The sequence below is a fragment of the Pelophylax lessonae genome (genome assembly GCF_965119305.1).
Source record: "Pelophylax lessonae genome assembly, chromosome: 5".
Lineage (NCBI taxonomy): Eukaryota > Metazoa > Chordata > Amphibia > Anura > Ranidae > Pelophylax > Pelophylax lessonae.
In genome coordinates, this window is record NC_138772.1 from 398,548,694 (window position 1) to 398,678,166 (window position 129,473).

The window sequence follows — 129,473 nt, forward strand, 5'->3', positions numbered from 1 at the left end:
ATTAGGTACACACATGTATATAGACAATAATCGTAAGACTTGTTTTTTTTTTTCTCTGAAGCAATCTGTTCTCCCATATTTTATGTGATTTGTTCCATGTGATCCAGTTGTGTTTTTTAGTGCTTTTTGCAGAAACACAATACAGTCTATTTACTATGGTTTCCTATGGGACACATTCACATCTATGCTTTTATCAGCCGCTGCGTTTTTGGAAAGAGTCAGGGATTTTTTAAGGCTAGGTTCACACCTATGTGGCCATGCAGACCAAGGATTTCACGGGCATGAAAGGCCATTCATTTGAATAGGCTGCCGTGCCCCGCGACATGCAGGAAAGAAGTCCCTGTACTCTTTTTACAATATCCGCCCACGGGGAAACTGAGGTTTCCAGTGTGGGTGCATTTTCCATTGCATGTGGCACTTGTCTATGATTACCAGTCAGAGGCTTTACCAGGTTTATAAGTTTTTGCTCTTACTCATTGTGGACATGACAGTCCTTTTCTGATTCTTCATATGTTAATGTCCATGTGTCAGGCAGGCAGTGGGTTGTCCACCGACCGGCTGCTATAGACAAATCAGCAGCAATCGGCTGCAGCAAAAAGGCTAATGTCTGCTACACATGGTAACTAAGGAGGTCGCTGTATTAACTATGCGATGCTAATACAGCGATTTTCCCCCCTTCCCCCTACTCCCACCCTGTGCTTATGGTATTCTGATAGGGACATGGCTCCCCCCGGGAACAGACCAGTCACTGCTCGCAGCCATTGGGTGCCAGCTCTGATCAGCTGCTGGTTTTCCAGCATGCTCATTTGACAGAAGCTGGATGTGACACCGGCTTCTGTCAGATGGGGAGCTGTACACACGGTCCGATTTCTACTGTAACGGCTGATTTTGTATGATTTTCGGGCAGCGTGTATAGGACTTGAGGCTGCCTGGCAGTAGTCTTTGTCTGTCTTGTCCCTGGATGACCAGGGCTGTCGCACTCTTGGCCACATACTCTGCACACCCATATGTGATCATACACACAGAGAAGCTATGCTATATTCAATTTGATCAATTGATACCAGATTAAGGAAATAAGTTGTAGCTACTTAGACCTTTCATATACAGGCAAAGGTCCTCATTTTGTTTTCCTTTTTTCTACAATCTGTAATTTTCCTGTATGTGGGGTGAAGACAATTATAAAGGGGAACTATTGACCCAGAGTCAGTACTTTTTTGTGACCAAGCAGTTGAGATCTTACATCCGTTCTAAGTTGATTCTGCTAATTTTTGAAAATGTTTTTATCCACTTTAAGTTGTAAGGTATAGATTAACTAACATCCGCTGTGCATATTGGGGTCTGATCTATTGCTCTTGTGTCTGGGCAGTAATAGCCATGTCTTTATCATGACTAGTTGGCATCTCAGTGTGGGTAATTTTTAGTATTGTGTTTTTAGTGAAGAGCCCTCAACGTATGTAGCTTCATTCAGAGCATCAAACTGATACATATTGCCCCTTAGCACAGTAATATAGTGTACCAACATTACAATTATCTACAGCCAAGAAAAGCTCCAGTCTCTTCTTAGCTTGGTCATTGATGAAGCTGTTGGAGATCTTTAAGAAGTCATGCCATTTATGTAAATGAACCTGGGATTTGTGAACAGCTGTGCAACAAATAGGTTTGAAAAGTCCCCTGTGATATCCTTTACCACATCACACGTGCCTCCCCTGTACTTACCAAATCTTTGTTTGTCCTGTTTAGCTCACATTCATTATCTCGCCTTGTGTTGCTCATTATTGTGACATATCCCCTGGCTTCTTTTTGCTGACCACCTGCCCAGTATTAAGCACAATTCCCTATCTCCACCTACAACTAACAGATGGGACTCGATACAGAAGGCTGACTTCTGCCGGGTAATATGATTTTCAATGTTTAATTAAAAGGACAATTTAGGTTGGGGGGCAGAATTTTAAGTGTATCTAAACCAAAGAAAGATTTAATAGACTGCAGCTTATCAGTCCACAGATGTGGTGGCTGTGATTCTGCCAGTAACCCACTTTCTGTCCCAGGGTCTCCATGCTCACTTACTCTAGGTTTGTCACTGGCATTAATTATTAGAACTACAAAACCCTTTCCCATTTCCATAACTCTATACATGATTATTTTTTGTTTTTCGTTCAACCAGTAGGTTGAACAAAATAATTAACTGATTCCCCCATCTACACATTTGATGTGGATGGGAGAACCAGTCCCGTTGAGCTGCTGTATTCTGTTGGCAGGGAGTCTCCCCCACGGGCAGAATACAATGATTGGTATAGCCAGCAGATGGGTTTTTTTGTTTGAGGAAAAACCCAACAGGCTGACTGTACAGAAGTTGATTGATAGACTTGAATACAACCAGATAGCCCATACATGGAGCGACATTCTGAACTTTTAATCCATGGCTTTAGTGGGGAGTAGGGATGAGCAAATCGGTCCTAGGTCCACTGTTGGGTGGTTTTTGGAATCTTGTGCACAGCTTAAGCTTATAATTGCATCCTGTTGAACTCTGAGGTGGGTCATGATACTATATTCTGGACACTTTAAGGGCCAATAAATAGTGTTTTGTCAAAAAAGGACATAATGGACATTTAGCAAAGTGTGTGTGTATATAATATATGTATGTGTGTGTGTGTTTATGTGTATGTGTGTGTGTGTGTGTATATATATATATATATGTGTGTGTGTGTGTATATATGTATATATATATACACAAATCTTTAAAATTGCATGCTAGGAGGAAAGATGCCTTTAAGCTGTATATGGTATTATGAAATGGTACACTTTCACAAACACTGTTCCCAAACCATTCTGACATTGCATATTTGGAATATGTTTAGGCTTGACTTGAACACATCTTGTAAAGTTCATATTCCCATCGCACACCTTCCTGGTATATAGGCACATATATATTGGGTGCTGAAGCGATCACCAGCTGGATACTGGATCTATCACAGGTACATAGATATTCACCAGCACACCATGGATCTTGCAAAAGCAGTCCAAAAGCTTTATTGCAAAAAAAAAAATCACATAAAAAAAAAAAACAGTGCAACTTTTCGGAGCCACGCAGGACCCCTTCGTCAGGCATGTGATGAACACATCTTGGGGGGTAAAAGGTCGTTTTTGCTGTGACACCTGATTCTTTATATTGAATGGAATGATGGAACTAGCAGGCAAAAGATCTAAAAGTTATAGGAATTCAAAATATCTTAGTGTTACTAAACCCACGACCGTTAAATCAGTCTGTATATGCAGTAAAGCATGCATGTTATACTCCCTGTGGAACCTAAGGGGTTAATTCTCTGCAGTGTGTAAAAAGGCTGTTTGATCCTGTCTTCTCTGATCCTCCACTATTTCCTGATAGAACAGAGCCTTGGGGGCAAGCTACATATGCCCAGTTTGGTGTATTATGCTAGAGAGTTTTTTTTTCTTGAGAGAATGCATGTAAACTGCCCAGGGTCAATCAGCTCTGTCCAGACAGAGTCAGGGGTCCTGCAGCCTCATAGGACAATCGGGGGAGAATAAAATCTCATCCTACAAGCTTTAACCAGTGCTGTGCTGGACACTGGTAGAAGTCACAAGGATGCTATATACTGCTGATGAGAAAAGGTATTTAGCAGTTTATATTTACTAAAACGAATAGTGTTGAGCGAACACGGACTGTATTATTCGTGTTCGTACCGAATAATTGGATTTTTTTTACCCGAACACGGACACGGACACTTTACTGTATGTTCGGGTAAAAATCCGTGTTCGGTCGTTTTATTTCCGGGTTTTGCATGCTTTGGCGCTCTTTTCATGGCGGGCTTTCAACAGCCAATCAACAATCGTTTAACTGGTGTGCCTTAAGCCATCCCAGCCATGCCTGCAAATGTCTTAGTAGCTGTGATTGGCCGTCTGAAGCATGTGACCAAGTCTTTATAAGTTCGAGGCAGCCGCCGCAGCAGCGTCATTCTGCTGCTTAGCTAAGGGACAGAGCACACATCAATGTGCTGGCTGCTGATTAGGGAAAGATAGGCAGGAAAAAACCATTTGTGTCCGGATAGAATTGAGGGACAGGTCGGAGTGTTTAGGCAGGGCGAGTTGTAGGCATTTTAGGGATAGAGTCTGCTGAATTATAGGGTCAGTGTCTTCTACAAACTACAATCGATATTGCTGTGTGGGGGGTGGGGTGAATCTGCACTCAATCCTGATCTACGATCTCTTCTCAATCCTGTTAGGGACAGAGTCTGCTGAATTTTAGGGAAACTGTGTTCTACAAACTACAATCGATATTGCTGTGTGGTGTGGGATTGGAGATAGGCAGGTGTCAGTGATCCACATCCATTTTTCTGTGTGTGAGCTGCAGTGAACACAATCTTTTTGGGCTGCAGTGAACACAATCTTTTTGGGCTGCAGTGAACACAATCTTTTTGGGCTGCAGTGAACACAATCTTTTTGGGCTGCAGTGAACACAATCTTTTTGGGCTGCAGTGAACACAATCTTTTTGGGGTGCAGTGAACAAAATCTTTTTGGGGTGCAGTGAACACAATCCTTTTTGGTGTGCAGTGAACACAATCTTTGTGGGGTGCAGTGAACAAAATCCTTTGTGGGGTGCAGTGAACACAATCTTTTTGGGGTGCAGTGAACAAAATCCTTTTTGGGGTGCAGTGAACAACATCCTTTTTGGGGTGCAGTGAACACAATCTTTTTGGGGTGCAGTGAACAAAATCCTTTGTGGGGTGCAGTGAACACAATCTTTTTGGGGTGCAGTGAACACAATCTTTTTGGGGTGGAGTGAACAACATCCTTTTTGGGGTGCAGTGAACAAAATCCTTTTTGGGGTGCAGTGAACAAAATCATTTTTGGGGTGCAGTGAACACAATCTTTTTGGGGTGCAGTGAACACAATCTTTGTGGGGTGCAGTGAACACAATCTTTTTGGGGTGGAGTGAACAACATCCTTTTTGGGGTGCAGTGAACAACATCCTTTTTGGGGTGCAGTGAACACAATCTTTTTGGGGTGCAGTGAACACAATCTTTGTGGGGTACAGTGAACAGAATCTTTGTGGGGTGCAGTGAACACAATCTTTGGGGGGTACAGTGAACACAATCTTTTTGGGGTGCAGTGAACACAATCTTTGTGGGGTGCAGTGAACACAATCTTTTTGGGGTGCAGTGAACAAAATCATTTTTGGGGTGCAGTGAACAACATCCTTTTTGGGGTGCAGTGATCAAAATCCTTTTTGGGGTGCAGTGAACACAATCTTTTTGGGGTGCAGTGAACAAAATCCTTTGTGGGGTGCAGTGAACAGAATCTTTGTGGGGTGCAGTGAACACAATCTTTGGGGGGGTACAGTGAACACAATCTTTTTGGGGTGCAGTGAACACAATCTTTGTGGGGTACAGTGAACAGAATCTTTGTGGGGTGCAGTGAACACAATCTTTGGGGGGTACAGTGAACACAATCTTTTTGGGGTGCAGTGAACACAATCTTTGGGGGGTACAGTGAACACAATCTTTTTGGGGTGCAGTGAACACAATCTTTGTGGGGTGCAGTGAACACAATCTTTGGGGGGGTACAGTGAACACAATCTTTTTGGGGTGCAGTGAACAACATCCTTTTAGGGTGCAGTGAACACAATCTTTGTGGGGTGCAGTGAACAACATCCTTTTAGGGTGCAGTGAACACAATCTTTGTGGGGTACAGTGAACAGAATCTTTGTGGAGTGCAGTGAACACAATCTTTGGGGGGTACAGTGAACACAATCTTTGTGAGGTGCAGTGAACACAATCTTTGTGGGGTGCAGTGAACACAATCATTGTGGGGTGCAGTGAACTCAATCTTTGTGGGGTACAGTGAACACAATCTCATACTTCTGAAGATTTGAGGGTGCTGCCTGTTCCATACTCCCCCTACTCCTCATCTAGCCTTTTAGGGGTACAAACAATAGTAATTGGGGCCTAGTGTGGTTGTGTACGTGTGATATACATACACTTTTTTTGGATCATATTTTCTATTCCGCTATTTAATCAAAAACCTTTGGGGATCAGTTAAATTGGGGGATAGTCTGTGTTGGTACGTGTGAGAGAGATCCACCTTTCCAAGTTGTTGGGGTTCATCTCATACTTCTGAAGGTTTGAGGGTGCTGCCTGTTCCATACTCCCCCCTACTCCTCATCTAGCCTTTTAGGGGTACAAACAATAGTAATTGGGGCCCAGTGTGGTTGTGTACGTGTGATATACATACACTTTTTTTGGATCATATTTTCTATTCCGCTATTTAATCAAAAACCTTTGGGGATCAGTTAAATTGGGGGATAGTCTGTGTTGGTACGTGTGAGAGAGATCCACCTTTCCAAGTTGTTGGGGTTCATCTCATACTTCTGAAGGTTTGAGGGTGCTGCCTGTTCCATACCCCCCCTACTCCTCATCTAGCCTTTTAGGGGTACAAACAATAGTAATTGGGGCCTAGTGTGGTTGTGTACGTGTGATATACATACACTTTTTTTGGATCATATTTTCTATTCCGCTATTTAATCAAAAACCTTTGGGGATCAGTTAAATTGGGGGATAGTCTGTGTTGGTACGTGTGAGAGAGATCCACCTTTCCAAGTTGTTGGGGTTCATCTCATACTTCTGAAGGTTTGAGGGTGCTGCCTGTTCCATACCCCCCCTACTCCTCATCTAGCCTTTTAGGGGTACAAACAATAGTAATTGGGGCCTAGTGTGGTTGTGTACGTGTGATATACATACACTTTTTTTGGATCATATTTTCTATTCCGCTATTTAATCAAAAACCTTTGGGGATCAGTTAAATTGGGGGATAGTCTGTGTTGGTACGTGTGAGAGAGATCCACCTTTCCAAGTTTTTGGGGTTCATCTCATACTTCTGAAGATTTGAGGGTGCTGCCTGTTCCATACTCCCCCTACTCCTCATCTAGCCTTTTAGGGGTACAAACAATAGTAATTGGGGCCCAGTGTGGTTGTGTACGTGTGATATACATACACTTTTTTTGGATCATATTTTCTATTCCGCTATTTAATCAAAAACCTTTGGGGATCAGTTAAATTGGGGGATAGTCTGTGTTGGTACGTGTGAGAGAGATCCACCTTTCCAAGTTGTTGGGGTTCATCTCATACTTCTGAAGGTTTGAGGGTGCTGCCTGTTCCATACCCCCCCTACTCCTCATCTAGCCTTTTAGGGGTACAAACAATAGTAATTGGGGCCTAGTGTGGTTGTGTACGTGTGATATACATACACTTTTTTTGGATCATATTTTCTATTCCGCTATTTAATCAAAAACCTTTGGGGATCAGTTAAATTGGGGGATAGTCTGTGTTGGTACGTGTGAGAGAGATCCACCTTTCCAAGTTGTTGGGGTTCATCTCATACTTCTGAAGGTTTGAGGGTGCTGCCTGTTCCATACCCCCCCTACTCCTCATCTAGCCTTTTAGGGGTACAAACAATAGTAATTGGGGCCTAGTGTGGTTGTGTACGTGTGATATACATACACTTTTTTTGGATCATATTTTCTATTCCGCTATTTAATCAAAAACCTTTGGGGATCAGTTAAATTGGGGGATAGTCTGTGTTGGTACGTGTGAGAGAGATCCACCTTTCCAAGTTGTTGGGGTTCATCTCATACTTCTGAAGGTTTGAGGGTGCTGCCTGTTCCATACCCCCCCTACTCCTCATCTAGCCTTTTAGGGGTACAAACAATAGTAATTGGGGCCTAGTGTGGTTGTGTACGTGTGATATACATACACTTTTTTTGGATCATATTTTCTATTCCGCTATTTAATCAAAAACCTTTGGGGATCAGTTAAATTGGGGGATAGTCTGTGTTGGTACGTGTGAGAGAGATCCACCTTTCCAAGTTGTTGGGGTTCATCTCATACTTCTGAAGGTTTGAGGGTGCTGCCTGTTCCATACTCCCCCTACTCCTCATCTAGCCTTTTAGGGGTACAAACAATAGTAATTGGGGCCTAGTGTGGTTGTGTACGTGTGATATACATACACTTTTTTTGGATCATATTTTCTATTCCGCTATTTAATCAAAAACCTTTGGGGATCAGTTAAATTGGGGGATAGTCTGTGTTGGTACGTGTGAGAGAGATCCACCTTTCCAAGTTTTTGGGGTTCATCTCATACTTCTGAAGATTTGAGGGTGCTGCCTGTTCCATACCCCCCCTACTCCTCATCTAGCCTTTTAGGGGTACAAACAATAGTAATTGGGGCCTAGTGTGGTTGTGTACGTGTGATATACATACACTTTTTTTGGATCATATTTTCTATTCCGCTATTTAATCAAAAACCTTTGGGGATCAGTTAAATTGGGGGATAGTCTGTGTTGGTACGTGTGAGAGAGATCCACCTTTCCAAGTTGTTGGGGTTCATCTCATACTTCTGAAGGTTTGAGGGTGCTGCCTGTTCCATACCCCCCCTACTCCTCATCTAGCCTTTTAGGGGTACAAACAATAGTAATTGGGGCCTAGTGTGGTTGTGTACGTGTGATATACATACACTTTTTTTGGATCATATTTTCTATTCCGCTATTTAATCAAAAACCTTTGGGGATCAGTTAAATTGGGGGATAGTCTGTGTTGGTACGTGTGAGAGAGATCCACCTTTCCAAGTTGTTGGGGTTCATCTCATACTTCTGAAGGTTTGAGGGTGCTGCCTGTTCCATACTCCCCCTACTCCTAGCCTTTTAGGGGTACAAACAATAGTAATTGGGGCCTAGTGTGGTTGTGTACGTGTGATATACATACACTTTTTTTGGATCATATTTTCTATTCCGCTATTTAATCAAAAACCTTTGGGGATCAGTTAAATTGGGGGATAGTCTGTGTTGGTACGTGTGAGAGAGATCCACCTTTCCAAGTTGTTGGGGTTCATCTCATACTTCTGAAGGTTTGAGGGTGCTGCCTGTTCCATACCCCCCCTACTCCTCATCTAGCCTTTTAGGGGTACAAACAATAGTAATTGGGGCCTAGTGTGGTTGTGTACGTGTGATATACATACACTTTTTTTGGATCATATTTTCTATTCCGCTATTTAATCAAAAACCTTTGGGGATCAGTTAAATTGGGGGATAGTCTGTGTTGGTACGTGTGAGAGAGATCCACCTTTCCAAGTTTTTGGGGTTCATCTCATACTTCTGAAGATTTGAGGGTGCTGCCTGTTCCATACCCCCCCTACTCCTCATCTAGCCTTTTAGGGGTACAAACAATAGTAATTGGGGCCTAGTGTGGTTGTGTACGTGTGATATACATACACTTTTTTTGGATCATATTTTCTATTCCGCTATTTAATCAAAAACCTTTGGGGATCAGTTAAATTGGGGGATAGTCTGTGTTGGTACGTGTGAGAGAGATCCACCTTTCCAAGTTGTTGGGGTTCATCTCATACTTCTGAAGGTTTGAGGGTGCTGCCTGTTCCATACCCCCCCTACTCCTCATCTAGCCTTTTAGGGGTACAAACAATAGTAATTGGGGCCTAGTGTGGTTGTGTACGTGTGATATACATACACTTTTTTTGGATCATATTTTCTATTCCGCTATTTAATCAAAAACCTTTGGGGATCAGTTAAATTGGGGGATAGTCTGTGTTGGTACGTGTGAGAGAGATCCACCTTTCCAAGTTGTTGGGGTTCATCTCATACTTCTGAAGGTTTGAGGGTGCTGCCTGTTCCATACTCCCCCTACTCCTCATCTAGCCTTTTAGGGGTACAAACAATAGTAATTGGGGCCTAGTGTGGTTGTGTACGTGTGATATACATACACTTTTTTTGGATCATATTTTCTATTCCGCTATTTAATCAAAAACCTTTGGGGATCAGTTAAATTGGGGGATAGTCTGTGTTGGTACGTGTGAGAGAGATCCACCTTTCCAAGTTTTTGGGGTTCATCTCATACTTCTGAAGATTTGAGGGTGCTGCCTGTTCCATACCCCCCCTACTCCTCATCTAGCCTTTTAGGGGTACAAACAATAGTAATTGGGGCCTAGTGTGGTTGTGTACGTGTGATATACATACACTTTTTTTGGATCATATTTTCTATTCCGCTATTTAATCAAAAACCTTTGGGGATCAGTTAAATTGGGGGATAGTCTGTGTTGGTACGTGTGAGAGAGATCCACCTTTCCAAGTTGTTGGGGTTCATCTCATACTTCTGAAGGTTTGAGGGTGCTGCCTGTTCCATACCCCCCCTACTCCTCATCTAGCCTTTTAGGGGTACAAACAATAGTAATTGGGGCCTAGTGTGGTTGTGTACGTGTGATATACATACACTTTTTTTGGATCATATTTTCTATTCCGCTATTTAATCAAAAACCTTTGGGGATCAGTTAAATTGGGGGATAGTCTGTGTTGGTACGTGTGAGAGAGATCCACCTTTCCAAGTTGTTGGGGTTCATCTCATACTTCTGAAGGTTTGAGGGTGCTGCCTGTTCCATACTCCCCCTACTCCTAGCCTTTTAGGGGTACAAACAATAGTAATTGGGGCCTAGTGTGGTTGTGTACGTGTGATATACATACACTTTTTTTGGATCATATTTTCTATTCCGCTATTTAATCAAAAACCTTTGGGGATCAGTTAAATTGGGGGATAGTCTGTGTTGGTACGTGTGAGAGAGATCCACCTTTCCAAGTTGTTGGGGTTCATCTCATACTTCTGAAGGTTTGAGGGTGCTGCCTGTTCCATACCCCCCCTACTCCTCATCTAGCCTTTTAGGGGTACAAACAATAGTAATTGGGGCCTAGTGTGGTTGTGTACGTGTGATATACATACACTTTTTTTGGATCATATTTTCTATTCCGCTATTTAATCAAAAACCTTTGGGGATCAGTTAAATTGGGGGATAGTCTGTGTTGGTACGTGTGAGAGAGATCCACCTTTCCAAGTTTTTGGGGTTCATCTCATACTTCTGAAGATTTGAGGGTGCTGCCTGTTCCATACCCCCCCTACTCCTCATCTAGCCTTTTAGGGGTACAAACAATAGTAATTGGGGCCTAGTGTGGTTGTGTACGTGTGATATACATACACTTTTTTTGGATCATATTTTCTATTCCGCTATTTAATCAAAAACCTTTGGGGATCAGTTAAATTGGGGGATAGTCTGTGTTGGTACGTGTGAGAGAGATCCACCTTTCCAAGTTGTTGGGGTTCATCTCATACTTCTGAAGGTTTGAGGGTGCTGCCTGTTCCATACCCCCCCTACTCCTCATCTAGCCTTTTAGGGGTACAAACAATAGTAATTGGGGCCTAGTGTGGTTGTGTACGTGTGATATACATACACTTTTTTTGGATCATATTTTCTATTCCGCTATTTAATCAAAAACCTTTGGGGATCAGTTAAATTGGGGGATAGTCTGTGTTGGTACGTGTGAGAGAGATCCACCTTTCCAAGTTGTTGGGGTTCATCTCATACTTCTGAAGGTTTGAGGGTGCTGCCTGTTCCATACCCCCCCTACTCCTCATCTAGCCTTTTAGGGGTACAAACAATAGTAATTGGGGCCTAGTGTGGTTGTGTACGTGTGATATACATACACTTTTTTTGGATCCTATTTTCTATTCCGCTATTTAATCAAAAACCTTTGGGGATCAGTTAAATTGGGGGATAGTCTGTGTTGGTACGTGTGAGAGAGATCCACCTTTCCAAGTTTTTGGGGTTCATCTCATACTTCTGAAGGTTTGAGGGTGCTGCCTGTTCCATACCCCCCCTACTCCTCATCTAGCCTTTTAGGGGTACAAACAATAGTAATTGGGGCCTAGTGTGGTTGTGTACGTGTGATATACATACACTTTTTTTGGATCATATTTTCTATTCCGCTATTTAATCAAAAACCTTTGGGGATCAGTTAAATTGGGGGATAGTCTGTGTTGGTACGTGTGAGAGAGATCCACCTTTCCAAGTTGTTGGGGTTCATCTCATACTTCTGAAGGTTTGAGGGTGCTGCCTGTTCCATACTCCCCCTTCTCCTCATCTAGCCTTTTAGGGGTACAAACAATAGTAATTGGGGCCTAGTGTGGTTGTGTACGTGTGATATACATACACTTTTTTTGGATCATATTTTCTATTCCGCTATTTAATCAAAAACCTTTGGGGATCAGTTAAATTGGGGGATAGTCTGTGTTGGTACGTGTGAGAGAGATCCACCTTTCCAAGTTGTTGGGGTTCATCTCATACTTCTGAAGGTTTGAGGGTGCTGCCTGTTCCATACTCCCCCTACTCCTAGCCTTTTAGGGGTACAAACAATAGTAATTGGGGCCTAGTGTGGTTGTGTACGTGTGATATACATACACTTTTTTTGGATCATATTTTCTATTCCGCTATTTAATCAAAAACCTTTGGGGATCAGTTAAATTGGGGGATAGTCTGTGTTGGTACGTGTGAGAGAGATCCACCTTTCCAAGTTGTTGGGGTTCATCTCATACTTCTGAAGGTTTGAGGGTGCTGCCTGTTCCATACCCCCCCTACTCCTCATCTAGCCTTTTAGGGGTACAAACAATAGTAATTGGGGCCTAGTGTGGTTGTGTACGTGTGATATACATACACTTTTTTTGGATCATATTTTCTATTCCGCTATTTAATCAAAAACCTTTGGGGATCAGTTAAATTGGGGGATAGTCTGTGTTGGTACGTGTGAGAGAGATCCACCTTTCCAAGTTTTTGGGGTTCATCTCATACTTCTGAAGATTTGAGGGTGCTGCCTGTTCCATACTCCTCCTCCTACTGCTCAACCATCCTTTTAGGGGTACAAACAATAGTAGTTGGGGCCTAGTGTGGTGGTGTACGTGCGAGATACATACACTTTCTTTTTGATCATATTTTCTATTCCGCTATTCAATTAAAACCTTTGGGGATCAATTCAATTGCGAGATAGTCTGTGTCGGTACGTGTGAGATCCACCTTTCCAAGTTGTTGGGGTTCATCTCATACTTCTGAAGATTTGAGGGTGCTGCCTGTTCCATACTCCTGCTCCTACTGCTCAACCATCCTTTTAGGGGTACAAACAATAGTAATTGGGGCCTAGTGTGGTTGTGTACGTGCGAGATACATACACTTTTTTTGATCATATTTCCTATTCCGCTATTCAATAAAAACCTTTGAGGATCAATTGAATTGCGGGATAGTCTGTGTCGGTACGTGTGAGATCCACCTTTCCAAGTTTTTGGGGTTCATCTCATACTTCTGAAGATTTGAGGGTGCTGCCTGTTCCATACTCCTCCTCCTACTCCTCATCCATCCTTTTAGGGGTACAAACAATAGTAATTGGGGCCTAGTGTGGTTGTGTACGTGCGAGATACATACACTTTTTTTGATCATATTTCCTATTCCGCTATTCAATAAAAACCTTTGAGGATCAATTGAATTGCGGGATAGTCTGTGTCGGTGCGTGTGAGATCCACCTTTCCAAGTTTTTGGGGTTCATCTCATACTTCTGAAGATTTGAGGGTGCTGTCTGTTCCATACTCCTCCTACTCCTCATCCATCCTTTTAGGGGTAGAAACAATAGTAATTGGGGCCTAGTGTGGTTTTGTACGTGCGAGATACATACACTTTTTTGGATCATATTTCCTATTCCGCTATTCAATAAAAACCTTTCTAGGGCAAGATCTTAAATTACAGAAATATGAGGAGACCGTCAAATAAGGGCCGTGGCCTGGGTCGTGGTGCTGCTGGTAGAGCTCCTGTTGCAAGGAGAGGACGTGGTCGATCTGTGCCAGCTACACGCACAAGTGAAACACCTTCCTCAAGTGTGAGTAGGCGACAGAACCTGCATCAGTATTTGGTAGGGCATCAAACGCCCCTAGAAGTGATGAGGCCAGAACAAGTTGAGGCGATAGTAGATTGGTTTGCTGCTGACAGTGCCTCCAGTTCCTTCACATTGTCTCCCACCCAGTCTACTGCAGAAAGGTCAGAGTTGGCACCTGCAGCCAATGTCCAACCGTCTTTCACCTCACCCCCTTGCAAATCAGGCCAGCAGTCTGAGCCCCAAGCCATACAGCAGTCTCTTATTCTTTTTGAGGACTCTGTCAGCAGGGTTTCCCAGGGCCATCCACCTAGCCCTGCCCCAGAAGTGGAAGAGATTGAGTGCAGCGATGCCCAACCACTTATTTCTCAAGATGAGTACATGCAAGGATCATCGCAGCACGTCTCCGATGATGACGAAACGCAGGTGCCAACTGCTGCGGCGTTCAGCATTGTGGAGACCGACAAGGAGGGCAGGGGTGAAGACTGGGTGGAAGATGATGTGGAGGACTATGAGGTCCTCGACCCCACATGGAATGAACGTCATGCAGGTGACCTGAGTAGTTTGGAGGAAGAGGCGGTGGTCGCACAGAGCCACCAGCACAGCAGAAGAGGGAGCAGGGTGCAGAAGCGGAGCGGCCGTGCCCTAGACACTACGCCCGCTACTGCCCAACGCAGCAAGGGAACGAGCGCACCAAAGTCAGCTCAAAGGAGTTCTCTAGCGTGGAAGTTCTTTAGAAAATGTGCTGATGACAGGACACGAGTGGTTTGCACCCTGTGCAATCAGAGCTTGAAGCGAGGCATAAACCTTCTCAACCTGAGCACAACCTGCATGATCAGGCATCTAAGTGCAAAGCACGAGCTGCAGTGGAGTACACACCTTCAAAACCAAGAAACGTCTCTGGCTCATCCTGCTTCCTCTTCTGCTGCAGTCTCGGCCGCTCCAGCCACATCTGTAGTGATACCGGCACCTGCCACCCCGCAAACAGACGATCTGTCAGCAACACCACCACCTGGGTCACCAACAACCATCTCCACAATGTCCCGTGGAAGCGTTCAGCTTTCCATCTCCCAAACACTTGAGAGGAAGAGGAAGTACCCCCCTACCCACCCGCGATCCCTGGCCCTGAATGCCAGCATTTCAAAATTATTGGCCTTTGAAATGCTGTCATTCCGTCTGGTGGAGACGCACAGTTTTAAAAACCTTATGTCGGTGGCTGTCCCACAGTACGTCGTGCCCAGCCGCCACTACTTTTCCAGGCAAGCCATCCCTTCCCTGCACAACCAAGTGGGGGAAAATATCAGGTGTGCACTGCGCAACGCCATCTGTGCCAAGGTCCACCTAACTACGGATACGTGGACCAGTAAGCACGGTCAGGGGCGTTATATCTCCCTAACGGCACACTGGGTAAATGCAGTGGCGGATGGGCCTGAGGCGGATAGCAATTTGGCGCATGTCCTTCCACCACCGAGGATTGCAGGGCGCTTCAGTTTGCCTCCTGTTCCTAACTCCTCCTACTCCGCTTCCTCATCCTCTACCGCCTCCTCATCCGGACAGCGTAACACCTTCACCACCAACTTCAGCACGGCCAGGGGTAAACGACAGCAGGCAGTTTTACAACTTGCCTGTTTGGGGGACAAACCACACACCGCGCAGGAGTTGTGGAGGAGCATGGAACAGCAGACAAATGAGTGGTTGCTGCCAGCGAGCCTCAAGCCCGGCCTGGTGGTGTGCGATAACGGGCGAAATCTCATAGCAGCTCTGGGCCTAGCCGGTTTGACGCACATCCCTTGCCTGGCGCATGTGCTGAATTTGGTGGTGCAGAGGTTCCTTAAAAACTACCCCGATATGTCAGAGCTGCTGCAGAAAGTGCGGGCCGTTTGTGCGCACTTTCGGCGTTCTCACCCTGCTGCTGCTCGCCTGGCAGCGCTGCAGCGTAACTTCGGCCTTCCCGCTCACCGCCTCATATGTGACGTGCCCACAAGGTGGAACTCCACCTTGCACATGCTGGAAAGACTGTGCGAGCAGCAGCAGGCCATAGTGGAGTTTCAGCTGCAGCACGCACGCGTGAGTCGCTCTGCGGAACAGCACCACTTCACCACCAATAACTGGGCCTCCATGCGAGACCTGTGTGCCTTGTTGCGCTGTTTTGAGTACTCCACCAACATGGCCAGTGGCAATGACGCCGTTCTCAGCTTAACTATCCCACTTCTATGCCTCCTTGAAAAAACAATTCGGGCGATGATGGAAGAGGATGTGGCACAGGATGAGGAGGAGGAGGAGGATGAAGAGGTAACATTTCCAAGGCTTTCAGGGCAGTCATTCGCAAGGGGCTCCGAGGGTGGGTTCCTGCACACGCAAACGCCAGGGACGCAATTGTCCAGCAGGGGCACAGTTCTGGAGGATGAGGAGGATGAGGAGGAGGAGGAGCTGGAGGAGGAGATGGAACCATGTTCACAGCAGGGTGGCACCCAGGCCAGCTCGTGGCCATCACTGGTGCGTGGCTGGGGGGATACAGAGGACACGGACGATACACCTCCCACAGAGGACAGCCTTTCGTTGCCTCTGGGCAGCCTGGCACACATGAGCGATTACATGCTGCAGTGTCTCCACAACGACCGCCGAGTTGCCCACATTCTAACTTGTGCTGATTACTGGGTGGCCACGCTGCTGGATCCCGTTACAAGGACAACGTACCGTCCTTAATTCACTCACTGGAGCGCGATCGCAAGATGCGCGAGTACAAGCGCACGCTGGTAGACGCCATGCTGCTGGCATTCCCATCTGACAGCGGGGCCACAGTGGAAGCACAAGGCAGAGGAGGAGGAGGAGGAGGTCGCCAACGCAACCAGGGCACCGCCAGCACCTCAGAAGGCAGGGTTAGCATGGCCGAAATGTGGAAAAGCTTTGTCAGCACGCCACAACAAACAGCAGCACCAGCAGCTCAGATGGAACGTCTTAGCAGGAGGCAGCATTTTACCAACATGGTGGAGCAGTATGTGTGCACACGCCTACATGTAGTGAATGACGGGTCTGCCCCCTTCAACTTCTGGGTCTCCAAATTGGGCACATGGCCTGAGCTTGCCCTTTACGCCTTGGAGGTGCTGGCGTGCCCTGCAGCCAGTGTATTATCTGAACGGGTATTTAGCACGGCTGGGGGCGTTATAACAGACAAGCGCAGCCGCCTGTCCAGAGACAATGTGGACAAGCTCACGTTCATTAAAATGAACCAGGCATGGATCCCACGGGACTTTTCCGTACCTTATGCAGAATAGCAATGGATACCGACCTTACCCACCCATTGTTCCATTTTTGCTCTTTCTCACTCTTTTGGGGTGTACCCTCATTTAAAATTTTTGAAAAGAAGCAGTGTTGGCTACCTCGTCCTCCTCCTCAGGGCCAGATTAATGTAGGGGCTATTGGAGCTGCAGCTCCAGGCCCCTACCTTTTATATAGGCCCCGGGTTGGCCATATTCACTGTTACCGCTCTTCTGTCACTTGTAAACACAGAAGTCTGGCTTCTATGCTCGCTTCCCCAGGCAGCACCCTCAGAACCTCCCCACACAGCGTGAAGGCCGGACAAGGAGGGACAGTTGGCGATGCATGGATGTGTTTATGGGCTTCAGAGACAGCATCCCATGTTGAATTAGGCATGCATGGCTGCACCCTTCCTCCTCTGGGTGCATGGCAAGGCACGGCCCTTAAGGCCCTTCAAAATCCTCAGCACCAAGCCCATGATGCTGTTAATCCGGCCCTGGTCCTCCTCCACCGCCGCTTCCACCTACACCGCCCATAGGTGTGCGCAGCCTATTGCATTAAGGTGTGCACCCCAAAGTTGAAATACACATGCATGTGTTTGCCAGCAGGGAGAGTAATGTATCGGGGCCATGTACCTGTAGGCAAGGAGAAATAGAGCAGAGCAGGTCCCAGGGAGATCTTTCCCATCTCCTCACTGGCAATGCTATGTGCCCTAGGTGATTAGGGTGTGCCCAGGCACACCCAGCACACCCTGTGCGCACGCCTATGTCACCGCCACATCCACCACCACCTCAACCTCCCTCCTACTCCATATGGGCCTCGTCCTTCAGAGATGAAGAAGAACATTGTTTTATTTTTCTGTTTTTTTTTGTTGTTTTAAGTTATTTCCCTATCCACATTTGTTTGCAGAGCACTTGCCATGCTCTTAATTACGTTTTGCTGCCATTTGCAGCACTCTAGCCCTTTCCTTTGGTGTTTTAGAGCCATTTTAGTGCCTTAAAGTTCGGGTCCCCATTGACTTCAATGGGGTTCGGTGTCCGGGAAAAGTTCGGTAAAAGTCCGGGACACGGACCCGGACTTTTTTTTAAAGTTCGGCCGAACCCGTCGAACACGGACATCTAGGTGTCCGCTCAACCCTAAAAACGAATACATTTCCATGTTCCGTGTGCTGTGGGAGACCAGAAATAGTGAACGCAGGGCCCTGGGTTTAGAAACACTTTAACTTTTATAGAGATTGTCCAGTGGCACAACATTTTAAGAGTATAGCTTGTCGTGAGCTTTTGTCACTGTAGAAAAAGACATGGCAGGTTTTGTCTTGCAATAAAATGTATCTGGGAGGCAATGGGCACAATTATTCATTGGCCGAACAGTAAGTCACAGCTTGGTTAGGTTGCAATATAGGAAGTAGACGAGGCAGTTTTTATCTTGAGATAATAATTAGAATTTATTATCTGAGAGACAGTAACCACAAATATTGTAAAGTGGCTGGACAGTTCAGCTCTAGATTGCAGCAGTTTTCCATTGCCATCTGGAGCTGCACAAATGCTACATTATAATCATTCCTGAATCTGGCACTCTGAACCCCACTTTTTCAGAATAAGGAGGAGCAAATGTGTCAGACACCAAATTCAATAATTTTTTTTTTTGTTCAGGGGGAATACTTATGGCCATAGGTTGCCTGCCCTTCTACAACACAGAGGTAAGGGCAGACAACAATAACTGAAGGGAGGTAATTCTGTGACTGGGGAGAAGAGCAGGCAGCTGCAGAAATAAGTGCAGAATCCTATGGTCAATGACTGCATACCCTTCCCAAATAGTCTAAATACGGTTGTAACATGTAACCTGTTGCTAAAGGTAGTGCTGGATTTAGGGGGGCCTGGAGCACTTCAGGTTCTGGCATCCCTTAGCATACAAATTTAAATTACATGGGAAAAAAGGGAACTGAAATTAATGAACAATCGCATTTCTTTTAAAAGATAGATATTTGTTAGGTTCCGAAGACGTGTCTTTTTTATTTTTTATTTCTCAATTTTGTTAAATGTAAGAATACACATCACACAGGTAATTGGAACTGACAAGTCATACATCAGTTATGCATCCTACTACAATATTTACAAAGTCTTTTTTCCTGCAATTAGCATCTACAAAATTTTTGCGCCCACATATGTAAACGGTGTTCAAACCACACATGTGAGGTAAAACATTTAGAGCCGGTTCACATTAGCGCGACACGACTCCTTACTACTTCGGGGGAGACTTGTGCATTACATTGCACCACGACTTCGGAGCGACTTGCAGGGACTTCACATAATGGAAGTCTATGCAAGTCGCTCCGAGGTAGCCCCGAAGTAGTACAGGACCCTTTTTCTAAGTCGGAGCGACTTGTGTCGCTTCTATTAGAACGGGTCCTGTAGCAGTCAATGGACATAGTGTTCAGAACAATTGTAACAAATATAACAATTTTATATGAGGTGTGCCCAGTTTACAAATAATAATGATACATAAACGTGCTGGTAAGCACAAAATAATATATAGTTAACATTATGTATTTATTAACACATCCATAGCAGGTAACATCAGTACAACTGAATAGAAAACACAATAAATGGACATAAAGGGTATATGTTAAATGATATAGTAAAACCATACACAATCATCAGGGTAATGAAAAGATTGTCCAAATAATAAAGTAATTAATGTGGGTATATGATTTAAAGAATTGTTTTCGGAAAACAGATGATCAAATGTATGGTGGAACTTGCAATTGTAGATTGCCTCCTTAGGCTCAACGCGTTTTGTGAAAATATTCAATTCATCAGGAGCAGGCACGATTCCGGTATAATCAAATGTTAACTGTCAATGAGGCTGCGAGTCAACCAGGAATATGTCCAAAATGGGAACTGAGGGAGCAAAACCCATGCCCAAAGCTGGGACATAGGGGCCCATGTCGAGAAAGAGGGTCTTCATAGGGGTCTCAAACTCAGCTCGATATACAGATAAGGCTGCAGATGCCTAAGCCCAGAAAGCTCCCAGCGTCACGATGCTGTTCAGAAGAAGGGGAAGCCACCTGCCTTTAAAGTCCTTCACATAGACTAAACTCTTTGATTATTTGCTTATTTGGCTTTTTGTTAAAGTGGAGTTACACCCTAAAATTATACTTACCTCCATCTTCTTGCTCCGGGTCACCTGAAAATCAAATGGATAATCGCAATTTTTTTTTTTTTTTTAAATTACCTTGTTTAGAAGAAAATATACTTACCTTACTTCCTCTTCCTCCCCTCGGCGGCCACGGCGATTCGTCACTTCCTGGCTTGCAATGATTCCTGGGAGCTGAACATCATCGCTCCCAGGAATCAATGCGCCTGCATCGGCCCCGACGTCAGCTCCGGTGCAGGCGCCGTCATACCTTGCTAAACAGCTTCTGGGCATGCCCAGAAGCTGTGCAGGAATGACGCTGCGGCACCGGAAGTGACGGCGGGGCTGGTGCAGGGCATCGTGGGACCGAAGAAGGTGGAAGAAGACGCAGAAGAGTTTCGCGCTGGCTTCAAGCTGCCCACACCTGAGATGGCAGCGCTGCACAATACATTTTCAAGGTAAGTATTTCTTCTAAAAGGTAAGTGCAACCGGGGACAGATCAGAGGCTATCCATTGTGAAATGCACTAGCCCTGACTGTCCCGGGGGTATTTTTATTAAAAATAACTTTCCCAGGGTGGAACTCCGCTTTAAGCCAGTCGGCAGATTCCCTTTAACTTGCTTGGGGCACCTTTGCATTCATTCTCAGATGTAACTCCTTTGCTAGCGACTTTGTATTAGATGATGGTGGATTGTACTTATTTTTCCCATATTTGTTGTGAATGTGGTTATCATGCTGCTCAGTTTACATTTGTCTGCTTTATACTCAATAAAACTTTATACTTGTTGAGAAGAAAAAAAAAGTGTCCTTTGAAAAAACACATGCAACCTGCTATCTGTGTTCGAGAACACGTCCGACTGTCAAGTCAGTTTTATATTTTGCTAAAACTGACCTGCAGATATTAGAAACCCCATCTGCCTGTAGGGCAGCACTAGAAGTGGGAGCTGGTGGGTCAGGGTAGTTCCTAATCAGACTCTGTGGCAGTGCACATGTGCCAACCATTAAAACAAACCTAAGAAGAAAGTCAAATGAGCAAGAATGGCTTCTTTTTTGCCAATAAAACACACCTAGCCTATTGAATTAACAAATGGTTGCTGCAATTGTTGTGGTGGAATTTGAGGACCTGGCTATTATTTCTATTAGGGATGTCTGGATCACAAAACTGGGTGCTCAGAATTAATCCCATATGTGTAGTCAAGCTTCGTGTTTAGCTGCTTGCCTGGAGTTCAAATTCATTTTTGAATTCAGATGTATATTTTGACAATATTTTTTTTTCTAACAGGTCATGGGGAACTCGTATGCAGGGCAGCTGAAATCTGCTCAGTTTGAGGAAGCTCTTCACAATTCAATAGAAGCCTCTCTAAGATGTAACAGTGTAGTACCACGACCAGTGTTCTCCCAGCTTTATCTCAATGCAGACACCTCCACATTCACTTCAGAAGGTAGGTACCATAGAATGGTTTAGCCACGCAGTCGTTTTTTTTACTTGCATGAAAAGCCATTGCTAGAACTGTTGTGTATTGGCATCAGGTAAAGTGTAACTAGTCCCCCTCCCCCCCCCCATTCCTTTTTTCAAGTATTGTGTGAGGAAAGGTTAAAGCATTTGCCAGTTTGTTTTGTTTCTCTGTGTGTCCATTGGTAGCATTTCCCTTACTTCCTCTCCTAGTGACCACAATTAAAGTGGCTGTAAAGGCAGAAGGCTTTTTATCTTAATGCATTAAGATATAAAAAAAACCTTCTGTGTGCAGCATGCCCCCTCTCAATCCAGTGATGTGCACGAGTGCCTCGGCTGTCTGAGATGCTACCTCCTGATTGGCTCATGAGACACAGCAGCGGCACCATTGGCTCCGGCTACTGTCCATTAACCGCTTGCCGACTGCTCACAGTATATTTACTGCGGCAGTCAGCCCCTCACAGGCAGAGTGACGTAGGTCTACGTCGCTCGCCTGTGAGGCTCTGGGGAGCGAGCGCGCGCCCCCACGGACCCCCCCCCCCCCCCGCGCGTGTGACCAGCGGACCCGATGTCCGTCGGTCACTCGGCGATCGGCGGGGGAGAGGGAGAATGTCAGGCAGCTTGTGTAAACAAGCCACCTGTCATTCTCCTCGCTGTAAAGACACTGATCACACGGATCTAGTATGTAGATCCTTTGATCAGTGTCCTTACAGCTCAAGCCACAGCCAATCACAGTAGAAAGCACGCCTCTAGGGACACACACAGCCCCTCCCTCCCAAATAAAGTTAACCCCTTCACTACCAGTGTATCTTTACAGTAACAGTGCATATGTATAGCACTGATTACTGTAGAAATGTCACTGGTAACCCCAAAAGTGTCAAAAATGTCAGTCAAGGGTCCGATCTGTCCGCCCCAATGTCGCAGTACCGCAAAAAAAATCGCAGATCGCCGCCATTACACGTTAAAAAAAAAAACAACAAAAATGACAAAAATCTTTCCCTTTGTTAGTAAACGCAATAACTTTTGCGCAAACCAATCAAAATACGCTTTTTGCAATTTTTTTTTTTACCAAACATAGGTAGCATAAAACAAATTGGCCGAAAATGTTAAAAAATTTTGATTTTTACATTTTTTTTTTGGGGAATTTCATATAAAAAAAGTGAAAAATATTGTTGTTTTTGCAAAATGTACGCTCTTTTTTTGTTTATAGCGCAAAAAGTAAAAATCGCACAGGTGATCAAATACCACCAAAAGAAAGCTCTGTTTGTGGGAAAAAAAGGACGCCAAATTTGTTTAGGTACAGCGTCGCATGACCGCGCAATTGTCCGTTAAAGTCACGCAGTGCCGAATCGCAAAATACCCCCTGGTCGTTAAGCAGGAAAATCCTCCGGGGCTTAAGTGGTTAAAGTCAGCCAATAAGGAGAGAGGGGGGGCGGGTGGGGCTGAACTGCAGGTTCGTGTCTAAATGGACATCCAGAGCTTGGCACGGTTGCCCCCATAGCAAGCTGCTTGCTTTGGGGGCACTCAACAGGAGGGAGGGGTCAGGAACACAGACGAGGGACCCGAGAGGAGGATCCAGGATGCTCTGTGCAAAGCCACTGTACAGAGGAGGCAAGTATACCATGTTTGTAATTTTTACAGAAGAAGACCCTTTAGTATCACTTTAAGGGAGCCACAGTTGGCAGAAAAAATGTTTTATGGTCGCAAGGACAAGAAGTTAGTACAGATCTCCCCAGTGAGAACACAGATGGCACTAAAATTTGATGGTGTGTAACCTTTACCCACTACAAAAAAAAAAATTGTATAGATATTTTGCTTATGTGTAGGGAACTATGTTTTACTGAGCTGATGAAATGTGAGCTAAAGAAGTTATTTGTTGATCTTAGAAGTACAGTATCTTAACAGAGCGTATGGGTTTCCTTTTTTCAGCTTATTCCTATACCCTGTGGGCTGCTAATCTATAAAAAATATTCCCTGTCCTCCTTAGAAGTGTACTCTTTCTGTTAAAGTTTCTAGGCTACAGTCTTCTCTGGATTCTTATGCTGACAATCTTGTCGGGATCCACCTCCTTTCTTTCTCCTGTTTTAAATTGTTTGTTACTCCAACATTTCATATTCCTGGTATTTGCCTGTTGCATCTTGTACTTGTATGAGAAAGTATCCTGTTCTCTTTGAATTGCTTCCTTTGTGTGAAATCCCTTGTGTTCCTACCAGTCCCTCTGCTTTCCTAGTAAAAACTGACCACACTAAGCAGAAGAACACTCCTTGGTCAGTTCTCTAGTTATGCTGGGAACTCTGCCTGCTCTCCTCCAATGATTAGACTTGTCCTGACGCCCCCTGCACAGCCTGTCCCTGGGCAACTTGGGGTACTGCTGCTTCTCCTTCCCCCAGCTCTTATGCAGCTGAGAACAGAGGATATGCGATCACTTACAAAAAAGGGGAAAAAAGTATGCAAAAATGTTTTGCTCTTCATTTCTACTTTAAACTAAATGGGTTGTTTTAAAAGGTGATCATTTACAATCACTTTAATGTTGGCTCTGGGTTGTCTGCTCTCTTCCTCCTTCCCTCTCCTCGCATACAGCTCTGATCAATTATCTTACAGACAGCCCCTCTATCTGCACACTGTGTAGCTGCCTGCTGTGCTGTAATTCTGCCCTGTGAATTTCACAGATAAAAATGGATGTGCAGCAGAGCAGGCAGCTACACACTTTGCCTATAGAGACTGTCTGTCTGTAGGAGAATCAGCCTGAGCTGTACGCTGTGTGAGAGGAGGAGGAAGGGAAAGGAGGGGTAGATGAGCTGTAATGTCTGTGCCCAGACTGTGCTGTGTCGGAACATGAGAAGGAGCCCAAAGGGCACAGCATCCATGGAGGTTAGAGGGCACATCTAAAAGGGGGGGGGGCACAGCTCTCCCCCCAACAGGTCCTCAACACCTCCCCCTAGATCCAGCCATGTCTATACCACTTATGTATTTTCCATGCGCGGAAATAGCACAGTGCCTGAACTTGTTTACTTTTCAAGTGTTTGTCTGTTCAGTAGGCATGGTAATACTAAAAAAAATGCAGCGCTAGGTATAAAAATGATAATAAGTGTAATGACAAAAAAATTCCATCCAACAGAATGGAAAAAAAATAACATAAATGTGTAAAAAGTGACTAAAGTCCCAAAGAATAGTAAAAGTCCAAAAAAGACTAAATCCAAAGGAATGGTTGTGATAACAATCGTTCCTTCCTGTGACACCCAGGGAATGTGTAGAGTGGGGACACCACAGTGCACTAGTGTAGGAAGCAGCTTACCAGAGCGCCGTGGCTACTCAAATAAATGAGAGAGCTTCGCCAAGTAAAACTTATCACATAGATCTCAGGAACTCCAAGAAGCCATGGGTAGCGCCGTGGAATGGTTAATTCCTCAGGGTAGCTCCGTGATGGTCAGATGGATGTATAAAAAAGAATGTACAGAAGACCATAGTGTAATCCCATAAATAACATGAATGAAGTTGATTTAAAAAAAAACTGCTCACAATGGTATAGTACAGACGAGCATAAAAAGAATGGTGGCTGGGGATCCAGCCACCTCTCCCAGGTGAGATGACCACATCTCCCAGTACAGGAGGGACAGAAAAAGGGGGTGAATTGCTGAACTTGTAACCACCCCCTCTAAACTTTCAAACAGTAAATGGACCATTACAGGGACCTACATGATAGATGAAGTCCTCCTGCTGGAAAATCAAAACTAGGTAGAAAAGAAATAACAGCTGATTTATGATTATGGTAATGTTTCATTATTTAACCCATCCCATACTTCTCCTTGTAGTATTACAGCACCAAGTATGTAGGCTGCAATCAAAGCTTGGAAAAGTGTGTCAAATCATCTCCAAAGAACTTTTTTTATTTTGTCCTAGTTTTAAATAAAGGTTGATTTTTTTTTTTATGATATATAGTATTATAATAATTATTGTTTTTGTTCATCAAAAGGTGTTGATGTCAAGCCTAAATTAGAAGAACTAGATAAGGATTATGCCCAACGGTACACTCAGAATGGTAGCCTTGATTTCTCCAACAGCCAGACTGTGTGTGAAATGGAAGAGGAGGATGATGAGGACATATCTGATTCTAATAGTCCTCCATTGCCTTACATCCAGAAGCCACCTCCAGAGGGTTCTTGTACTGTAGATGGTAAGGCCCTGTCTATCAGATAATGTATTAGAATATATCCCATTATCTCTCTGTGGCCTGAACGTTCTATAACCTAACAGAGGTTATACTGCTTTCCCACATTATTCAAAAGTAAAAAAACAAAAGTTCTTGCTTGAATTCCACTTTATTCTCATTGTACTGATTTTATTACTAATTCCTGCCTGGTTTTGTCACATAATGTGAGTTAGCACTTACCCATGCACAGAGGCCAGCCTGCTACTCTAGGCCCTACACCTGAAGCATTACTACTTTTTTTTTTCCCACCAGTGAAACCTGTCCTGGCACTAACTGCAAAAGTACTTTGAAAGAAATGGCTTGAAACATTGATCTTCCTCCAAAAATTCTTAATACATGTAAGACTTTACTCACTTCAACCCAAAGGCATTGAGGCAAACTGCTGTATACTTCTTGAGGTCTTGCACACTCCAGCCCAGGCCCAGCCCATAGGAGGGTTCTGCTACTCACTGGGCCCTAACTTGGGGTCTCTGCCACTAGAAGGGTAGACCATACAGCTACCAATCTAAAGGAGTAAAGAGAACCAATGCACTACCAGAGGAATGAAGATAAAATGATGAATAGATAATAAAAATTAATTTTATATCAGATGCTATTAAAAGGGGAATGAGCAGCCAATCTTATTCGATGTCACCACCGTGTAAAATAATGTATACAAGAAGAAAAATCGGTGCGAATTCACATCAAATAGGAACGGTGATAAATATAAAATGCACTCGGAATATGAATCTTCAGTGAAAAAGGAAATAAATACTTAATCCATAAATATAACTGATAATGTCAGCTTTATATAGCTGATAAATATAGCTGATAATGTTTCCTTTATAATACCTGACATCAGCTATATTTATGGATTACGGTAAGTATTTATTTCCTTTTTTACTGAAGATTCATATTCCGACTGCGTTTTATATTTATCACCGTTCCTATTTGATGTGAATTGGCACCGATTTTTCTTCTTGTATACAGCTACCAATCTACTACTCAGACAGAACCTCTATCACCGGCCTGCCTGCACGACTCCTCTCCTGAACTGGCTGCTTGTCATCCCTCTTCAATACTCAGCAAATTAAATATGTAGCCATACACTTCATTTCCTTTCGCTAAACACTGAAGGGTTTCACTCTTGTTCTGTACTCTCAGTAAATCAAAGCAGAATATTCTCTTAACCAGCAACTCCTTTTACTGAATAAAATGGCATGGTTGTATAACTAACTTCTAAATACTGTTGGTTTCAGCATCCACATGGCATTGCAAAAAAAAGGAAGTAACCACATTCCATTTTATCATACGATAAAGTCTTAAGGGCTGTGCTGTGTAATTCCTTTATAACTTGTATAAACTCCCATCAAGTGGTTCACAAATTATAGTCCCAGTTCAGGTTCCTGTTAAGAGGGATACCTACTTCAATGGCTCCACAGGCCAAACAGCCGATACACCATGGGCCACCAACCCCAACAGTACCAAGCAGCAACTCAGAATAGACAGTACACCACCATTACAATTAGCACCTGCCTACATGTTGCTTATGTTCCATGGTGGCTAAGTTGCATTTATTTTATCATTTACACCCCATAGAGTTTAAAGCTTTGCAGCAAGCTTTATTCTCTGTTGTGTCTTAAAGGATAACCCCTTAAGCATGATATACATTTTTTACTGGTCTCATAGGTCCAGTACATTTTAAGGAAAACACTTCTATCCAGTTCCCATGCCTCCTAATGATCAGGAATTTGGAAGCGTGTCAAATTATGTGCATTCAGTCTTTATGCTGAGCTGGTCTGAACCAGATAACACTCTTTCATAGTGCAGTTGGAGCTTTCCTTTTTTTTCCCTTCCTTCTATGTTGTCAGCATGGGTTGAGAGGGTAGACACAGCACTAGCAGTATATCAGGTGTTCAACTTCATATTGGATTATCTCCTATTGCTAGCAAGAGTGGATAAAAGTGTTGGTTTTACTTAAAGCCAGTTTACCTTCCTTTTTATGCACTGGTATTGATAATATACACGCCTAAAGTAGATCTTTAAACACTATGTAACATACAAACTTTCCTTTTTTTCACTTAAAATACTGTTTTTACCTTTTTATCTTCTCTGTACTATGGATCTTCTCCAGCCGCTTGCATTCTCTCCCTGGTTAGATGATCTCACTCCATGGTTGACTGCACATTATTGCTTAGGCCCAGCTTCCTTATGATGGCAACCATGAATTATTCCAGCATGATGTGTTTACCTAGCTGCTTGCAGTTCCAACCAGGGGTGTTTGTGACTGGGTGATAACGCAAGAGCTTTGGAGACAGTGAGGAAAAAATGACTAAATGAGGACCTTCTTGGTAGATCACCTAGTATTATTTTTTGAAAAAGATTTAGACTTAAAACAACTTTAATTATATTTAAGTGGTTGTAAAGGTAATTTTTTTTTTTTTTTAATAATAAACATGTCATACTTGCTATGGAGTTGCACAGAGCGGCCCCGAACCTCCTCTTCTCTGATCCCCTGCCGGTGCCCCTGGCTCCTCTATGCCCAGTGCCCCTATAGGAAGCTGCTTCCCATGGACACTTGTGAGTATTTGCTCCCAAGCCCCACTGCTGCATCCATTTTGACAGACAGTGGGACTTAGCCCCACCCTTCTCATCACTGGCTTTGATTGACCGCAGCGGAAGCTGCCCCAGCAAAGCCAATGAGACCCAGAAGTGAGGGAAGAGAAGAGCTGCAGATATGCACAGCACTGGATCAAATGAGGGCTCCAGTAAGTAAAAGGGGGAGGGGGAATACTAATGCCTAAACATTTTTTACCTTAATGCAAGAAATGCATTATGGTAAAAAAAAAAATGTTTAGGCGTTAAAACCACTTTAACATGTTAAAGCTTATATGAGATTTAGTGATGGGGTTTAGATTTATTATAATAGGATTAATTATAATATACCTAATTTTTGTATGTAATGTCTCTCTCTGGTTACTTCACGTTTTAAAGTTTGTGTGGGCATAAATTTAATTAGAAAAAATAAAAATACTTTCAGTACATTTTTTTTTTTTGTCTGTTTAAAAAATCTTTAAGTAATCTTTAAGTAAAGAAAAATCTCTGTTGATCCCGACGGAATGTTCTGTCTCTGTAGCCCTGAAATCTTAAGTAGTGTTGTCTCTGAGTTCTTCCTTACTGTACTACTGAACAATTTCCCAGTAGATTGTGGAAAAAAAGAAATGGGTGTTCTGTAGTCCAGCATTGAACTTGATAGGGTTGACAATACTGCTTGCAATTTTAAGTGCAGCAGATGCACTATGTTGTCAGTTTAATCAGGAAAACAGGAATTTAGGAGCAAACTGGATTTTTGATCAATCAACAGGTATTTGCTTTAAAGTGCATGTATTGCAGTGATTTTATTTTTATTTTTTTGCCCAGTTATACAATTTAATAAAACTCATTGATGGGGAAAGTTGTCTTAATGTTATTCTCTGATGATTTTCAGGGTTCTGCCAAGCAGGGAAAGATTTGCGACTGGTGTCACTGTGCAAAGAACTGGTTGAGGTTCCGACAGGATTTCTATTAGTTGGGGTGAAGAACCCATCTCTCCCCGATCACATACTTGTCTGTGCGGTGGATAAAAGATTTCTTCCTGATGATGATGGCAAAAATGCACTTTTAGGTAAGTATTGCTGAGGTTCAGTTGCTACAGTGTGACCTAGATATTGCTTCCGCTTACAGCGGAACTACACTGCATCTGAGCACCACAAACCAACAGCACTATTTCATTCATTTTACTATCCAAAGCAAACTCGCCCATTCATCCATGTCTCCAGGTTTCATTTTCCAGAGAAATAACTTTGAAAAACATCCCCTAGCATTACTGGTCCTGCGTATTACTGGTCCTGCGTAAGGGCAGATGATTCATGTAGCATTTACTGTACTCCTGGAATCCATCTGCCCCCTAGCTCAGGCATTCAGGGAGGAGGGTGTACTTAGCCAAGAAAACCCCTCCTCCCCTTATTCTGAAGACTTCTGGGATGTATGACATCATTTGTCTAGGTCTGGAAAACGGGAAGTAACTGAAGAAATGAAAAAATAAAATGGTACATGTTGATTGAGAGAGTGAAGCTCCACTTTAAAACCTTGGGAAAAGAAAAGTGTAGGTGTTTACCACTATAGCTAGTCCGGTTCTATTACACATTTCTGTGATACAGTTTATAATGACAAAGAATGTGTATGCTGCTTAGCTTCTGGGGGCAGGCTTGACCCAAAGTCCCCAGGATTTTTTTTAAATTGGAGACCTACGCTTCTATCATAACAAAACCCCCATGCCTCTCCTGTCCCTGTCTTCTGCTCACCTTTTCCCCAACTCTGCAATATATCAGTGGCTAGATTGCACAGACATTTGTCAAAATCTTCCAAGACTGGGTCTTATGATGCACTTTCATTCATAGGAGTGAATGAGAGTGTGGTGTGAATGTGTGGGCCAAGCCAAGTGGATTTTGACAAGTGGCTTTGGAACCTAGTTAGCAATAACTTGCAGAGGCAAGTGTAATTGCAGTTTCCAAGTAGGCCTCCCTACTTTGCCTAATACTTTTTTCAAATTTCACCATACTAATGTCATTGCAGTCTCATAAAATAAATGATTTGCCGAATGCTTTTGTTTCATGGAAGACTTGAGATGTAGCCAAATTATACTGAGCCTCTGGTTTGTTATGGCTATAAACCTTGGATTACGGAAAGTCCTTCTAGGTTCTTTTTTTTTTTTTTTTACCTTCATTCTGTTTTTATCCAGACACAAAAAAAATAAAAAGTAGTTGCATGTTTTCTGGAAGATGTTTATTGTATATGTATGTGTTTTTAAAGGTTTCTCCGGAAATTGTGTTGGATGCGGAGAGCGTGGTTTTAGGTATTTTACGGAGTTTTCAAATCACATAAACCTTAAACTTACAACTCAACCAAAGAAGCAAAAGCACTTAAAACATTACCTAGTGAGGAACTCCCAGGGGCTACTCTGTAAAGGACCGCTTATATGCTGGAAAGGTAAGTCCAATGTTTTCACGCAGAAGCATTTTTTATGTTTTAGATAATGGGTAAGGGTTGAACTTTGATTTTATTTGGTGCCTGTATTCTCATTGGGAAGCTTTCCCCGCATTTGGTGAAGCAGGGAGTCCAAAAGAAATGGAAGTGAGGATGACTGAGGTTTTATGCTTATTTTGCTATCTACTAATGGGGTGCTTTTGATAATATTTGTATCTCTGTTGGAATAATTTTCCCCTATTCCCTGTCCTAGTTAGCTAAGGGGAGGTTGGGTCTCCTGAACAGGGACTCAAACAGCAATAAAAACTCAAAAGCGGTTCTGTACCTTCACTACTCTATTGAAGCTAATAATGTATTTTAGGTGTATTTTAAATATTATAAGCCGTCCACAGCATCATATATGTGGTTTTATTACTTTTAAAAATATTATCTGAATATTTGTCATCTAGAACCTCGAAGTCGACCGTTTCCTGCTCCAGTTGTTAAGCCAGTCACTCCCCTCTCAGAGAATGGAAGCAGTAATGGATACAAGTCCAGATTCTCTCCTTCAGGTAAACTGAAAGATAATGAGATCTTTGTGAACTAATCTAAATGCCCTCCAGTTTTTTTTTTTTTCCTTTTATCAACCAAATTGTATTTTATTATGGATCACTTTAATTCTTTATGTAATCTAAGCATTAATAAAATGTTGTAAGCCAAAGGAATTTCCTTTCTGTTCAAACCTCTCTAGTGGTGGCCATACACACTTTGATTTCACTGGGAAACAAAGATTTTGTTTCGTGAACACTTTTTGGTATATCTTATATATTTGTGGCTGTTAATCACGAAAAAAAAAATAAAATCTGTAACTTTAACCTATCGCATATCATTTTATAGAAGCCTTCTGTTTTGACAATTTGCAATACCTATTGGCTGTGCAGCACATATGAGAGAAATTTCGGAACATATAGAACTGTTGTTGAACCACATCCAGCACACCAAGTATGACTGGACTATCTGTGGATATCTAAAAGCAGTGGCCCTTCTGCTTGGATTGCAACTCAGTTAACCGCTTGCCAACCAGCCGCCGTAGTTTTACAGCGGCAGGTCAGCTTGGACTTTTTTCCCCCTGAAAATCTTGGTGCAGTCGGAGATTAACATGATGAAAAGTTTCACAAGGACATTGCTGTAATGGAAAAAATTGTATTAGGGCAACTAAAACCCATCAATGCTGGCTGACTATTGTTGAACACTGCAGCGAGATGTTCATTCAACAGAGTTCCTTTCATTGACAAAAACATTTTTGTTAAAGTTTTCGTCAGCTGCATATTTTTAGTAACAAAAACTAAACAAAAATAAAACTAAGTCAATTGACGAAAACGATGACTTAAATCAATTCCAATTTTCATCAATGAATGAAAACTGTTGAAAATGTGAAGGCGGGTAGTTTACCCACCTTCTTATTTCCTCGGAGCTCCACCTGTCTTTTAAAGCGCTGGCACCCTGACTCTATCGGCAAGCTGTATTGGGTAAGATATGCAAGCTCCCATCAATCCTTTCCCTTTCCTATGCAGTTCCACACATTACATTCATTCACACTATCTTTGGTTCCCTCTATTGGCCTTTTCTAAAATGGAATTCCATCCCCCAATAAAAGTTAGTTTAAATATTTCATATTTAAATATTTATTGCGCTATTGCACTACCACATAAGAAAAGGGCTTTTCTTATTTTTTTTTCTTAATATTTAATGTTGCTAGGATATTCGGGTAATATTTGCAATGACAATAAAGCCAATATAGTTTATAGTTTTCTTTTTTTTTTTATATATATATTTGTAATCTTTTTTATTATAAGTTGCACTTCTGTTTGCCAAAAAGCAATATTTTTTCGTTTGTTTATGAAACATGGTTTTATTTATAAAGACGTTGTATATCACAACAGCTAAATCTGTGTAGTGCATGTTTTTAAACCTCAATGCCATAAATAACATGTTCAATTTTTACTCCAGGAGTACTATATATATATATATATATATATATATATATATATATATATATATATATATAATGAGCTTGACAATGCTAGAAAAATGCTTAAATAATGCATTACAATTTAATTAAACCTATTAGATTTTATTACACTAAAATAATGACTAAACCTAAAACAATTCAGATGATTCAAATACAGCTAAAACTAAAATGGCAATTTAGTCAAAAGACTGACTAAAACTAAATCAAAATTTGATGTAAAAAATAACACTGCTGAGTACAAACGAAAATCATCAGCAGACCATCTTTAACTTTGTTGAATGCATGCAGCATGTCATTGGAGAGATTCACCCCCTCTATCCATCATATTTGCTGTCATCATTACTGAAACTGTCATCAAAAGTGAAAAAAAAAAAAATTTTAGGTTGTCCCCAGAATAGTAATGTGAAATCTTTCAATGGGGGCGCTAGATCTTGTACCCCTAAACTACCAGGAATTCCCTGACTTTGGAGGGATTTCTTCCCACTTTCTGTTCTGGTTATTGGACATGAAGTTGAGGGAAGTTTCCCCAAAGAGGTATGGAAGACAAAAACAAACCTGATGGGTTAAAACCCTCTCTCACTCTACACAAAATGAAAAAGAAAAAGTTTTGCCTATAGTTACATTAATTTCCTATTTCTCAAGATTTCTACATTATTATATTTGTCGTCATTTTGAAGCCATCTGTCATAAAATTTTCAGGATGCAAAATTTTTGTAAAGAAAACATTTGATTCTGTAATGAACTTAATAACTTTGCTTTCAATCAAATTAGACTCAATTTCGATGAGATTTTGCACGCTTGTTTTGCATTAAATGGCAGCACTGACCCACTTCTAAGTATATAATTGTATTTTGATCGATCAGATGAGATTTCATGGTGGAAAAAGAAATGCAATCCTTAATTTATGATTGTGGGTTACAAACATATTATTTTGAATGGCTTGTCCACTATAGATAAATCGATTAATCTTTTTGGAGAAGATCAAGCAGAAAATAAATTGATCATTTATAAAAGCGTGTATGGCCATCATAAGACTTTATAGACTTACTTTAGGAAGCTAGTCCAAGCTGTATTAAGGATAGCAGAAGACTGATAAGGGAGCCTTTGTGTAGAGTTTTCTCTGTGATCCAGGGTATTCTTCCTCCACTTATAGTGCACATGCAGGTACGTACAGGTAGTAGACAGAAGTGCCCTTTTTCTAAGGAGCAAGATGCGAGGTACGCAACCCATTCTCTTATCCTCCAAGAGAATACTTTTTCTGTGACTCCAACTGACAGATTGGCGTTGTTTTTGCATATTGTAGACACTGCTCCCACCAATATTACACCTGTGAGTTGGATTAATGTGTTTATAACAGTGTGTCTGCAAATTTTTTATCTTCATAGAAGCCTTTACCAAATCTCCTGCTGCTCTTCATTCAAGTACCCCTCAGGATCTGTCTCGAAATAAGAGCATTGTTAAGCCTTTGCCACTACCAGTGCATCCATTGGGAAAGACCTACCCCGGTAAGCGCTTAGGTTTTCATACAGTGTGTTCATTGTGAAAATAATGTAGTGTATTCAAACTTTTATATCTGGATCCGTTTCTTCCAGCACCTATTTTATTTCAATCACCAGAAACCAATGGAACCACAAGTGTAGCAAGGGGAACTTTGCTGAATCCTGCACCTTCTCAGCCTCTTTCTCAGTCAACGTCATCAAGTCCTTGCAGCATTAGTGGAGAAAATGGTATGGAGTTAACTACACTTACATTTCAGATATAAGGTCTGAAATGCCTCATAATTCATGTACTGCTAAAGTTACTCTTCATAATCGGGGTTCCCTTTATTTTGATTGACTTGTGAAAAGCTGGACAAAAAGTATGATTACTTAAATAATGTAGGCTATGTGGGATTTTAAGTAGGACACCAGCAGGTAATGCCCGGCGTCTCCATCCCTGTATCAGAAAAAATGAAAGTTGAAAAGGATTAAAAGAGGTGCATGGAAACCAGCCAGCCCCCAGTCTGATGTACGCACCCTCCAGTCTGCCACCAACCAACTAGACCTGTCTCATGATATAAATAAAGAACAGGGATTTAGTTGACACGCATTTGCAAATGCATGTGTAAGCTGCAGGGCCACTACAGGGCACCCTGTGTTACCTGCAGTCCTAATCCTTTCTAATTTGAGTGTCTCCACAATGGAAGCACATGGCTGCTAAAGCGCTAATGGATGGGTGGGAGACAGGTGGGAGGGAGCAGCCCAAACCTCCCCCAATCCACCCCCATCCATGACTGGTCTAGTATATCAAAACTGTAATAGCGGTGTTGTAGCGATGGTACAAACTGGAAAGGACCAGCTGAGACACATAGACCTCCATCCCCTTGGCGGATGCAGTGTAAAACACAGATTGGGGCTTTATATGAGGCATTGGCCTGTAAAGCACAGTGCCTCCATCCCTAATTAAACCCCTGATCTTTATTTATATTATGAGACAGGTCTACTTGGTTGGTGGCAGACTGGAGGGTGAGTACATCAGACTGGGGGCTGGCTGGTTTCCATGCACCTCTTTTAATCCTTTTCAACTTTTGTTTTAAAAGTATGATTACTTGTCCAAGCTTTTTAAAGCGATAACTCAAATGTAAGTGGTTGGTTGGGAATTTTTTTCTTTTTTTTTTTTTTATATACTGCTTTTTTATAAAACATTATAAACAAGGTAAATACAGCATACACAACTTGCCATTAGAACAGAATACAAATCCAAGCAATCAATATATACTTGTCTCCATCCCAGAGTTAACATATACATAGAAGTAGGATAACTCAGTAATATATTTTTTGTGCTTCCCTATGAAAGACTAAAATCGGGTAACCCCGACCTATATCTGTCCCACCCCGGCAGGGGTATACCGTTCTTGTCTCAGGGTCTAATGGGGAAGCTGCAATTGTTCACAGTGATCAGCTGCGGCCTCCTCATCAGACCTTGAGACGTGATTCGTCCAAGTGCCATATATAGAATTGCTGCCTTGATCTGAAGTATCACAGTGATACCTCATATGTAAGGGACGATCGCTGTTTGCCTGTGTGCAGGACCGACACGTGCATTTGCCTCTCAACGGGAAGACAGGGGCACTTTAAATGTTTTACATTTTTTTTATTTTTACATTGTTGCTTAATTTTTTTTTTTCATTGCTGTCGCAAGGAATGTTAACATCCTTGTCACAGAAAAAGGGAAGGGACAGGTACTCTTTATGAAGAGATCTGGGGTCTTTAGACCCAAAATCCCTCTTCTGCACTTAAAAGCATTCAAAACACCAAGATCTGTGTTTTTTAATGCTTTAGATTTTTAAAAACTGGCACTAATGGTTTCTGATTTACTTAAAGTAAAGACATAGATGGGTGAGTTTGGGGTTGAGGAACTTGGCTGGCCAGCACAGAGTCCTGATCTCAACCCAATAGAACACTATTGGGAAAAATTAGAGCGGAGACTGCGAACCAGGCCTCCTTATCCAATAGCAGTGCCTGACCTCACAAATGCGCTTTGGGAAGAATGGTCAAATATTTCCATAGACACACTCCTAAACCTTGTGGACAGCTTCCCAGATGAGTTGAAGCTGTTAAAGCTGCAAAGGGTGGACCAACTCAATATTGAACCTTACGGACTAAGACTGGGATGCCATTAAAGTGGATGTAAAGTCTTGTTTTTTTTTCTTATAAAAATAACAAACCTGTTATACTTACCTGCTCTGTTGCAGTGGATTTGCACAGAGCAGCCTAGATCCTCCTCTTCTAGGGTCCCTCTTCTGTGATCCTGGCCCCTCACTCCTGTTTAGTGCCCCCCACAGCAAGAAGCTTGTTGTCTGGGCACCAGAACCGAGTCACAGCTCCCTCTCTCTCTCTCCTGATTTGCTAGCTGACTTTGAGTGACAGCAATGGCAGCCAATGGCACCGCTGCTGTGTCTCAGACAATCAGTAGGGAGAATCCCGGATGGCTGAGAAACTCGTGGACATTGCTGGACAGAGAGAACCTCAGCTAAGTGTTAGGGGGGTTGAAGGGGGCTGCTGCACACAGAAGTTTTTTTTTTTTTTATCTTCATGCATAGAATGCATTTTTAAGATAAAAAAAAAAAACCTGGCTTTACAACTCCTTTAAAGTTCCATGTGCGTGTAAAGGCCAGGTGTCCCAATACTTTTGACAATATAGTGTATATCCTCCAACACTCCTAATATACATCACTTCGGATTGGAGATGTTGAAAAAGTCAATGCGTGTAGCAATAAAATTGGTTACTTTAGACCAAAAAAGGATGAATTTTTTCACAAACGAAAAGCATATCGAGAAAATCACCCAAATGTTTATTACAGTTATGGAAAATAGGATCAGCCCTCTTGCACATCTTACATAATCAAAGTGGTGTATAATATATCCTATGAAATCTACATTTTTAAATAAGCCTATCCCTTGCAGATATAGGGGTGTTAAAGTAGGTATGAGGAATCTCATCTTAATTTTCAGCCGAAAGATCTGGAGTATCATGCGACCAGCTAGATCCTCATTTTCCCTTGTTAAAGGATACTGCAAAAGGGGGAGATTAACTTGGAGTATATGGGATAGAGCAGGGCCTTTTCAACAGAGTTCTGGAGGTGATTTTCTCTAGTTCCTAGCTGAGCTGCAGCTGTATGTTTCAATTGGAGGTATTAAAAATGCCAGGAAGTCGGGATAATCAATTCTTGTTGGAGCTGGGAAAAGGGTTTAAAGGAGCCTCTGTCATACAACTGATGGATGTACATGTTTCAGATGTTTTTGCGCCCAGAGGCAGGCATCAGGCAACATAAAAAAATGGGGAAAGATTGGGTTAAACCAAATCGTTTGATTGGGTGAGATAGACTGGGAGAAGTTAGACAGCAATGATAAACATTGACTTTATATATTCAAGGAAACTTTAAAGATAATACCCCATCAGTAGAGTGGAGGGACCTCCTGTAAATCAAAATGGTCAACATTTCATAGGAAGAAACAAGGGCCACCTCCGAGGCCGTGGCTGCATTCTTTAATTGTTGGAAAAGCCACAAATACCAGTTGGGAGGCATATTAACACAATCATAAGTCTGGTTAAGCTAAACCACCCTGGTAGGTTGGCAGCTGCAGAATAGCTAAAGAGATTCTGGGATAAGTTAGGTAGGGATTTGGTATGTAGATACCATTTGGCATGCTTCCTCATGGGTTTATGGTTTAATTTTCAAGCATATATTACAGTTATCTGTCCTCTATCTGCTCAGTTGTTGTATTGCACATTGACTTTAGACATTTCATATTCTTTGTTATTAAAGCGGTCTTAATAAAGTATTAGATATTTACTGTACTTTAAAAGATTTGATCTATTTAACATAGTGATCTAAAAGAGAGGCTTTTTTTTTTTGCCTTGCAGCAGTAATTACATTTTCTGGGCCACCAAAGAAAAGACACCGGGGATGGCCTCCAAGTTCACCAATTCAAACACCTGTTTTGGCCTTCCCTGCACCTCCTATGCGCCCAATAACAAGACCAGGTACAGAGTAAAATCTAAGCATGCTTGTTACTTGTGCTTTGCAGACTCTTTAGTTCAGCTGTTTGGGGGAGAGATGGAATTAGGTTTTTTAATTTTTTTTTATTTTTTAACTGTTAGACTTTGATAAGACAATGTGATGCTATGTTTTAGTGTGATGCTAAAGCCCTGTACACACTGGCCGAATTTCGGAAGACAACAGGCAGAAAAAAACAGCCAACATTCTGCCCGTGTGTATGTCTGTCTGTCCTACAGAAGCTGGCCATTTGGCCGGCATTTGTTGGGAGGTGCATGTTGGAAAGCCAGCAGTCAACCAAATCCTGATCAGCGATCCCAACCAATGGCAAAGAGAGCCAATCAGTGTGTTCTGGTGGGGGGGCCGTGCCCCTGTCAGAACACAACAGCTCACTGGGGGGTGATTGTCGAACTAACCTCACATGGTTAGTACAGCGCCTTCGACCGGAGCTGTCAGGTTTTTTTTTTTTCGTGCAACCCATGGGGTTAGTGTTCATGTGTACCTGGCTTTAGTGTGAGGTTTTTAGCATCTTTTTACACCTTTAGTAGATTCTTTGTTAGAACATTCAGTGGCTGGGTTGGGTGTGGAAGTGTGCTATTTGCAGGACTACTAGTTTGAATTAAAGGGAGAAGAGCCAGAAAAAAAGAAAACTAATGCAGCCACCACAAGTAAGGACTGGTAAGCTGCAATATATTACATTTTTCTTTTTTTAAGAATACAACCAGTGAATTTAGGCTTCCTGATATGCACACTTCTTTTTTTTGCAGCCTACAAATTTTCTCCCAAAACGAGTTACCTGTAAAACTATAACTCCAGGATGCAATATATTAAACACATTTTAATTCAGTTGTCCACGCCTTTAAAAAAAAAAAAAAATACATTTATTTTTACTTACCTCATCAGTCTACTGCTGCTCCTTCTCTGTCCAGTCAACAGGTTGGGTGCAGAAAGATGACACCTTGATATTCCTTAACTATAACTGAAGTGGTGTTTCCCTCTTTGCTTTCTTGTCTGACAGAGGTGCAGGAAAAAAAAAATGTGGCTGGAAAAAAATGACCAAACCTTTGGCAGATAAGACCGGCATATGTGAACCATCCCTGAAGGAAGGTTGGGAGTTATTTAAAAGCTGCTGTCAGCAAGTTATTAGTTCCATCTCAGTTGCGTAATAAGATGTTCGAGTGCTTTTTAGGGATTGTTCACCCAATCAATACTGATCAGTGCGGCTCAACACATTTAGTTTGAACAACTTAATGTACAAATAATAAATTGGAGTTGTCTGAAGGTTTAATTTACTGTGGGCTACTTTGTAAAAGATGCATTGTACACCAGAGAAAAAATTTCCATGTGTTTAGATAGCAAAATAATAATTTTTGTATATCATTTGATCATTTTATTATTCTATTGCATGCTCTAGTCACTGTGCCGCCGCCAGTTCTGGGAGGAGTTTTCCAGCCACAGCCGATCCCAGCAGGGGAAACTGTAATTGTGCCAGAAAACCTGTTGAATAACTCTGGAGTGAGGCCTGTTATTTTGATAGGTGAGCATTGACAGTATTAAAATGTTGTCAATTATAAAACACCCCCTCTTCCTACCCTGTGGAATATTAATGTAACACACTAAATAAATCTTTTGATGTACAGCGGGTATAAAAAAGAATAACCCCCTTTTAAAATAATCACATTTTGTTGCTTTGCAGCTTGCAGTGAAGACTGGTGCTGTATTTACTCAGTGCAACTTATTACATCCAAGTGAAAGAAAATACCAACATGTCAGAAAAAATTAAAATTAATAAAAAAAAACTATTCCCCCTGAGTTGGGAAAAGGATCACCCCCCTCCTAAAAAGGACTTGTAAACCCAATCAGGTGTAGCTAAGCACCTTCTCAATGGCACACAAAGCCATTTGACTTTCAACTGTGAACAGCTGTGGTCAATCTGGTTAGGTCAGCATTAAAAGAGCTTTCCTAGAGCATTTTTACCCTGGTAGTGCAACTGAAGCAAACCATCAACTAAGGGTGGCAAAGCACTATCAAAAAATCTCCAGGATAAAGTCATCTTAGGCTTTTTATCTTAATGCATTCTGTGCATTAAGATAAAAAGCCTTCTGTGTGCAGCAGCTCCCCTCAGTCCCCCTCTTACCTGAGCCCCATCCCTATCCAGTGATGTCCACAAATGCCTCAGCCATTTGGGGCTCTATCTCTCTCCTGATTGGCTTAAACACAGTACCATTAGCTCCCAATGCTGTCACTCAAACCTGGCTAATCAGAAGAGAAAGGGGACGGGGCTGAACGGCAGCTCCAGATACATGGAACTGCAGCTTGGCTCAGGTGCCTCAATATTAAACTGCTTGCTGTGGGGGCACTCAACAGGAGAAAGGGGCCAGGAGCTGCAGCCAGGGACCCAGAGAAGATGAGGATCTGGGCTGCACTGTGCCAAACCACTGCACAGAGGAGTTAAGTAACCTTTTTATTATTTTAATAGAAGAAAAAAAGAAGACTTTACAATCACTTTAGGTCTAATATTAAGGAGTGGAAGGTATTTGGTTTGACAGACTCTCCCTAAATTAGGATGTCGCTCCATGCTGGATGAAAGACCCAGAAAGAAATTGGATAGAGAGGCTACCAAGAGGCCTACAGCAACCCTGGAGCAGTTTCAGGATTTTAGGACAGAGTAGTCATTGTGTGCATGTGTTGACAATATCGCAAATTCTTCACAAATATGGCTTGTATGAGAGGGTTGCAAGAAAAAAGCAACTCCTCAAGAAAAGCCACATACATTCACGACACAACTTTGCCAAAACACACCTTGAAGGTTCTGAGGCCACATGGAAAAAGGTGTTCTGGTCAGATGAGGCTAAAATTGAATTATTTAGCCAACATCAAACAATATGTCTGGCGGAAATCCATCTAGCTCCCCATCCAAATAACACAATTCCTACAGTAAAGCATGGCGTTGTAAATATCCTGTTATGAAGGTGTTTCTCTGCATCAGGGAGTGAAGCACTTGTCATGATTGAAGTAAAAATGGATGGGACAAAATGCCATCAAATTCTTGAGGAATATCTGCTGCCCTCTGCCAGAAAGTTGTAAAGGGGAAGGAGGTTTACCTTCCAACATAACAATGACCCAAAGCACACAACAAAAGTGACCACACTGGTTGAAGGAGAAAAAGGTGACTATCCTTGCATGACCTAGTCAGAGCCTAGTCTTAAACCCAATTGAATATCTGTGGAATGACTTTAAGACTGTAGTCCACAAAAGGTCACCATCAAATTTAACTGAACTTGAGCAGTTCTGCAAAGAAAAGTGGGCATATATTGCAAAGTCTAGATGTGTAATAGTAGTAGAGACTAGGGATGATCAAACGGTTCGGGTCCACCATCGGTTCGGCCCGAACATTGGGTGTTCAAGGTTCGGCCGAATTTAGAACTTTTTGCCCAAAAAGTTCGGAATTCGGCAACCAGAACCGCCCAAAATGCAATGCTTCAGGAAATGGGCTTTAAAAGCCCGTGATTGGACCAGAACCATTAGCAAAAGCCAATTGAGGGGGCAGGAGAATGCTAGGTATGTGATTGGAGTGACTAGGGGGTCCCTAGACCAATCATTAGTGAATACGCCCCCCAGTATATAAGATCGCCCCCGCCATATTCCTAGCATTGTTATACTGGACATGGAAGAGAGTGGAAGCAGTTCTGTGAATTTTACTTTAAAAGTGTCCTTTAGCATTTATTAGTGTGAGGAAAGGGATATCTAGTGTAGTTAGAGTGCTCCTTTACACTTTAGTTAGCTTCAAAAATTCAGTTTCTGTAGGGAAAGTGTTAAGTGTCAGGGGACCGTAGTGTAGTGTAGGGTTAACTGGCAGTGACTGCTATGGCAGGGTGACAAAACCCTTCCATAGCAGGGTGACCGCTATAGAGAAAAGATTGTTTCTCTGAATAGCTTCATCACACCCATATGGCTTCTCACCAGCCAAGCATTTTTTATGCTGCAGGGGCTGCCACTGCCAGTGCTTTTTTGAAGACATGTTTGATGTCAGACATGACATCTGAACATGTGTATAGGGGGTATATATAGATATATATGTCTGAATATATACCCCTAGACATATATAGGTGTGATAGTAGCAGAAATAAATGCTTGCGCTAATGAAATTATTTACAGTAATATGTTTCTGCTACTATCACACCTATATATGTCTAGGGGTATATATTCAGACATATATGTCTATATATACCCCCTATACACATGTTCAGATGTTTTGCCTGCCTCAAAAGAACCCAAAAAAATGCCAAAAATACGTTAGCGTAAAAAAAAAAAAAATGCCAAGGTGTGTTTTTGCTGGCATTTTTTGGGGGGTTTTGGAGGCAGGCAAAACATCTGAACTTGTGCACAGTACCACCATACACAAGTTCAGATGTTTTGCCTGCCTCAAAAGAACCCAATAAAATGCCAAAAAAACGCTAGCATCAAAAAAAATGCCCAGGTGTGTTTTTGCTGGCATTTTTTGGGGGTTTTTGGAGGCAGGCAAAACATCAGAACTTGTGCACAGTACCACTATACACAAGTTCAGATGTTTTTCCTGACTGCAAAGATCCCAAAAAAATGCCTTCTATTAAACCGGCAAGGTGTTACAGGAGCGAAGCAAACCCCCTGTCAGAAAGTTTTCTAATACAAACAATCCTTTTTTTCTGGTTCTGGACATGCTACAGAGCTGAAACTTCACAGGTACACCTTTTAGACCCCCCAGCCACAAAATCACACAAAAAAAGTTCTTAAAAATTGTCATTTTTGATAAAAAAGCCAATTATTGAAAAATTAAAAAAAAAAAAGAGATTTTTTGATTTTTACTTTGGGTTTAGTATCTGGGGGGTCTAAAAGGTGTGCATGTGAAGTTTCAGCTCTGTAGCATGTCCAGAACCATGAAAAAAAAAAAGATAATTTTTCAGTAGAACAGGGATGTGGGTCGGGACCCTCCTTTAACTTTAACACCTATATGATCTTTTTTCTGGTTCTGGACATGCTACAGAGCTGAAACTTCACAGGTACACCCTTTAGACCCCCCAGACACAAAATCACACAAAAAAAAGTTCTTAAAAATTGTCATTTTTGATAAAAAAGCCAATTATTGAAAAAAAAAAAAAAAAAAAAGAGATTTTTTGATTTTTACTTTGGATTTCAGATCTGGGGGGTCTAAAAGGTGTACATGTGAATTTTCAGCTCTGTAGCCTGTCCAGAACCATAAAAAAAAAAAAGATTGTTTGTATTAGAAAACTTTCTGACAGGGGGTTTGCTTCGCTGCTGTAACACCTTGCCGGTTTAATAGAAGGCATTCTTTTGAGTTCTTTGCAGTCAGGAAAAACATCTGAACTTGTGTATAGTGGTACTGTGCACAAGTTCTGATGTTTTGCCTGCCTCCAAAACATGCCAGCAAAAACACACCTGTGCATTTTTTTTTTTGACGCTAGCGTTTTTTTTGGCATTTTTTGGGGTTCTTTTGAGGCAGGCAAAACATCTGAACTTGTGTATAGTGGTATATATACACACATACATATATTTATATACACACCTAGACATATATAGGTGTGACAGTAGCAGAAATATATTACTGTAAATGATTTCATTAGCGCAAGCATATATTTCTGCTACTATCACACCTATATATGTCTAGGTGTGTATATAAATATATGGATGTGTGTTTTTACACCACTATACACAAGTTCAGATGTTTTGCCTGCCTCAAAAGAACCCCAAAAAATGCCAAAAAAAACGCTACCGTCAAAAAAAAAATGCCCAGGTGTTTTTGCTGGCATTTTTGGGGGGGTTTTGGAGGCAGGCAAAACATCAGAACTTGTGCACAGTACCACTATACACAAGTTCAGATGTTTTTCCTGACTGCAAAGAACTCAAAAAAATGCCTGCTATTAAACCGGCAAGGTGTTACAGCAGCGAAGCAAACCCCCTGTCAGAAAGTTTTCTAATACAAACGATCTTTTTTTTATGGTTCTGGACATGCTACAGAGCTGAAACTTCACATGCACACCTTTTTAGACCCCCCAGATCTGAAATCCAAAGTATAAAAATCAAAAAATCTTTTTTTTTTTTTTTCAATAATTGGCTTTTTTATCAAAAATTACAATTTCTAAGAACTTTTTTTGTGTGATTTTGTGTCTGGGGGGTCTAAAAGGTGTACCTGTGAAGTTTCAGCTCTGTAGCATGTCCAGAACCAGAAAAAAAGATCATATAGGTGTTAAAGTTAAAGGAGGGTCCCGACCCACATCCCTGTTCTACTGAAAAATTATTTTTTTTTCATGGTTCTGGACATGCTATAGAGCTGAAACTTCACATGCACACCTTTTTAGACCCCCCAGATACTAAATCCAAAGTAAAAATCAAAAACCTTTTTTTTTGATTACCGAAGTTCGGGTCCCATTGATTTCAATGGGGTTCTGAAATCCGGGCCGAACTTTTGGAAAATTCGGGTGTTCTGGTCGAACCGAACTTTTCAAAAGTTCGATCATCCTTAGTAGAGACGAATCCCAACAGACTAAAGGCAGTAAATAATGCAAAAGGTGGTAAACATAATACTGACACAAGGAGGGTGATCCTTTTTCCAACTCACTGATTCTGTTTTTGATTTTTTATTTCTTTTTTTTCTGACAAGTTGGTGTTCTATTTTTCACTTGGATGTTATAAGTTGCACTGAGTAAATACAGCTGGTTAAATAATAACTGTCTGTCTTCATTTCAGGTTGCAAAGCGACAAAATTAGATTATTTAAAAGGGGATCGATTATTTTCTATACCCTCTGTTCATTCCATTACACTAACCAATGTAGTTAAGACTGTAGAAATATGTTAAATAAACCTGAAAATTTTACAGTGTTGAACATGGAAAAAATATATGACCACTCTCTCCTAGATAGTCCTCTTCAGTCAGGGAAAGGCTTATTGTCCAGCACTCTTCAGCTAAGCATGCATACAAGTACTGAGCCGAAGCCAAGTATAAATGGCATAAGTCCATAAATCTATGTTGGTAGTAGAGAAGGAACTAGAGACTGGAACTCTTTACCCTTAAAAATCACATGCCATCTTGACATTTAAAGCAAAGTTATATTGTGTATTCAGCAAGGGTATATTTAAAAAAAAAAATTCTTCCAATGGTAGCGTTATTTTTATCTAGTTGATTTTTTACTTTTACATACAAGTGGAATGTTAGTTAGAAAAACGAACAGGTGGGATTTTTAATTTAGAATAGACTAACTACACCACTTCTGCATTAAAGTTTCTTGCCTGTCTGTCATTGTACACTGAGCTGCAAACGCAATGTACAATTTCTGCATCTACCGAAAAGAATGCGGTCTAGAGCATGCGTAGGAGTTCTATCATCAATTAAGATCAGGAACCCAGAAGAAGACCGGCCAAAGATGTCAGTGTATGGTGAGGGAGCTCTGGACACAGAAGTGCTGGATTCAAGGGATTAAAGTTTTGCCTAAAATGTATTAAGGCTGTACTTTAACTTTTACTTTAAAATATTTAAAGCCAGAATCACCATACCTGAAAGTAATGAGAATTTCAACATTTTGAGCTGTCACCAGAAGTATCAAGGAACTTCCAATGGGAAGACTTGCTCCTGTGACAGTTGTCTGAGCACAAAGTATTATGATTCCCTACGCTCTGTAAAAATAAAATAAAATAAATAAAACCTTTTTAGATTGAATTGTGTATGAAGGAATCCGCCCTGCCTGCTATTGTATTCAGCAGCTAGCAGGACCCATGACTGCTGAATACCCGACCAGTCTCTGCTTCAGATTGGATGCAATCACTGTTCCATCAGTAATTTTCCACCTAGCTCCTTCTGCAAAAGTCAACTAAAAAATCCGCTTTTGTTGAGCCAGGTGTTGCTTGCAGGGCCACCCACAGCTTGAATTTTAACTGATTGAGCTGGAATCTGCCAAAATTTGATCAGTGCCCTAGAAGGTAAACGATAGATGCTTGCTACCATATAGTTATCTGCCTCATCTACTTTATATTTTGGTTTTTAGATATTGGTTTTGGTGACTTTTAATCACTTAACAGCGCTTATAGGGCAGCTACTAAAAAAAAAATGCTACCAGCCTAGTGCATGGTCTTCTGCATACACATATACTTCATTATGTGCAGTGCAGATTTCCATCATGTTTAGTCCACGCCTCTATAATAATGAAGGAACCAAGATTAATGTCTTGACTGTGGGGTGAGGTACATGAGCAATTTGGGTACATAGAATACAGAAATATGTAAGGGTTTACTTTTCAACTTGGATAAGGATTATAGTGTAAATACTTGTAGTTTTGATGAAGCTGCTGTACATAAACTGAAGTAAAGTACTTTAAAAAATAGACAAGTCATGGCAATAGAAGTGATTTTCCAATGTTTTTTATGGACCTTCTCCAGGGCTTTTTCTCTAAACAGTGAATGTGCTGCATTCAGAAAGCAGGGCTTGGACTGACTTGAACAGCACCATATGTAATTATTTTCTAAAAATACATTTTCTTATGAATCTGAGTGCTTTTGTGTTGTTTTTGACATTCATGTACAGAAAATTGGAACTTTCCGCTATTATATTGTGGCAACTGCCCTGTTTATTACATGTCACTGGATCTTCAGACATAATTTATAACAAAAGTCATTAAATCTTCTAGCTTTCATTGTTAAAATAAAGGGTTTGAGCTGTTTTCTATTTCTGAATATTGTTCTAGGCTATGGTGCCTTGCCATATTTCTATGGGAATGTTGGAGATATTGTTGTAAGTCCAATGTTAGTGAATTGCTACAAGTTACAGGAGTTGGAAAAGAAGGAACTAGATCAGATGGGAGTGGCCAGCATGCAGTTTCTGAGTGTAGAAAACCTCATTCTTCTGACGATCCAATATCTTGTGAAGCTTGGTGAGTACAAACTATTTTGACTATTTTCAACTTTATTTATTTTTTCCCTTTTTTATTTCTGCATGTTACTTTTTAAAAAACTTTGCTACTAAATTGTACTTTTCTATAATGTAAATATTTTACCTTTTTAGGTTCAGATCAAATACCCATTCGAGAAGTGTTTGAGCAAATTGTGCTGAAAGCTCTACAGGAATTTACTTATAAAGAGCGTTCTTTGCCTATGACTTCTCCTGCCATGTTGGTAACACAAGCTCAGTTACCTTGGTTGGCTCGTTTGTCAGCCAGTGTCTCTCAGGATTCGGTTCATGTTCTTGTTACCCAAAACTCTCTAGCAGAGGGAATCTCTGAGACTCTTCGATCTTTAAGTGATATGAAACCTCAGCAGAAGATTCCTGACTATGTAGTAGCAATCTGTTCCTCAAAGGCACGGGGAAATGAGTTTTGTGTTATTGCTCTTGGTAAGTAACAGAATATGCAAATAGTAAACTGATTAAACCAGAAACTGGCTCTCAAAATATATCTATATACTATAAGGGGTTTTTATATACTGTATAAATAAAAATAGTATATGAAGTGATTCTAAAGGTTGTATTTTTAATAAATCAACAAACCTGTTATCTTTACCTGCTCTGTGCTATTGGGGGGGGGAACCTTCTGCCTTTTAAAACCACTTGAGGATGATCTGAATCTGTTGTGTAAGATAGGATATATTGGGCCTTTTTTAAACTTTATTTCCTTTTATTAAAGATTAAATAATTTTGACCCCTTCAGGTACTACTACCAAGAGTGGTTTGATAGATTTATGCTCTAATCACTTAGTGGCGGTGAGCTCTAAGGTACATCTGCGATGTGGAGATGTAGGTGACATAGATGAGGACCAGTGGTCAGCAGCTCTGAAAGCAATACCTGCTGTATCTTTCTATCCCTCCCAGAAACCGACACAGGTGTTTATTCTACATGGGGTTTACTATACCCCTCAATAACTGTTCATGAGCTAGGACTGACTTGCCATGTTGCCCTAAGTGCTTTAGCTTCAGTAGTACTATATATTTTATGTACTCTTGGCAATGTCCCAAATTACTTAGATACTGGTCAGCCATCTTTTAAACTGTCCAAGACCTGTGCACCACTCCATTGCCATTTGAGCCTAAGAGCGCATCTGAGCATTATCTTTGAAGCCATAGCTCCACCATTACCCCATTATGCAAATATTGTTGCATTTGTTCTTCCTTGCTCTCAAACTCATAGCACAGAGATGACTCCTTAGATCTCCTGCCCCGTACCTTTCTACAGTGGCCATATTACAGAGAAAAATTAAGATATTAGCATAGTGGCTACCCAAGAAAATATACAAAATATGATCATCACGGATGCCAGCCTGTCCAGCTGGGGAGACGTCCTCTGCAAGCATTGTGCTCAGGGGATCTGGACGCTGGAAGAGTCCTGACTACCGATCAATGTCTTGGAACCCCCGAGCAATCAGACCATTGGACAGATCGTCTTCAGGGATGTACAGTGCGCATTCAATCGGACAATGCCACGGCCGTGGCTTATGTGAATTACCAATGGGGCACAAGTGTCCTGCCGGCTCTGGAGGTAGCCGGCATTCTAAGGTGGGTAGAATGGTTCGTTCCAGCCCTCTCCACTGTACACATTCCCAGAGTGGAAAACTGGCAGGCGGATCACCTCAGTCGGCAGGCGTTGGACCAAGGGGAGTGGTCCCTTCATCTAGAGGTGTTTTATCAGTTGTCTCCCCGGTGGGGTACCCCGGAGGTGGATCTGTTGGCATCTAAACAGAGGTTTGTGGCTCGGTCAAGGGATCCTCTGGCGGACCCCATAGACTCGCTGGTGTCCCTATGGGGTCAGTATCGTCTGATGTACGCCTTCCCCCCTCTCAAGCTTCTGCCTAGACCTATATGCAGGATTGAGGCAGAAAGGATTCTGGTCATCTTTAGTGGCTCTGGACTGGCCTCGACAGGCTTGGTACTCCATTCTGGTGCAGCTGGTCGCAGACGTTCCTTGGAAGCTTACTTTCAGGGAGGATCTGCTGTTCAAAGGACCGATTTTACATGGCTTTGACAGCTTGTCTTTTGAACACCAGGTGCTGAAGGATAGAAGTTTATCTGAGTTGGTGATTCCTACACGGTTGAAAGCCAGGAAATCTACTTCTAGAAAGATCTACCATCGTACGTGAAAGAGGTAAATTGGGTGGCGTGAGTCTCTTGGGGTTCATCCTCGCTCCTAATTGATGGCTCAGATCTTGACCTTCCTTCAACGGGGAGGGGGGGGGGGTTTGAACAGAAGTTCACCTTGAGTACCATCAAGGGCCAGGTGTTGGCTTTGCCAGTCTTCTTCCAAAGACCTTTTGCCACACACTCCCTGGTGCATAGCTTTCTTTAGGGTGTCTGACATGTGGTTCCTCCAGTGCGGGCTCCATTGCCGCCTTGGGATCCTAATTTGGTGCTTTCAGCTCTACAGAAGCCTCCCTTTGAAAATATTCAGGAGATTCCCCTGCTTACGCGGTCCCAGAAGGTGACCTTTTTAGTGGCTATCCCCTCTGTGCGCAGGGTATTGGAACTGGCAGCGTTATCCTGTCGTTTTACCTTACCTAGTGATTCCCAGAGATATGGTGGTTCTTCGTCCCTGTCCATTGTTCCTTCCAAAGGTTGTCTCTGATTTTCATTTGAACGAAGACATTGTGTTGCCTTCTCTGTGTCCCAGAACTAAACATCTGAAGGAAATTGCCTTTGCATGCCTTGGATGTGGTCTGGCAATTGGGGTGTGCCTGGCAGCTACAGAGTCTTTCAGGAAGTCACTCACTATTTGTGCTCATGGATGGGGCTCGAAAAGGGTTGTCAACTTCCTCTGCAACCATTTCTAGATTGATCAGACAGACAGTGGTTCAAGCCTATTCCATCAAGGGTCAGGTTCCTCCTTTCCCTGTTAAGGTGCACTCTACTAGGGCGCTTAGTGCCTCCAGGGTCTTCTGCCATCAGGCGTCAGTGACGCAGGTTTGCAAGTCGGCCACCTTGTCGTCAGTGCACACTTTTACAAAGTTTTTTTAAAGTGGATGTGTTTTGGCTGCAAGATTTTGCAGGCTGCTGTTGAGAGGACCTGATCCTCTTTGAGGGTGTATTTTTTTTTTTTCCGGTGGGCTCCAGTTGTTTTGGTTGAGCTCCTGTTGCCTGGTTGGCTACTGTTTAGCCTTGAATTTTTTTGCTGTTCCCACCCCTCATGTTTAACATTGCTTTGGGACGTGACAGCGGTTAAAAACATCTGAAGCTGTGTTTGTGAACGAAAGAGAAAATGGGATTTTTGACTTACTGTAAAAACCCATTTCTCTATCGCTCATTGACAGACGTAGTCTTCTTGATTCTCAAGAGCTGGGTTATGTTGTCTCCGCAGGAGTAGGACTAGGCAGAATGACAAAACGTTCTGGCTCCACCCTAGGGGCAGTCCCTGAGGGTATATCCTCCCTCTCTCTGCTACAGGGAATCAGTTTTTTTCTGTCTAGTCAGGAGTAAGGACCTTGCTGGGATCTTTTGGTCCTGGCAAGACTTTTTTTCTTTAAGAAAAAGACATTTTTTAGGTAGTTTTCTCCAGTGTTTTTTTCCTGTGAGATCTTCAAGCAAAAATGCCGGACTGGGCGACACTTGTGGTCACCCCAGCCGGCCTACGAGCGCGTGCAGACCATGGCATTGCGCTTGGTCGGCCGCGACATATTCAAGTAAGTATGCGGGGCCGGGCGACGGGCTGGATGTTGAAATCCAGTGGTCACCCCGGTTTCTGCCTAAAAGCGCGTGCAGACCAGTGCGCTGAGTCGGCCGCGACGGAGTCCCAGTAAAGGGACTGACTTTGCGAGTTAAAAGTCTTGCTTGGACGCCAGGTACCAGAGAGTCAAGGCGTCCACAAACCCCCACCCCGGTGGAGAGGGTATTGTGAAGAGAGGGTGCCTGTCGGTTCGGTATGGTGAGTAAACGTTCCCTTTTTTCCTCATTATGAGGCAGTATATATTATGGGCCCCTCCATATATGGTCAGTATATATCTGATACTTACAAGTCCCCCTTGTAATACAGCATGTGTTTGTGGGAAGTGGACTTGGTTCAAGAGCTAACACTCTACCCAGCAGACTGTAACATTACAGCAGACATAGGAGGTATAATCCTACCTTATGTGCAGTGTATCTCTGTAGATCCATATGTCACCTCTTAGCAGAGTGCAGGTGGATGTGCTGGGAAGACGATATCGGCGGTCCGCCGCCATTTTGCCGTAGACCGAATGCCTGTATGTCCTCAGGTCACGCCGGCCGCCATGTTTTTGGAGTCTTATGTCTCTTCTATGGGGGCGGCCATGTTTTGTGAGCCCAGCTACCTCGTGGAGGGCTGGGAACGCCGGAAGGCGTACACAGGGGGCGGAGCCACGCCTTCTGCCCGGGAAAAAGCAAACAGCTCCTTCCAGTCTGTGTAAGACAGACGCTGACTGCAGTTTGTTGGAAACTGCACTGCATCGGTTGGTGAGCCTTGGGGGTCCCTCTCTCTCTCTCTGGGATCGAGAAGCAGGTACTCTGAGGGGCGCTATTGCGCTAGGGGGAGACACACACAAAAAAAAAAAAAAATTTTTTTGTTTTTGCTGGCAAAGGTGTCCTGTATTAACATGGACCCTGCCACTCATGTATCTCCTCCGGATCCCCTCGAGGGGTCTGCGGGATCCTCCAGCACCCCATTGACAATTGAATCTTTGTCAGCTATTATGGAAACTTTTGTGTCCCGGGTGGAAGTGGCTTGTCAGGGACAGGGCGCAAGAAAGCGACCCCCGCCTAACCCCTTATTATCTGAAACTTCGGATTCAGACTCTGAGCCTATTTCTGCAGTTGCAGGTACTTCATCTGGTATTGGTGTCTCGGGTCCTGTCTCTTCAGACAGTGAGGAGGATGTTTCGGCATCCGCCATAGCCCGAGAGGAAGCGTTGGTAAACGCACTCATTGTATCTGTTCAAGAGACTTTAAGGTTACAGGGTATTCCATCAGAAATAGCTGAAACTGAGATCCCTTTTGGGACTAAAAAGCGCATCAAAGTGGCAAAGGTTTTTCCATTGCCCAAATGTTTTGGCAATCCAATCGATGAAGAATGGCGTCTGCCAAAACGCACTTTTAATATTTCTAAACGCATTGACAGGCATTATCCGTTTGAGGAAACCCTTATTAAGAAATGGACAGAACCACCTGTGGTGGATTCACCTATTGCTAGATTGAATAAAGCCACGGTTATTCCTTTAGAAGACGCTCCGTCTTTTAAAGATCCAGTGGATCGCAAGATAGAAGCTATGTCTCGCACCATGTTTTCCTTGATTGGATCAGCTTTCAGGCCAATAATTGCTATTGGTCTGGTTTCGCAGGCTGTAACTGAATGGACCAAGTGGTAACGCCGGGACTTAGAAGAAGTCCCTCAGGCGGTATCAGATTTGTTGGAACAAATGATACAGGGGTTACAGTTTGTATGTGATGCGGCGTTAGACGCCACTCCATTAATGGCGCGAGCATCAGTCTCAGCAGTGGTTCTCAGGCGTACACTGTGGCTAAAAGGTTGGTTAGCCGACCAAGGTTCCAAAAAAGCATTGGCTAATATCCCCTTTTCAGGAGAGCGTCTATTTGGAGCCAACTTAGATGAGATCATTAAGGATCTCACCGGTGGAAAAAGCACCTTTTTACCGCAAAATTTTAAAGGTAGAGGAACTCGTCAAAGACGAGGGCCTTCTTTTTCTGCTCACAAGAGGTTTTTTCGTCCAGCGGGTGAAAAAACTAAGTCCTCCAAAGCTCCTGCAGGAGGCGTCAGGGGTCGTTGGTCGGGCAAGCAAAAGCCCGGCCCCTCCAGACCTGAAGATAAACCATCCAAAGCCTGAAGGTGCGCCCCCACCCATAACTGGGGTGGGGGGACGTCTTCGCCGGTTCCCGGATCCATGGCTTTCCAGAATCCCGGACAAATGGGTTTGCGAAGTCATAAAGTCAGGGTACAAGATCGAGTTTCGATCTCTCCCACCGGCGCGATTCTTCCCTTCCAATATCCGACTATCTCCGGATCGTCTAGAAGATCTGCGGAGAGCAGTCACAGATCTACTACAACAAGGAGTGGTAGTCCACGTTCCTTGGACAGAATGGTTTCAAGGGTTTTATTCAAACCTGTTTACAATACCCAGGAAAGAGGGCAAAGTGCGTCCAATTCTGGACTTAAGAGCACTCAATTCTTTCGTCAATATAAGAAGATTCAGAATGGAGTCCATTCGCACGGTAGCAGCCTTCCTGCATCCAGGGGATGTCCTAGCGTCCATAGACATCAAGGACGCCTATCTTCACATTCCCATTTTCGCAGGACATCAGCGTTTTCTACGCTTTTCCGTAGAGGAGAACCACTATCAGTTTGTGGCGTTACCTTTCGGTCTCGCCACGGCTCCGCGGGTCTTCACAAAGGTGTTGGCCCCAATGTTGGCACTTCTGCGCCAAAGAGGTATATCGATTCTAGGTTACCTAGACGATCTTCTGCTTCATGCAGAGTCTCCTCAGACCTTGCTACAAAACATAGAAATTACTATGATTTCTTTACAGGAATTCGGGTGGCTGGTGAACCAGCAAAAGTCATTTCTGGTTCCCACCCAGAGGCTCGAATATCTGGGTCTAATTCTAGACACAGTCAGGACAAGAGTTTTCCTTCCGGTAGGGAAACTCCGAAAGATTCAATCAGCAGTCCAGTTGTTACTGTCCAACAGCTGGTCTTCCCTTCGGACTTGCATGAGGGTTCTGGGGTTGATGGTGGCTTCGTTCGAAGCAGTCCCATTTGCCCAGTCCCATACCCGAATTCTTCAGCAAGAGATTCTTCTCAGATGGAATCGGAATCCGGAATCCCTGGACAATCAGATCCGATTGAGCAAACAGACCAGAGAGTCTCTGGTATGGTGGCTTCGGTCTCCGATGCTCAGCCAGGGAAAGTCATTTCTGCCAATATATTGGACGACAGTGACCACGGATGCCAGTCTATCCGGATGGGGAGGAATTCTCGGTCAGTTATCTGTCCAGGGACTTTGGTCCCCGGAAGAATCCAGGTTACCGATAAATGTATTGGAACTGAGAGCGATCAGACTTTGTCTGATTCACTGGACCGAGCAGCTCCAGGGCAGCTCGGTTCGGATCCAGTCGGACAATGCCACGGCCGTGGCTTATGTCAATCACCAGGGGGGCACCAAGAGTGCCCGAGCGGCCAAAGAAGTGGCTTGCATTCTTCGCTGGGCGGAACGATTTGTTCCAGCAATCTCTGCGGTGTTCATTCCGGGGGTGGAGAATTGGCAGGCAGATTATCTCAGCCGTCAGACCCTGGATCAGGGGGAATGGTCCCTCCATCCAGACGTTTTCCACCACTTGTGCCTACGGTGGGGCACCCCGGATGTGGATCTGTTGGCATCACGATTCAACAGGAAAGTTCAGAGATTCGTGGCTCGCTCCTGCGATCCTCTAGCAGAAACCGCAGACGCACTGATCGCCCCATGGGGGCAATACCAGCTAATATATGCCTTCCCTCCTCTCGCGTTACTGCCAAGACTTCTTCGCAGAATAGAGGAGGAAGGAATCCCAGTAATCCTGGTAGCTCCGGACTGGCCTCGTCGAGCTTGGTACGCCGACATGGTCAGACTGGTGGCGGACGTCCCGTGGAGACTTCCTCTCAGGGAGGATCTACTGTCTCAGGGACCGATCTTCCATCCTGCTTTACGATCGCTGGCTTTAACGGCCTGGCTATTGAGACCCAGGTGCTGAAGGACAAAGGTTTGTCAACTTCAGTTATTCCTACTCTAGTTGAAGCAAGGAAAGCGACTTCCAGGAAGATTTATCATCGCACATGGAAGTCCTACATTGCATGGTGTGAACCTTTGGGGTTCCGTCCTCGGTCTTATTCGATTAGTCGAATATTGGCTTTTCTGCAACAAGGGGTTGAGCAGAAACTGGCCTTGAGTACTATCAAGGGTCAGGTCTCAGCATTAGCCATCTTCTTTCAGAAGCCTTTGGCTACTCATTCCTTGGTGCGGAATTTCATCCAGGGGGTGCGACATCTGGCTCCGCCAGTGCACGCGCCGTTACCCCCCTGGGATCTTAATTTAGTGTTGTCGGTTCTTCAGAAACCTCCCTTTGAAGATATTAGGGAGGTTCCTCTACCCACGTTGTCCCAGAAGGTGGCCTTCTTGGTGGCTATTACTTCTGCACGCAGGGTGTCAGAACTGGCCGCATTATCTTGTCGTTCACCATATCTGGTGGTTCATAGAGATAAGGTGGTTCTTCGTCCGAATCCATCCTTCCTACCAAGAGTGGTTTCAGAATTTCATCTGAATGAAGAAATTGTATTACCTTCCCTGTGTCCTAAGCCCAGTCATCCTCGGGAATTTGCTTTGCACTCCTTGGATGTGGTCCGGGCGATCAGGGTATACTTGAAAACGACAGACTCGTTTCGCAAGACGGATTCACTTTTTGTGATCCCAAATGGACCCAAAAAGGGGTTGCCTGCATCTGCCGCGACCATTTCCAGATGGATCAGACAGACGGTAGTGCAGGCTTATTCTATTAAGGGTCGGGAGCCCCCGTTCCCTGTTAAGGCGCACTCCACTCGGGCACTTAGTGCGTCATGGGCCTTTCGCCATCAGGCGTCAGTGGTCCAGGTGTGCAGGGCGGCTACCTGGTCGTCGGTGCATACCTTCTCTAAACATTATAAAGTTGATGTAATGGCATCGTCTGATGCCTCATTTGGCCGCAAGGTTTTGCAGGCCGCAATTTGAGGAGACCAGTGGTCTACCTCGAGGGTTTTTTTCTGTTGGAAAATTTTTTTCTTTAGCCTCATTCTTTGTTTATAATGAGCCTTTAAAACTTCTAGTTTGGCACCGGTTGGGCCTTCTAGATTGGATTTGATTTTGTCAATCCCACCCCTCATTTGTGGCACTGCTTCTGGATGTCCCAGCTCTTGAGAATCAAGAAGACTACGTCTGTCAATGAGCGATAGAGAAAAATGGATTTTTGTAAGAACTTACCGTAAAATCCTTTTCTCTTAAGCTCATTGACAGACGTAGTACCCGCCCCTCTATCATTGAGTTGGGTTGGGTTAAATTCTCTGTACTGCTTTAAACAGAACTGATTCCCTGTAGCAGAGAGAGGGAGGATATACCCTCAGGGACTGCCCCTAGGGTGGAGCCAGAACGTTTTGTCATTCTGCCTAGTCCTACTCCTGCGGAGACAACATAACCCAGCTCTAGAGAATCAAGAAGACTACGTCTGTCAATGAGCTTAAGAGAAAAGGATTTTACGGTAAGTTCTTACAAAAATCCATTTTTCTCTGATCTTCTTTGACGAACACATCACCTACACCTCTGTGGAGTTGTAATTCTCCTGACACTGCTTGTAACTAAACGAAGTGCCTATAGCAGAGAGAGGGAGTATACCCCCTGAGGCTGCCCATGGGCCTAGCCAGACTTTTTTTCTGCCTAGTGTCCTACTCCTGTAGGGGGCATTATAACCCAATGGTTATAAAGGTCTGAAGCTGTGTCCATCAATGAACATCAGAGAAATGAATTTTACGGTAAGTCAAAAATCCCATTTTACCTTTAATGCAGGGAAGGAATTAAGGTAAAAAACATTTTGGCTTTAGAACCACTTTTAATCATTTCACTGCAGCAAAGGACTAGTTTAGTATGACGAGGTGTGTGCAAAACTTAAAATGCAGAAGGGAATTTACCCCTTTACCTGAAGGTTGGCTTATCCAGCACCCATTCACATGCTACTTGCTTGTTCCGGCCAGCCAGTAAATGGCTCTCAAAGATCAAATACAGTATTTGAAGGTGTGGATGGTGTATTTGATGCTGCTCTGCATGGTCTGGTGTACAGTGTTTTCAGGCAATAAGCGAATTACCTGGTAGACCTTTTATTTCAGCGCAGGACCACAAGATAATGGTGAGGGGGGGGGGGAGGGGTTAAAGGCATTATTTTGAAACTTGCTTGACTTGTCTGGATACATTTACAAGAAATGATCTGGTTTAAATGTGCCTCCTATTGTTTAAATTTTTTTGCTGCTTAAATTAAAACTGCGGACGCAAGTTTGTCACACCCGAATCATTACATAGCTTTCTCAAAGCATACTAAACACTGGCCCTTTCTCTGTAGAAAAAAAAATGTATTGTTGGGGTTGATTTACTAAAACTATAGTGTCTAAAATCTGGTGCAGATGTGCATGGTAGCCAATCAGCTTCTAACTTCAGCCTGATTAAGCTTTGACACAAAAAACACCTAGAAGCTAATTTGCTCTCTATGCCAAGCAGCATCCGATTTTGCACTCCTCAGCTTTAGTAAATCAACCCCATTGTGTCATAGATTGATCTGGTATTACTGCTTTCAGAATTCTTAAATCATATTGTTTTTATATCGTTTAGAAAACATTTCTGTTGTCATTGTAATGTCATCAGACTGGGTTAAGTTATGCAATAATACAAACCAAGATTGGATATCGAGACACTTTTGATTAACACATGACCGCCGTTAATGGTTAAATGTCATGGCACCGTGACTTATGCTAGAAAGAATTGTGCCAGTTAGGTGTTCCTTTTTGTTTACTTTGGAAGACCATTAGTAGTTAACCAAGGACGCTGGCAATAAGCTGTGTTTTTAGTGAGGTGGTAGTACAATTGATTCTAATCCTTCTCTTCATTTTTTTAAAGGTAAATATCAATCCCGGGTTCTAGCAGAGAGCATGCTGACAACCAGTGAGTTCTTGAAAGAGATCAGTTATGAGCTTATCACAGGGAAGGTTAGCTTCTTGGCCTCCCATTTTAAGAACACATCCACAGGTAAGCAGCAATAAGTACAGTATGTCACCCCAATTTTCATGAACATGAGGATTTACTTGATTCTGACAATTATCTCTGTATTTTATAATGGAAATTTATCAGGGCTTCTTTAACCAGTTGTGGACATTGGACGTGCTACATAAACCCCATAAAAACCTTTACATACACAGGACATACATAGTTTGCTGTTCTCCTCTTCTGCTGCTCCCTTCAAAACAATTTCTGGCAGTTCCTGGCTGTCAAAACGATAGCCAGGAGTTACTATGTCATACAGCAGCTATTGAATTATTACTTTGTTTGTTCTTTATTTGTAATGTGACCCCTAAAAATGAACAAACAAAAAGTTAAAATGATAATAGTTACATAAAAAACACAGAAATAACAGCTAAGGGAACGAGGAGGTGGCGTTAACTGGAGCTGTTGAGGGTAAGCTGAGGGTTAATAAGATGTGCCACTTCCTGCTGGGTAAAATATAAATACATAAAAAAAAAAAGAAGAAAAATGTATTTAATTTGCAATTCATTGCTCTTGTTTTTCCTGAAAAATTCTATTGTGTAAAAAAAAAAAAAAAAAAAAATATGTATTTGTTTTTCTCTAAAGTTAATGCCAAATAAATAGGCTCATGGCATAAATGATAAAATTGCTCTGGTCCACCAGTTCAGCTTAAGGCTACGTTCACATGTGGGCGTAGCGGATCGCGGGCAGAATCACGATTCTGCCCACGATACGGAAATCATTGTAAACCGCGGGACGCCTGTGCGTTGCCCGTGATTTGCAATGGCACCCCAAACGCTGTGCGATGTTGCCGCAATTTACGCCTGCCGAATCACGGTAACATTGTGCAAACAAAATCGCAGGACGCATGACGCCCAAAAAAGGTATAAGAGCTTCTTTGGGGCGTCATGGTACCCACGATTTTGTTTGCGCGATGTTACCGCGATTCGGCAGGCGGAAATCGCGGCAACATCGCACAGCGTTTGGGGTGCCATTGCAAATCACGGGCAACGCACAGGCGATTTGCAATGATTTACGGATTGCGGGCAGAATCGTGGTGATTCTGCCCGCGATCCGCTACGCCCACATGTGAACGTAGCCTTAAGGAAAAATCCTAAAATGTATTTGCTAAAGAGGGGGGCCGTCCTGGTAAACTAGTACCTATGGTGAGTTACACTGGTATATCTGGTTTGTTTTAATCATTTTAATTTTTACAAATTGTTCCCGGTTTATTTCCTAGGTGATGATTTGGACAGATTGCTGGAAAAAATTCAGAGGAAGAGGGGAGATAATGTAATCATTCCTTTTCATGGCGATGTGAAAGAATGCATCTCTTCCCAGGAAGCAGCCTGCATGATTCCTGCACAAGGCAGAGGTAGATATTACTGAATTACCTCCATCGGGCTCCCACATTTTATATACTGCTGATCTTACTGGCTGCTCTGCCTATATTCTTGTAGTCATTTGATGTATTTTTTTTTTTTTTGTGTACGGATATTAGCAGTCAATTATATATGTTCATTGAGCTGGTAAATAACGATCAGTCCAGCTTTAAATTTTTATATATAACAAGCCTGCTTAGTAACTACAGTATATATTTGAAAGTCAGAAAAACAAGCTTGAGTTGAGTTTAACATTCAATATGTTTTCTATTGTGAATAAAAAATGAGTTTGAGATTTGCAAATCATTGCATTAATATTATATTATACAGGATTTATATATCGCCTACGGTTTGCTCAATGGTTTACAATATAAAGGGAGACATTACAGCAACAATACAATTCACTACAAGAGGGTTTAAAGGGGCCTTACATTCTTGTTTCAATGTAGATTTTAAGCAGTGTCCCAACTTTTTTGGAATTGGGGTTGTTGCAGCAAGAGATTTGGGACCACCACAAGTTTGTATGCCTATTTGGCATATAATTGTAGCATGTGTTTGAGAAGAGATCATTTCCTTTTTAAAGAGAGCTGGGAATAATCATTGTTCCAATAAGCTGGGAAATAGGGGATAACAAATGGTTCAGGCCCAGAACTGTTGATGCCTATAAACAAGTATTGGGCAATGCCAGAGCACAGTGTGTGTAGTTGTGTCGTCATTTCTGGCCGCTAGCAGTGAGAGTTGCTAAAGGAAAAAGCTCATAGTAAATTTATCTCAACTTGTAACTTGCCCCTTTTGCAAGCCGCGAAATGCGATAATTCAGTTTCTGCAATTTTATCATTTTATGCCTGTTGTGTTTCCGCTGGCTTGTTGATTTATTACAATTTACTTATACAGTTAATTCAAAAAGTGCGATCATCAACCTTTCAACCTGGGAATTGGTGGATATTGCAATCAGCTTTGTACTTCTGATAACATTTTATTAGGGTTAATGATACATTGTGGATTTCCTAGCACACCTATCAAAATAATGATTAAACTGTGCCAGAATAAATGAAATAAAAATCATGTGGTCAAATGGTTAGATAACTATAGTAACCAAAGCCTGTTATTCTAGATTAGCAGTGCCCAGTTTTTTCCCTTATCTCCACTAAAAAACATAAATGGAACTTTCTCTTTCGTTCATTGACAGACACAGCTCCTGATTCTTCTTAACCATTGAGTTATACTGCCCCCTACAGGAGTACGACACTAGGCAGTAGATTTTCACAGGAACAAAATAACAATCGCCGGACTGGGCGAAAGACTGGGTAGTCTAGATCCAGAGGGTCCCCCCAGTCTGGCCAGTGAGCGCACACAGGCTTCAGCTCCACGCTAGGTTGGCCGCGACATAGCCCCACTGGATCGGGGGCTGGCCTGCGAGATAAACATCTCATGTGGGCACTTACAACCTGGCCTCAGCCTGAGTAGCAGTGTTCCTCTTGGCTGTCCGGAGTAGTGCCCGCTCTGTTCCTGGTATGGTTAGTAGCTGTCCCCCTGCTACTCCGGGAAGGCTTTAAGGGGGATGTGGGCCCCTCCCTGGGACAGTGGGACCCCCGGGCTGAGCAGGGTTCCCTGCCAACCTAGGGGTTGGTGACTAGGGCAGAGATGTCCTCTGGGCTCCCTGCGGCAGCTGTTGGGCTGGGGGAGCAGATGGTTTAGCATCCACGCCTTACGTGGCCGCATTCTGACAAAAATTTAGGCCGCAGCTTTGCGGTCCACTGGTCGGAAACTATGTGGGGCGACCCCTGTGAGTGTGTCTGAAGCTACTGCCTCCTGTTTAGGCATCTGCCCTCCCCTCAGCTGCCCCTGGGTGGTCGGCTTTGCTGGGGCTCATGTCCAGGCGGGTGGGAGCCCACAAAAATTTAGACCGCGGCTTGCGGCAAGCTAGGCCATGCAGCCAAGTCAGGTGCCTCCATTGGGGGGGGGAGGCCGCCCCAGTGAGTTTGGCTGAAGCCCCCACTCTTCCTTTTGGCATCTGCTGGACTGGGATCCGTACACTTGCGGCTGGGTCTTCACGAAAATTAAGACTGCGGCCTGCTAGGCTATGCATTTAGCTAGGCACGTCCCTTGGAAGGGGTGGTGCTGTGGGGGGGCGGTTCAATGACAGCCTTGATGCCATTATTCTGTGGAGCACCTGCCCCTTAATAGCGCTGCGGGATCATCAGGGTACCCTGCCTGCGCGTCTTGCGTCACGGCAGGCGGCCCCCTTTTAAGAAGGCTATTTACCATTATGCAGGCCTCTATGGTAGGGCTCAGAGGCAGTGCTATATCTTGGCCTAGGCCAACAAGGCCCGGCCTAGGGCGGCACTTTGCAGGGGTGCAGCAAAAAGGCTGCACCCCTGCACAAAACCCCCCCCCCCCTCCAAAACAGCCTCCCCCTGCTCCCGCACGAAAAGGGTCCCTGCCGGCTTGCGCTACACTTTAGTTTAGTTTAGTGCCAGTCTTATGGGGTGAATTGGGCCAGAGGGCAGGGTCCAGGAAGCAAATAAGTCTGGCACACACATAAAGCACTCACACTGCTACCTGCCAGTATGATAATACCGGCAGGTGAGGACATTCGGACAGACCGCAGGCCGCCCACTACACTTAATACAGCTGGCCCGACGGCCCCCAATGCTAATAAGTGTGGTACTGCAGCCTAATGCTCCGCCTACCCTCCTCTGCCCCCAGATATGGCAGGCATCATGTCAATAATATAATTTCATTTCTTTAAACATCCATGTCCTTAAGTGAGCATATTGAATTGCATCATATACAATTGAGACTTTTAATTGTATAATATGGCAATATTATTTTGGACCTGCTTACCTCATATGTCCTATCGCAATATGTCACTGGGTTAGTAAGATTACTCCTATCTTATAAGATATTTGGACTTTTGTTTGCTGCCACTGATTATTTCACTTATTTGTATAATTACTATGGACATCCTAGTCATTCTACAAATAAGTGAAATATTCCTTTAATTACATTCAATGGCAGCAAAGTCCAAATATCTTAGGCTGCACTAATGGCCACTGATGGGGCTGTACTGATGGCCACTGATGAGGCTACATTGATATGCTGCACTGATGGGCAGTAAGGAGACGGCACTGATGGGAACTGATGAGGCTACGCTGATGGGCACTGATACACTGTGGTTGTGGTCTGTGGTTTACAGATGACAGAACGGGTCAGAAACAGGAAGGGGTGTGGCCTTTACAGGAAGGGGTGGGTCATATTTAAATTAGGGGGTGCGTAAGTTTAGTCAGGCCTAGGGCAGCACAAAACCTAAATACAGAGGGCTCAGAGGGCGACCCCCTTGTCCCCTTTTTGTGGGGTCCAGTAGGTGATCCATTGGTGGACCTTCGGTCGGCATCCCCTTTCCCGGATCGCAGTTGGCAGCCCTCCCCTGCTTGTTGCATCAGATTCTGAAATTGTGTTGACTGCCGCAGACGAGAGTCACCCTGCTGGGTGTGTGTCCACACACCCTGAGTGCTAAGTTAGCAAGGATGATTCCTCTGCTCCTCTAGCCATGCATGAAAAGGCGCTGGTGGATTCACTGTTTGTGTCAGTGTGGGAAATTAAGAAAATGGAGGTTGCGGCTGATGCTGCATCAGAGGCGCTGGTCCCTTTCGGCACCCACAGGGCCTCCAAAGCGGCGAGGGCATTCCCCTTTCCGTTTACTTTGACAACATTGTCACAAAAAAGTGGGGATGTCCAAAGCGCAGTAGTTCCTAAGTGTTTTTGCCTGGCGGTATCCTTATGAGGATTAACTGCTTTAAAGGTGGACGGCCCCACCTGTAACTGACTCATTCGTTTCCAGGTTGGTTAAAGCTACCCTCATTTGGGTTGAAGAGTCCTCGGCCTTTACTTTCCAGCTGATAGGAGGGCGGAGGCTCTGGCCCACCATATGTTCACTGTGGCTGGGTCAGCACTTAGGTCGGTATTTACCATTGCCCTGGTATCGCAAACTCTGACCAAGTGGGCTAAATTTTTACGCCGGGACCTGGAGGGGAAACGGCTTCCCCCTGTTTTGCAGAGCAGTTGATCAAAGGGCTACAGTTTATCTGTGATGCTTCTTTGGATGTGGCTCCTTTGATTTCTAGACTGTCCGTATCAGCAGGGGTCCTTCTGCGTATTATCTGGCTGAAATGCTGGTCTGCGGACCAGACTTCTAAGAAGACCTTATCTGATCTCCCCCTTGTAGGGGATCTCCTGTTTGGAGCTTCCTTGGATGACATCGTTAATGGACTCACGGGGCGAAGAGTTTTCTTCTTCTGCCGGCTACCAAGGGCAGCGAGCCCCGTCGTAGACGTGGGCCATTCTCCTCAGCTCATGAGAGGTTTTTTCGTCCCTCGGGCTCTCAAGACAAGCTGCAACCATTTCCAGATGGATCAGACAGACAGTGGTTCAGGCCTATAACATCAAGGGTCAGGTTTCATTTTCCCTGTCAAGGCACACTATTAGGGTGCCTAGTGCCTCCTGGACTTTCTGTCATTCTGCATCAGTGACGAAGGTTTACAAGGCGGCCCGCCCGGTTTTCGGTGCACACTCTTACAATGTTTTTATAAAGTGGATGTGTTGGCATCTGCGGATGCTTCTTTTGGCCACAAGGTTTTGCAGGCTTCTTTAAGGGTGTATTGTATTTCAGGTGAGCTCCAGTTGTTTATGGTAGAGCTCTACGTTACCTGATTGGCTATGGTTAACCTTGGGAATTTTTTTCTGATGTTTTTCCCACCCCTCATGTTAACACTGCTTTGGGAAGTCCCAATGGTTAAGAAGAATCAGGAGCTTCGTCCGTCAATGAACGAAAGAGAAAATATGATTTTTGACCCCCCCGTAAAATCAATTTTTCTGATGTTCTTTGACGGACACAGTACCCACCCCTCTGTGGAGTTGGCTTTCTTCTGACACTGCTTGTAACAAAACTGAGTGCCTATAGTGGAGTGTGGATGTATGCCCCCTGGGACTGCCCATAGGCGTAGTCAAGCTTTTTCCTGCCTAGTGTCCTACTCTTGTAGGGGGCAGTATAACCAAATGGTTAAGAAGAACCAGGAGCTGTGTCTGTCGATGAACATCAGAGAAATGGATTTTACAGTAAGTCAAAAATCCAATTTTTCAACACTTCTTCCTAATTTCTCTGCAATGACAATCACATAATCTGCAGGCACTTGTTTGTCTTCCCGTTCCTGGTTCTTCCACCATGTCGTGAGTTAAAAAGAACAGAAGGGGCAAGGTTCTATTGCCATGGGACCTAAGCGGTTTGGTTCACACCGGCTAACGTTAGACCTAAACAGAAGCCCCAATCCATCTCAATGTCTGGATGACCAATAAAAGACACAGAAAACAATATAAAACTAGCTGTCAGAGTAAAAGTTTTCAGTGTGGTAGTAAATGCTAACAATAACTGGATGACATTGATTTTGCTAAATCTCCACGTATCATAAGCTTATTGCCTTTTTTATTTTATTTTTTTCCTTTTTTAGGTACGGTTTTAACAGGTTTTTACTTTATTCTATTAGTGACTACATTCCAATAAGATTGCACAATGAGTGTTGGCACGAACATTTATACTTTTAACCAGAGGTTAAATGTGACAGGGTGACAACCTATTTGTATATATGTCACCGGCGCAAACTAAACAATAAAATCATAACCAATATGCGGTTTGCTGCAGCTAGGGTAACTCTTTACAGGAGTATATACAAACCAAAATCTTTAAGTAGCTGCACTAACCGATACAGTACGAGACTTATTAACCCAAATCAACCTGAAAAAATATTCCAGCACCACTAACAATGTGCAACAAAAATATACATGATGAAATTGATAAAGTGTCCATTAATCCATTCTGTGGCCGTAATAGTGATATATTCTATATATATTCCATCATTGCACGATATCCCATTCAGTTTATTTAAAAAACCCATTTTAAAATTTTACACTCACATGTAGAAGTGCCCTTAGACTGCCACTAAGTCTATCCAGCAATCCACTGAGCCTGTGCAGCCGCCGCTCTATCCATTGGAGCTGGCATGTGTTCCAAGCCTCGGTTTCAATGCGGGTCGGGAACTGAAAGTAGCGGGAACCTCACTCCACTAGCCTCAACATGTTTCGCAAAAATTAAGCTGATGACGCACCTATATTTATATTTTTGGTACACGTTGTTAGCTGTGCTGGAATATATATTTTTTTTTTTTTTGTCATCCTGTAACATCAAATGTCTCAACAAGGACCTTCATGGCAAAATAACCAAGTATTTTTTTTTGTAAGCTTAAAAAAAAAAATGACTCTTGGAATTAGATTGACAAGTTTAGGATTAAAGGAGGTTTATGTTTATATATATATATATATATATATATATATATATATGTAAACAATAGAGCTTGGAAGGCTGCATTGATTGACTGACTGACTGTTTTTGCCTACCTGAAGACTGTGCAACCAAGTCATCTAAGAGGTTATGTATCTGTGACATGGTCTATTTTGTTAAATCTCATTAATAATTAATTTTTTCTGGGTTCTAGGTTGTAACACCGATAATTTCCAAATATACCAGTCTCAACTGATGGTGGCTCGGAAGCTTCTTTCCCAGGTGTGTGCAATTGCAGACAGTGGCAGTCAAAGTCTGGATCTAGGACGGTTCGGCAAGGTGGATTTCCTCATTATTGTTCCACGCTCAGAAATACTGGTACAGCAGACTATTCAAAGGATTAGACTGTCTGGTAAGATAAATATTTCCTTCTACTAACAAATCGGTTACAATGTCAATGAAACAACAGTTTGATCCTCCTTTTCTGTGGCAGCTCTATTGAAATGTTGAAATGCTCTATTGATCTACACCCACCTGCAAGTCCTAATTTTTCATTGTTGAGATTGAGTTGCTATTAGAGCTCAACATGGGAATGGTTGCTTTTAGCACTGATATTTCAGCATCAGATAAATAATGTCTGTTGTTGCTGTGGGCGCTAGTTTTGAGGACGCTTGAGAGGAGATATGATGGCAATATACAAATACCTCAGTGGTGATCTAAGTATAGGAAGAAAACTTTTCATTCTCAGGGAGTATAAGAGCACACGACAAACACAATGAGATTGGAGGAGAAGCAGTTTAACCTAAAGCTGCGCAGGGGTTTTTTCACTGCCAGGGCCATTAGGCTGTGGAACTCTCTTCCACAATTGGTTATGTCAGCGGAAAGTATTGATATTTTTTCAAGCCTCTTGAACGTGCAGCTTAGTGAACACAACATACATGGATATGAGAAATGGTTTTCAACATTGACACACATACACTTACACGGGTTGAGCTGGATGGACTATTTTCTTCAACCTTGCCTACTTTGAAACTATAAAAAAGGGAACTTGTGATTTATCCATCCAGGCCAAAGCAACAGGTTCACTTTACTGGTAGTCCAAATAGCTGTCTTAGGCTGGCCATACACGCAGCAAATTTCTTTCCTGCAACCATTGGTTGCAGGAAAGAAATTTGCTCAATTCTCTTATCAACACAGACAGTGGTGATGTGAGAATCCCTCCTGCTGGGCCGTTCACTTCTCCCAGCGGGGGAAGCCGTCCCTGCTGGGAGAAGACAGTGATTATCCCTAGTGGCTATAGCAGCTGCTTGCGATCGCAAGCGAATCCGGCTGGCTGGTTGTACCCAAGTTGATCAATCGACATTCAGCCTGTCTATTAATAGTTCGAATGTTGGCGTTGAACCATGTATGACCGGCCTTACTTGCCTTCCTTGCCTTCCTTTTGCACTTCTACCACTCTGTTCAAAGCATGGGGATTGGGTGGTTGGAGGCTCAACTGTCAGGTTCTGCTTATCAACTAAGAATAAGTAGGAAGTTAAGGGCACTAAACTTGTATAAAAACGCAATCCGGTGCATATCCCCTGGGTGACACCTAGAAGCTAAAACTACAGATGAAAAAAATAGGCTGCCCAAAAATAAAAAAATAATCCAGATAGTTTTAGTATTATTGAATTTAAAAAAAAAAAAAAAAGCAGTTTCCATGACAAAGACAACAACGATGGTAATACATACACCATTGTGCAAAATAGTATAGTAAGCATCAAGCATAGGCGTGCGCACAGGGTGTGCCTGGGCACACCCTAATAACCCTGCGTGGTGCAGATTCCCCCTGTTTGAACCCCTGATATTTCAGCAAAGCCCCCTAACGACTCCTACAATTTTTATACAAAATACAAAAATTTTAAAATAAAAACCACTGACACCATCCACTGCCCTGACACCACTCTGCCCTACTGATAGCGTCCACCGCTCTACTGACACCATCAGTGTATATACACGTGTATGTGTTTGAGCTTTGAGGTGCACACCCTAATGCAATTGTCTGTGCGCACCTATGGTATCAAGTTAGTAAAATTGTGATATAAAGAAGGAATAGAAGAGTCCTTGTCCTTGTAGACCAAGTAGGCCATCCATGAATTGGCAACCAAGAGGAGAATTGATAAGGACCCCCTTTCCGTAGACCAAGGATGGTGTAGATCCAGGCGCAGGAAAAAACTGCCCAAATTTTAGATAAGATAAAGAAAGGGGCGATAGGAGAAGAGAGAACCTAGAAATAGGGGGGAGAAGAGAAACTAGAAAGAAAAGGAGAGTGGTGGAAAAAATAATTTTCTGCCTGTATAAAGACACAAGAAATTAGATGCATACTGGCAAAATAAACCAGTTCAATGTGCTTGTAGTGTAGGGATCCTTAAGAGGATTTACTTTATGTTCTACCCTGTCATCCTGATTGGCTAACTGAATATGAAAATACAAAATCTTGTGTCATAAGCTGACACTCACACAAGCTATGCACATACCCTTTAAACCTTCATGACCTCTGGAACCTGTCAGTTAGCCACTTGGGTACCAAGCAGTGCATTGTGGGGAGATGGAGTTAATTTTTTTCCACATTGTTTAATAGTACCAGATATTTCTGGGATCTGTTGGTGGATGGATGGAAGGTTAGTAAACCCATTGTGAACAGTAGTAATTACCTTCATATTTGGCAAAAAAAATTGGATTTTTCCTACAACTTACCTGTAAAATCCTTTTCTTGAAATACATCACAGGACACAGAGCAGCCATAATAATTGCTATCTGAGTTATACGCCACCTGTAGGTGAATGGACACTGGCAACCAAAAAGACAGGAAGTCCCCCTCTGTATAACCTCTCCCATACAGGAAGTACCTCAGTTTTGCAGCAAGCAATAAACATCCCAGACAAGTGGGGAAGGGACTTCTGTGTCCCGTGATGTACTCCAAGAAAAGGATTTTACAGGTAAGGCGTAGGAAAAATCCAATTTTCTTTTATCATACATCACGGGACACAGAGCAGACATAATATTTACTATCTGCAATGTCCCAAAGCAATGCACTTGAGGGGAGGGGGACACTAAATAGGAATAGACTGGCATCTGACTGCAGCTGCTCTGTGTCCCATCCAGCTTCTGACAAAAGCTCATGCTGCCGGGAACACTCCTCAAATGCTGCGCCGTCTCTGCCCCTTACTGCGCATGTACTGCGTGCTACGTGCACGCCAACGTGTGACCCACACGCCCCCTCCTGGCTCCACATACTCGTGCATGTAAATAGGCTGAACTTGTGCCCGCGTAATCTCCCACCGCAGGGATGGCCATCGAAGGTGCTCCCTGAACCTAGAGCCACAGGGGGGTAAGCGGATGCGTGGGCAGGATATACAAAGTCCCGCTGCCCGCCAAGCTTGGGGGGGTTGAGAGCAGAAAAATGTCAGGCATCCAAGATACGCATACTATAGCTGAATCCACATACTGCCTTTAGTGGAGACCTAAAACATGGCACTCGGTATCTGTTAAATTAGAAGATAACAGTGCTTCATAATTAAAGTGAACTTGACATTCCCGCCACAGGATTCTGCCTATAACTAGAATCCAATCTTCACTCATCACGGCGGGTTCTGTCACTTGTCGACCTTCAAGGCCCAGGTCCCCCTAATTTTTGGGGCCACTCCCTTGGACCTGTAGGGCACCCTGCCGGAACACCTTTGGAGTTAGTCTTACCAAGGGTCTGGATCCCAGGGTCCAGGGCCCAAAAGGGTCGCATTACAGGCAATACCTCATTTCCCTTTATGGAGGCTCAGGTACCATCCTTTTAGTCTTCCGCTTTCAGATGAATCTGATTGCCAATCCCCTTGGATCCAGAGATCTTAACTGGGATTGTAGCATAATCTTTTTTAAAAATATGGAGAGCTTCTCCAACCATGACCATCACCTTTAAAAAACTGGCGAAAAACTGAGGTACTTCCTGTATGGGAGGGGTTATATAGAGAGGGACTTCCTGTCTTTTTGGTTGCCAGTGTCCATTCACCTATAGGTGGCGTTTAAAGAGGTTGTAAACTCGTTAAAAGTTTTTTTTTTTCTTTTGCAACCTGCAAGAGAAAGACATAATGAGCTAGTATGCATCGCATACTAGCTCATTATAAAATACTTACCTTAGAACGAGCCCCCGCCGTGCCGCTCTCTTACCTGTATGACGAGCGACATGTTCAGTCGCCCGTCTTCCGGGATCGCGGCATCCGGCCATCTGATTGGCCGGAGCCGCGGTGACGTCACTCCTGCGCACGCGCGCGGGAGCCGACGGTCACGGCACGGGGCTCTGAAGGAACGGCACGATCAGCCGTTCCTTCAGAGCGCATGCGCCAGTGACGTCACTGGCCGCATTAAAGGTAAATATCTCCTAAACCGTACATGCTTAGGAGATATTTACAGTACCTATAGGTACAACTTCCTGAGGAGGGTTTACTTCCTCTTTAACCCAGATAGTAATTATTATGGCTGCTCTGTGTCCCGTGATGTACAATAAATATTGATGAATCATGATAATCATTTTAGGTGTGAATGCAATAAATAGCTGTAAACAAATGCTATACTTATTTATATTATTTCTTCAGACCTTAGACAGACTTTGATTTTTTTTTTTTTTGGTAGGTGTGTTGACTGATTTGGGTCTAGAGGAATCGGCATTTGCACCTCAGCGAGCAGAAAAGTATGTGCTTCGACTAGATGGAGATTTCCAAACCAAATTCGAAGCGTTTATGAAAAAAGTGAAGCAAAATCGATATACTCTCTACGTTCTTATACATGATAATAGCCATGTAGACTTAACCAGGTAAGTGCACTGAATGACAAGCAATTGTAATCATCTGCCTTGGCTTGCTGGTGGGATCTTTTGGCATGGCACAAATCAAGTGATATCAATGTGAAATTGGGTAAGGGAGCATATTTTAGTTTAGGACAGGAAGTGTGTGGCAGGTTTAACAGGTGAAAATATAGTTTTCTAAAGTAGAAGAGTGGGCAAATTTTTTTTTTTTTTTTTCTTTTTTTTTTTTCAATAGAGCAGGAGAGGGTTATATTCCCTGTCAGATGTTTTTTTTTTTTTTTTTTTTTTGTCGCCATTGGAAAATTTCCCCGGAGGACAACCCAAAATTTGGGTTTTTCTTTTACTTTCACTTTCAATGATAATGGTAAGCAGAACAGATAGAAAGGGTGAAGCTCCCTCGGAGGCACAGACTGCAATAAAAACTGACAGGGGTTTCAATCCATCCCCACTCTATTTAGGACCTAAAAAAAACAAAATGCTTGGCATTTAGTTATTTTTTAATGCGTTTCCTTCATTAAGGTAAAATTGTACTAGTTAGTCACCCCCTCACCCCCCCCCCCCTTTTAATTACCAGAGTCCTCTGTCAATCCAGTGCTGTACCGCCTGTAGCGACACTGGTCTCGTTCTTCTCAGGACTCAGTGAGAGTACCAGGAGCCATTAGCACCTGCTGTTGTCTCCCAAATTCTGTGAGGGAGAAGGGGGCAGGGCTGAGACATGCTGTGTGTATCTATGAATGCACACGTACCAGCTAGGGAGTGAAAATAAATAGGGGTAGGGAATATGGCGCTGCCTAATAGGTGTTGGATAATGAAACAAATGGACTTAAATATAGCCAAGGAACGGTGTATAGATAAATGGTCTGTTCAATGTTCCCAAATGTGTATCCAGCCAATAATAAATAATTGATAAATGAAGAGGATGCTAATAAAATTCATATAAATCCAATAACACGCTAGCGTAAATGATAAAAATACATAAAACAAAAAATGTTATAATAAGCAAAGTGCTTGGTGCTGTAACCTAATAAATAGGTCTAAAAGGTGATGCAGTGGTATAAGGTGCCAACATATAAAAGTGATTAGAGTGACTAATATATAAAAAAATATTTTGTATATGTATATATAAAAAACAGTATATATTAAATACAGTTAAATGTAGATAGTACAAAATTAGAGACACAGTTGAATTTATATGTATGCAATAGTGGGTAAAATAAAGTGATAAGTGCAGTGATATGGTGGAAATAAACGTTAGGTGCAAAGTGAAATGTATAAATCGGGGTTAGAAAGTGCAAATGCTTTTATGCACAGTGAAAATTAAGCCCAGTGAAAGTGACCCAATATTCAGTGCACAAATATTAAATCAATGTCCATAGGTGGTGGTGCTTAATCTTCATATGGTAATCCCAAAGATCTTAATATTATAGGGGGTTACCCAGGGTGGAAATAAAATAGATTGCACTCACCAGAGTGCCCAACCCCACACAGGGGTATTAGGCAGGGGTATATATAAGCTGTATACCACAGCGTAGAGATGGCTGGTCTTGAGGGTCCTAGATACTGTTTCCACGTCTGTACGTCTCGGGTACCAAAGGGGGTGGGGAGTGAGTGCTGCTCCACAGCATTCAGTATCCTTCCTGGTTGTTACTCCAGCAATGGTGTGTATGTGAATGAACAAGGGGGGGGGGGACACATAGTGTGATACCCTAATATGAATTTTATTTAAAATATCACAAAGTAGGGTACTCACAATTTATTAGTAGGTATTACGCATATAGACACCCAAATCAGGGGGGACCATGTAAGCACATGCCAACAAGGGTTCTCCGCTCCGGAACGTGTGCGTTTCACGAAGGTCCCGGATCAGAAAGTGACTTTTGATATAGTCTTTTGGCTATATTTTATGGAGGCTGCAGCCCCTTTCCCTAAGTTCCATAGCGCAGGATCTTCCTATACAGCTAGGGAGTGAGTCTGCAGGTGCTCCCTCATAGGAACTGGCTTCCTATGGTAGCACACAGAGAAGAGGAGGAGCCTGGAAAGCTGGCAGAGAACCCCAGAATAGGAGGTTTGGGGCCACTCTGTGCAGTACCATTGCAAAGAACAGGTAAGTAAAATATAAAAGAAAAAAAAAACATAACCACTAAACTAATGCAGCCACCACATCTAGGGTTTGGTAAGCTGCAGTATATTTCATTTTTGATTTAAATGCAGTTAATGCTTATTAGTAAGATTATTTACATTAAGGTGATCTACGCAGATTTTAAAAGGTCTCCAAATTGTCTACGTTTTTTGTTCTAGAACCATCTATCAGTGAAAAGGCAGACCTACAGCCAAGTTTCATTCTGCAGCAGGGGCATTTCTAGGGCCCCATTTGACCAGTGGCACCTTTTGGGCACAAAAATAAAATGTTGAGGGACTGGTCGGATACTATTTGGGTCACATATAAGACTAATCTTTTTAACTGGAAAAAAAAAAAAAAAAGAATTGGTCTAAGTGCTTCAATGTCACATAATGACAACTCGATGGATTGAAAAGTAGATAAACTGTATAACATTCCAAAACTGTATAATGCATTTATCTCCATATCTCAAAGAATATTCAGGGCCTTGCGTAGAAGACCTGGGGCACGGGCCCTGGGTGTCGGGGTAAAGCAGCGCCTCTGCTCTGCACTGAGATCTTGGTGCAGAAGAGGTGGCTTTTGGATTCATTGGTTATGATGCCAAATAAAGCTGTAAAGCCCATTTGCACAGGTTAATCAGTGTAAGCAACTATTTTAAAGTATGTTTTTTGAGAAAAAAATCCCCTCCTGGTAAACCTATTTACAGTACATTGCAAGCATTTAAAATGCTTTTGCTCTACTCTGCATAATTTGATTTTAGGTCTTGCATTGTCCTTTCTTGCCCTGAATGCTTATGGAGATGGCTTACTTTCATATACCACCTGAGAACTCTCTGTTGTAAAAAGAAAAAAAAAGTGGCTCCTGTAATTGGACTTCATACTCTGTGCTGATGTCTAGGAAAACCAGTGAGGCAAAAGCAGTAAGCCAATCACTCCAGCAGGAAATTGCTGTTGGATTTTCTATACATAAACTGTGTACAGAATTACCCAAAACTGCCATATTTAGAGAAAGCGGCAATTTCATTTTTGTCTGTTTTTGAAAAATAGCAGGTACTAATTGAAATGGAAAACTAATTTTTATTCGCCTTAAATTAAAAAAATGGATCACATAGCAATTGCATATGGTCTAAATGCTTCAATGTCACATAATGACAACTAGATGGATTGAAAAGTAGATAAACTTTATAACATTCCAAAACTGTGTATTTTAGGAGAGTTTTGTGTTTTAAAGCCATCAGGCTAATATTAACTTTTTTTTTTTTTAACAAAGTTTTAAGTTTCTGGGTTCACTCTGGTCTTCTGGGGGTGGAATGTCTTCAATGATGCAGAGAATGGTACAAACAGTGCCATTCTGTGCACCCTTACACAGTGAATAAAGGGCTCAGTGGTGACTCCCTTTTGGGGGGGGGGGGGGGCGGGTGGACCCATGACACCCTACATTCACAGTAAACTTGAATGTTGAGTGACACTGGGCATCATTTTAACCCAAAAGACTGAGGGCATCTTGAGGTGAAGAGGCAGCACTGCAGGGGACAGCCCTGAAATATATTAAAAAAAAATATATATATATATATATATATATATATATATATATATATATGTATATTGCAGCTTGAGATATATTTTAATTTTAAGAACTTGATTAAGTTCCTTTAAAAAAAAAAAAAAAAATTTCAGGCTAAATGTTAAGGGGTAATTTTATGGTTTTGGGTTCGGGTTTTATTTGTATTCTTTTGAATTCTGGTGAGGGTAGGGTTAAGTAAAGATTAGATGTACTATTAGGAAGAGGTTACAGGTCAGGGCGTTTAGGCACACAATTTGTTTTTAAATTGTACTCTTAAAAAATATATATACGGTATATATTGTGCGTTGAAGTCCCAATTTAAGAGTTACAAGTATTTCTCATAGATGTGATTTTCTGCCCCATCATATCTGCAAAATGTGTATTCTGACGACATGTTTTCCTTTCTAGTGCTTTGTCAGGAACGTTGTCCCATGGAGATTCCTCTCAGGGTCTTTCTGACCGGATTGTCAATAGTCATGAAGTGCAGGAAGCCCTAAATCTCATAGTGCTGCAAATCAGTGCATTTCCATATGCTTTACAGACACAGCAATCCAAGATCAGCCCTAGCAATGAGGTGCACTGGATTCAGTCTGACATGGTGGTAAGGAATTTTATATCACATTTCCTTTTATTTCATTTTTTTTTTCATAAGAAAATATTTTTAATATTTTTTTTTTTTTTTCAAAATTACTTCGACTGTTACACCATCTTGCATTATGGAGTTCAGTTCACACTTGTGGCTCAACAAACATTGTTATAGTTACTACCGGTAATTCAAATCTGAAAATGTCAATTTTATAATATTTATGACATTGGTTACATGAGTAAGGTGACAATGAAGGCACTAGTAGGAAAGAGTTTTATTTTACTGTATTTATACTTTTGGCCTTTAAACATTTAATGAGTTGTGTGTTTTTTTTTTATGCTTTTTGTGAATTAGGAGGGTGTAACTGGAGAGGAAATGGTGTACTTTGGCATTAATGAGTACAGCAAATCTCTACAATGGGGTATTACAAGTCCTTTATTGAGATGTGATGAAACATTTGAAAAAATGGTCAACGCGCTCCTGGAAAGGTGATGTTTATTTTTTCCAAGAATAACTCCCTCTTTAAATGTCATACATTCATTTACTGCAACCTGGCACCTCGTTCTTTTAAATGACCATCCTCTTTCCATGTAGGTATCCAAGGCTTCACAGCATGGTAATTCGATGCTACCTTCTTATTCAGCAGTATTCTGAAGCTCTTATTGCTTTAACCACCATGACCTCGCTCAGAGACCACACCACACCAGAGACTCTTAGCATTGTGGATGACCTGCTTAGCTTCCCAGCAAAAGACAAAAGTGGCCAGGGACACATGCTCCTTATCCGGGTCCCTTCGGTACAGCTGGCAATGTTGGCAAAGGAGCGACTGCAGGAGGTCCGAGATAAACTAGGGTTGCAATATCGCTTTGAAGTGCTCCTTGGCAATCCTGCTTCTGAACTGTCTGTTGCCAAGCACTTTGTCACTAGATTAAAGGTAAGAGAAATTCTCAGCTTCTATTCAAAACCTATTTGGTACAGATTTTTCTACTATCGTCATAGACTCCGTGATGTCATTGGGAATACAAGGCACTCTGTTTTTTACCCAAAGCTCTGTTTTTCCTATCCAGCATCTTGCCCCTTCTCAGGCAGAGCTTGGAGTGAGGTCATGAGGGTGACTGTTCCCTGTTGACCATATGCCCAGCCAGAGTTTGATATCAAGAGGAGATTTTACATGGGTCTGAAAAGAAACAAAAATCCTGGAATAATTTCTTCTGATTACAATACAATTTTTTTTTTCTTGCGTAAAAAAAAAGATCAATGTAGATGGGGCGGAATTAACAAAGGGTTGTACATGCACAACTCTTCTAAATTTACAACATGGAGCAGGTGCTGCTCCTAATTGACAAAAGGGGCACAAGCCCCTTTGTTAATTAGGAGCGATCTGTTCTGTGACTGTGACACCCTGAGTGGAGAGATGGAGCTGCATGCACCAATTCCACAGCTCTTCCCACTCACCTTCGAGCAGAGGGAAGAGGAGGTTGTCAACCCTGTGCAATCTTTGCCTGTGCTGTGTAATCACTCTCTGGGCAGGGAAATTGTAGCGAGTGGTCTGCTTTCTGTATGTGAAACTGCCATATTGCCTCTTTTCATCAGGTGCAGACCCAGAGCCAGTTTCTAGTTCACTCTGAAATAGAAACTGAGTCAAGTGGCGCAAATAGATCCGAAAAAAATTCAATCCGCTCTGTTAATGTTGCTCGTGCCTTTATAATGGCCCAGGGAGCTTAGTTAATTCCCTGGAAATATGTCACTAAACTGGGTTAAGCAATAAAATGTAGGTCCAGCCACCCTTAATCCTGGGGAGATCTAAATTTTCAATTTTATCCTATATAGCGCAGCGGTGTTGAGAACTCCTGCCATCGCCGATACCTTCTTGTTAGTCCATCACTATTTAAGGTAGATGAGAAGAGGGCTGAAGGTATGTCAATGCCAATATTATTTATGTGTGTTCTTGCTAAAACCAGTTTTATAACATGCAGTTTCTGGTGACAGATGCCCTTCTTAAGTCCATTGATGAATGTGTAAAACTATTTTTTCACTTGCTTGTAAAAGAAGCACAATCTTAATGCCTTAACATACTTGAAAAACGTTGTAAATCAGGATTTCAAATGAAAAGGGAGAGAAACTTTAGATATTAGAGGAACTAAAGCCTGTGAAAAAAAAAATATATTTTTGGTTACCTATAAATTAAATGCATAATGTGCAAGTATGCAATGCATACTAGCACATTATGTGACACTTACCTGCAAATGAAGCCCGCATCGTCCCCACTGGAGGCTACATCCATCTTCGCGCCCATCTTCCTTCTGGGTCTGTGCTACTGCCCGGAGCCACATGACGTCATGGCACAGGGCTCTGAAGGAATGGCACTGGCGGCCATTCCTTCAGAGTGCATGTGCTGATGACCTCATTGGCTGCATGTAATGTAAATATCTCCTATACGGTGCAAGTTTAGGAGATATTTACAGTACCTATAGGTAAGCCTTGTACAAGGCTTACCTATAGGTACAAACACCACAGGGGGGTATACAACCTCTTTAATGCCTGAAACCTGTCCTTCTTTGATGACTTGTGATATATTTTATACAAGAGAATACAACTTGCACCAAAAAAAAAGAGAGCTTGGATTTGTTTAAATACTAGACTATATACATCGGTAGTCTAAAATTAATGTAAAAACTGACTATTTCTGCATATTTAACATTTAATACTCATAGAAAAGAAATCCATAACTTGTTTTGCTCTGAAATGCCTCCCATTGGATATATATTGACATTTTTGTCTTTGCTGCAGTTTAAATAAAAAAAAATATTTCCTTGTGGTTTTTTTTTTTTTTTTTTTGAAGATATGGAGTGGATGTGAACAAGAAGACTGGGTTCCTAGAACATTCAAAGACCTTGAAGGCCTACCTTGTGTTGTGATTCTTACCGGCAAGGACCCCCTTGGAGAAACCTTTCCTAGGTGCTTTGGTTATTTAATTCTTCCTTACCGAATTCTAATTTTCCAAAAGCGATTTTCCAAGCTGTCATGCTCATTCTCTAGCTAACTTGTATGCAGACTAGAACGTTTGACTTAATTATGAATTCTGATTTGCATGCTATTTGCAGATCTCTGACTCAAAAATATCCAAGCCAGAAGTTCAGTGACTGCAGTCCCCATTTTTTTTTTTTTTTATGTAAAAGGTGTAAAAAATATTAAGGAACGAAGAAAGGAGGAAAAAAAAAAAAGTTTTAGTAGTTTATAAAATCAAAGTGAAAAAAAAAACAGCAGGAAAATATTAATTAAATGGAGGCGGAGAATAAGGAATTAAGGCTGATTAGAATAAATTAAGGGGTTAAACAGGAACATTTAATAAAAAAAACAAAATCTTATTTTTTTTACTTTACAGTTTGCTTTAAACTAACTTCACCTGCGGATCGAAGTTCATCCCTCTGATCTGTAGATGAATAAACCGAACAATACCAAAAGAAACAATGTTTCTTTTCATCCTTAGGTTTCAGCTGCTGAGCGATGTTGTTGATTAACATTGCCTGGCTGCTTTTTTTTTTTTTTTTTGATAGCTTCATTTGCCAGGACTTCGTTTACATGTCAGCTGTCAACAGGGGAACCCCCACTGACAGCTGAATGAGTCATCGGTTGTTCAGGAAGCGTCAACCCTGCTGCTTAACAACCGATCATTTCCGGCTTTCTTTTTTTTTTTTTGTCATGGTCACTGACCGCTGAAAGAAACGAACCTGAAAGTATTAGTTTCAGGTATCGGAGCGTTTGCATGAGTACCAATACTCCCGCCAGTGCTTAGTATTGGTACGGTATCCGTGAAACCCTAAACTTAATCTAAATGATTGTTACAGAATCCTTTTGTAATAAGGTATTTAAACAACCATACCTTTTTTTTCTAGTTCAATCTGCATCCAATTGTGATTTATTTTATGTGCCTGCTATGGACACAAGAAGCCCTATACTTAACTGGCACCCTAAATAATGTACTCTAATGGCCGAGTGCCCGCTGACATGCTAGATTTTAAGTTTACCTGACTCCAAACACTTTAAAATGACCATCCCGCTCGGCACTCAGGAAATAGATGTGGGAAAAAGTAAGGGCGTTTTTTTTTTTTTGATAAAATAGTTACATGCTATGTTTGTTTTTGTTTTTTGGGGGGGGGGGGGGGTTTCCACAAAAATTTTTGACTCAAAAGAAGTTTATTAAAAAGTACAAAATTCCAGATCGTACAGGCACCAATGAAAAACCGCATGACATTGTACAATACACAGGAATAAAATATCTAGTCAAACTACAAGTGCAGATTTTGTGCTTAAGCAGATAAGATGTTGCCAAATCAAAGGGTGAGAATAAGCCTCCTTTCGTTTAAGAACACAGGTTGATCATGGTAAGCTCTACAGTAGTCTGTGAGATACCAACTCAAACGGGGAAAAACCGGGGGTGTTCAGCCAAACAATCCTATACTCCTTTTTTTTTTTTTTTTTTTTTTAATTTATCGGGGCAGCCTCGATGTTGAAAAATGTAGGTGTTAATATCTCAAGGTTAGTCACATTATATGTAACCACTCCTCCATAGCCAGAGGATGTTCTGATTTCCATTGTTGATGAGTTTATGGGCTTGAAATAATGCTCTATAAATTGCCTTTCTGGTATGTGCCTATAGGACCTCGTCATTCAGTATACCTAATATACACTGTTTGGGATCTAGTTTATTATCATTATTAAATGCACCGTTAGGAGAGCTAGTGACTGTTGTCCAATATCTGTGCAGCTTGGAGCAACACCAGAGCATATGTAATAAGTGGCTGTGGTCCCTGTGGCATCTACTGCAGGTAGGGTCCTGAAGTAGACCCATGGTATAGAGTTTGGACAAGATGTAATATATTTGTTATAGTATATATATAATTGGGGAAGTCTCTGAGATGTGTTCAAGGAGTTCATCTGGACAGACTGCAATGCCTCCTCCCACTGGTCTGGTCCTAAAGCACCCATGTCACCATTCCAGTTTGCCAGGGCCCTACACGTGTAATCCTTTAAGTATGCGTTTAAAAGTAGAGTGTAGCATTGAGAGATAAAGCTCTTAGCTGTGGTGGTAAACTGCAATAAATTGAAAATAGGCATAGGAGAGAGATGGTAGGTGGTTAGGTTTAACCATGTACTGCAATTGAGCTACTAGGTAATATAGGGAAGCGTTTGGAAGAGCTACGCCTTCCCCATCCTTTGGAAGTTACAGATGTTCCGACTTAATCCTGGGAGGGTTATCTTGCCACAAGAGGGATCAAAATATAGTGTTATTTACATGAGATCTCTTTAGTGGAATCACCACCAGTTTATTGTTCAAAAGGAAGAGTAGTTGAAGCAAAGTTCACAAGTCTTTAAGCTTTTGTTTAATTGTTCTATATACAATCTTTGTTTTACAGATAAACATTAAATGCATTACAGAGGGCTCTCCGAGCATTATGGATTTGCTAGAGACAGCAGAACAGATCAGTTTGCTTTGCAGCTCCCATTTATCTGCTGGAAACCTCCCATGTCTGATGAGGGACAAGTCACTGCTTTCATAGGTTAGGCTGGCCATACATTATACAATTTTCTTGTACGTTTTCCTTTAGATCTACCAAAACATATAATATGAGGTCAGACCTAAATACTTTAAAATTGTATGCAATCCGGCAGGCCCTTGCACTACATAGTTGAAGGTAAATCTAAAAAATTGAATAAGAAAATTGTAAAATGTATGGTCAGTTTTATTGAGTTCCCTAAACAAGGGACTTCACACAGTGAAAAATAATAATGCTATTAAGGTTAAAGGGACATTAAAGCTCCACCTGCTAGCTGGATAGAAGATGGTTTAATATTTACCTGACTACAAATGATTTAAAATGCTTTGGCTTTTATTTAATTTTAGTCCTGAGCTTAAAAGAAAATGTGTAGAGAGCCTCTATGCATTTTCTCTAAACACCGTGTTCATAAGAAACCTCTTCTGTGTTCTAGATCCTTGAAATACTGTGACCTCCGACTGATCGACTCAAGTTTCCTAACACGGACAGCATTAGAGCAAGAAATAGGCCTGGCTTGCGGTTATGTATCAAGGGATGTCGTTCGAGAACCAATGACTGCATTGGACCTCAGTGACAAGGAAGTCGACAAGGCTAACAGCATTGCAAATGACTCTGATGATCTGTTTATTGACATCGACAGACCACACAGTAATGGCAGTGCAGTCACTGGGACGTCAGGTTAGTACATTTTTGTTTGAAGGATAGATATGCTTGCGACTGTGCTGAAGTTATAGACTTTGCTTTTTTTTCTTTTTAATTTTCCAATGATTTGTCTTTCTTTATCAATGTATGAGAATAATTTCAGTAAGTCTACCCCCCCCCCCCCCAATTAATTTTTCAATCAATGATCCCCTCTCCTTTTACCTTTTTTGATAATTATTTAATCATTTTATAATCATTTTATTTGTACAACACTAAATGCATGATAAACTTTTTTAAAGAGGTATGAAATGAAGAAGAACAATACTAAAATGACAACAGAAATAAAGCACTGTGATAGCTGAAAACCCTCTGAAAAGCTATTAAAGCGGATTTTGTAATATAAAGGGTTATAATCCCATTTAATGTTTTCTTTTGGCACAGGTTCCATAGCAGAAAATGGGGTCAGTTCATCAAGCACAGCTGAAGAAACACAGAGACCTCCATTAAACTCTGACTTCCCAAATGTAGCAAACAGCTCTCTGGATGAAGTCACTTACCCCAATTCTACAGCCAGTGAAATCAAAAATGAATGCGACTCTCTTGGCGCACAAATGGCCAGCAGCACAACTTCAAAATTCTCCACCTCTTCAGCACACACTATTCAATGGACTCACCAATCAGGAAGAAAGAGCAGGACGTTGGGTTTAACAATGCCGCGCATCGTGGTTCTCTCACGTGCTTCTTACAATCTCCTGGCTTCTCATAAAAGTGGACAGACACTCTCTACCGTTTCACTCTTACCCCATGCTGATGTGAGCTGGTTGAGATCTCTCAGGCCTTTAATATCCAAAGACTTGAGCAGTGATGAGCAATCACTTTACTATCGGCAATGGACCACGGCCAGGCAGCACCATGCGGACTATGTAAACCCCAGTGAGCATTTGGGTACAAGGACTGTTCATCCACGCCGTCTTCTTCTGACTGGACCATCGCAGGTCATTAATCTTCTGATTCTTTGGTCCAATCCTCCTTTTCCTCCTTCTTCTTCTTCTTCTAACTTTTTTTTGTTAATCCTTGATAGAGGAAATAACACCTACACCTTAAGGGTGAATAAGCAGGAACAAGTTTCCCTCAGGATAATGTGTATAAGAGTTGTGAACTTTTGTGTAGAGTGAATGATTTGTTTATGGTATATTCTATGATCAGACAATAGTAGAACCAATGGGGCAGAGAAGCAGTTTGGCTTTAGAAATTATAATGATTTTAGTGATGCATGTTTAACCACTTCACTTCTGGAAGATGCACCCCCTTCCTGACTAGGCCATTTTTTTTCGATACGGCACTGCGTTATTTTACCTGACAATTGCGCGGTCTTGCGACGCTGTACCCACATGAAACATATGTTCTTTTTTCCCTACAAATAGTGCTTTCTTTTGGTGATAAGTAAACATGTAAAAAAAAAAAAAAATCACATTTCTTCATCAGTTTAGGCCCATATGTGTTCTGTTACATACTTTTGGTTAAAAAAAAAAAATCCCAGTTAGCGTATATTGATTGGTTTGCACAAAAGTTATAGCATCTACAAACTATGGGATATATTTATGAAATTTTTATTTATTTTTTACTAGTAATATTGGCTATCAGTGACTTATAGCGGGACTGCGATATTGCAGAAAACAAAATGGACACCAACTGACCCTTTTGACACTTTTTGGGAACCAGTGACAATATAGTGATCAGTGCTAAAAAATATGCACGGTCGCTGTACTAATGACACTGGCTGGGAAGGGGTTAACATCAGGGGTGATTAAGGGGTTAACTGTCTGCCTAGCTGGTGTTTTACTGTAGTGTGGGAGGTGCTTTAAATCGAGGAAGGCATAGATTTGTATGCTTGCTTTGCAGGAACACAGGATCCATGCTTTCCTCACTGACAGAACATTGATCTGCCTTGTTTACATAGGCAGATCTGCCTGTGTACCAAACAATCATTGGGTGTCGGCGGACATCGGTTCCATGGGTCCTGCTGTGTAGAATCACAGTCAGAACGAGCCGCCAGTGGCACGCACTCGCGTCCGATACCTGGAAGTATATATGCGTGATCCTGCACTGCGTGGCCACCCTGCTATATATATATATATATATATATATATATATATAATGTAAAACTGCTATAGGGCTGTTGGCAAGTGGTTAATGATTGTCAGAATCCATAAATGCATAAAAAAATCAGCTTACAGTGATTGGAATTTGTAGGCTGATTTACTACCAAAATAAAGTTTATTTAAATACAACATGTAATCCCTATGTACACTAAAATATACCGTATTTGGTATCTTTTTCATAGCTTATAACCATGGCCGGATTTACTCTATAGGATAATTGTGAATCCATGCTATTCTTATTAGAGATACTGCTGGCTGTGTGCATTCATGCTAGTTTTCTAATTTCTGCAACGTGTTTCTTGTCCTTCAAACACACCAATGAAAAGGCTTACAAGATGGCTTTGGTAACTTGTGCACAAGCATGCTGGCTCATTGCTGAGAAATGAATGTAATACACTGCTTGCAGTTTGTATTCCCAATGGTAATCGCTTTCTGGATCAGTTGAGAAAGCTCGTAAACTGCACTGTGAGTATAGGAAAGAGCAGCTATGCTCTGCTTTGAGACTATCACACACCAGGGCCATCATAACTAGTGATTGGACCCTGGGCAAACATTTTCTTGGGCCCTCTTGAATCCACTTATCAACTATTTGTGGGCAGTGAGGGCTCAAGAGGCAGCTGCTTTGGGCCCCACAACAATGACTGGACCCGGGGAAGCTGCCCCTTTTGCACTTTGTTAAAGACAGCCCTGTCACACACCCCCCTGTAGTATTCTAATGCCCAACTTCCAACACATGCTTAATACCTAAAATAATCTTTCTCTAGCGCTCATTGACAGACGTAGTCCTCGGTGATACACCACCTTCGGGTTATGTTGCCTCCACAGGAGCAGGACTAGACAGGAAATTAAAAAGCTCTGGCCACACCCTAGGGGCAGTCCCAGAGGGTATATCCTCTCTCTCTCTGCCTCAGCAAATCAGTTATTTTCTGTCTAGTTAGGAGTAAGGACCTAGATACCTTGCTGGGATCTTAGGTCCTGGCAAGATTTTTTTCTTAAAGGATTTTTTAGACAGCTTTTTTTCTCCAGTGTTCCTGTGAGATCTTCAAGCAAGAAAGCTGAACTGGGCGACGGGCTGGATGTTGAGATCCGGTGGTCACCCCAGTTCAGCCTACGAGCGCGTGCAGGCCATAGCTCCGCGCTGGGTCGGCCGCGACAAAGTCCCATTAAAGGACTGACCCTGCGAGTTAAACGTCTCGCTGAAACGCCAAAGACCATGAGTCACGGCGTCCATATCGGTCGACAGCCCTCCCGCCCCGGTGGAGAGGGGTACTGTCAGGAGTTGGTGCCCGCCTGGTTCCGGTATGGTGAGTAGTATGTTCCCCCTTTTCCCCTGACGGGTCTTGTGGTGAACGCGGGCCCCTCTCTGTATGGTAAGATAGAGTCCCTCTCTATCCTATAAATGACACAGATCCTCCTACTTTGAGTGTGATTTTATGTGCAAAAAGCCAGGAGGCTTGGTTTGGGAGCTAACAATCTAATTGTATACATGTTAAAAAGATTATAATCTGTGGCATTCTGGGAATCTTACGGTGATAAGAATAAGCTACCTACCAGTCAGAAGCCACGGACATGTAGACTGCCTTCCTAATCAGATCTCCAGCTATTAGCAGGCCTCCCGAATGGCCATGCGGTCCGCCAGGGCCGGTACCGCCAACCACGCCAAATCCCCATGCAGAGAGAGTGTTGTGTGCCCTGCAGCACACCGCTATTCAGTACAGGCCGCCGCCATTTTTTTTGCTGGATCGCACGAGCCGCCATTTTGGCGTAGCCTCGTGTCTCCAGCATGGGGGCGGCCATGTTTGAGGTGATCCAAACACCTCGTGGAGCTAGGTGAGGCGCCGGAAGGCGTGCAGAGGGGCGGAGCCGCCTCCTTTCTTCCTGGGCAGCCAGCCAAAAGACTTCCTGTTTGTCAAGACAGCGCTGTAACCTGTTGCAGTTAAACTCTGAGCATCAAGTGGTGAGCCTGGGGGTCTATCTCTCTCTCTCGATCGATAGGGATCCCTAGCAGGTAACACTAAGGGGCTTTTTGTGGCGCTGGGGGTCTGAAAAAGAAAAAAAAAAAAAAAAGTTTTTTATTTTTGAATTATATTATCCAGGAAGTGACTGGAATTATCATGGACCCTGCCACACTTATTCCCCCACCTGTTTCCCTCGAGGGGGCCACGGGACCCGCCGGTGCACAGAGTGTAGAGTCATTTACAGCAATTTTGGAGTCTATGGTGGCTCGGGTGGAGGCGGCCTGTCAGGGACGGGGGTCAAGGAAGCGACCCCCGCCTACCCCTATACTATCTGACACCTCTGACTCTGATTCAGAGATGGTCACTGCAGTTGCAGGTCCCTCTGCAAAGGCTGTTATCCCAGGTAAAGCCCCCTCAGACAGTGAGGAGGACGCTTCTTCTCCTGCTATAATTCAGGAAGAAGCATTGGTGGACGCACTAGTTGTGGCAGTGCAGGAAACCTTAAAACTTGAGGCTTTACCGGCAGAGGCAACTGAAACAGAGATTCCTTTTGGTACTAATAAGCCCATCAAAACGGTGAAGGTTTTTCCTGTACCCAAATGTTTCGGTAATCAGATTAAAGGAGAATGGGAGCATTCTAGACGTACCTTTACTATTTCCAAGCGTATTGCTAGACGCTATCCGTTTGAGGAATCCATCATTAAGAAATGGACGGTACCACCAGTGGTGGATCCACCTATTTCCAGGCTGAATAAAGCCACGGTTATCCCAGTGGAGGACACTTCGTCCTTTAAGGATCCGGTGGATCGAAAGATGGAAGCAGAGTCCCGCACCATCTTCTCTCTGATAGGGTCAGCATTTAGACCAGTAATTGTTATTGGTCTAGTTTCCCAGACACTTACGGAATGGGCGAAAATGGTACGCCAAGACCTTAGGGGAAAAGATATTCCCCAGGAGACATCTGATTTGATGGAACAGATTATACAAGGGCTACAGTTTATCTGTGACGCAGCCTTGGACACTACTCCCTTATTAGGGCATGCATCTATGTCAGCGGTGATCCTCAGACGTGTGCTGTGGTTAAAATGCTGGTCAGCTGACCTAGGTTCCAAAAAGACCTTGACAAATCTCCCTTTTCAGGGGAATCGTCTATTTGGGGCCAACCTAGATGAAATCATCAAGGATGCCACTGGGGGCAAGAGCACTTTTTTGCCACAGGCTGCTAAAGCTAAGGGACCTCGCAACAAGCGAGGACCTTTCTTTACCGCCCATAAAGGGCGCCCGGCTGGTACTAGCGGGAAAGGCAAGACTCCTCCAGGAGGGTTCAAGAAGGGCTGGTCGGACAAGCAGAGGACCAACCCAGCCAAACCCGAAGCAAAGGAGTACACAGCCTGAAGGTGCGCCCCCACCCGGTTTTAGGGTGGGGGGACGTTTTCACCGGTATTCAGGACATTAGATCGAGCTTCAACCACTACTACCGGTGCGATTCTTCCCTTCCAACATTTAAGTACTACAGGAAGCGGTAGTTACCGTTCCCTGAATAGATCTTTTCCTTTACCTTTTCCTAAGATTAGTCCCTATACCTCACAGGAATCGGATCTGGTTGACCAGATAGGCCAAGTAGCCTCTAGTCGGGTGACTTCGGTCCCTGAGGTTCAACCAGAAAAGATCACCCTTCCTGAAAACAATCAGGTATCTGATAAATGTGTGGGAACAGAAAACGACCAGACTTTCTCGGATGGTCGGGGCCAGATACCTCTAGGGACGCCTGGTTCAGATTCTATCAGCGCCAGTGGTCCTAGAAATTCTAGGCTGGCCTCCTCAAGCCGGCCTGGCCGACTTGGACATGCTAGTCGCAGACGTTCCGTGGGAACTTCGTCTCAGGGAGTGTCTGTGGTCTCAAGGACCAATTTACCATCATGCTTTACAGTCGCTGGGTTTAATGGCCTGGCCATTGAGACCCAAGTACTGAAGGACAGAGGTTTGTCTACTTCAGTCATTCCTACCCTTATTAAAGCAAGGAAAGCGACTTCCAGCAAGGTCTATTATCACACATGGAAGACTTATATTGCGTGGTGCGAATCTTTAGGATTTCCTCCACGTACCTATTCGGTGACTCGAATATTGGCCTTTTTGCAACAAGGGGTTGAGCAGAAGCTAGCCTTGAGCACCATCAAGGGTCAAGTTTCAGCATTAGCAATCTTCTTTCAGAAACCTTTAGCTACCAAGTCCTTGGTGCGGAATTTCATCCAGGGGGTGCGGCACCTGGCTCCTCCAGTCCGCGCGCCCTTACCGCCCTGGGATATTAATTTGGTTTTGTCGGTTCTACAGAAACCTCCCTTTGAAAACATCAGGGAGATTCCCTTGCTTACTTTATCCCAGAAGGTGGCCTTCTTGGTGGCTATTACTTCTGCTCGCAGGGTGTCAGAACTGGCTGCATTATCATGCCAGTCCCCATACCTAGTGATTCATAGGGATAAGGTAGTACTTCATCCTAAGCCATCCTTTCTTCCTAAGGTGGTTTCAGATTTTCATCTGAATGAAGATATTGTACTACCTTCCTTGTGTCCTCAGCCCAAGCATCATCGGGAACATGCGTTGCATTCCTTAGATGTGGTTCGGGCAATCAGGGTATACCTGAAAGCTACGGAATCATTCCGTAAGACGGATTCACTTTTTGTGATCACGGATGGCCCCAGAAAGGGTTTGCCTGCATCTGCCGCGACCATTGCCAAATGGATTAGACAAATGGTGGTACAGGCTTATTCTATTAAGGGTCAGAGTCCTCCGTTCCCTGTTAGGGCGCACTCCACTCGAGCGCTCAGTACTTCCTGGGCCTTTCGCCATCAGGCGTCAGTGGTCCAGGTATGTAAGGCGGCCACCTGGTCGTCGGTACATACCTTTACAAAATTCTATAAAATTGATGTGACGGCATCGGCGGATGCCTCATTTGGCCGCAAGGTTTTGCAGGCCGCAATTTGAGGAGACCGGTGGTCTACCTCGAGGGTTTTTTTTCTGTTTGAAAAAAAAAAAAATTTTTTTTCTTTTTTGTTGAGTCTCATCATTAAGGATGAGCATTGTAAACTTCTAGTTGGCACCGGTTGGGCCTTCTAGATTGGGATTTGATTTCCATTTTCCCACCCCTCATTTGTGATACTGCTCTGGGACGTCCCGAAGGTGGTGTATCACCGAGGACTACGTCTGTCAATGAGCGCTAGAGAAAAATGGATTTTTGTAAAATCTTACCGTAAAATCCTTTTCTCTTAGCTCATTGACAGACGTAGTCCCCGCCCCTCTGTTTTTGAGTTGGGTTGGGTTAAAATCTCTAAAGACTGCTTTTTCACATAACTGATTTGCTGAGGCAGAGAGAGAGGATATACCCTCTGGGACTGCCCCTAGGGTGTGGCCAGAGCTTTTTAATTTCCTGTCTAGTCCTGCTCCTGTGGAGGCAACATAACCCGAAGGTGGTGTATCACCGAAGACTACGTCTGTCAATGAGCTAAGAGAAAAGGATTTTACGGTAAGATTTTACAAAAATCCATTTATATCCTCTTAAAGCTGAACTCTAGGCGCATGGTAAAACATAACACAATGCATTTGTGTATTCCTTTTAAAGCTTGTCTCCATTCAAGCCATTAAATACACCATTATAGTTATGGGAGCTGTTTTACCTGCCAATTGTTTTTTTTTTTAATTATTTGTTTCCTCACAATATAAAACTTTTAAAATATGGTTTCTCTGCATACAATCAACCTATTACTATGTCACGTATTACTGCAACAACATGTTACTAAATCAGAAATTGTGAACCAGTTTTGTGCAGAGGTAGAGTTAGGATAGAATCATTGCATTGTGCAAACAAGAGCCCATTGAGTTAAAAATAATGTAATGACTGCATTTCTCTGTGAACTCTCCCAAATGATTTTAATAATGTCCATCAAGATTTGTGACCAGGCTTGTTTCTGTTAGTCATACAGCTAGGTGGCCTCCCTTCTTTCAGCCTGTGACTGGACAGTGAAGAAGCAGCGGTAGACTGATGAGCTCATCCCTCTGCTCTCTCCTGTTGTGAGCATGATCTTATTAAGCCCATATACATACATCACACCAGATTGGCTCTTAATGCTGTCCCTCCCCATCCAGTCTATAGTGTACAGGGTGCTACAAGAGGCTGAAACCAAGCAAAATTTGAATACTTAGTCTAATTAGAATTACCATATTTATTTTAATGAGTACATAACAGCATTCATTAGTGTTCTTTTATGTGCTCAAACGTTTTAGCTTTAAAAATAAAGGTATTTATAGATACACACTTAAACTGGATCTGTCTTGATATCAGCCTCTGGAGATTCCCTAAATCGCAGCGGTCAGACTGAGAGGCGCAGAACAAGGTGCTAAGAAAGCTCTTGCTGTGCTGTCTGATAGGGGAGAATCGCCAAAGTGCTTGGACCTTTGGTAGATATGACCGTTGGCGTAAGCGTTTTTCAATTGTGCATTTAGCTGTTTACCTAGAATTTTGTTAATTTTACTTGTTGCAAATTTTTTGATTTTATTTTGTCTGGTATTTTAAGGAGATGTCATTTAATTTCTTTGAGATTCACTCAATTTGAATGCTTTCTTGCTATGAAAGGATAGTCTTGGGTTGTCTGTTTTCAACTGTCTTCTGACCAAGTTTCCATTTAAATCCTTTTTAGTAAATCTATGGTATTTATGCTAACATGTCCTTTATTTTAAAGGTAGGAAAGACTGGTGCTTACCTGCAGTTTCTTAGAATACTATATCGCATGCTGATTCGACTTTTAGAGGTAGATGTCTACGATGAGGAAGAGATCAACAAAGGTAAGCTTCTGTGTAATTAAAATAGGAACAAATAAAGAAGGCCATGGATTATGCAATTTTTTTGGTTGCACGAAAGAAAATCTCTAGTTTCCCCCACTAACACTGATTGTGTTGATGGAGGGAATCCCTCACGCAGAGCTATTGTGTTCTACTGGGAGGGAGCGAGGAGCCATCCCTTCTGGGAGAACACAGTATTTACTGCTAGCTGCTATAGCCTCTGGCAGTAATCGTATGCAAAAAATCCGACATGCTGGTTGCACCAAAGTCCATTAATTGATCCACATGGGTACAATCAGGCACCCTATAGATGGATTGAAACTCGGCCGGTACCTGCTGAACCGGCATATACAGATATAGCTTTAGTATCTGTATCTGTTGTATATGTTGGTGTATGTACATAATATTAGGTCATTATATGTACAGTGTAACTATCATACTGCAAAATATTACATTGATATTTCATGATTAAAACTGGCTTTTTTTGAATTGATAATTTAAAGGTCACAATAGAAAAGTTGAAAGGTCAGCATAGAAATATTGGGGCTGCTAATGTTGACCAGGAATGTGTTTATCAGATATCCAAACACTTTACTAGCTGCATGCTTGTTCTGGGCCAGTAAATTATTAGGAAAGGATTACGTTAGACCAGTGTTTCTCAACTCCGGTCCTCAGGCCACACTAACAGGCCAGATTTTAAGTATTATCTTGGGGAGATGCAGACTAGAATACTGCAATCACTGAGTAGCAAATGATATCACCTGTGATGTATTTCAGATATCTTGCAAACCTGGCCTGTTAGTGGGCCCTGAGGACAGGAGATGAGAAACACTGCGTTAGACTATCAGCCCCAGAGTTTGCACCTATAAACAAGTTCAAAAAGCAGCTCCCATATTTTTAGTTACCCTTTGAACATTTACATTTGATCAGGCCTTTAAAACACAAAAGTTGATTCCTAGGAACTGTTTTAAGGATCTGTTTGAAAAAGGAAAATGTGTGGACAAAAGTGTGTACCATCTGGGCAGACGAGCAAGTTTTGGTTCGCAATCCTGTTAGCTCAGTGTGATACAGTCCCTGGCAAAGAATAAAAGTGGCATCTATGCCATGATCCAATTTATGGTGAAAGGGGATTTTACTACACATATTGGTCTCACAGTGGGTTTACCCCTTTGACAGATATTATAACCGCCTTATAAATTGCTTTCAGTGTTCACTCACGAGTCACGACCCCTTATTGCATTGTTCTGCTTGAAATGAATAATGCCTAATTTAGTTACCCCCGTTGGCATCTATCATGTTGAAATATGTTGTACTTTTTTCTCTTGTAGTTGAAGAAGGACAGGAGGAGCTGACAACAGACTATGAGCTGTGGCCAGATATTGAAGCATTCAGCAAAATGCCTTTTGATGTCACAATACATGATCCAAAATATCGGAATGCCAGTCCCCTCTACACTGTACACATTTTACAAGCCAAACAAGGTATATTTCTATTACCGTTGCCATTTTGAAACAAAATCTGCGACTCTGCCTGGAATCATTTTCTCAATATGACCTGCTTCTATTTGAATAAAAGAGCCTATGTGCCAACCTAATATAATTACTGGTCCTAAAAAAATTAAATCTAAAAAATAGTTATTAAAGAACTAATTTCAAATGTGGAGCAAATAAAAAATAACATGTTTTATTGCTATGTTGATACAGTTCTGGAGCAGTCATTAGGGGAGCTGATGAACTGCTTATACTGCTAACAGCTCAAATGATATATCCATACAAGGACCGCAACATTCCATTCAACAATATTTTTTCAGCAATAGCTTTATAAATGCTTTCAACCAAGCCTTCAGGTTTTTGTCCAAGCTAAATAAGTAGCATGGGAACAAATTCTCACTATTCCATGCCAACAGAGAAAATACTGGTGTAGTCTCAAATCTATAATCTTGATATATTTATACTTTGTTACATTAAATGAATTGCTAAAACCAAAGTTGTATTATTTTCCCCAAAACAAACCTTGTTACATCATTTTAGATCAATTGCAAATCGGCTCTGTAACACTTTTTAGCCTGCACCGATGGAACAGTATCAAGCAAAATCCTTTAGCCCCCTTTGACACATGGTAGACTCTGCCAGGGGTCCGCCTGCTGAACAGGAAATCTGTCCTCTGATCCCTGCTGAGCAGGTGGATGGCTGGTCCGTGTCCGATCTGCTTATGCAGAGCAGGCACAGACACAGCCCGCTCTCCTCAATGGGCAAGCAGGTGTAAATGGACCGCCTGCCTGTTTATACCCCACTGTCCTATCCGGGAGGAATGGTTCCTCACCATTGGTGTCAGTTGGAGGAACATTGTCCCAAGGGCCAGATAGAGGCTATCAAAGGGCTGCATGTGGCCCCCGGGCCACCATTTGGAGACCACTGCGCTAGACAAATAGATCCCATCTATCTGTTTTTATTGGATTAGAAGTTGGCGGGTGTTAACGGACACATGTTCGTTTATATTCGCCACTCCATAGAGGATAATGGAGGGTCCAAAAAAACTGACAGGCGGGTCTGATCAGACCACCTGTGTCAACGACGCCTAAGCCTCATGCACACGAGCTTATGGAAAAAAACAGCATTTTTTCTGCCCGAATTAGCAGAAAAAATGTATGTTACAATATTTATGCGTGTTTATGTGCTAATGGCGTTTCGGCATTCTACTGGCCAAATATGAATTCTGGCCATTGGAATACATTCACATCTATATGCAGGCATTTACAAGGTTTTACACATTTTTTTTCTGCTCAAAAGCTCCTCTCAAAATGTGCCTTTGGTGTTTTTTTTGTTTTGTTTTTTTGCCTGTAAATACTCATTTTCAAATACACCTGTGAACCCCTTTGTGTGCATGGCCACATAGGCTAACCAGTGCTTTAACAGGCAAAAAAAAAATGTTGAATGCCAGTATAAGCGGCATTTTTTAAGCTCTGTGTGCATGAGGCCTTGAAATGTATTTATACCCGAAACTATTTTTATTTTTTGCTGTGTACCATCTGGGAAATTTCCCTTAACTTCCTGTTTTGAAGACTTAAAGGATAACTTCACCTTTCTGAACACGTTACACCCATTTTTAGGGTGTAACATGTTCAGGATAAGACACCTCTCCCCCCGATTACCCCCCCCACTCCTTGTGACAACGAGCCGGGAATCTTCTCCCCACACCTGCTGTCACAATTCAAACGAGCATGACCATGTGAGTCAAATAACTACAAGTGCCTTTGCGGATTTTGGCTTGTAGTTCTTAATGAATTTCTAGGGCCCTGTTGCTCTACAGTGCTTTGAAAAAGTATTCACACCCCTTGAAATTTTCCACATTTTGCCATGTTACAACCAAAAGCGTAAATGTATATTATGTGATAGACCAACATAAAATGGCACATACTGTAATTGTGGAGTGAAATGAAAATTATAAATTGTTTTCAAGATTTTTGACAAATATCTGAAAAGTGTGGCGTGCATTTGTATTCAGTCCCCTTTACTCTGATACCCCTAACTAAAATCTAATGTAACCAATTGCCTTCAGAAGTCACCTAATTAGTAAATACAGTCTACCTGTGTATAATTTAATCTTAGTATAAGTACAGCTGTTCTGTGAAGCCCTGAGAGGTTTGTTAGAGAAACTTGGTGAACAAACCGCATCATGAAGGCCAAGGAACACACCAGGCAGGTCTGAGATAAAGTTGTGGAGATGTTTAAAGCAGGGTTAGGTTATAAAAAAAAAAAATATCCTAAGCTTTGAACATCTCATGGAGCACTGTTCAATCCATCATCCGAAAATGGAAGTATGGCACATCTGTAAACCTGCCAAGATATGGCCATCCACCTAAATGGACAGGCTGGGTAAGGAGAGCATTAATTAGAGAAGCAGCCAAGAGGCTCATGGAAACTGTGGAGGAGCTACAGAGATCCACACTTCAGGTGGGAGAATCTGTCCACAGGACAACTATTAGTCGTGCACTCCACAAATCTGGCCTTTTATGGAAGAAGGCCATAAGAAGTCCCATTTGCAGTTTGCGAGAAGCCATGTGAGGGGCACAGCAGACATGTGGAAGAAGGCGCTATGGTCAGATGAGACCAAAATTGAACTTTATGGCCTAAAAGCAAAAGGCTGTGTGTGGCATAAAACTAACACTGCACATCACCCTGAACACACCATCCCCACCATGAAACATAGTGGTGGCAGAGCTACAATACCAATGCTACAATGGAATGGTTTAGATCAAAGCATATATTTATGTGTTAGAATGGCCCAGTCAAAGTCCAGACCTAAATCCAATTGAGAAACTGTGGCAAGATTTGAAAATTACTGTTCAGACGCTTTCCATCCAATCTGACAGAGCTTGAGCTATTTTGCAAAGAAGAATGGGCAAAAATGAATGTCGCTCTCTAGATGGGCAAAGCTGGTAGAGACATACCCAAACAACTTGTAGCTGTAATTGCAGTGAAAGGTGGTTCTACAAAGTATTGACTCAGAGTGGCTGAATACAAATGCATGCCACACTTTTCACATATTTGTTTGTAAAAAAAATGTTGAAACCCATTTATAATTTTCCTTCCACTTCACAATTTACTGTTTGTGCCACTTTGTGTTGGTCTATCGTATAAAATCCCAATAAAATATATTACAATTTTTGGTTGTAACATGACAAAATGTGGAAAATTTCAAGGGGTATGAATACTTTTTCAACGCAATGTAGGTAGTTCATTGAGCTTCCTGTCATTCAGTAACTGCTTGCCCATATCAGCGGTACAGGCAGTTAGCTATACAGACAGTCTGCAGGGACGTGGCATTACACCCATAATCTGCTGATCATGGATGCAATGCTTTACAGGTTCATACCAAAAAAAAATAGAAATGCACATTTTTTTACCTACCAAAAAAGTGCATTTATTCTGTTTTTTTTTTTTTTTTGTTAACCACTTAAGCCCCGGAGGATTTGGCTGCTAAAGGACCAGGGGTTTTTTTGCGATTTTTTACTGCGTGACTTTAACGGACAATTGCGCGGTCGTGCGACGCTGTACCTAAACGAATTTGACGTCCTTTTTTTCCCACAAACAGAGCTTTCTTTTGGTGGTATTTGATCACCTGTGCGATTTTTTGATCACGCGCTATAAACAAAAAAAGAGCGTAAATTTTGCAAAAATAACAATATTTTTCACATTTTTTTATATGAAATTCCCCAAAAAAAAAAGTAAAAATCAAAATTTTTTAACATTTTTCGGCCAATTTGTTTTATGCTACCTATGTTTGGTAAAAAAAATCGCAAAAAGCGTATTTTGATTGGTTTGCGCAAAAGTTATCGCGTTTACTAACAAAGAGAAAGATTTTTGTCATTTTTGTTGTTTTTTTTTTAACGCGTAATGGCGGCGATCTGCGATTTTTTTTTCGGTACTGCGACATTGCGGCGGACAGATCGGACCCTTGACTGACATTTTTGACACTTTTGGGGTTACCAGTGACATTACTGCAGTAATCAGTGCTATACATATGCACTGTTACTGCAAAAATGACACTGGCAGGGAAGGGGTTAACTTTATTGGACAGGGAGGGGTTAAGTGTGTCCTAGGGGCGTGCTTTCTACTGTGTAGGGACATTGCTATTGGTGTAAAAGCAAAGATCAACCGTTCTACATAGTAGAACGGTCAGATCTTTACTTTTACACAGGGAGAACTGACAGGCAGCTTGTTTACACAAGCTGCTCTGTCTTTCTCCCTTCACAGGAGCGATCGTAGTGTGGCCGGCGGACATCGAGTCCGCCGGTCACACGCACTGACTTGCCTGTGAACGAGCCGCGGCGGGCGCGCGCCTCGGCGGGCGCGCGCCCGCTCGCTATAGGCTCGCAAGTCAGTGACAGGCGAGTGACGTACCGATACGTCACTCTGCCTGGCCGGGGCTGACCGCCGCAGTATATAGTCGTGCGGCGGTCGGCAACCGGTTAAAGGGGGACTTATCCTTTACCAGAAAATTCCCCTAAAGTGGGAAGATTTCCCATTGTGGCCTGAATATTTGTCCCATTTGGATAACTTCCCCTCACTTGCTCTGATGACAGTGCTAACATGTTCGAGTTCTCATTTTTGTGTTTCTTGACAATGGTTACCTGCACAAATAGGTCAACCTCCCCGATGGGAACACAGCAAAAAATAAATAAATAAAAGTAAAACAAATAATTAAACAAAGGGTCTAACCCAATAATGGCAAACCTTGGCACCCCAAATGTTTTAGAACTACATTTCCCATGATGCTCATGATGCTTATGATGCTCATGCACTCTACAGTGTAGTTGAGCATCATGGGAAATGTAGTTTCAAAACATCTGGGGCGCCAAGGTTTGCCATCACAGGTCTAGCCTTTCCCCACTCTAAAACTATAAAATGTATTGCCGTAACATTCACTTAAAAAAAAAAAAAAAACTAAAAAGGAAAACAAAAAAAAAAACATAAAAAAATTACAATCTATACGATCAGATTTAACTATACTATCAGAATAAATAAATCAACTGTTTAATCCCTAGGTTTAAAAGTTGATGTATTCTGCCTTGCCTTTTTTCCTAGTCAAGCTGTTTTCCGCCTATAGAAACATAATCATGATACCTGGAATAAAGGGAGGCAAAATGTATTGGCAGAAACAGGAGATATTTTTGATGAATATTCTCCAGTTCTTTAACTCTAAGTAGGTAAATTGAAACTCTTGCCAATATCCATTTTTACTATGTAAAGAGTTCCACACATGCTGAATGTTACTATATGATCTGATATATAATAGTGGAACAAAATCTTTTTTTTGTAAGAAATATGACCATAAACGTGGCTTTAGGGATTGTTTGATGCAATGTCATGCAATATAAACATTTGATGATTGTGTGTCAGATTACCCCAGGATTTTTATGATACACTGTAATGATCATGTGAATTGGCTGGCCATGCTACTTAGTTTGATTTGTAACGTGTAATTATCAATTGAGAAAGGCCATAGGATTTGTCTGAAAGGTTGTAGAAGATTTTTTTTTTTTTTTCTTAATCTTGTGTGAAGTGTAAACCACGAAAGGGGATTTCGGCACCAGGCCAGCAGGAATTCTGCCTTCAGAACCCTTCACTTGCCATAACTTAGGGCTTTGGTGTACACCAGGGACCCTCAAACTATGGCCCTCCAGCTGTTACAGAACTGTTACAGAACTACACATCCCATTGTAAAACTCTGACATTCACAGACAGGACTAGGCATGATGGGAATTGTAGTTCCTGAACTGGAGGGCCATAGTTTGAAGATCCCTGGTGTACACAGTGACTATGAACTGGAAGGCCATATTTTGAAGATCCCTGGTGTACACAGTGACTATGAACTGGAGGGCCATAGTTTGAAGATCCCTGTTGTACACAGTGACTCGGAACTGGAGAGCCATAGTTTGAAGATCCCTGGTGTACACAGTGACTATGAACTGGAGGGCCATAGTTTGAAGATCCCTGTTGTACACAGTGACTATGAACTGGAGGGCCATAGTTTGAAGATCCCTGGTGTACACAGTGACTATGAACTGGAAGGCCATAGTTAGAAGATCCCTGGTGTACACAGTGACTCGGAACTGGAGGGCCATAGTTTGAAGATCCCTGGTGTACACAGTGACTATGAACTGGAAGGCCATATTTTGAAGATCCCTGGTGTACACATTGACTATGAACTGGAAGGCCATATTTTGAAGATCCCTGGTGTACACAGTGACTATGAACTGGGAGGCCATAGTTTGAAGATCCCTGGTGTACACAGTGACTATGAACTGGAAGGCCATATTTTGAAGATCCCTGGTGTACACATTGACTATGAACTGGAGGGCCATAGTTTGAAGATCCCTGGTGTGCACAGTGACTATGAACTGGGAGGCCATAGTTTGAAGATCCCTGGTGTACACAGTGACTATGAACTGGAGGGCCATAGTTTGAAGATCCCTGGTGTACACAGTGACTATGAACTGGAGGGCCATAGTTTGAAGATCCCTGGTGTGCACAGTGACTATGAACTGGGAGGCCATAGTTTGAAGATCCCTGGTGTACACATTGACTATGAACTGGGAGGCCATAGTTTGAAGATCCCTGGTGTGCACAGTGACTATGAACTGGGAGGCCATATTTTGAAGATCCCTGGTGTACACATTGACTATGAACTGGGAGGCCATAGTTTGAAGATCCCTGGTGTGCACAGTGACTATGAACTGGGAGGCCATAGTTTGAAGATCCCTGGTGTACACAGTGACTATGAACTGGAGGGCCATAGTTTGAAGATCCCTGGTGTACACAGTGACTATGAACTGGAGGGCCATAGTTTGAAGATCCCTGGTGTGCACAGTGACTATGAACTGGGAGGCCATAGTTTGAAGATCTCTGGTGTGCACAGTGACTATGAACTGGAGGGCCATCGTTTGAAGATCCCTGGTGTACACAGTGACTATGAACTGGAGGGCCATAGTTAGAAGATCCCTGGTGTACACAGTGACTATGAACTGGGAGGCCATAGTTTGAAGATCCCTGGTGTGCACAGTGACTATGAACTGGAAGGCCATAGTTTGAAGATCCCTGGTGTACACAGTGACTATGAACTGGAAGGCCATAGTTTGAAGATCCCTGGTGTGCACAGTGACTATGAACTGGAAGGCCATAGTTTGAAGATCCCTGGTGTACACAGTGACTATGAACTGGAAGGCCATAGTTTGAAGATCCCTGGTGTACACAGTGACTATGAACTGGAGGGCCATCGTTTGAAGATCCCTGGTGTACACAGTGACTATGAACTGGAAGGCCATAGTTTGAAGATCCCTGGTGTACACAGTGACTATGAACTGGAGGGCCATAGTTTGAAGATCCCTGGTGTACACAGTGACTATGAACTGGAGGGCCATAGTTTGAAGATCCCTGGTGTACACAGTGACTATGCTCAGCAAGCTATACATAGAGAAATTGTGAACACAAGTGAAGGACTATCTTGTATGAATTTGTCTGAATTTAACGCTAGATAAACAAAAGTGATTTTACTTGGTGATACCTAAAAATGAAGAAATTGCAGTATTTAATGCCTGATTGATCTCAAAGTAATTTGATCAGGTAATCCGTTGACGTTCTTTTAAGTATCTTTATTGTCTTTAAGTCTGGTCACTCCATCATCTGACAGAAGGGTTGATCTGTCTGACTTTTAGGACATCTCATAGGATACAACATTCTTTTAATGATGAATCAAGAATTCATGTTCTGATAGGGGCCATACACTTTATAATTTGAAGTAGTTGTTAACATCTGACATTAAATCTGAACAAAGCATATCCCTGCATAGTGTGTGCTTGTCTCAATCCAGAGAACGAAGTGTTATTTCTATCTGCTGTCTTTTTTTTCCTCTGCTATCTGCCTTAGTCATGTCTGGCAAATTTTCCTGACACCTAGAAAAATAAGGTGACAGCAAAGGGAGCCTCCAGCACACAGCCTCTGATTGAAGGCCACGTCACTGACCTCTGTGCTCTGTAGAGTGTAAATTCAGCTCCCTGCCCCTGCTTTCTCAAAGCTCAGACAGGGTGTATAATTATGTACTTAAAGTGGTTGTAGAGAAGAGAGTGCTGCAGATAAACAGGTACAACCAGGTACAACTTATGTAGGAGGATTTGTTTCAACTCTGTGTTATCACCTTAGGTTAGCCACTTCACTGGGTATGTAAGGGTTTAAGCCACTTAAAAGCAGAAGTAAACCGTGCTATTTTTTTTTTATATCCTGTAAAGTAAAGGCATAATTTGCTAGTATGCATCACATAATAGAACATTATGAAATACTTACTTTAGAACAAAGCCCTGCACCGCCGCACTGTGAGCGCTAACACATGCTACCATCTTCACCGAGTCTTCCTTCTGGGTTTGGGTCCTCCGGCCGTCTACTTGGCCGCACTGCGATGACGTCACTACCGCGCATGCGCACGGAAGTCAAGGACCGTGGCATGGAGCTATGAAGGACGGGAAGGCCATACCTTCCCTTCAGAGCGCATGCGCCGGTGACATTACCGGCTGCATGAAATGTGAATATCTTCTAAACCGTGAAGGTTTAGGAGAGATTAAAAGGTACCTACAGGTAAACCTTATTATAGGCTTACCTGTAGGTACAAGCCTACAGAATGGGTTTACATCAACTTTAAGGCTCTTCAAGATGTATAAGCTAGCACTGTGACTTCACTTTATTTGCAGTTAAAGGGAATTTTTAGTGGTTATAGGTATGATATTTATTCTGTGTCTTTTTGTAAAGCAAAATCACTCCATCTGCTTGGGTCCCTCCCTGTCATGCATTTCACTTTTGTGGTAGAAATACAATCAGTGGCGGCCAGTCCATTGGGGGCACAGGGGCGCAGCCCCCCCATCCATGCGTCCGGCCCCCTAATCGACATGCAGGGTGCCGGATGCATGGATTCCAATAGGGGATTTTTTTTTTTTTTTTTGAAGCACGTGATTAGAGCCAGAGGTTCTAATAGGCTTCAAAAAAGGGTGGGCTCGGGGTGCAGAGCCCTGAGTCCACCCAGTTGTATGACAATAGCGAATTAATATTCTCTATTATCACACTGATTTTCCTCCCAGCCAGTCAGGAAGCGGGTCGTGAGACCCGTTTCCTGATTGGCTGAAAAGAGAAGCGATTTTACTGGCCATTGGCCAGGAAGAGGGAGGCGTCGTACAGCCGGAGGAGACTCCAGCGATGTATAGTAACTAAGTAGAACTACTTCACTGTTGTACTTAAGTACCGAAAGGCGGTATCTGTACTTCCCTAGAGTAGAATTTTTTTCTCCTACTTCCACTTTTACTTCACTACATTTTTTCAATGTTTTCAATACTTCTACTCCGATATTTTTTTTTTTGTGCTGCTTAGTTACTCGTTACTATTATAAAAATTACCACTGCCAGAACAGTAGATGGCAGGTTTCATGAAGCTCAAAACATGTATATTATCAGCGCATACGAAAATAAAAGCTACTGTATGTATAAATAAAAGCTGCATTTGAAATAATAAAAACCCATTTGATGTTCAAACTTTTGACTTCTTTCTTTAATAACTACATAACACAGTACTTGTACTTTTACTTTCAGTACTTAAGTAGCATTTTTTTTTTCAAAACTACTGGTACTTTTACTTTCAGTACTTGAGTAGCAAAATTTTTAAAAAACTACTTGCAATACTTAAGTACAAAAAATGTTGAATACTTTAGTACTTCTACTCAAGTCACTTTTTGATCGAGCACTTCCACTTCTACTCAAGTCACTTTTTGACCGAGCACTTGTACTTTTACTCAAGTATGGGTTTCGAGTACTTTATACAACTCTGGGAGACTCACAGCTGCTCAGGGAAGGAGCAGGTAAGGATACTGGCTGTCCGGCTGCCGTCCGTCGCGGGAGGAGGGAGGGGGGTTGTAGATTTGATTGCCTGCCTGCCGGGGGGGGGGGGGTGTTGGTTCTGCCGCCCCCCCCCAAATTTTCATTCACCAGCCGCCACTGGTTACTATTAAGCTCATCAGTAAAATGTGGCAGATGGAGTGATCACGGACCAAAAACCACCGTATTTTCCTTTTACATAACACAGCGTGGTCTTGAGCCAGCCCTATTCTGCTAATACGGCATTGCGTAGCAGCAGCACACCAATAAGGTCATCCTTCTGCTCCCTCTTACTGTAAGCTTGCTTGGAGAGGGCACTTTGCAAAGCAATAGAACCCGGTTGCCTGGAAGTGCTGTCCCTCCCTCTCCAAGTGTGTAGGGTAGTTTTCTACATTGAAAGACTAGCATAAAATATATAATATTTTAAACATGACAAGACCATTTCATTTTATCTTCACTGAGTGGTCATTTAAGGAACTGTTCACATGTATTGCATTTGCCTAGAAGTAATTTTACATGTAACTTGGGAAATAACCCTATCTGTGCCTGCTTCTGCCACCTGTATAAATGTCACCACTTTTACAGCCACTTCTAGAATTACCAGTATTAAAATGTTCCTATTACTTGTGTCTTTGTACAGAGTTCCCTGGAGGTCGTTCTGATGAATCAAGGAAACGTGAAACCATTTCTATGATGCTGACAAAATATGCATCGTACAATACTTTTCACCATTGTGAGCAGTGTCACCAGTACATGGATGTCGGCTCTGTATTACAGGTACCCAATGCATTTTACGATACATGTTGAAAAAACATTTTATATATCGGGGGGGGGGGTGCATAGCCCAGAACATCCTGTGTTCATGTGACCCTGTGCTTTTCCCAAAACCAAAAAATGTTTACCCCAAAATATTTTTTTTTTTCTAATTGTCTTTCCAATTTAGAACGCTTGTACCATAATTTACTGTATTACTTTTTTTTATTTATTTTTTATTCCCTCTAGTGTTTTAGGATTTTACTTAACCCCTTCATGCCTGAGGGTCAAAGAAATGTTTATGCCTGAACACAATTTTGCAACTTTGACATATGTTAGTAAAATGGTACATATCAGCACAACTACATTGTGCGTCCAGGTGGATTACACCTTGTTTTTCAGGACAAATTGGGCTTTCATTTGGTGGTAAATGGTAATGAATATCCCTTGATTTTTTTTTTTTTTTTTTAATCAAAGAAAAATGGCCCAAAATAGTAAAAATAATATATATATATATATATATATATATATATATAATATTTATATGTGTGTGTGTGTGTATATATATATATATATATATATATATAATATAAATATTTTTTTTAATTTTCTTTTTAATTTAGCTGTAAATTTCTTGCTGCTACCATAACCTACCACCAAAGAACAACCCAAAATGAATTCTCCCTGTTCTTGACAATCGCAGCGATACCACATATGTGTATGTTAGTTGTTGTTTCTACCCATAGTACAGCCCAGAGACGATAGTGCGCATTTTAATTTTTCTATCCTACCTAAAACCTACTAACACTGATACTAATTTAAAAAAATGCTTTTTAAAAAAGAATCCTGCCCAAAATTACTAATCATGACCTTTGACTCGACCTTTACTTGACCCAAATACTAACCATGGCACCGACCTAGATCATTTTTATTTATCTTGTTTTATTTTTATTTTATTACACTTTTGTTTATTTCTTTCTCCCTGCAAGAGGAGAGAGAGATACAATGTATCTCTCCCTCAATTCAGGGAGGATGAAAACACAGGGGCGGGCTGTAGAGTGACTGATCACTGTGATAGCCAATCAGAGGCTATCACAGCTATCGTTGGTACAGGACCCTGGCCTCCCAGTGAGACCCTGAGCTTTGTGCTGTGCGGCGCGCTCCCAGCACAAAGACAAATATGCATATACACTATATTGGCAAAAGTATTGGGACACCTGTCTTTACACACACATGAATTTTATTGGAATCCCAGTCTTAGTCCGTAGGGTTCAATATTAAGTTGGCCCACCTTTTGCAGCTATAACAGCTTTAACTCATCTGGGAAGGCTGCCCACAAGGTTTTAGAGTGTGTCTATGGTATGTCTGACCATTCTTCAAAAAAGAACATTTGTGAGATAAGGCACTGATATTGGATGAGAAGGCCTGGCTCGTAGTCTCCGCTTTAATTCATCCCAAAGGTGTTCTGTCGGGTTGAGGTCAGGACTCTGCGCAGGCCAGTCAAGTTCCTCCACCCCAAACCTGCTTATCCATGTCTTTATGGACCTTGCTTTGTGCTAAAAAAAATGTGGCCACAATTTGCATACAAGCACCTCAGGATTGAAGCTTTCCATGCAGTGAATTAGTAAAGAACCTTATGTGCAGGCACCTGGAGGTGTTAGCCATGATCAACAGTGGAGATTTTTTTTTTTTTCTGTGTCCAGATCTGCTCTAAAACATTAACACTCATTGATTGGATTATTTTAAGATGTTAACTTTTTATATGTGTATGTAACATACAGTATATATGTGTATGTAACATGTAGGGTAAATTATGAACCTTTTTAGAGCCTCTGTCAGGTGTTTATTCCCCTCTTTGTCCCTTTTGGGGACCTTTTCCCTCACTCCCTGTCTGGACAGGAAGAGTTGTAAAATCTCTCCAATGGTGACAAAAATAAACCAAATTTTTATTAGAATGGGGAGGAATTAAAACATCCGACAATATTTTATTACTGCCTGTGCCTTTTATTCCTGGTGATAAGAAGGGAGAAAAAAATCACAGACAGAAATAAAAACCTGATAGAATGTTTAAGTCTTAACCAAGGTATTCAAAACAAAAACCAAAAATGAATAGAGATGGGCTTGAACATGATCTCGGTTGCACACCGGCATATGGTGTACCAGCATAGCCTGTTCTTCTAGATTTAGTGGCACTCTGAATGCTGCTACATATGAATAGACAGACAGTCTGCAGAGTCAACCATCTTATCACATCTATCAGAGTTTTATTGGTGATAATAAAAGATTTAGATTAGTCAGGGTCACAGAACCTACAATTTATTCACACGTGTTCTCTCATCAGGTTGGGGTCAGGGCTCTGTTCCTTACAAAAATGCTGTGCCAAATCCAATAGTACCTTCTAATTTAATGCTGGCCAATTTCTCTTTCCTCTTTTTGGTCTTCTCTAATCTCTAAGGATCCACCCCACTTCCATTGAAGCCTAAACTGTGCATAATAAGAACAATATCAATAATTAATCAGGGAGGTCTTGTAAGTTATTACTTTAAGGTTTTTTTCTAAAATCTGGCAAAGGACACCATATAACCTAACCTTGGTCTTATCTGAAGCAATAACCAATGAATTGTAACTATAGTCATAGCAGACTAATTCCAATGGGACAAGCAACACTGGGAGTTCAGCACTACCAGTCTGCTACTGACTTAGAATGGCTCAAATATCAAAAGTGGTGATATTTCGATGGAGTGTGAAAAGCCAAGGCACCTGTTTAAGTTTGTGCTGTAAAGCAGTGGTCCTCAACCCTGGCCTACAGGGCCCACTAACAGGCCAGGTTTGCAAGATAACTGAAATACATCCCAGGTGATATCATTTGCTGCTCAGTGATTGCAGTACTCTAGTCTGCAATACTTAAAATCTGGCCTGTTAGTGGGCCCTGAGGACCGGAGTTGAGGACCACTGCTGTAAAGAACCTATACCTATAGTTATTTCTCCTAAATTCTGTGTTCTGCTACTTTAGGTGCCTGACTCTACCATACATGCCTTTACTTTTTCATCCTCCATGCTTGGTGAGGAGGTTCAACTTCACTTTATCATCCCTAAGTCCAAAGAACATCATTTCGTCTTCAGCAAACAGGGCAAGCACCTGGAGAGCATGCAGCTCCCCCTGGTGTCTGATAAAGTAAGTGCGTTTTTCATTAATGCTCCTCAATATAAGACAAAAAAGAGTAAGGAAGTGACTATTTTGACATCTTTCTCCACAGAATCCCAACATTAAGAGTCCAATTTTTACACCTTCAAGTGGCCGACATGAACATGGACTATTAAACCTATATCATGCCATGGAAGGTAACAGTCACCTGCATATTATGGTCGTAAAGGAGTATGAGATGCCACTTTATCGAAAGTACTGGGCCAACCACATCATGCTGGTTCTTCCTAGCATGTTTAATAATGCTGGAGCTGGTAAGTGATTAAATCCATCCATTGTGTCCTTATCCTCATAACATTTTGCATTATGTTGGGTGATCGATTTTGGTTGTTAAATCTTTCACCACTCACAGGCTATGCATTCAGAGACAGGAACCCCTTGTTTTCCATATACATTGACACTATTGCTATATGAATTCCTGTAGTATATCATGAAGGTCCATGCTTCTGCCGTATCTTTTTTGCTACCCAGAATTAAAACAGATGTTAGGAAAGGCAGCTTCTTCTGATCAATGGTGAGATAATTTAACAGTAACTAATATGGATGCCTAACTGCTGTATAGTGGGGAAAATAATAATTTGATCCCCTGCAGATTTTGTAAGTTTGCGGACCTACAAAGAAATGAAAGGTCTATAATTTTTTATCACAGGTGTATTTTAAATGATCAAGACAGAATATCAACCAAAAATCCAGAAAAACACATCAAACAAATGCTTCTCCACCAAGTACATGTTTTGCTTGGGAATCAAATACTTATTTTATTCACTGAAATGCAACTCAGTTTATAAAATTTTTATCATATGTTTTTTCAGGATGTTGGTTGATATTCTGTCTCTGTCATTTAAAATACACCTATGATAAAAATTATGAAGTCGCACAGATGTCTTCCAAGTCTCACCTGAAGTTGCACTGACAAGCCACTTTGAAATTGTGCGGCTTCAAGTGAAGTCGCACGATGTCAAAGTCTGATTCAGAGTGACTGAAGACTAAATGAACATCTAATCTTGTGGGAAGATTTTTGTTGAAATGAATGGTCTGGTGTCAGAATCTTTTTAAGGGCAATAAAGAAAAGTGAGGCCCTGACATGGCTGTGATCACAATTACATAACATTTTTTAAAAGCTTTATGTATATGCATTTCAAATGTGTATTTTTAAAGTTTGTCTGAGAGTCAGAAAAAAGGGGGCGGAGAGCTTAAGCTACACTCTTCAGAACTCAGTGAGGAGAGCTCTGAGAGCTGATTGGAGAGAAGGGACACACCACTTCACACAGCACACAGGAACTGAGCTGGGGCTGTCAATCAGCCGGAGGTCCCTCCCCTGTCACCATTTTTCTCTTGGTGTCAGGAAAACTTGGCAAAAGTGATTCACGCTGATGGCATATGAACAGGCAACAGACAGAAATGACACTTGGTGCTCTTAATTGAGACAAGTACTCACTATAGAAGTACAGTACTGTATATGCTCTGTTCATATTTCATGTCTGAGGTTTACAACCACTTAAACTTCAGAAGATGCATTTATTCAGAAATGTAAAATGACCTTTCTTTACACGGACAATAAACTAAATATATGGATACATATGTGAACATCCCAGATGATGTTTCAAAGTAAGGGTTTTAATTGTGGAAGGATGGAGAGAAAAAAAGACTGATTCCATAAAAAGAAAGTTATGTAAACTCGCTGCTTCTTCATATACAGGGGCTTCCAGGTTTCTTATCAAAGAGCTGTCTTACCACAACTTGGAACTGGAGAGAAATCGTATGGAGGAGATGGGAATTAAACGTCAGTGTGTGTGGCCCCTCATTGTTCTCATGGATGACTCCTGTGTTTTGTGGAATGTACATGGCAAAGTTACAGAGCAGTCAAGGTACGTCAACAAAATTGCTTATTAAATTGAACTTGCTAATAAGTAAAAGGGTAAAACAAGGTCTCTATTCAAAATGTAGTCCAGTTTTCTGTGCGAAGTGCACAAAATGTTGGCACTATAATGTATTGATTGACCGATATCGATATTTTGGTCATCGGATCGCGATATTGGCCGATATTATTATTTTTTTTTTTTTTAATGACTACAGGTACTGTGGTGGAGGGATCTGGGGGTCTAAAAGACCCCAAACCCCTCCTCTGCACTTAAAAGCATTCAAAACACCAAGTTTGGCTGTTTTGAATGCTGTAAGTTTTTTCTAATTCGGCGCCGCCAGTACCCGGAAGTGATGTCATGTCATCACTTCCGGGTACTCGGCGGCGCCGAATTCAAAGAAATGGAGACCTGGTCAGACGGCGGTGGTGCAGATGGAGACCCGGTCAGACGGCGGCGGTGAAGGTAGGATGCCCGGGTCTCCTGGTGGGACTGGAGACCCGGGTAAGCCACGGAAGGCGGCGGGAGGGGTGGGACGCCCTTTCCGCTCCTTGGAATGACAGCCGAGCAGCTTCTCAGCCGCATCGGTTGTCATTACAAGACAGCCAACCATCAGCTATGGACACCGGTACTGGGGTGATGCCTCTAGCTGCAGGCATCACCCCGGTACAAGCACTTTCCCGAAATATTGATATTGGCAATATCGGTAAATCAAAAGGCCGATTCCGATATATCGGGGAAAGTGCATATCTGCCCTCGATATATAGGCTTTGCCGATAAACGGTCAATCACTACTATAATGCATGGGACCATGCTACATCTTACACCAGATCACAGTAAGGGCTTCTAATCTTTTTTCTTTTTCTGTGCCAGCTTGCTCCTTGGCAGTTTTCTGATTGACAGGGCCAGGGGCAGACTGGTAACTTTTGGCCCAGGAGGCAAGTACAAACCAGAGGCCCATGGTGCAGCGACTCAGCCCCCTCCCACTTTCCCCCTCTCCCGCTCTCCCAATCCTTCTCCTGATCCCCATTCCCAGCTGAAGTCCTGCTCCAGATACTCTCTACTTACCAGCTGAATCTGGGTTCCCAACCTGGCCAGCAGGGGGAGGTTGGAGGGAGCTGGCACGGCTCAGTTGGGGCTGGCTGGGGCAGAAGAGTCTCCAGTGGGGCATGGAACTGGCCTCTGCTCACATAGTTTACACCATCTATGCGGGGGGGGGGGGATTGAGGCCTGCACTTTGTCCTTGTCTTCAACCCGCACTCAGTAGGTCAGTGGCAGGGACTTTTTACTTCTCTTCACCAGGAATCCTTTAGGCATGTCTGTGGCAGAAGTGGTGCAGCCTTTGTAGGGGGTATCAGGGCTGCCCAGGGGACAATTGCCCCCCTGCCCCAGTCCTCCCTTGCGCAGGGCCCATTCAGGAAAGCATTTGAAAAGAACAAACCCACAGTGTCAAAGCCAGTATGACGATGTAGACACTGGGTATGTAACTTTCTGCTCACTATGCCTCTTTGGTCCTGGCTGTCCAGGACTGCTGTTTTTGACAGGGTTCAAGGGTTTGTTCAGCACTAACTGTTCTAGTTCAGCATTCGGCTAAACTCTGTACAGTCTTTAGTAAAACAGGACATATGATGATGATTTTACCTGTGAACGTTCAAACACTTGCCCAAAAAGTAAGTCCTGTTGGGAAATCCTTTGCACCTGCTTCAATTTGGGCATGTTCAGTAGCACGTGCAAAGCTCCATGCAGCACAGCATGCCTATGGAATGTAACTAGAATTGTTCTATGTCTGACCAGCTACCCATGTCATTAGCAGAGTGGAGGGAGCTTTTGTAGTATTCATGCAGGCTGTTGGAACTGACACGTTCTACTCTAATGAACTACAAAAGCTAAGACAAAAAATTGTAACAAGGATCATTGATCCCAGTGACCACTTGTTCACATAAATGATTACTGCAGTTCATCATTATTAGGGCTGAAACCACTAATTGACATGATTGATAATCGATTATGAAAATAGTTCTCAACTTTTTTATTAATTAGTTGGTTAGCTGATTAGTTGGCCTGCATGCAGAATGCATTATTTGTTTACATGTCAGAAAATACAATGCCTCACACATACAGCTCAGTACACCACCCATACATGTCAGTATACACCGTGCATGCACACATACAGCTCAGTACACTGCCCATACATGTCAGTATACACCGTGCATACACACATACAGCTCAGTACACCATCCATACATGTCAGTATACACCGTGCATGCACACATACAGCTCAGTACACCATCCATACATGTCAGTATACACCGTGCATGCACACATACAGCTCAGTACACCGCCCATACATGTCAGTATACACCGTGCATGCACACATACAGCTTAGTACACCATCCATACATGTCAGTATACACCGTGCATACACACATAGAGCTCAGTACACCATCCATACATGTCAGTATACACCGTGCATGCACACATACAGCTCAGTACACCGCCCATACATGTCAGTATACACCGTGCATGCACACATACAGCTCAGTACACCATCCATACATGTCAGTATACACCATACATGCACACATACAGCTCAGTACACCATCCATACATGTCAGTATACACCGTGCATACACACATACAGCTCAGTACACCATCCATACATGTCAGTATACACCGTGCATACACACATACAGCTCAGTACACCATCCATACATGTCAGTATACACCGTGCATGCACACATACAGCTCAGTACACCGCCCATACATGTCAGTATATACAGTGCAGCACACATACAGCTTAGTACACCGTCCATATGTCAGTATACACAGTGCAGCACACATACAGCTTAGTACACCTTCTATACATGTCAGTAAGTGCCTGAGAATTTATAAATGTATAAGGAGCAATGCCTCATGAGTAGGGATGCACCAATATTTTTTTTTTATCAGCAGAAGGTTTTTACCTTTTCTATAGGGACACTCCATACTATACTTATTATTGGGGCATACCAAAGGCAGGGGGAGCCAGAAGCGCCAGAGGAGGTGGAGAATTGGGGTGTTCTGTGCAAAACCACTGCATAGGGCAGGTGAATATGACAAGTTTGTTTTTAAAATTTACAGAGCAAAAAAGAGAAAATTCTTAATCTCACTTTAAGGGGTCTGTGCAGTGACCCCTCAGCCTTTTGTACTACTTTAATAAAAAAAAAATATCCCCCTTTGCCACCCTTAATAGAGCTTCATGTCTGACTTCAAGTTAAAATACCCAGTCTTTCCTACTTCTAGGTATATTTATATGTATGATAGAATTTTTTTTTTTTATATATATATATATATATATATATATATATATATATATATATATATATATATATATATATATATATATATATATATATGTACTGTGTATTTATAATAGTAATTGACCGCTAAGGCTTCATGTACACTAGCCTACATTTACAGTGGCCGTGGGAAAATGCAAAACTCCCACGGCCGTCATGTACACTTACATGGACACTTACATGGACACATAAGCTTTTATGGAGTTAAGTTTAGGAGCTTTGGCAAAAAAAAAAAAACACCAAAAGCTCCTAAACTCGAGTTTAGGAGTTGCCAGTGTAGGCTTGTGTACATGAAGCCTTATAGTATTGATTATCTGCGTTTTTTGTACTATAAAGTGCTATTTTTTGTTTTTTTAACCCCATTATGAGGTGATACAAAAAAGCATGCTACTGCTACTAAATGTCTTAGTGACAGAAGGCTTGTACCAAGCTACCGGTCTAGGGAGTCTGTCATGCAAAATATTACATTACAGTCCTGTCTGAAAATTTGCAAAACAGTGTTTTTAGGTCTTTTTTTTTAATGAAAATTTTGATCTCTTTCTGATATATACCAGGTTCAACTTCTGTCTTTTTTTTTTTTTCTTAGAGTGGATTAGGTATTTTGTTCCTTAACCAAATAATCTATTTATATTTGCCACTGCATATAAGTATTCAAGAATAAATAATGTTTTTTTTTTTTAACTTTACATATTAACTAAATTCCATACCACACATTTTGTTTAGGATTTTATATGAATTATTAAAACAATAATCGGGCAACTAATGGATTATGAAAATAATAGTTTGTTGCAGTCCTAATCATTATCCATAACCTTGTAGGAATAGACAGAAGTACCTCCAACAATAAGGATTCTCTAATTGCTCAAATTCTTCAAGGCAGTGTCCTAGTAATTTACTTGTAGCATATAAACTATACGAAATAAAACCGCTATTAAGATTTAAGTTAATTTTAGAATACGTTTAATTTAGTGATTATATGAAACATAACTTTCACATTTTCACCAGATGTCTAAAGAACATGAGCTATGGCACTGTATTATAAAGCCCAGCAGCTGTAAAGATGTAAGCCTTATATATGTTACAAATGTGAGGAAACAAGTTCATGGATTTAGCAAAGTTGATTGTGCACCACACTTTCACAGCTCTATGTTGTTCTATACTGATGATGAATTACAATACAGCTATACTGACACATTCTAAAGCTGGATCTGGATATTTTTAGTCAATTTACAGAGACAGATTGCGGTATGAAGAATGTCTCTCTGAAGTATGTGCTACAGCACATGGAAGCTACACCAAAGATCACCAACTATGCAATGCTGGGGATCCAGAAGTGGAACAGCAAGATAAATTCCAGCTTCCCCAAGCGTTCCTTCTCCAGGTGCCATGTTCATGACTTTATAATGCTCAACGTGGACCTGACCCAGAATGTGCAGTATGATCTTAACAGGTAAGTTGGCTTTAGGGTAATGTACATTCTCATAAGGATGAAAAAGTTCTTGGTCTTGACTGGTCCGGGCAAGATGCTTTGTCTGACAAAGGACAATGAAAGAATAAGGTATCCATAGAAGCAAGCATGACAACTTGGACAATTTAAGAGGGCAATATAACCATAGTTGAGAAAACCAATTGCCTAGGTAAATGAACAGTATTGGCCTGTGTTCAGGGGTGCTATCTGGCCTACATCTGCTGTGGATACTGTATATGAAAACACATCTGTTAAAATATTGCCTGGATAAAAGCAACATGAATAAATTTGAATTCGGAGAAGCCTTATGGATATATAATACTATGGATATATAATACCAATAAACACACAAAACAAACAAAAATGATAAACTATTACAAAACAAGTGTATATAAATATATTATAAGCATTAAAGGTGCATTTAAAAGCCAACTGTAATTTTTTTGGTCTAGTATTGTGAAGAAGAGGTAAAATTTCCTTTTATGGTTCTAATTTTTTTGCTGATATGCTACAGAGGGAATTTGATGGTGGGCACAGTCGTCATAGGGTAGGAAGATACGACTAGCAATAAAAGCATGGTCAGAACTCTTCTTCCCTCTACTACAAATATGATTGTGTGTATTTCTGTTGGAGAGCTAGGAAAATAGATGGCAATTTAAAACCTGACAAAGCCCCCGAGCCTTCCCTGCTCTGGCCATACCTTAAATATATGTTTTGGTTAGAACTGAGCATAATGTTGTACAGTAAGCAGCAGTGATCATACAGATTGAGTCAGACTAATCATTGTAAGTTCATAGCTGATAGTTACATGGACATGGTGAGTTACAAGTCGGTTTCCTTTATTCTATGTAAGCTCTTTTATGAAGGAAAAACTGTCCTTTAATTTCTACAGGAGGTACATTTTTGGTGATGTGGTTTATTATTCCAGATACTTCTGTGAAGACATAGATTTCAACCTTAGAGCAAATAGTGGAGGGTTGCTGATTTGCCGCTTCAACAACTTTAGCCTAATGAAGAAGCATATACATGTGGGAGGACATAAGGACTTCATTGTCAAGCCCAAAGTCATGGTATGTCATGATGGTAATTTCATAAAATAAACACTTGTATGCATTACTAAGGTTTGTAACCCTTTTAAACATTACTTTCACTGTGGTGAATAGTTACATCTTACAGTGATGACTGGTACTTTGATAACCAACACAGATTTTTGGAAAAGTAGAACCAATGACTACCCACAGTAACAAAACCGATTGTCGATTATTTCTGGGTATTTTTTTTGCCCGATCCAGGCTCCAAAAAGATCCCGACTATATGCACAGGAGCCATCCTAAAGCCTGGCCTGCAGCTGGCTTAGCCTTTCAGTGGGTTGCTGAAAGCCTGAGCCAGATGCTCTGCCTCTTGCATAGTCCAGTTCTTCAGTGAGCGCTGAAGGAGCAGAGAGATGGTGACTGACGATCACTGGCTCCCTGCAGGCTGAAAACCAGGAGCTGGGCAGCAGTGTGTGATTGCTCAGTTCTCAGTCTTCGAGACAGCAGGGGACAATTGTAGGTGGAATGGGAGTTGCAGTCATCTAGGTAAATATGATTATTTATTTAATTCCATACTACTTTTTTAAACCGACCAAAAAGGGGCAAATAATTGAAGTTTATTTTTGCGGTTTACAAGCTGTACAGTGCATGTTTGAAACTCTCTGGTCTTGGGCCTTCTAATTACTACCGTAGAAAGAAGATACTGGCTGCTTGGGATTATAGCATGTATATTGTACTGGCGGTCTGCAACCTAAACCCTTCTAAAGATATTTTTTTTTTTTTTTTTTAAGCAAGTACATTGAAATTTGAATGGTAATCTTATTTTTTTTTGTATATAGACAAAGCGTGGCATCCTTATAGTGTGTTTTTTCTCTACTGTGTAGATAACAGAAAGTGCTGGTCCCATCTCCCCAATGCAGTACGTGTGTGCTCCAGACAGTGAGCAGACACTCCTGGCAGCTCCAGCTCAGTTCCTGCTGGAGAAGTTTCTTCAGTACAGTGCTCACAAACTGTTTCCAAAGGCCCTGAACAATCCGAGGAACCCACTATTGGCTGTAGACTGCTACCTGAACCTAGGACCTGAGGTAAGCACCATTCTATGTGCCTTCTTCCTATATGCTTGTAGGCATCATTTACATAGGTGCCAAAGCCTGTACATCATGAATTGGGCATTTGTTCATGTGGCTGGAATTGCCTGGTGCTGCATACAGACAGCCTACGTAAGTCTGCGGACTACAGACACAGCTGCTCATCCTAATTTTACAGACATGTGGGTGAGGTGCTCTGAACGTACACTATCGGCGTTCAAGTGTCACTCACCTGCCACTATACGCTCATCAGATTATGACGACTGGCTGTGTTTGTCCCCATAGACTTTCTGCAGGCAGCACCTAGCAGCGTCAGTCACCTAAACAAATGGCTGATTTATGGCATACAGGCCTCAACACCCATGTTAATGAGGCCTTTGGATATGAATTTTTGAACAGGTTTCTGTTTTCCATTTGTACTACTTGCTTGTGATACACACCTTTTTTTTTGTTTTTGGTATACATATTTTCAGTACTCTAAAACTTACAAAATCATCTGTTCATAAGTGTCCATTCACACTGATCCGACTTGGACCGTGACTTGTCAGCCGGACAAGTTGTGGTCCGTCACGCTCCCATTGTGCGGTACAGGAGCCGTTCTAATAGGAGTGACACAAGTCGCTCCGACTTAGAAAAAGGGTCCTGTACTACTTCGGGGCGACCTGCATAGACATTAATTTTATGAAGTCCTTGCAAGTTGTGCCGAAGTCGCGGAGCACGCGACTTCACAGGTCGCCCCCTAAGTCGGATCGCAGTAGTGTGAACCGACGCTAAAATTGTCGTTGATCAACAATTTTAGGCATATTTGGTCATTATGCTAACACACTAATGTTTCTTCATTCAGTTGTCCTGCAAAATGAACTGTTGATGTTCCACATTTCAGGTGACGCTGTGCTATGTGAGCTCCAGACCACACTCTGTAAACGTGAATTGTGACGGACTGGCATTCAGTGGACTTCTGCTCTATTTGTGTGATTCGTTTGTCTGTGCAGGGATGTTGAAGAAATTCAGGTTTCTTAAAGGTACATGTTTCACTTTATCCACTTGCCTGGACAGATTTATACTACAGTATCAAAGCCCAGATTCAGTCGAAACTTCATTTTAGTTTAGAAATGAGCGAGAAGGAGTTAGAAACTCTCAACTTTCTTTCAGTACTGTACAAATAATACCTTGCCTATGTCTTTTTTTCAGTTTCAATTTTAAAATGATAGCAAACACATTTGTAGTGGAAAGTTTTGTATTCATATTTAGATGCGGTACACAACATGTTTCAAGCTCTACACTTCATCAGGTTTTAAAAATCTGCCCTTTTCGGCAAGATTCTCTTCACTTCCTATCTGAAACCCATAACCTGGAGAGGAAATCAACCTTTACCCTTTACCTTTTCTTCATTAAAAAAAAAAAATGTCTAGAACTGAGCTTTTAAGGAGTGAAATGGTTCAACTATGGTTTCTGAGAGACCTGTAAACCGCTACCACTGACTCATACTCAAATGTGTCTGCCTGGATGTCACGCTGACCCTCTTGTTCCGATACTTCCGTCACTAACTGAGATTCATAAGGATATGGCCTTCTAATTTCCTAATATGGTAACCTGTTCAGGATTATCAACATGAAATTGTTAAAGCCAGAGGGTTCATATAACAGTCAGGCAACAAGCAACAATCGTTAAATATTTCTCTAAGAAAAGTTTTTTTTTTTCTTTTTAAGGTATATGTAAGGCAAAGAACAAAAATGTAAACTGTTTCGGATTATTCCTTGGATGTGGTGGCTGCAGGAGTTTTCTTTTTTCAGGCTTTTTCTTTATTTTTAGTTGGTGATCCTGTCAGCAACACATTTCCTACCCTAGAGTGCCAATTCTGACTTATTATAGAGAAGCAGAGTTGTTCCCAAAGGACTGGACTACAATGTAACTCCCTACCCCCTTCCTCTCCTCCATGATACTGTATATAGGTGGTTCTGTAATCTTAAAATAGCTGGCAACAACTATTAGGAATGTAATACAGGCACAGGGAGTTAACAGCTCACATTTCTGGCGGGGACAACAGGTATTGCTTGCACTTATTGAACCAAAATAACAAAAAACTTTTGGTGGTATATTCATCAGACCTAAAGGGACACATAAATGCTATATATATTTTTATGGATAGTACAGTATTTAAAAAGTAACTTCTGCCTTCTGCTGCCTCTTAGGATTGCCACTCGCATGTCCCAGGAGACAGTGTTTACCGAGGGCGCGTGCAAACGCTGGAAGATTTGACGCATGCACTACCATAACCACCCCTCTTTGCATATAAAGCCAAAGAGAAGCTGCACTCCTCACTGTACTCAACTTTGTAATTATAGGTGCTTAAAGTGAATGCCACAGATGGTGCCATGCTAGAATCCAATGCGGAGATGAAAAGTCACCAACACTCCAAATAAAAGCATTTAATGTGTTCATTGTGAAGACAGCGACACATAAGGCATAAACCAACAATTGGGGTGTCGTAGACCCCTTTCTCAAGGCCACATTGTACCTATGTCAAATGTGACTATAGTCACTATGTTGCCTTGAAAAAGGGACCCTGAGAGGCCCCAAAAATGTCTGGTTTCTTATGCCTTATGTGATGCTGACATCACAATAAACACATGAAATATATTTATTTGGAGTGCTGGTGACTTTGCATCATTGCCCATTTTTAAAAGGTCTGCACACAGGCCAGGATCCCAACGTATGCACACAGATAATGTCCGATGTCAGAAAATGACCGGTATTTTTGCACATGCGCTGGATTCCCCTGCATTGGCACAGATGCAGGTCTCTGCCAGGTCCCGAATACCCAGCAGAGCCCTGGCTTTGAAGGGGCAGAAGGGGTGGTGATGCCTATTTGAAGTTCTGCTTTAAGCCAGAGGTCCCTTTTTAATTTTTACCAGATCACTGTTGTTTCTTTTAAACAGATAAACATTTTACTTTTTCCTTAGGAATTTAACCAAAGTTGAAGCCTACATGACCTTACAGCTTTTTTTTTTTTTTTTTTTTTACACAATTTGGTGCAGTGCAATCTCTCATTCTTCATTGTATATTGGGTTGAGGTTGCTGTTGGCCAAGAATAAAGGGTCGTACATTAATCAATCCTACAAACTGTCTCTGGAGAAGAGACGATTGAGGGGGGATATGATATCAATGTACAAATATTGTACTAGAAACCCTAGCATATGGAAAAACCTATTCAGAGAAAGGAAATACAATAAGACGCGTGACCACTCACTAAAACTAGAGGAAAGGCGGTTTAACCCTAAAATACGCAGGGCGTTCTTCACTGTAAGAGCGGTAAGGATGTGGAATTCTCTTCCGCAAACAGTTGTATCAGCAGGGAGCATTGATAGTTTCAAAAAACTATTAGATGGGCACCTTAGAGACCACAACATACAGGGGTATACAGAGGCGTACCTAGGGTCTCCAGCGCCCTTGGCGAGAAGCTGTATCGGCGCCCCCCCCCCATCATTAAAGAGTTAGATATTCTGTTGTTTGTCTTTTTACATCAATTTCTATTCATTTTTAATCGTCTGCGTATCCATTAAGGATAATATTTAGGTTATACAGTCCTTTTTCAATTGTTTCGACTCAGAAGCAGATATTGCAAATAAGCAAAGTAATAAGATGAGATTTAGTGTCGGTTCACACTTGTGCGGATTCGCTGATCGCATGTAATATCAGAGCGCACTGCTCCTTCATTACATGCGATCTCCTGTGCGGATGCGCTGATCGCATGTAATTCGGAGCGCACTGCTCCATGTAACTGTGTAACTGACCTGTATCGGGTCATTCAGAAAAATAGGAATATCAGCAACTATAGGTATTTAGTTAGCTTGGGAGCTAGGGACAGAATATGAATGCCAGTATGGGAAAGAAAAAATATTCAGCAGACTGGTGGTATTTTAAATACAAAATGGCCATTCTTGCTTGAAGTATAAATATATATTGGTGGTTTTATGCTGAACACATTGTATTCCTCTTACTTGCAGGTGCTACGCTCTGTGTTATATGCCAGGACAGAAGTTCTCTCCGACAAACCATTGTACGTTTGGAGCTAGAGGATGAATGGCAGTTCCGACTGCGTGATGAGTTCCAGACTGCTAACAGCATCGATGACAAACCACTCTATTTCCTTACTGGACGACACATTTGAATGTTGGGAGGCTTTTATTTATTTTTTATTTGCAATGAAGTACCTGAAAAGTGGCTGTGAAAGGTCATTCTGAAGCAAGTGCAAAGAAATCAGTGGATTCAGATTCACTTGCTTCTGATTAATGGAAGGACCATGTCCACATAACCAAGATTACCTTTGTGGCCTTCTAAATGCTACTGTTGGACAGATGAAGACTTCAGTGCTTTTGCCTTTATCTTCATTATTTGCTTTACTTTCATGAATGATCATCCTGGGTCTTTACACCACCGCATTTGCAGGCTGATTATCAGCTTTTTATTAGCACAATATTGACTAGTGGAGCAATCTTTTACTAGTGATGTTTTTAATGCATTGAATAATGCAAATTGTGGCCAAGCAAGACTCCTGCGGGACACCATGCTCAATGACAGCTCTTTCAACATTTAAATGCATTTCCACTTCAGAAAAGGCCTCCTTTAAATTTGTGAAGAGATTAGTGTGCCAAATATATTTTTAGAGTTCATTTTAATTCCTGTATTCGGTATCGCTGATAAACTATACATGATCTAAATGATAAATCTATACATAAAACTGATGTTTCAACAGATGAGGGCCCATTTTGACATCCTGTCAAGCGTGTGCACTGTTCCTTTTTTATTATTTTTTTCTAGACAAAATGCATCAATTCGAACATTTTATGTTGCATTCATCTATTACTATATGAGTGTGCTGTTTACGAAATGTAAAAAAAACATTGGGAACATTTTATTCTTGTATAGGGCTACAGAATGTTATGATTGCTTATAGTGCCTAGACTGTTTATTACTCCCACTCCCACTGAAACATGTTTTTCCCTTCCCTTACTCAATGCTAGATAAAATCAGCACAGATTCCTAATCTTGAAAGCAACCCCTTTGTAATAGACGTAGGTTAAAAGGTTATATTTTGTTCCCACTCTTTAAATGGCATTCGAAGTGCGTTTTTAAGAAAAGTAATTCATTGATATCCAAGGCAAAAAAATCTATATTTTTTGCATGCCTTTCGGACATGGATTTCTGCTGAATGAAAGAATATAAAGGAACAGTCAAAGCCATATTGGATAGGCCTTACTTGAGGCACTAATTGGTTATGAAACCGTAAATGCACAAAAGGCGAATGTACACCCCTGTTATTTTGAAACTGAAGCCTGACATTGAAAGGGTATAATGAAATGCATATCGTCTTATTCAAAAGAGAGAGTATGGTGTGTTCATGAATGTAAAATTTTTTTTTTTTTTTTCTTTTACTTGTCCAAAGATACCTTAGATCAGGGACCCTTAAACTACGGCCCTCCAGCTTTTGCGGAACTACACATCCCATGAGGCATTGTAAAACTCTGACATTCACAGACATGACTAGGTGTGATGGGAATTGTAGTTCCTGAACAACTGGAGGGCCATAGTTTGAAGACCCCTGCCATAGATGCACATGCTCTTTAAAAACCAAGTATTGTAAACCTGTCAGGATAAAAATATGGGCACTGCTGACCTGTTTTTGAAAATACATGTTCCAGAAAGTGTACATGCGGTGTCTGCCACATGCTTGTTCTGAGTCAGTCTTACCAGCTAGCAAAGGGAAGATGAAATGTCCTGAAAACTGTGCCCTCAAAAACAAGATGCCTATAGCAGCATCCACGTGTCCTTTTTTTTTTTTTAAAGACCAAAGCAAAATGGGCCAAATATTTGTATTCCATTTTACACGCTAAACATGCAGGTAACAAGCTATATTCTTACTATTTCACTTTTTAAGTAACATTTTTAGCTTCAGTTTGAAATAGTGTTAAGCTATTGCAGATGAAATGTTTACAAATTAGAACAAAATATTTAATATATAAGAAAAGATTTGCATACTTGTAATATATGTTGCATTGATTGGTGTTGCACATATTCATGTTTATATAGCTTTTTTTTTTTTTTTTTAATACTGTACTTCGCAAAATAGTCTTGCCTTAGGTGCACTCCTTATTGTGTTTTTGGACTGTTAAAGAACAATGGGGTCACCATTTGTTTTGGCCTATAAAGCAATCCGTTTCCAGACTGGGATTAGTTTCTTAGAAGGATGAAATGCTACATGGGCAAGGTTTGGCAAAGATTAAAGAACGATATTTAATCTTTCTTTCTGTATTGTGAGCGTATACTGTGTTGTAGTTCATTTCGCTTGGGCCCTTTCTGCCAGTTGTTCCACAGAGCTGTATGTTTTTCCTCCAGTCTGTTATGTTTTCAATTTGCACTAAATTACTTAATTTTAAAGTGAGGAAAAACATTCATCCCGTGGGCCTGTTATAACACGCAATAGCCTGTTTAATCTTTGTAAATTATAACCATTTTCTAATTTTATGATAAAACTGTGAAACACTACAGAATTGTTTGACATAACAGATCTGTCACCAAAGAGAGCATGGACATGCAATGTTTTTAATGGTGTTATCGTGCTTTTCACAAAATATGGCTAATACTTTGCCAAGGTTGCCTCGGTCATTCTTGATGCCTATATTTAATGTAATCTGAGTCAGTTATATCAGCGCCAAGCTTATTTTGTTATAATGTATACAAATTGTTCTTTTACGTGATGAAAAATTTAAATATGCTGCTTAAAAAGGGACTTTGTTGACCAAAAACTTGGTGAATTTGGCATCACTAGTCAGTCTACCTCATGCTGTATTGTTTGCAGAATGGTTAATTTTATCAGTTAATTGAACTGTTGTTGTTATTAAAGTTATTTACCAAAATGTCTGTAGAAATTCGTGTTCTGCTGATAGTCTGATTTTATTCAAGTCTGATTTTATTTACCCGCTTTTGCTTCGCTGCACGTCTAAATCGTGAACTGGGCAGAAATGTACCTATTGCCCTTTATTTAACAGCAGTGGATAAAGCACTATCTTGTGGCTGTAGCACCTATTAACCACTTCTGGACTGGAAGGATTTACCCCCTTAACCACTTAACGACCGCTCACTGTGCCTCGTTATCGTCCAGCGACGTAGACCTACGTCGCTGGACTCCTCCCCCTGTTTTCATTCACAGCGGGAGTCGGGCCAGGGGAGGAGCGGCGGCGACCGCCGCCGCTCTTCCCCGATCGTCGGGGAATCTAGTTTGGAGATCCGCCCGCCTGTGTAAACAGAGCGGGCGGATCTCCTAAGTGACAGGGAGTGACAGATCGGAGTGTTCAGCATAGCTGAACATCCGATCTGTCCCTCACTCACTCAGTCACCTCCCCCCCCCCCACACGTCAGTAAGCACCAGGCATACATTAACCCCTCCCTCTCCAATAAAATTAACCCCTTCCCTGCCAGTGTCATTTTTACAGTAACAGTGCATATGTATAGCACTGATTACTGCAGTAATGTCACTGGTACCCCCAAAAGTGTCAAAAATGTCAGTCAAGGGTCCGATCTGTCCGCCGCAATGTCGCAGTCCCGCAAAAAAAATCGCAGATCGCCGCCATTACGCGTTAAAAAAAAAAAAAAAAAACGCCAAAAATGACAGAAATCTTTCCCTTAGTAAACGCAATAACTTTTGCGCAAACCAATCAAAATACGCTTATTGTGATTTTTTTTTTTTTTACCAAACATAGGTAGCAGAAAACAAATTGGCCAAAAATTTTTAAAAAGTTTGATTTTTACATATTTTTTGGGAGGAATTTCATATAAAAAAATGTTAAAAATATTGTTTTTTCAAAATAAACGCTCTTTTTTTTGTTTATAGCGCAAAAAGTAAAAATCGCACAGGTGATCAAATACCACCAAAAGAAAGCTCAGTTTGTGGGGAAAAAAAGGACGTAAATTTCGTTTTGGGGAAGGCGTCGCACGACCACGCAATTGTCAGTTAAAATCCGCACAGCGCCGAATCGCAAAAAGTGGCCCAGACGTAAGACAGCAAAATCCTCCGGTGGTAAAGTGGTTAATGACCAGGCCATTTTTTGCAATTTGGCACTGCTTGACTTTAACTGACGATTGCGCGGTCATGCAATGTTGTACCCAAACTTACGCCCTTTTTTCACACAAGTAGAGCTTTCTTTTGGTGGTATTTGATCACCTGATTTTATTTTTTGGGATATAAACTAAAAAAAGACTGAAAATTTTGAGAAAAAATCACTTTTTCCTTTAAAAAAAAATATCCAATAAACTAAATTTTTGTCATAGATTTAGGCCAAAATGTATTTAGGTACATGTATTTGATAAAAAAAAATAAGCATATTTATTGGTTTGCGCAAAATTTATAGTGTCTACAAACTATGGTGTATATACTGGAATTTATGCAGCTTTTACTTTCTGACTGCCTATCTCATTTCTTGAAGTGCTAATATGGCAGGGCAGTACAAACCCCCCAAATTACCCCTTTTTGGAAAGTAGACATCCCAAGGAATTTTCTGAGAGGCATGTTGAGCCCATTGAATATTTATTTTTTTTTGTCACAGGTGTTTAAAAAAAAATAACAAAAGAAAAATGTTTTTACACAATGTGGTACATGAAATGATATATTGCTCACACATGCCATGAGCATATGTAAAATGACACCCCCAAAATACATTCTGCTGCTTCTCCTGAGTACAGAGACTTTTAGGCAGTCTAGCTGTGTACAGGACCCTGAAAACCAATCACTGCCTTCAGCCTTTCTAAGGGCGTAAATTGTTGATTTCACTCCTCCCTACCTATCACAGTTTCAGAGCCCATAAAATGCCAAGACAACACAACCCCCCCCCCCCCCCCAAAAAATGACCCTTTTCCATAAAGTAGACACCCTCAGCTATTTGCTGAGAGGCATTTTTAGTATTTTGCAGATCTCATTTTTTGTCACAAAGTTTTGAAAATGAAAAAGAAAAAAAGAAAATTCCTTTTTTCTTTCTTTGTTCTTGTTCTTAGTTTTCCAAAACAAATGAGCTGCAAAATACTCACCATGCCTGGTGAGTGGATGCTTTCCCATTGGCGCTGTTTATATCTGGTGAAACCGAAGTCATGAAATGCTCACAGCTTCCGGTATCTTAAGCCATAGAGATGACTGGAGCCATTCTGGTTTCCAATCAGCTTTATGGTCAGCTAACGGAACGCTAACTGCAGTTTCGGGTTACCCGGTGGGACAGGAGAGCACGAGAAAACCGTGGAAGGCGGCGTGAGAGGGGGTATTCCCCTCCCACTGCTAGTAAAAGCAGTCTAGCGGCTAATAATCTGCTAGAATTGCTTTTACATAAAAGCTGATTGCTGGCTGTAAAAAAAAAAAAAAAAAAAACTATACCAGAAAGCGTGTGGTATGCTCACCATTAGACCTCCCAGCATCCACCCACTTCTAATGATGGGCATACATGCAATGTAAAAGAACATAGCAGATTCCTCCATTCACATTGATTGATGTGGATGAAGAAATCTCTGCCAAGAGAAGTGTTAAATATATGGCGAAACATAGGGGAGATCCGGTCTCTGTGTCCACCTCATCCCCTATGCTTCGCCATATATTCTGCTCTTTAACTGCGGTGGTGAAATCACAACCTACAGTCATTGATTACGTATATGGTGAGAGCACCCTAGACTGTGCTGTGCGGTACCGTATACTAATACTCTACTAGTCTGTGGTAGCGACGGAAACAGTCCCCAATGCAGAGACCAGGTTGGTCAGAACAGGAGGGAAAAAAATAGCGGTTTCTACAGACACGACATCTTCTTTGGGTAGGGGTACCAGGGAGGACATCCAGAAAATGCCTCTCATGCACTGTCTCTCACACTAACTGAAGTCACAAGTGACACTAATACAGTGATCAGTAAATTTATCTGTGCAATGTGACAGGGAGTTAAAGGGTTTATGGGTGTGATCAGGGGGTTAAATCTTTATTAGAAGATATAGGGCGGGTACCTTAAACCTATTTGGGACTACCACTAACTGTCTCTCACTATCCGAAGTCACAAGTGACACTAATACAGTGATCAGTAAATTATCTGTATACTGTATATAGTGTGCATTGTGACAGGGAGTGAAAGGGTTAGTTAGGGGGCTAAATATGTGCCTATGTACTGGCGTCAGGGTACTGCTTCTGTTCTCACAGTTGATGTTCTCTCCTCTCACCCTGGAAGTCCAGGAGAGGAGATTGAGTCATTGCCTGTGTTTACATTTCACAGGCACAAAACGTTATGCAATTGGCCAGAACAGGTCCAGGCCAAAAATCATTGAACCGAATCAGAACATTGCGGGGGTACACACGCCCATTCGGGTACAGCGATTTGGGTAGCTGAGAGAGCCTGCCACAGGATATCTGTGGCGGGTGCTCGGCGAGTGGTTAAAGGATACTTTTGGGAACATGTTCCTCCTGTGTTTTTTTTTTTTTTTGGGGGGGGGAGAAACATGTAACCTGTTCCCAATGCTGCAGCTGCTCCCCCTCTCCCTGATGGTCACATCATTCATACACACAGCTCTGTGTATGAATAAATTATGATTTCTGACATACTTTACAGATGATGACTTAGTTCTCAATGAACGACCATGGCACTGTGGTAGTTTATTATTTCTTCCGGTCAGTGTATCTGCTTGCCCGTCCAGGCACACAGATACACTGGCAGGTCTGCAGGAGACCTGCATGGCACCAGAAATGCTTTACAGGCTCCAAACAAAGTATCTATATCTTAGCAACTCTGTACCTTGTGATTGTTCAAAATACTAATCACAGATATAAACTGTGTAGTGTTTACATCTGTAAAGCTGCCACTTCTATTAACAAAGGAGGAATGAGTCACTCCTTAGTTTCTGATCACTGCAACTCCAAGTAAAGTGGTTTTTTTTTAAGTTTTATTCTCTCCCTCCCTCTCCTACACATCGGATATATATTCTGTATAATTACCCTTCATACCCATCTGTACAATTAATCCTTTCATCTCCATCAGTGAATTGTTCCCCTTTATCACCTTCTCTCCCTTCATATTCTGTATGCATTGTATTTGTTGCAAAATTAACCTAGGTATACTGTATGTTTTCATCTCAATACCAGCATGTTTGTTCACTGCCAAAACTTTGTAGCACAAACATTAGATTCCTTAGGGTTTCTACTTTCTAAAAGGGCATTTTTTTACAAGAATATTAGGGAAACTAGTCTTTTAATTTTGTCTTTTTTCCTAAACTATACAATAGATTTTAAAATTAAATTCCTAATCATTTTCAAAGTGTGACTGTTTCATGGATGGGGAATTTGTTCCCATTAGAGGCACAATGGCTGACGAGCAGGTATAGGCGCAGACCAAGGCCCCTTGTAGAATCCCCCTTTAGCGCAGGCTAGGCTTTCCCATATATCCCCTCTTTAAAACAGACCAGGTCCCCCTCCCATTATAGATCCCCCCTTAGTTAGAGCAAGCCAAGGTCCCCCTCCCATTATAGATCCCCCTTAGTTAGAGAAGTGCCAGGGTCCCCCTCCCATTAAAGATCCCCCTTAGAGAAGTGCCAGGGTCCCCCTCCCATTAAAGATCCCCATTAGAGAAGGCCAGGGTCCCCCTTCCATTATAGATCCTCTTCGAGCAGGCCAGAGCATAGCCCTCCCCCATTGAAAAGATCTGATTCCATAGTAAGTACTGTAGTGAGTGTTCTCTTCTTACTTCGCCTACTTTAGGCTGTTGTCTTGAGTTCTCCAATCAGGCCTCTCTCTCTACAGAGAGTGACAGTCCCCAGACTCCTCCCTGGCCCTGCTAAAGTGAATTTATTCCTCTAGAGTCCAAATCCTCCCTCCAGTTCTCCTCCTGCGCTTTGGTGGCAGTGCACAGTCCCCCCCCAGCCAGGGCCCAGAGATCACTCCGCAGTCACGTGTGTCTCTTGCTGCCACCACTTCACTTGTGGCCACTGTCAGCCAGATCGAGCCGTGCAGGGGGGCAGAGTGAGACTCGGGAGCTGCCGAGGGAGGCCAGAGGTGGTGAGGTCCCGCCCCCAAGCTATCGCATCAGGGTAGGGATGTAACGAGTCTCAGAGACACATTAAGAAAAGTCAGTGGCGGTGCGGCAGACCTGGCAAGGACTGTTAAACACCAATGTCCGTGAGCGGACACTTTGCCGACCAGGACTTGGTAACAAGAGCTGGGACTCAGGTGGTGGTGTAGGCCACAGAGGCAACTCCAATGGCATTGAAGAGTCAAGGCAGAGGGGTCTAAGGAGCCACCGGAGCACCTCATATTTGCTGCTGGCTTCTCTTCCCCCCCCTGGCTGCTATCCTTGGACTCACCCAAGGAGACAGATACCAAAGACTGAAAGGATGAGTCTTTTGCACTGCACTGGGTCCAGGAGTACTAGCAACAAGTCTCATGATATACTGGGCTTAGGGGGCAAGTCTGGAGAGTATATAACACACTTAAGTGAAGAGACCAGATGCAGACATTGCTTTTAAGTTGTGGCAGGAACACACAAGGAAGAGAAGGCAAATTTATTAAATACTTTCTTCAGCTCTGTGTATACAAAAGGAGCATGGGGGGGGGGGGGAACTTATGACCATAATGGGGATTATGTTGACACAGCCCCAAATGATCCACAATGGCTCAAAAGTGATAGACCAGAAATATTTAGACAGAATAAAAAGGTGGATAAAGCACATGGACCAAGAGGCATCCTAAAAGAATTGAGCTGTTATCTCAAAGCCTTTATTTATAATTTTTAGGGACTCAAGGACTGTAATAGTACCGCTGGCTTGGCATAGGGCTAATGTGGTTCCTACATTTAAAAAGGGTTCAAAGTCTTTGCCAAGTTAACTATAGTCCTGTTAGTTTCACTTCTATAGTCTGGAAAATACTGGAGAGTTTAAAAAGACTACATAAATGTAGTCTTGCTGGAAAAATGGGATTTGTCCTTTTGTTAATTGAAGGATACAGCTTCTGATTCTTCTTAACCATTGGGTTATACCCCCCCTTTTATCCATTGCTTCCTTCAAGCTTTCCATGCCTTTAAAAGCTAAGTCTGTAGTTTCTGAGACTTGGGAGAAAACAGCATCCAACTTGGGCACTTTGTTCCAAACTGATACGGACTCTTCCTCAAATGGGAATTGTCTTGATTATTGAATCAGAAAATTATATATGTTTTCTTTCTGGATCCTGCCATTCCTTTTTTACCAGATCAGAGCTAGCTGAATGGACAGGAAACCATCTACCTTTTCGCTTGTAAAGTCCCCAGATACATTTTATCATGAAGTGAGAGATCCTTTTCCTCCTCAATGCCTATGGTGGCATGAATCGGTTTGAGAAGACTGTCCACTTCTACCAGGCGACAATTTATATTTTGATGCCAAGGCATCTTCAACTTCTTCCCTATCATCTACTGAATCTCCTTCAGATTGAGGTGGAGCGGTGGCAACCTGTGCCGAGGGAAGCCCTGACTGACTCTGCATGCAAGGAAGCAGATGACTGTGATATCACTTTGGGCTCAGAAGCACTCTGGGAGAAAAACCAACAAATCTGTAAGACTGTAAAGTCACATTCCATTCAGACTTCATAGAAGCCAGAAAATCACTAGGTGCTGCAGCCGCTTCTTTCTTACAATCCTTGTACAAAGGCTTTTTCCATGAATCTGACTATTTACTCTTGCAACTAGATTAATTTTCACTTGTCTAAGACAGAGACATAAAAGAAAGAAACAACCGCTTCAGCCACTGACAAATGCTAAAACACCACAGCAAATGCACCAGTGCAGCCAGCACTTACCACACCATATGTGCAATGACCATCACACAAGATTCCAAGAATAGACAGGTCCTCAGGACACCAGGGGGAGTGAACACAGAAAAACCACAATGCGAACAGAGAAAATGCCTTCTCCATTGCAGAGTTGGCAGCGTGCAACATGACTGTCTCCTGGTCCCGGCCTCCTGGAATGCCGTTGTGCTGGCCCAAAATAGGCACTGGCTGGGTCCTACTCCCTCCCAGTGTCCAGAACTGCCCCTGCCCGGAAATGACATCGCTGGCATGCCCAGATGCTGCCGGACACCAAAAACATGGCTGTTGGGTGTGTGTTTCCTGCGAGAGGAAGATTATTATACAGGATTTATATAGCACCAACAGTTTGCGCAGTGCTTTACAGTGTGGGGGAAGACAATACAGTTACAGTACAATTCAATACAGGAGGAATCAGAGGGCCCTGCTCGTTGGAGCTTACAATCTAGAAGGGAGGGTCAAGTGAAACAAAAGGCAGTAACAAAGGAGCTACGCTCACTCATGTGCTGTCCTGAAAGACGTTTTTAGAAATAACACACGCTTGCACAGTATGGCCACCTTAGACAGGATCTGCACAGGTGCATAAGGGCCCAGAAAACGCCTTGAATGCAGAGGGCAGCCCACTTGCACACAAAATTTCAAGAAAATGGCAGTTCCCATGCAGCTGATTGTTTTGCAGCCAAGGCCCAGTAGATTAAAACCCTCGGGCTGGAACTGGATTGTATGCACAGACACAGGCTCCCTATGAAAACACAGGGAAAAGCCCTACTCACCACTGACGATACTGGGCTGTCCTTACAGCTTTGTTTTGTGTTGCCTGAAGGCAGTAGCATAACCCTTATGTTACATTACATTTTAGATGGCTCTTTAGAGAACAGGAAAATAAGTACAAAACACACCAAATGTAAGGTCAAAATAATTGGTTTAATTACAGTTAATCAAGTCAAACTGTCAGGGGGGGAAAAAAACAAAACTTTATTCTACACATTTACAGAAAGGCCACAGCAGTTTATCAACATACAGTATAAAAACCCTTAAAAAAAAGAGTGACATTAAAGCAGACAAGTGTCACTCTGAAATCCTCATAAGTATACATACATTGCACAGAATATTTAAAAAGCATATATCTTCACTGTAAAAGGTAATCTGGCATGAAGAAATGTACCTGTGCTGGAATCCTTAGATGGAAACAGCCATTCCCTGACTTCCACCACAACTATGAGTTCTCATGCCAGATTACTTTTGAATATTTGCATTAGTCTAACCATGAGAGGTAACTAGGATGCCACATATTCAAGGGCCATGGCAGTTTGACAGGTCTGTACCGGTTTATGGACTATTCTGCTTCACAGTAACC

General features: G+C 42.2%; 1 protein-coding gene across 1 annotated transcript; it reads left to right on the forward strand.

Annotated features, from left to right (window-relative positions):
• The first annotated feature begins 1,804 nt into the window (after positions 1-1,804).
• GREB1L (GREB1 like retinoic acid receptor coactivator) lies at positions 1,805-119,013 on the forward strand. The gene is made up of 33 exons (XM_082259555.1): positions 1,805-1,892; positions 21,435-21,594; positions 25,579-25,779; positions 29,282-29,458; positions 30,646-30,822; positions 31,269-31,370; positions 34,216-34,335; positions 34,423-34,557; positions 38,237-38,356; positions 39,784-39,906; positions 47,103-47,288; positions 47,420-47,746; positions 58,024-58,152; positions 59,387-59,521; positions 66,077-66,274; positions 70,525-70,705; positions 74,787-74,979; positions 75,319-75,452; positions 75,559-75,898; positions 77,807-77,922; positions 80,956-81,200; positions 81,606-82,159; positions 90,018-90,120; positions 91,446-91,598; positions 102,171-102,307; positions 105,297-105,458; positions 105,541-105,742; positions 107,188-107,356; positions 111,908-112,135; positions 113,082-113,223; positions 114,069-114,269; positions 115,156-115,294; positions 118,280-119,013. Exons 2-33 carry the CDS (start codon positions 21,438-21,440, stop codon positions 118,441-118,443), a joined length of 5,850 nt encoding a protein of 1,949 aa, XP_082115681.1. The 5' UTR covers positions 1,805-1,892; positions 21,435-21,437; the 3' UTR covers positions 118,444-119,013.
• Positions 119,014-129,473: the final 10,460 nt, after the last annotated feature.

Bases quoted from the DNA above. Each gene is read 5' to 3' on its own strand.
- GREB1L (XM_082259555.1), top strand. From the start codon at position 21,438: ATGGGGAACTCGTATGCAGGGCAGCTGAAATCTGCTCAGTTTGAGGAA. The intron at 102,308-105,296 runs GTACCCAATGCA...CTGCTACTTTAG, and splicing joins ATGTCGGCTCTGTATTACAG to GTGCCTGACTCTACCATACA. The intron at 107,357-111,907 runs GTACGTCAACAA...GGATATTTTTAG, and splicing joins AAAGTTACAGAGCAGTCAAG to TCAATTTACAGAGACAGATT.